General features: G+C 53.2%; 7 protein-coding genes and 1 long non-coding RNA gene across 23 annotated transcripts; 4 read left to right on the top strand and 4 right to left on the bottom strand.

Moving 5' to 3' along the window:
• Positions 1–221: 221 nt before the first annotated feature.
• On the bottom strand, positions 222–19,514 carry SF3A1 (splicing factor 3a subunit 1). Its single transcript, XM_070516371.1, has 16 exons — positions 19,373–19,514; positions 16,284–16,405; positions 12,182–12,389; positions 10,791–11,048; positions 8,462–8,536; positions 7,660–7,810; positions 7,109–7,302; positions 6,118–6,235; positions 5,658–5,843; positions 4,546–4,667; positions 4,197–4,442; positions 3,448–3,655; positions 2,791–2,945; positions 1,717–1,818; positions 1,530–1,601; positions 222–743 (listed from the first exon to the last, which is right to left on the bottom strand). The coding sequence occupies exons 1-16, from the start codon at positions 19,433–19,435 to the stop codon at positions 642–644; spliced, it is 2,382 nt and encodes a 793-aa protein (XP_070372472.1). The 5' UTR covers positions 19,436–19,514; the 3' UTR covers positions 222–641.
• A 121-nt stretch (positions 19,515–19,635) lies between these two features.
• CCDC157 (coiled-coil domain containing 157) lies at positions 19,636–35,975 on the top strand. Its single transcript, XM_014834814.3, has 12 exons — positions 19,636–19,776; positions 22,605–22,757; positions 25,254–25,512; positions 27,494–27,665; positions 28,409–29,051; positions 29,713–29,790; positions 30,138–30,328; positions 31,651–31,827; positions 32,001–32,169; positions 33,287–33,426; positions 33,865–33,953; positions 34,043–35,975. The coding sequence occupies exons 3-12, from the start codon at positions 25,265–25,267 to the stop codon at positions 34,290–34,292; spliced, it is 2,157 nt and encodes a 718-aa protein (XP_014690300.1). The 5' UTR covers positions 19,636–19,776; positions 22,605–22,757; positions 25,254–25,264; the 3' UTR covers positions 34,293–35,975.
• On the bottom strand, positions 35,960–43,064 carry RNF215 (ring finger protein 215). 6 transcript variants are annotated; one of them, XM_070516376.1, is made up of 9 exons: positions 42,681–43,064; positions 42,296–42,439; positions 41,738–41,809; positions 41,573–41,658; positions 40,986–41,142; positions 37,450–37,566; positions 37,222–37,365; positions 36,873–36,975; positions 35,960–36,783 (listed from the first exon to the last, which is right to left on the bottom strand). In XM_070516376.1, the coding sequence occupies exons 1-9, from the start codon at positions 42,966–42,968 to the stop codon at positions 36,761–36,763; spliced, it is 1,134 nt and encodes a 377-aa protein (XP_070372477.1). In that variant the 5' UTR covers positions 42,969–43,064; the 3' UTR covers positions 35,960–36,760. The 6 variants fall into 6 exon arrangements, with proteins under 6 accessions (XP_070372477.1, XP_044631508.1, XP_070372478.1 ...); XM_044775573.2 differs by having other exon boundaries at positions 37,450–37,569; XM_070516377.1 differs by lacking the exon at positions 41,738–41,809 and having other exon boundaries at positions 37,450–37,569.
• A 10,681-nt stretch (positions 43,065–53,745) lies between these two features.
• Positions 53,746–73,839, top strand: SEC14L2 (SEC14 like lipid binding 2). Of its 8 annotated transcripts, none has more exons than XM_044775571.2 (13): positions 53,783–53,919; positions 54,436–54,527; positions 56,084–56,159; positions 60,254–60,297; positions 60,703–60,762; positions 61,026–61,214; positions 62,287–62,382; positions 62,550–62,610; positions 63,272–63,355; positions 66,422–66,528; positions 66,611–66,750; positions 66,898–67,067; positions 72,212–73,839. In XM_044775571.2, the coding sequence occupies exons 2-13, from the start codon at positions 54,444–54,446 to the stop codon at positions 72,340–72,342; spliced, it is 1,242 nt and encodes a 413-aa protein (XP_044631506.1). In that variant the 5' UTR covers positions 53,783–53,919; positions 54,436–54,443; the 3' UTR covers positions 72,343–73,839. The 8 variants fall into 8 exon arrangements, with proteins under 8 accessions (XP_014690324.1, XP_044631505.1, XP_070372483.1 ...); XM_044775569.2 differs by lacking the exon at positions 72,212–73,839 and adding an exon at positions 67,331–67,619; XM_014834838.3 differs by lacking the exon at positions 54,436–54,527 and having other exon boundaries at positions 53,746–53,919.
• A 1,601-nt stretch (positions 73,840–75,440) lies between these two features.
• Positions 75,441–78,716, top strand: MTFP1 (mitochondrial fission process 1). Of its 2 annotated transcripts, XM_014834779.3 has the most exons (4): positions 75,441–75,648; positions 76,430–76,557; positions 76,918–77,150; positions 78,124–78,716. In XM_014834779.3, exons 1-4 carry the CDS (start codon positions 75,582–75,584, stop codon positions 78,194–78,196), a joined length of 501 nt encoding a protein of 166 aa, XP_014690265.1. In that variant the 5' UTR covers positions 75,441–75,581; the 3' UTR covers positions 78,197–78,716. The 2 variants fall into 2 exon arrangements, with proteins under 2 accessions (XP_014690265.1, XP_014690273.1); XM_014834787.3 differs by lacking the exon at positions 76,918–77,150 and having other exon boundaries at positions 75,459–75,648.
• Positions 78,717–94,559: 15,843 nt separating this feature from the next.
• Positions 94,560–105,598, bottom strand: SEC14L3 (SEC14 like lipid binding 3). Its single transcript, XM_014834773.3, has 12 exons — positions 105,398–105,598; positions 104,347–104,422; positions 104,050–104,093; positions 103,854–103,913; positions 102,640–102,828; positions 101,157–101,252; positions 100,459–100,519; positions 99,186–99,269; positions 97,107–97,213; positions 96,568–96,707; positions 96,302–96,471; positions 94,560–95,479 (listed from the first exon to the last, which is right to left on the bottom strand). Exons 1-12 carry the CDS (start codon positions 105,449–105,451, stop codon positions 95,358–95,360), a joined length of 1,203 nt encoding a protein of 400 aa, XP_014690259.1. The 5' UTR covers positions 105,452–105,598; the 3' UTR covers positions 94,560–95,357.
• Positions 105,599–117,680: 12,082 nt separating this feature from the next.
• LOC106827102 (SEC14-like protein 4) lies at positions 117,681–133,168 on the bottom strand. Its single transcript, XM_044775568.2, has 12 exons — positions 133,069–133,168; positions 130,423–130,498; positions 125,219–125,262; positions 124,907–124,966; positions 124,585–124,773; positions 123,052–123,147; positions 122,693–122,753; positions 121,703–121,786; positions 121,277–121,383; positions 121,060–121,199; positions 120,816–120,985; positions 117,681–119,679 (listed from the first exon to the last, which is right to left on the bottom strand). The coding sequence occupies exons 1-12, from the start codon at positions 133,120–133,122 to the stop codon at positions 119,540–119,542; spliced, it is 1,221 nt and encodes a 406-aa protein (XP_044631503.1). The 5' UTR covers positions 133,123–133,168; the 3' UTR covers positions 117,681–119,539.
• Positions 119,687–122,879, top strand: LOC139045945 (uncharacterized). 3 transcript variants are annotated; one of them, XR_011505438.1, is made up of 6 exons: positions 119,687–120,341; positions 120,528–120,861; positions 120,992–121,163; positions 121,660–121,883; positions 122,085–122,171; positions 122,742–122,879. It is a non-coding gene; the product is annotated as an uncharacterized lncRNA (long non-coding RNA). The 3 variants fall into 3 exon arrangements; XR_011505437.1 differs by having other exon boundaries at positions 119,687–120,861; XR_011505439.1 differs by lacking the exon at positions 122,085–122,171 and having other exon boundaries at positions 119,687–120,861; positions 122,742–122,876.
• Positions 133,169–136,930: the final 3,762 nt, after the last annotated feature.

The raw sequence follows: 136,930 nt of genomic DNA on the forward strand, positions 1-136,930 counted from the left end.
CCGGGCTATCCCTTTGGAGGGTCTGAATGTCTTAAAAGGGTAATAAAATTCTGTCTAAGAAAGATTCATAAAAGACTTGATGGCAGCAAGAATTTAGTTAAAAGTCTCAGAGCAGGGCATTCCTCAGAGCAGAAGAGGAGCCACAAGGCACTGTGCCATGCTCCCAACTACCTTGGGTCTGGACAGGGTGCGGGGGCAAAGGAACAAGTCTATGACACTAATTTCACAAGAAGGATCCAAGAGGTTTATTAGATAGCCCATGGCAAGATACAAAATGATTAATAATGATAACGACCATACCCTATCAGCCAAATGCCACTTGGCACTCTGACACTATCTCGCAGGACATCCCTGGGTTCACATTTCTTAATGGGCTGCCTGAAGAAGTGAGCGCCCTCAAATCAAGACGCAAACACAAACGGATTCCAGAGACCACTGGGGAGAAGCAAGGCTTAGAAGCCCTCTCTGATCAGTATGGGGAGGGAGGAGGGGGAAGGCGACTCCGCAGGACAATTTGAATTTCCAAACTTACTAAGAGGAAATAAATGTTCAACGCAGGGTCTTCTGGGTCTGTGGAAGGGGGCTGGGGACAGGAGAGGCAAAACGGCAGTGGCTGGGACCTGAAAGCAGGTTTCTCTCTTCTATTTCTTCCTCCCGCCTCTCTCCTTGAGGGCCAGGTGGATGACAGCGCCATTGGCCATGTTGTAGTAAGCCAGTGAGTTGGAATCCTTGATGAAGATGCCCTGGAAAGCAGACAGTGTGCCTCAGGGCGGGGCAATCTGGCCTTGAGCACACTGCACAGCCTCACTACTCCCAACATCTGTTCATGTTCTGAACTCAGCAAAGGGGGAGGGGTGGGGGCGGGCAGGAGGGGTTAGGGGAGGAGGGAATGGCACAGGATAGGACTGAAGGGTCTCTGGTTCCTCCCAGAATGCTTTGCTTTTCCTACTTTCCTACCAAGCCATGTTCTTCCCCTGTGTCAACTCCCCTAGAAGCTGGCCCTGATCAACACCATGGAATTCTGACTCTCAAATCTTTAGAGATCAACTAGTCCAACAGCCTGGTTTTACAGAGCAGGAAACTGAGGACCAGACTGGGGATTTGTCAAAATGCAAAGAAGGAGAACACAGTGGCCGCATGTGACTTGGTGCGCACCAGGCTGAGCTGGACTATCCTCTCTGCGCCCATGCATGAAGCCAGGCTAGCCAAGAGCACACTGGCTGGGACGGCTCCACCACCAGGCCAGAAACCCATTAGAGCACTCCCAAGTCTTGTACCCAGGTGTCCACCCTAGTTGTTGAGGCACAGGGTTTTCTGGACTCCACACAAAACTGTACCGTGATCCTGCCAGAGCCTTACCCTGTCAGGCTAACCTGCTCCAGCACTCTTAGCCAGCATTATCACTTCTAGGATGGACTCAGGGCCACACCCAGGTGTCTCCTGACTCCTTTGATTCCACAGGAGATTCAGCTTCTGGGACAACAGAGGCATTGGGCCCCAAGGGGCAGGACCACAGACACCGGACTCACCTCATACTGCAGCTTCTGTTTCCCTGCAGGCATACCAGTGGCTTCGTGAATCTTCACCTTGATGACAGAGACCTGTGGGCCCAAGGAGAGGTCATTCACCCCCTTGCTAAAAGTCAGCTGGAGGAAGTGGCCCCATGATCCCTTGGTTCCTGTGCACCTCACGCCAGTTGGCAGCAGCAACTCATACCTGGTCTGTGAGTGGGAGGGTGAAGACCAGCACCTGTCCGTTCAGCTTCCATTCCGTCTTATCCTGCATGTTGGGCACCTGGACTTTGATGGATACTGGACCCTGCAAAGAGGAGGTGGCCATTATGCATAGGGAGCCCTGAGACCATCAGGAATTAAGCTCTCTTTTTCCTGGGCCAATCTAGACAATGTCACCTGTCCATCTGGGCTCCTGGACTCTGGCCCAATTCTCTACTGATGCCCCTTGTGATGCGGTACAAGTCACTCCCCCTTTCTAAGATTTGGTGTCCCTTCTTTAAAACGATCCCATATCCTGCCTCCTGGTGAGTCTAGAACTGAAGAAGTGACATGAAAATGCTCTGCCAACCCCAAGAAGCAACAGAGGCGGAAAGAACATGAACTGCAAGGTCAGAAGACCTGGGTTCCCCATTCAGCTTCCCTGCTAACTAGGTCTCTCGGAGCTTCAACGCCCTGTCTGTAAAGTGGCTGATCACAACTCCTGCATGGGATTATCGCGAGCATTAAACGGAGAAGTGCCCATAAAATGCGCAGCTCTACCCTGGCACCTGAGTAGGTACTCAAGAAATGGGAACTACTACCAGAAAGAACGAAAAGAAAGATCTTGTCAAGTGCATCAGTGAAATGGGGCTAGGACAGTTTCTGCCTCCTCACTGGAGCCTAACAGCTTCCCTAGGCACCAGCAGTGCCAAGGTTCCCACCTCCCCTTAATTCTAGCCCCCAACAGAATCTCCACAACAGGCAGGCATCTTAGCTAAGGCCTGGAGCCGGAGGGAAGGCCACAAAGAAATAAGAACTGCACCCAGGGTTTTCTTCACTGTCCAGGGCCCCTTTTGCACCTGAGTCCTGCTGCCTATGCAGCTGGGTCTTCCTGCTGACCTCTACGACAACAGTTCACACCCACATCTACTGTGTGCCCAGAAGCCTCCCAGGCCGCCAAGGGCTGACTGAGGCCCCAGAAGCCAAAACAATGGGGGGTCAGGGAGTGTGTGACTGCGGCGGGCCTGACCTCCCAGTAGACACTCCAGGCCTCCGGCAGCACTCTGGGATCTAGTACCTTGTTCCTGCGGAGGAACTCCTCTTCGGGCATGAGGCTGTCCTCTGTCTTCAGTTTCTTGGAGGCAGGCTCATCTTCCATGGGAGGTGGGGGGTGGACAGGGGGCATTGGGGCTGGAGCTGGGACAGGTGCCACAGGTGGAGCGGGCACAAAGGCTACAAGGATAGGAATAAACAGCCATGTGAGTGGGGGGAAGGGGCACAGGACTCAGGATGGTAAGAAGTAAGAGGGGAGAATGCAAAGGTTTCCCATTTCTCCTAAAGGTGTGAAGAGCCACTCCTTCCTGAGTCTGGCAGCCAACATGTTCCCTGGTAGGGGCACTCCTGGGAGGCTGCTCTGATTGAGCAGCAGGTGACTGGACGAGGGGCAAGACTGATGAATGGAGCAGGCGCCAGCCTACAGCAAGCAGGGGCCTCTGCGCCTGTCTGCTGTCTGGGGCCTCGCCCCTCTGGGTGCACACACCTCAGCTCTGCCACATCAGCCTATCTTCCCCAAGAGCCGTGGCTCCCTGCTCCCAGCTCAGGGATCTCTCAAATGGGGAAGCCAAAGTTCTCCTGTAGGCAGGACCCCCAGCTGGAACTACCTACTGCTCTGCTCACAGTGCTTGGCCTGTAGTCCTGACCCAATAGCCTGGAAAGTGATTTGAGAGACACTGACCTGTTGGCACAATCATGGGGGGTGGGCGGGGTGCCATGATAGGAGGGGCCGAGGGAGGCATGGGCACCACGTTGATCCTGGGCGCATGGATGATAGGCGGCATGGGGGCAATCACCGAGCCCGGGGGCAGTCGGACCACTGAAGCCATTGGGGGCCTAGGCATGACGGGTACTGCGGACACAACTGTGGTGCGGACAGGAGGTGGCATCTGTTGGGGAGAAAGGACCCATAGGTCACCGGAAGCCAGGGCTGGCAACTGGCCATTTGCAGCCTTTGAGGATTAGGGATAGCCAGCTCCAACTCAGCCCCCTGGGACTAAGAGACTACAGCTTCACACCAGGCTCTGACAGGAACTTCGCTGAGAGAGGCCCAGAGCGACACTCTTTCCACTTGGGACTTAACCAGCTGCTCGTGGCAGACACTGAGAGAGCCACTAAAGAGGCTGACCTTGACTTAGCCTCCTGGAGACAGGCCAGCTGTCCTCGAAGACTTGTTAAGCCCTGCAGCCCTTCTCTGACCCAAGCGTGCTTCTCCCATTTGCCACTTGCCTCTCTCCTTGTTCCAATCCTCCCACACAGAGGGAAGATCAGGCTAGAGGTTCCCACTTCCAATTAAAGGGTTCTTTCCCTCTCAACTGGACTCACTCAGCACTTGAGCCCTCTATAAGGCAGTTGCCCTTCTCAGCCAAAAGTACCCAACCTCAAGAACCAAGCTATGAAAGATCAGTCACAAGGTGGCTGCTGGCTTACGGCAGGAGGCCGGGGCACTGAGGTGATGGGTGGGGCCGAGCTGGGGATGTTGGTAGCTGAAGATGGAGGCGGTGGCTGCTGGGGGATTTCATTGGGCTTGCTGGGACCAATCTTCTCTTTGGTATCATCTTCCGGCACCAGGCCCTTGGCCTTGTGGATGGCCTCAATCTGTTCCTGGAGGGTGATATTGGCCTGGGCAGCCTGCTGGGTCCGTGCCATGCTGCCTGAGTGGCCATCCCAGGTCACCTGCATGGGAAAGCAAAGCCACAGCTTGTCAGGGCTCCTGGAACTGAGCCAAAGTATGGGAGTCTGAGGGCAAGGGAGGCACTAGGATCCATCTGAATAGCACCTTTTCCTCTGGTTTCTGGATCTCCTCCTCGCCGATCTTCTTACCGATGGCTGTTTCCTCCACACCGAAGATGTCGGTACGCCGCTCGGCCAACTGTTTTAAGCTGCTCTCAATATCCAGACCTGGACACAGTCAGAGAATGGAGGCAGGGAACAAAAAGAGAAACTAAACCAGGTGCCCTTCCAACAAGGCAGCAGTTCTCCTGGTGCAGGGTGGAGGCTGGTCCCACGGAATGAGGCTGACTCTGGGTCCCAAGATAGTACTGTCCTCTGAGCCTGGGGAAGGCTGCCCAATCAGCACTAAGTCTGTAAACTAGAGCTTGTCCAACCCCTTGACTTAAGAGAAGCAAGGAGGAAGACAGGCTCACATGAGTGGCAAGTAGCAGTCAGGACTAAAAGCTTGGTTTCCTGCCTCTGGGACAGTTTCCTCCCTATCGTGCTGCTTCTTTTTAAAAACATTTTTATTTTATTTTTTTTTTTTTGAGGAAGATTAGCCCCGAGCTAACATCTGCCAATCCTCCTCTTTTTGCTGAGGAAGACTGGCCCCAAGCTAACATCCATGCCCATCTTCCTCTACTTTATATGTGGGATGCCTACCACAGTATGGCTTGCCAAGTGGTGCCATGTCTGCACCCTGGATCCGAACCAGCGAACCCCAGGCCGCCAAAGTGGAACGTGCACACTCAACCACTGTGCAACCAGGCCGGCCCCTCGTGCTGCTTCTCACACAGCAGTGACAGGACCACTGTGTCTCATTTCAAGGTGCTCAGGGTACTCCAGCCATCAGAGCCCTCATTTTAAGACAGCCCCAAAAATGAGTGCCCCTCCCAGGTACAGTCAGATCTTGCTCTCGGATGTCAATGGGCACATGCCATCCATGTCAGGTGCCCGCCCTTGAACAAGTCCTATGGGGAAAGTCGTTCTGGAAAAAGGGGAGTTCTTTTGTAGCATCATAGGCTACGCCTACCCTCAAAAGCTTTTCTTGACCTCAATTGTTGCTTTCTATGTTTGCTTAAAGCAGGCTGACTGTAGTTTAGAGATCCCATTGACCAAAGTGAGCCAGGGCTGAGTCAGAGAAGGGGTGTGGACTGGGTGGGGGAACTCCCACCTCACCTGGTGCGTACACCTCATCATCGCTCTGTTTCTCACGGATGGAGCGATCACGCTGCTCCAGCCAGCGGGGGTCGAGAAGCCCGATGCGCATGTGTTCCTGCATTTTGCTGGCAGGGATCTTCTCTCCCGTGATGGGGGACACGAGATACTCATCTGGAGCAGGGGCTGGAGGCAGGGGCTTGGAAGCTAAAAGGAAACAAAGATGCTTGAGTGAAAACTAGGTGGCAGCCTGGGTTAAGAGAATTTTGTTACACTGGTGCATGATTCATTCGAGACATCCACTCAGTGCCATGCAATACCTGGCACTGTGCTAGGCGCCAGGGCACCAGACATTACTAAGCCTATTCCCCACGGTGAGGCCTGTGACAGAGGCTATCAACGCCTTTATGACAAGCCCTCTTGAGCCCTCTGAGAAACGAACAGTTCTGAGGAACCATGAGGGCCAGAAAGCAGGCCTTACCTTTGGGGTCATAGTCCTTCCGGACAATGACCTGGTCTGGAGTTGGGGGCAGAGGCGGCGGCATGGGTGTCTCTGGGGGTGGGGGCACTTTCTGCCCTTCTTCTTCATCATCTGAACCCTGAAAAGCAAAGCAACAGCAAGACTCAGAGAGGGGCTGAGAAACCACCTCTCTACAGCTGAGCCCTGGCGGCCCTCAGGGTGGCAAGGAGCCTAGGCCCCTGCCAGCCAGCATCCATGTGCTAAGCCTCCCAGGGCAGCTGAGGCCAGCCGGCAGCCGGCCAAGCTGCTTCCTCACAGCATGAATGGGAGCGCTAGGGGCTGTGGTGCTAACACTCCGCCCAGGCATTTCCAGCAGCTGGCACCAGGCAGTCCCAGGAGGCCAAGGGCACTTAACACACTGGGGAGGGGTGTGGAGGGCACGTCTGAGCTCAATGGTAGCCGCTCATGGAGCAATGCTGGGAGGGAGAGAAAAAGTCAATTCCCACAGACACAGGGGCCTTTCTTCTCAGGCTGCACACAAATTCTTTCCAAGGGGAGGAGAGCAGCTTGGCTCCAGAGTCTCTATGCTGCTTGGAGGGCCTGGCTTGAAGGGGGTAGATGTGGCCAAAAGGAAGCACAGGCTACACTTAGAAAAGCTCTGGGAACTGCTGACCATTTGGGCCTAAGCTCAAACCCATCAAAGCATGTGGTGTAGAGGGTTCCCTAACTGAGAGCTGGAGTGGGGGCAGTGGGGAGCAGGGCCTCTGGGCAAAGGGGGAAGGTCACAGAATAGGGTCAGCACAGCTTTCAGATCCTTGCTTATGAATGAATCTTTGTTGCCTGAGCTGGAAAGAGGCTCTGTGCTGCCTGGGCTTGCCAAGATGCCTTATTCAGGACCCACACCTCCTCTTGAGGTTCACAAGGCAACTGGATCTCTGACTCTGGTGGAGAGCACTCTCCCTCCTTGGGCTCCAGGGGAAAAGGCCTCCCACAGGCAAGCCTAGGAGTATACCTCATCCATGTCTTGCACTTGGGTGTCCTGGTCCAGCTGGGAAGGCGGCTCCTCTGCCTTCTCCTGTTTCTCGTCCTCCTCATCAGACTCGACCTCCATCTCGACCTCCTCACTCTCCCCAAACTTCTCATAGCGCTCTTGAATGAGGATTCGGGCCCCCAGCTCCTCCGGGGTGGTGGGGGGAGGGAAGTTCCCTGGCAGAGGGTAAGCCAGAATCAAAGGGAGGCCTCTACAGACATTACTTGTCAAGGGCCCATCCATCTGTCCTCTCCACACTGTGAGCTCTCTCCGAGGGTGGGGCGCTCTGGTTTCTCTCCTATCTCCAGAGGCCCATCCACGATCTGGCACAGTAAGTATTCGTTGAATTGAATTTAATTGGGGCAATGTGGTAGAACTGAAGTCTTCTGGGAGCATAGATGAAACAGACACTGATAAAGGCCTCTAAAAGATTCTGCTGCTCTGTGGGAATAGGTGTACAAGATCTCCTAGGATGGCTTCAAGCTCCCAGCTCCCCGTCTGGAGTCATAGACCTACCTTCCTCACAGACCTACCTTGCTCATTGGGTTGAAAGTCCACTGTTTCCACCACCACAAAATCATGCCAGTCGATCTGTGCATAGGCCACCCGCTCCTTCTCCTTCTCTTCCTCTTCCTTTTTCCTCTCGCGCTCCTGGAACTTGGCCCATTCCACTCGGTAACACACCTGGAGGGATGGGAACGAGCATGGTGCTAAGTTGAATCAGGGTCTGCTCCCGACCAGGCTGTCAGCTCCAGGGCCTTCACCAAAGCCAGCATCTCCCTCAGAATAGGAGGCTGCTCTGCCCACAAGGGGAACTTCCTGGAGTAAAGTACGGTATTTGCATCTGGTTTTAGCCAGGCCAAGTGTGGACAGGATGAAAATTCTAAACGCCATAGAAACTTTCTGTCTGGGCCCCAAAGGCAGCCATTTGCTATAAACTCAGAGTTTTCTGCTTGAGTTAGCGAGGGGTTCTGCGCTCAAAGAGAAGCAAACTCCCTCCCAGGAAGTGTGCGTGACAACCCAGTGCCCACAAGAGAAGCAGCAGTCTGCGAGCCTGAGAACCAAAAGCCCTTCATGCAGCCACCCAAAACAGCCAGCACCAATACGCCTTCTCTAGACTCCGAAAACCTGGGGCTTTGAAAGGTGTCTGTCACCAGAGAAACTGTTCAGGAGTTGGGTTTCTTTGGCCTTTGTAGCCCCAAGGCCTTTCTTCCCACTACTCTTGTGCTTGGAAGATAACAATGTACTGCCTCGGAGACTATTTCCAAACACAAACCAGAATGCACACAATATAACTTGTAGTATCAGTAACTGGTTATAAGAAATTCAGTTTACCTGGTCCAAAACTTCTCGGGGGTTCTCGGCCTCTTTCTTGAGCTTTGTGAATAAGCCTTTAGGAGGAATCAAGATCTGAAACACAGAAGAGTTAAAGCAACTGTCAGTGTAGCACACCACAGGACAAAGACGAGGCCTCCCTGGGCCTGTGGAAAGACACAGGAGAAGGGAGAGCATAGGATTCTGGGTCCTAAGCCCAGCTCCACTTGGCTGTGTGACTTCAGGAAAGTCACTTAACCTCTTTAACTTGGTTTCCTTCTACAAAATGGTGACACCACCACTTAAAGTTGGCACCATCAACTTAAAAGGGGCTGCAAGGATTAGGAGGAAAATATGCAAAACCACTGGCAGATCACCCAGCACACTGTCCGCACATGATGGTTGCTTCCAGGGGATCTACTCTAGCCTTTTGCACACACTAGTAGGCCTCCCCTGACGATCTTACTTAAGACTGCAGCCCACGGGCCCCATCTCCCTAGATTTCCATCTCCTGCCTTGTCTTTCTCCATAGTATTTATCGCCATCTGACATGCACTGACATTGCACTTGCTTGTCACCCCCTCACTAGACCAGAAACTCCACAAAGACAGGAATCTGTCTTCTGTTCACTATTACATCTGCAGCACCTGAATAGTGCCTGACACTCCATGTGTATTTGCTGAGAGACTGAATGCCAGCTTTGTTCAAAAGAGCCAGTCATTCCAACAGCCCCAACAGTATCTACTGTCACTGATGAAGTGGTTCAGCCCCAGCCACCCTCCCTACACCTCTAGCCCAGGAACTGCCCTGCTCCTAGAGTCTCCCACGGCCAGAGACAGACACCAGCGCCCTCAGGTTTGAGGACTAAATGTCAATACCCAAGTTCTGAGAGATAAAAAAGAGGAAAGTAACAGAACAAAAAGGGATCTGGGGACCTTTAACCCTAAAGCAGTCCACTGGGGGAAACTAACCCAGGGCTCGCTTAAAATTGATACTGTGTAGTTACAGGAACCCTTTGACCTTGGGCCTTCAATGATTGTTATTTTAGCTACTCTACTAGCTTCTGGATTTGGTCATTTTCTAAACACACACATTTTTACAATTCCTTCTAGTTAAATACTTAGAGTAAATGAAGTTAGAGGAAATCATTACCAGTCCTTTCAAGTCAGATCTTTTCTCACATATTGTTTCTAGATAAGAAAAACAGACGTGCAGACCATGCCACTAAAAAAAGGAAAACAACCTCTACTACGTGTGTAGCAACTTGCCACAGGCAAATCTGTACCAGTGTACCTTGCCACAAATTAACAATTTGATTATTTTAAAGTCACCTGTTGCTTAATGAGAATACCTTCTGAGAAAAGCATAGTTAGGTGATTTCGTCATTGTGGGAACATCACAGAGTGCACTTACACGAACCTAAACAGAATAGCTTACTACACACCTAGGCTCTATGGTACTAATCAGACCGGACCACCATCGGATATGTGGGCTGCATCCTTACGCAGCACACAACTGTCCCAGTACTGACTGTCCAGACTCTTGATTGCAACAATGCAGCATGATAATTAAGATCTCAGGGTCGGAAATAAAAAAGCCAGAGCTCAAGTCCCACCTCTGCGAATGCCTAGCTGTGTGACCCTAGCCATGTTAACTTGTCTGTGTCAGTTTCCTCTTGTATAAAATGAGTATAGTGACAGTGGCTACCTCACAGGTTATTAGGGATTAAATGAGAAGATGCTACATATGTGAGTAGTTAATAAATAGTGGCTGTATTTACTGTTTCCCAATGCCTATTTAAATGACATTTCTAATTTAAAGTAGTTTTTAGGGTGAAAACAACATAGATGTTAGAGTCAAACATTGGTTTAAATCTAAGCACAGCTACTTACGAGCTGAGAGACCATGAGTAAGTGACTTCATCTCTCTGAGACTGTTTCTGCTTTTGAAAAAGGGGGAAATTCACTTACCTCATGGGTTTGAGGATTAAATTAGGTAGTAAGAGGCAATTATTAAGGGCTTGCTTCTTCTCAGGCCCTGTTCTACACAACTGAAAATGTGGGTGTACTTAAAAGCAGCTAGCACCACTTGGCCTTGTCACATAGTAGGCCCTCACCTAACAGTAGTATCAATCACGTGTTTCATTTCTCATTAGAAATGGCAGTCTATGTTGTATTTAAAAGAAAAAACTGAATAGAAATCAAGATTTTACACTGAACTGGAATTTTTAACATCTCCCTGGAGGCCCACAGAAGGAGGAGTGTCCTTCCAGACAGTGAGTGGATGGAGTGCTTCTGGTAAGATGCCTCCCTTCCCTGAGCGCAGCACCCTGGCCCCTCTGCCCAGGCACCTTGGTATACTGTTCCACCAGCTTCGTGAAGTAGTTGAAGAGGCTGTGTTGTGGCCGGAGGAAGTCAAACTGGTAGTTGCGCTGCTCTTTCTGCATCAGCTGGGTCAGAAACTGGCGCCCGTTCCTAGCCACAAACTGAGCCGTCAGCTTCACCACATCCAGGTCAAAGGCTGAGATGGAAGGGGGGTCTGCGATGAACTCAAACTCGGGAGGGGGCTCTTTGGGCACGATGGTCTCTTGGATCACCTGCGCTTGCACCTAAGATGCAGAAGGAGTGTGAGGCAAGAGGCACAGAGGGGGAAAGGCTCCAGAGAAAGGGCGGGAACGCACCCCTGGGAAGATGGTGCAGACCCCTATGCTTCTGTTAATCACATGTACACCACTGGCACACGGTATAAGAGAATACTAACTCAAAAGAGCACCAATTTCTTGGCCGCCTGTGGCCTCAACTCCTTGAATGACTTCAAGTGACACCTTTGCCCCTCTGTATCTCTGCTGCTTCCCTGAAATCAAGGGCTAAAACTGGGTGACAGAAACGCCGATGGGAACACAGCTTATTAAACTCCACCCCAGGGGACGGAGGATGTGGTAAGCCCATGTGTGCAGAGGACTCCACCAGACAGGACTTCCACGTTTGTTACCTCACTTGGCCTCCACACAAACCCAGAGACGGACAGAACAGGTACTGTGAATCCTTTTTACAGATGAGGAAACTGAGGTAGCCTGAGGCCCTAGGAGTAGTAAACTGCAATGCAGGGTCTCAGAACCTACTTCAACCCTTACTTTCCACTGTTAAACAAGGGGAAGCCTTTGCCACCATGGTTGAGGAGTGAAACAAAGACCAGTCCAAGTCTACGAAGGAGGCAAATGTGCCAGCTCTTCCTGTCGTCACTGACAACCCTAATCGTCCCTAGTGCTGAGTATTTGGGGAGGCCAGATGGAGGGGCCCTGGGAAGGTGAGACAGAAAGGAGACATGGCACAAGAAGGCCCACAAGCAACATCACAGCACTGCTCTTACACCATAGTCAAGGCAAAGAGTAGGTGCAGAGAACACGGACTTGAGTTCTGACTCTGTGGCCTTGGGTAAACCACACTTCCTGAGCCTCAGACTCCTCATCTGTAAAATGGTCACTCTGTTGGCCTCCTCAAGGTGCCAATGAGACAAGGCCCCTAAAAGACTGAGCACAGAGCTCGGCAAGCAGTGCTTGGGAGAGGCCAGCTGTCAGCAGTACTTTGTTGTCCGAGCCTCAGTGTGTGCCTACGTAAGACAGGGATAAAACCCTCATGTCTCTCCCTGGGGGCTGTGAGGTCTGAACAGCAGAGTTCATTATCCTCCCTGCCCTGGCCTCCCTCTCAGCCCTGGGGAAGTGGGGCAGGGGCTGGCTCCAACCTTCTGGGGCAGCTGCTGCTGGGTGGCTTGCTGCTGCTGCTGCATAACCTTGGGGATGGCGGCCGAGGGCTCCTGAGCCTTCCCTTCCTTGAACTCGCTGACCTTGTGACGGTAATAGGCATGGTAAGGGTCATTGGGGTTCAAGAAGTTGAACTTGGGGTTGTTGATCTCATTCTGTCGTATTCTAGCTTCAAATTCAGGTCCATTTCTAGAAGGAGAGAAATAGAGAAGAATTAACACCATAACCCTTGCAACTGCTTAGACTCAGAACGCTGCAAATTCGAGCCCCCTTCTTGCCACCACCCATCACTCAAACTACTCCATCCCTTAGCGCAGCAGAGGTCCTCCTGAGACTGCTGGCGTCAGCAGCAGTGCTGTCTGCCTCCTTCGGTCTGGCCCAGGCCTCCTCTACCACAGGGTCTTTCAGACCCCCGTCATTCCTGCAGCGCCTCTGCCAGTTTTGCCATTTCCAAAACCATCTGGACTACTGCTTTTTTCTTTTAATAAAATGTATTTAAAGAATGTACTTAAAAAGAAAGGCATATACTACACTACTTCAAATAAAAATCAGTATGGCTTTACTAACAAAAGGCAGTCACAAAATTATAATATAATGAAAACAAAGTAATATTGTTAAAGGTTACCTCAGTTTGCTGAGACTGAAGCCAGCTTAGTTAAAAAGGGGGGTGACAGAGCACTGGAGAGGTGTTAAAGATACTCTACCACCAAACTGACACTCTGTCCTTTGATTAATAAGAAGGATTTAAAAAAACATGAAACCGTAGAAATTTGATTTAATGCCTTGTCCAAATACTGCCTAAAATCACCTCATTTCCCACTGGGTGAGGCCCACACAGGAAACACTGCTCTCCAAGGACCCGGATCCGTGCTGCTGTGTAAGGCACATTCAGACGACAGGGGAGTGGTAAGAGGGACAGGGAGTCTCTCATCTCTCTCTGTACTGGGGACAGTTTCCCACACAGACCTCGTGTCCCATGTTTGCGTGCCTTTAAGCATAATGAAAAACCATCCCTGTCGTGATGTTTAGGGAACCCTGATTTTTTAAAGAGTCCCAATGGTAATATTTCAAGGTATCATACATGTGCAACACCTGCATCAGGCAGAAAGTACACTAACCTTAAAGACACAAGACACTAACCTTAAAGACATGGTCAAGTTTTGGGTTCACTACTGACTCACCAAGTTACCGATTTCTCTTTGACTTAATCTCCCATGTATAAAATGTGACTACCACAACCTTCTCTCTCTACTTTGAAGTACTGAGATCGACCTGGTTAAGGAGATGCCAAAGTCTTTTTGAACCATACAGTGGCCCACAAATGCAAGGGCTGTCACTCCTACAAAGGCTAGAAGGGGCTGTTCCATAAACATCAGAGATGATCTGGGTCTTAGGAGATGCGTGTGGGGCTTCTATTGCTCGTCCAGCCAGAGCCCAGCACTCAGAGATGCCCCAAACACACCAAGGGACAGCTCTAGGGCCTGGTGGCAGCCAGGTCTCTCCACTCTCTTCAGACTTTCACAGCTTGGCCCTGTCAGTTGAAGAGAGAGCAGGAAACAGAGTGTGGGCAATGCTGTGCCCCAGATTAGCCACCACAGCAACCTGTGCCACAGCGGTGGTCATCAACACCCAGGCTAGCTCCTCCACAAGTTCTGGTCACACTCTATAGCGTGACTAACACCATGAGGTCTCAATTTGACGGGGCATTAGCCCAACTGAAAGCTCATGCTTGGAGAAAACCATTCTTCCCCCTCCTTAAATAATGCAAACCACACACGAGGAGGGTGACTGTACACTGGAACGCTGTGAAACTGGGCCACCATACCCAGCAACGCCCAGCGCAGACAAAGGGCTGCTAGCAAAGAGGGCTCTGGTGGTCTCCTCTAGCGCTGCCTCCTAAGCCATAACCTCACCACATCTGGGAACAATCTGAAAGACGAAACAACGAGAAGGCAGGCACGCGCATTCCAAACTATTCTGTTGCTTTAAATTAGCTTAAGGTTAATTTTAGAATTATATTCTCCAACATAAGGAACAGATTTCAGCAGAAAAGACATGATTCTGGCTCAACCCAGCTGGTAGGACTTTTTAAGGGTAATTTCCACTTCAGTTTCTTGAGAGGAAAACGCAGGGAAGGGAAGACCAAACCTAGAAAAAACTCCTTTTGAAGACCACACTTGGTTGGTGATGTTTACTGCATGCTCCGTCAGGACGTGCGTGAACACAGGGGAGGGAAGCAGAGGGTCCTGCACGCTGCCTTTAGCCCAGAGGGAGATGCTGGGCTGTCCCCTCACTGCAATGTAACAAAAGCAGGTCCACAGATTTGAGAGATGCCTACAAGGCAATCACTGCAGACAAAAATAAATCTAGAGATGTGGATGTACAGATTTATTTTTAAGGGAACTTGGATACTCATTTCTGTGGCAGCAGAGGCAGGCACAAAATTATTGGAAAGCTACATGGCAAAATATTTAAGAAATCTTTAAAAACGCTCTTTCAGCCAGTAACGTGCCACACAGAACTTTCTTATAAGGAAACAATCTAAGAGAGAAAGAAAATGCTCAGACTTCACCACAGCTTCATTTGCCAAATTGAAACGTTGGAAGCAAGCTTGAAGGAAATATTGAGGGGACAGCCAAGTCAAGGAAAGCGTGTCACCTTGACATGGTGCAACCTCTCCAGAGGACTGTGCAGCATCAGGAGACCACAGAACAAAACAGGAAAATGCTTACAACACAATGTGAAAGGGAAAAGCAGGATGTGAAAGTATCTTTGCTAGTTTTACAAGGATCTAAAAAAGGATGCCAAGGGCCAGAAGGAAACAGGAAAAAGTGAAAACAGCTGGTAGAAACTATTGTGATAGTGCGATCATGCTGATTTTTTCCTCCAACACCCTTTTCCTATTTATTTTGCTTTTAAAAATAGGGGAAATGGGGAAGTATAAGTGTTGCTATGAAACATTAAGCTTATATCATAAACACAACACCTGCTGCCCTAAAGCTGGCATCATCTGATAATGTTTAATCAAGCACAGAACAGTTTTAACCCAATACCCAGGTTAATCAAAGCCTCTGAAACATGATGAGATGAATCTGTGTGGATCATGACACAGTGAAAGACATCAACCAGAGTAACCTCTTCCTGTGTTTCATTTTATTAGGAGGTTGTGAAAGGAAGGCACCTTCTATTAAATGATTCATTGTGATGGGGATGCCAGTTTGGGGTCAAGGCACAGTCCCTGGAGAGCATATGCCCTGACTGCGAGCAGCAGTCTGCTCAGGGCCAGCTATTGCTTCCATGCAAGAAGCTGTCCACTTTGTAAAGAGAAGCCAGAAATCCAGACTGACTGTGCAATCTCCTTATTATTAAACATTTTAAACAGTGGCAATTAATTCAAGTTTAAAAAAATATTGTCGAGGACAAACAAAACACCTACAGACTGGATGTGCCCCGCTGGCTGCCAAAGGAATACTTTACCCTAAACTAGGAGATACGTTGACCTCTGGAGTCAAGCGTCATCAAGAAGATTCCATCTGGGGAAGTGTGTGTCTAACTATGATGGGGAGACGAGAGGAACTCGGACTGATTTCCCTGCCATCTGAGAAGACAGCAAACGCTGCATGATGTACCTGCACTGAATTCCGTCCCGTGCCCTCACTCCTGCCTCATAGCAACTCTGACGCAGTATTTTATTCCATTTTGCAGATGGGTCATTTGAGGTTCTGAGGAATGTAGTCCTTGAACAATGAGAATGATCAACTCCCGTTTTTGTTGTCCTTGGACCAGCAGCCCAGACACAAACACACAGATTATCTGCGACAAAGCAGCTTTCCAGGCATCCCCTCAGGTCCCTTGTGGAAGCACAGCTTCCTAAGTGACTCTGGGGCTGGGTGTGACTTGAACTCTGCGTTGCCATGCTATGCTGGAGAAGCCAGTCCTGCCCGTTGCCTTCCTTACCACCATGCCGTGGTTTTAAATGAGCTAATGGGCCTAAGCTGACAACACCCCCTCTAAAAACCCAAGTGTGGAGCTTTTGGTGCTAAAGTCCGCCGTGACCCACATGAGCAGAGGTCGCTATCTTACCTGGCCACAAAGCTGGCAGTCTTGTCAACGATATTCCTGACCTCTGGAGGAGGGTAAATAATTCCCACGACTGGCTTGGAAGGGGTAGAATCCTCCTTTGAAGATGGTTCTTCTTCTGTGGGCTGTGAAGAGAGGAAAAGGAAATAAGGTCTTGAAGTACCTGGTTTGGAAGTGACCCCACGTTAAACTCCTCTAGGGGTATCACTGAGAATACCGACTCTCTCCCACAGACTTCCGGAACAGTGGTTCTCTTAGCTGCATTGTGCTGGCATGGGACTCTCCTGGGGAAACAGCAAAAAGAGCACCCTCTCTGGCTCCCCTAAGCCAGACCGGCTCAGTGACACTGGGAATCTGCATTTTTACCAGTGCCCAGGTGATTCAGATGTGGAGGGGATCTGACCACATCCTGAGAAACCATGTTCCAGGATCCAGAAGGCCAGGTCTGTATGCCCGTACCCCAGGATGTGCCTAGCACAGGATACTTAACAATTGTTTGCTAAATAAAGAAACGGGAAACTCCTTACTGGCAGCTCCTTCTGCCTTGAACATCCTTTCCTTCTGCATCCCTTCCATAGTCCGAACCACACTCAACACTCAAATGGTGTGTGAAACTCCAATGGAATTCTCAACATTAACTGTCCCATAAGTTTCAATACTTTCCTCACCAGTTTCTTCTCCATACTAAACAAAGGGTCAAGCCTCTCATCTTAGAAAAATAAAGTTTCTCCCCTGCCCTCATGTTCTTTTCTGCTGCTGCCTTCTCCCTCTCCCCTTGTGCCCCCAACCCCGGAACTAAACACTCTGAGCTACCATTCCCACTTCCTCACTTCCCATTTGGTCCCCATCCATTTCAAGTGCTCTTGCCAAGTCAGAAACTGCCCACAGCCAACTACACTGGTGATCTGGCCATATGATCAGTGACCACTCCTTCACAAAATTCTCCAGTCCTCAACTCCCACACCCTATTCTCACCTGCCTTTCCTTCTTGCTCACCAAACCATCCAAGTTTCCCGCCTGGCTCCCATTTAACTTCCGGCCCTATAATGTCGGGCATCCTCAAAATTCTGTTCTTAGTTCTCTTCACAGCATTCACACTGTCCTCAGTCAGGCCCTCACAGCCACATCCTCCATTTCCCCTATCACCTTTAGGCTGAACAATCCCATCCAAACTGATGTCCCAGATCACTCTTACGTGCCAGGGCTTTATCCAGCCAGATCCAGTTGAATCCTGGGCACTGCTATCTCTAACCTCTTCCCTTATCAATGGCCAACCACGTACCTCGACATCCAGGCCAGAAATTTAGGCCTCCTCTCCCTTCCTCAGCCTCTACGTTCAGTGATAACAGTATTTATCAAGCAGAGTAGGTAGCATATACTTTCCTAAGCCCCTTAAATATGTTAACTCTTATAATCCTCATGAGAGCCCCATTTTTACAAACAATAAAACTGAAGAATGGAGAACTTAAATACCCTCAACGATGGAACTGGATTTCCAACACACCACTTCGGCTGCAGAGCCTGTACGATCAGCCATTTTGTGAAACGAACCTGCCCAGACCCTCTGCCTCATCACCCATCTTCAGTACTTTTTGAATGAAGTGACTAATCCTCTGTCCTCCTAGCAATTCTCCACATCGCTGCCTGTTTCTGAAAAACAAATATGTCACTATCCAGCTTAATATCCTTTTCTCCCCATTGTCTACTGGTAAAAGTTCAAATCCTCAGAATCCCATCTCCTGCCAGCAGTTACCCAACGCTGTGCTTTAACCACACTTGTTTATTTACCTTGACCAGAGGCACCATCTGATTCCTATCTTGGTATCTTTGCACTTATTATCTGGTATTACTTTGTTTATTTTTCCCCAGTGACTGGGGAAATGCCAGGACACACAGGCACTAACATATTTGTGGAAAGTGCATAGACCTTTTGGGTCTCCTTCCCGGCTGTATTCTGAACCCAAAGCAGTGGCTAGCACACAATGTGCTCAACAAATGTTTGAGGAATGATTAAAGAATGCTATTTCCCTTCCCCAACCACCTACCTGGTGAACTCCTGTTCATCCTTCTAAAAGCAATTTATCTCACTCCTGTGAACTTCACCTACCTTAATCTACCCTCTACCCGATCAAAGCAATGTCGATTAGTCGATTAGATCACTGTCTTCTTTGTACCCGGCACTTCCACCATAGGGCCAATCACACCATACTGCAATCGTTTACTTATTTATTTTTTGGTGAGGAAGATTGCCCCTGAGCTAACATCTGTGCCAATCTTCCTCTATTTTGCATGCGGGACGCTTCCGCAGCATGGCTTGATGAGGGGTGTGTAGGTCTGCAACTGTGATCCGAACCTTCCACCCCCCACCTGTGAACTCAGAACACAAGAACTTAACTACACCACCCAGCCGACCCCACACTGCAATGATTTATGTACATCTTTTCCTATCAGCTGCTTGAGATATCTTTAAGGGCTGGCTGGAACTGTATCATTTACACTGATGGGGCAATAAACATTTGCTGAGTATTCCCGAATATCTGTCTCCCCAGTAGCCGGTGAGCTCCCTAAGGCAGAAACTCTGCCTCACTCATTCTGGTAACGTCAGAGGGTGGCACCGTGTCTGGCTTAGAGTAAGCACCGAGTAGATGCTGAGAATTAACATTATAAGATGTACCCTGCTGGGTGGGAAATTAGGGTAAAGGCTGGGGGGCCTGGGGGCTCAAATGCCACAGAAGACAGGTGGATGGGCTGGATCAGTGCTTCTCAAACTTTACTGAGTCACCTCGGGACCTTGTTAAAATGCAGATTCCTATTTAGAAGGTCTGGCCTGGAGACTCCGCAATTCTATTAAACTCCCCGGTGCTGCTGATGCTGCTGGTCCGCGGACCACACTTTGAGAACCACTGTTCTTGCCAACCCGTTGCGCGACCAGAAGGCAGCGCAGCGCAGCAACCGCGCTGCCTCCTGGGACTTGCAGTCCCTCTACGCCCTCCTAAGCGGCCAGTTCTTCCTGCAAAACGGAGCGCCCGCGCCAGAGGGCAGGGCCCAGGCCTAGGCTCGGGCTGCCGGTAGAGGTGCGGGGGACGCGGTACCTGTTTGGGCTCGGTGGCCACGGGCGGCGGCGGGGGCACCGCCTGCACGGGTCCGGCCGGCATGACTGCGACGCTCAGGGCAGCCAGTCCGCCTCAGTGTAGGTGAGCCTTGCTGCGTCGAAAGAGTTTTCTCGCACCGACAGTACGACAAGCTCGCAAGATGGCGGCGGCCGAGCGAGTGGTAGCCGAGGAGGCGAGGCTGACGCACTTCCGGGCCCGCCCCTATCCGTGACATCACTTCCCACCTCTTCCCTGCGGGAGAGGCCCGCGCGAGACGCCGTTGCCATGGCAGCGGTCTGAGCGCCCGACTGGCGTTTGCAGGGGATCTCAAGAGCGGCGGGCGCGTCGGGGCCGTTCCATGAGCCGACTAGACACAGGAGCTAAGGCTGCGACGCCGGAGACTGGTGAGACGTTCTGCACGCCAGACGCCCCCTGCACGCACCCCGCGACTCTGGGCCCACTCTCCTTCACTCCACAGGCCGGTTCCTCGCTCCCTTCGACCGCGCCTTCCAAGGCCCCCGCTCCCTCCCATTGGCCTCTCACTTTGGAGAGCCCCCTCCTCTCGGGCCCGCCCCCTTCCCGAGTCTCTCTCCCTAATTCCCACCGATGCCTTTTCCCGTGGGCGTGCCTTTTCTAGGTTCCACCCTCTGCCTTCCATACTCTGGCCCTCAAGCCCTATGGACCATCTCAAATCAGGGCTTCTTTAGGCTCCACCCCTCACTCCCACAGGTGCTCCCCGCAGACCGCTTTCTCCGCTGCCCCCAGGCACAGCTCGAATCCCACTCTTCACTTCCTCTCCCGAGATCCTCTCCTCCCTGTCCGCTCTCCCCTCCCTCCCACCTCAGGAGTGCGGGCCTTGCGTGGTCTTCAGTTTCCTCACCTGTGAAATGGGGGAGTGATCGGAAGAGATGGCCTCCCAGGTCTGCTACCTGTCTCTCTCTCACACACATACACACCATAGCTGGCTTATGTCGTTGTTGTTATTAATACAGAATAATAATGATAGCTAGGATTTATTGAACATTTACCATGACCCAGACCCTGTGCCAGACTACATGCATGACATCATTTATTTCTCATCGCAACTTATTTACAGATGGGAACAGTGAAGTTCAGAGTTGGTGGAGTGGGAATCCAAACCCCGGCCATTCTCACTCCTCTACTAGTACAGTTACTTATTCCGTTGTCTTCACTCAGTCCCTTCACTGTCCCTAGGGATCCAGGCAAGTAGCAATCCTGAGTCAGAGACTGACAACTGCTATATAGATGGTTTTAGAGTTTCCAAAGTGTTTTTGTGGTGGTGACTTGGAATCTCGGCACACTGGCCAGGAGGTGGGCATGAGCTTTACCATAGAGGTGGGGTCCTAGGGCTCAGAGAGGGAAGGGGCTCGAATGTTGAACGGGTGTGAAGGAAAGGCTCCTTCACTTCTCTGCGAGTCAGAAGGCTGCCTTGAGCTGCCTTGAGCTTGAGGGAACTGCGGAGAGGCGGAGTTAGCTGCTGCTCCTACTTCAGGCAGTGTTGGCTCAATTAGGGTCATCACCTGTGTGAACTCAGGACCAGTGCAGGGCTGGCGGCTTCAGGCTGAGGGTTCCACTCAAGACCCAGGAATTACAGAGAAAGCCGTGTCAAATGCTCCTTCACTTGACGCACCCTAAGTGGTTCTCAAACCATGCTTATGTCTGCAAATCCCCAAAGTTCAGAAGAAATGACATAAGGTAACCTTGGATATTTTTAGATGTTGTGTTTTCCTCTTGTATACTCTTCGGCCTTTGGCGTTGCGGCTGCTTCTCAGAACCAGAATCTAATAGGAAGTTGGTATCTCAGATGGGCCCAGGTGGCCACTGTTGTTCTTTGAGGAATAGGTCAATGTTTCTTGGTCTTCACAAGCAAGCTCCTGAGTTCCAGGTGCCACCTGAAAATGCCTCTTCCTAGGGTGGAGTTTCTTGCTTGCTTTATTTCCTTCCTCCTATTCCAGGAAGGAAACCCAGGATGTTTCAGTCTGTCTTTTCTGTTTGTTTCTGTCTCATTCCTTGGGGGCATAAAATCTCATAGATGGCAATATCTCACCAGAGGCAGTCGCTGAGGCAACATATGCCTGCGGGATGTAGGCTCATGTGTGTATGTGAGTGTTGTGTGGCGGATACTCACTGTCCTGTGGGTGGAACTGACACAGCTGACACACTCAAGACTCGTCCCCTGCAGAAACCCTCAGACATAGATGGTGGTTTCTGGCAGACAGGGCTCCGTGTGCCCTGCTGTGTCCCTATTCTTGACACGGTGCCCAGCACATAGTAGATACTCAGTCATTATTTGCTGAATGAACACGCAGGATCTAACCCTCTACACCTGCACTCTCCAATCTGGTATCCATGAGCCTGCATTTGAAAATAGTGGCTGGGGCCGGCCCCATGGCCAAGTGGTTAAGTTGGCGCACTCCGCTTCGGCGGCCCAGGGTTTTGCTGGTTCAGATCCTGGGCACAGACATAGCACCGCTCGTCAGGCCATGCTGAGGTGGCATCTCACATGCCACAACTAGAAGGACTCACAACTAAGATATACAAGTTGTACTGGAGGGATTTGGGGAGAAAAAGCAGAAAAGAAAAAAAAGTTTGGCAACAATTGTTAGCTCAGGTGCCAATCTTTAGAAAAAAAAAGAAAACAGTGGCTGGTCCAAATTGAGATGTGTAGTAAGTGTCAAAGAGACACTGGATTTAAGACTTAAGGCAAAAAGAGACTATTAAAAAATCTCCTTAATAATGTTATATTGACTTCATGTTGAAGTGATAATATTTTGAGTACATTAGGTTAAATAAAATATATTATTAAAATTCATTTACCTGTCTCTTTTTACTTTTTTTTAATGTGGCTAATGGAAAATTTTAAATCCCATGTATGTGTTCTGTTTCTTTTGTACAGTGCTGCTCTAGAAGCAGCATGGCTTGAATACAGAGCAGAAATGTTGGACTCAAGAATCCCAGCTCCTGAGTGACCTTAGGCTAGCCCCTTAACTTTCCAGAGCCTTAGTTTCCTCATCTGTACGAAGGAGGGGGATCTGGGAAGTGGCACACCGTAGGTCCTGTAGTCAGAGCTAGCACTGTTGAAACCTGCCCCCTCACACAATTCCTCCAGCCTGTAACACCCTCCCTTTCTTCCAGGACAGCCTCTTGCCTGCCCCCCAGGAAGCCCTCCTGGAGTACCCTCTCACTGACTCTTGCTTTTATTGGTTCCCAGGGACCGAAGAGCTGCTCAAGGCCAGCCCTAACACCTAAGACGGGAAGCCAGGAACCTGCATGAGCCTCTGACCCTGAGCCCCAGAGCCCACAGTCTAGTCCAAGAGCTTGACATACTCCGCCAGCCAGCTGCACAGTCAGGCACCTGTGAGAGGTGAGGACAGGGCCCAGTCCTCTGGGAGGCCAGAGAGGCTGGCTCAGCCCTCAGGAACCACCCTGGGTGCCTCTGAGCTTTCCAGCACCTGTGGGCACAGGCTGGTCCTCAGGTCCCTTGGCCCAGGTGGCCAGGTCATACTGCAGTGAACTCAACAGACAGTCCATGTGCTCACAGGGAGACAGATTGCCAATGGGAAATAATTACTCAAATAATGATTCTGTGTCAGTGTGGCGTGTGGAAGAAAAAGAACAGGATGCTCTGAGAAGGTGTAACAAGGGGCCTCATCTAGCCTGGGGACCTGAGGTAGGTGTCTTATCTAGATGAAGAGTGGGGAGGGGGCACATTCCGGGTGTTGAGACACTGAGGCGGGGGCAGACCACACAGGACCAGAGCCTGGGGACGTGTTACAGTCTTTATGCTGGAGAAAGCCATTCAGGGGCTCTAAGAGGGGGGTGAGTTGCTTTTTTAAATGATCACTCTGGCTGCCGTATACAGAATAGGCGAGGTGCTGGGGGCAGAGTGAAGAGGGCGACCCCTCAGGGAGGCTGTGGTGGTGGTCTGGGGAGATGGTGGAGTGTGGAGCAGTGTCGATGGACAGAAGTGGTGGGTTCTCACTGTGCTCTCGACGTGGCAGCACTCGGTGCTTGGACATGGGGGTAAAGGAAGGGGCTTTGAGGAAGTGCCAGGATGTACTCAGTGGGGGTGCCATTTTCTGAGATGAGAGATGTTGTGGGGTGGAAATAGGTTGGAGGAAGAGAGGTTTCCCAGCCAGAACTGAATTGGCTGGGGGCCACAGAGGCCATGGCCTAAATACTGCCCAAGAGGCCCCTGCCCTGCAGGGAGGGGCTGTGGTGCAAGGAAGCACTTTCTGCTTCTGAGAAAGCCACAGAGGACAAGGGGCACCTGCTGCAGGGTGGGGAGGGACCAGGGCTCAGCATCCACAGGGCTGCGCAGCTCTGAACAGAGTGCTGGCTCTGACACCAGCTGCCACAGGGTGAAACCCTGAGGCAGGTGGTGAGCCACCCGGAGGGGCCGGGACAGTGTCAAGCTTCGTGGCAGTTCAACCAAATCACCGTCTTCAGATGTCCACAGACTCTGAAGATGGACGAGAAGCATTCTGAGTGGGCCGCAGGGGAAACGGGGAAGTATAGGAGGCAGGCAACAGCTCTAGACAAGGATAGTCTTTGCTGTTGTTACTGCTAATAATAGTAATCACAATAGTAATAGTTACTATTGCTTGAGAACTTTACTGGTGCCTTGCCCTGGACGAAAGCCCTCACAACTACCCAGCCTGGTTGGGGACGGTGTCTCCATCTGACAACAGAGATAACTGGGGCTCAAAGGGGTGCAGGGACTTGCTCAAGGCCACACAGCCAGGAAGGGGCAGGGCTGGGACTCTCTGTATCAACATATAATGGGTCCCCTGTCCCAGAGTGATTAGGATAGGTATTGATAAAAATTTTCAGGTTTTCCTCTCTTGTACCTTAGGAATTGTTTTCCCCCAAAAGTCAATGTATTTTACATTTTTTTTGTGGATTCTTTTTGTTTTCTCCACTCAATTATTCAGTCATTCACTTGCGACTGAGCCTCTACAATGGGCCAGGCCTCAGGCTGGCCACACTGGGGTACCACATTGACTAAGGTGCTCTGAGGACCTGGCCTGGAGGGCGGAGGCCATTCCAGCAGAAAGCAGTCAGGACCGAGATGGGGGAAGCCCAGAAGGATTATCTAACCCAGCCTGGAGGGTGCTCAGGGAAGGCTTCCTGGAGGAGGTGATATCTGAGAACCCTGAAGGATGAGCAGAGTTAGCTAGGTGATGGGAATTGGATGCGGGAAGCATGATTCAGACAGAAGGGACACATGGGCACGGATTCACAAACAAGTGGCTCCATGGGGGGTGGGGGGGCAGGGGGGACGTGATTAGACAGAGAGGGGTGTGGCTGGAGGTTGCCTTTCTCCCAAGGGCCACAAGGAGTCTCGAAGCGTTGTTTGCCAGTGTGACATGGTCAGATAGGGTTTGGTCTAGACCTCTAGAGCTGAAGTGGATCCGATTAGAGTGGGCAGGCCTGTGGCCCAGCTGGAAGCTGCTGCAGTGGTCAAGGCGGGAGATGATAGTGGCCTGGTATGGTCTGGCACTCCCCATCATGCTGTAGCTACAACTCTTTTAGTTGTCAGTTGCCTGCTCAATGGTTTGTTTGCTCAGGGAGAGAAAGATGGTAGGTACCTTCCTGTCGATAGCTGTATCCGCCCAGCATTTAGCAGGGACCTGTGGGACGATGGAATCAGCAGGGTGGGCCTGGGGTAGGGTGGATGAGGAACGCTGGTGAGGTCACCCACAACCAGATCCCAAAGGAGCCAGGGAACAGACTTCTCCCTAGGGTCTAGGTTGGATTTTTCGCCTCGGAGCAACTGGGAAGATCGTGGTTTTAGGAAGGTTTCTCCAGCAGCGACCACATGGCTCTGGCTAACAGGGGTCCTCTCTGCCCACCTCAGGAGCCACAAGGATGGCGCACCTGCTGGGCAACCAGGCCTGTATGGACAGCCTGCGCAAGGACCTTACCGACCTGCAGGGCGCCATCGTGGACGTGTTCTCCCGCACTGGGCCTGTGCGTTTCCCCTCCTGGAAGTTCCCTGACCGAGTAGCCTGTGACCTGGACATGGTGGCCCTGCTAGAGCACTATGACCATGTGCCGGGTGACCCCGAGTTCACGCAGCTCTCCCATGCTGTTCTGCTGGAGCTGGTCATTGACAGGTGAGTCACCACAGGATGCTGGCACCCTCCCCTTAAACCAGTAGCAGCAGTGACATTGGTGACAACAGTCACCTTTGACTGGGTTCCTGTTGGGGGCCAACTCAGCTCAGGGCCCTCACAGCGATCTCACCTTGTTCATGCCGTGTCATGTGCTGGGCCATCCCATCCTGTCCACCCTCAGGGAGTTGCTGGCTGCCCTGTCAGTCTTTGCAGCACCACAGCTCTGACAGCTGCCTCTCTGGCCACTGCCAGCTGCCTCCTCAGGGTTTCTGTGTGTCGGGGACACTCCAGCTGCTGCTCAGAGTTTCCAACCCAGGCTCTTTTTTCCTGGTATCTTTTGGGCTGTGCTGTTCCCTCTGTGTCACAGGACCAGACATGGGATGTGTTTTTCCAAATCCTGGTCTTACCAGGAAGAGGCCAGTGGATTTCCCTGCAGCCCCACCACTTCTGAACTGTCATTGAAGTTAACATGGTCGTTGGCCTTCCACTTCCTGGGGACTGCAACCCAGGATCCCTGTGCTCCAAAACCTTACACACTAATGAAGTCATGGGAGCCCAGCAGACAGGGACCCCAGCAGTTTGGGGATGACCTGCCTGGGGACAAAGAAGCCAGGGTAACCACTTAGAGGCCTGGGGGAGCCCTTGCTGTGAAAGCACCATTTGTAACCTCTGAGGGGCTGAACTGTGTAAGCACAGAACACACCTTCCTTCCTCCTGGCTTTGCACATGCTGTGTCCTCTGCTTGGAACGCCCTGCCCACGCCTTCCTGGTCTGGCCCAGTCCCATGCATCCATCGAGGCCCAGTTTACCCAGCCCCACTCTGTGAAGCTGTTGCTGATGTGTCCTTCCACCCTCTAGCTTTCCCCTCCGCCCACCTCTGGTTGAGTTTGTCGGGGCCTCCTCTGGATTCCTGTGTGTGTACATAACTCTTGACAGAGGCCTTGGGGTCTGAGGCCTAGGCCAGCCTAGGAACCCTGGAGGACAGGGCTGCGGCCACTGGCTCAGGATGTAGCATTTGGAGATGCTCAGTTCATGTCCGGGGATGGGCCTGCGGCTCAGGATGAATACAATGCAGCAGGACAGCAGTCTCCCACCCGGAGGGTCTGTCTGTCTGAGCAGACAGATCGCTCTGTCAAGGCCATGCTCTCTCTCTTTACAGGCGCTTTCCCTCCCCCTGGTGCTGCTCAGCACCGTGGCACACCACTGTTGTCCCCATTCACAGAGGAGGACACCTTGACCCAGAGAGGGGCAGGGCCTGGAGGTGGTTGGCACCTCCTTCCCTTCTCTCCCCAAGGCCCCAGTGGGTTTGAGATCACCCCCCTGCACCTACAACAAGATAAGAGCATTTATCTGCCTGATATGTTTTGTAAATACAATACTTCTTCCTTTAAAATAGCTTAGTTCCCACGCAAATACAAACTTATCTTCCCAACACCCCTTTTTCTTAAAATTAGCACCCAACTCTAATTTTGAACTCTAAGGTTAGGATAGAGGCCTAGCTCTCTTCACTCCAGTCTCCGTTGTCACAGAAGCAGCCCACCCTGCAGGAGAAGCCCTGACTAGCATCAGGAAACTGAGGCTGTGGGCAGGCTCCTCCCCGCCGGGGTCTCAGCTCTGTTGTCTGTCATGTGAAGGCGCTGAGCATCTGAGATAAGGCAGCTATTCACCCCACACTTTCTGAGCACTCAGAATACATCTGAGGCAGGCTCAGCCTCCCAGGGCATCCTGGTCCAGTGGGGGACAGCCAGGCCGAAGTGCTGCCACCCAGGAGGCCCCCAAGCTCGGCCCTCAAGGGAGGGCTTCCTGGAGGAAGCAGCTTTTGGATTGGGTTTGAAGCTGGCCTGGCGGAGCATATTCTGAGATGCTCCAAGTCCCTGATGCATGGGCCAGTTCCCCAGAGCCAGAGGCTGCCAGTTGTGTGACATGTGGGCACACTGGTGCTTGGCTCTGCCCTAGCTGACTGTGCCGTCTCTGCTCGCAGGCTCCTGCTCCTGCTTCAGAGCTGTGCAAGCTACTTGGAGAACCTCGGCTCAGGGCAGACAGTGCCCCCTGCCCGGGCTGCAGGGCCCTGCATGTCTGTGGGGCTCACTGTGCGGTGCTTCTGGAACAGCCTGCTGAGGCTGGCCATGCTCTACCAGCAGGCGGCCCCCCAGGTGGGTCGGCTACCCGTCATTCCCCAACTGTGGTCACCCTCACACCAGTCTAGCCTGCCCCAGCTTCCTGGCACACCATATGGGCACCGTATCCATTGCTGAAGGAGACAGTGTGAACTCTGGAACCTCCCAGTCAGGGCCCATGCAGCTCGGCAGTTAGCATCACAGGCCTCGACGTCATGTCTGGGCTACCTGGCCCTGCTGTTTACACTGTGGGACTTTGGAAAACTCCTACCTACTCTGAACCTCAGCTTGTGCATCTGTACAATGGGAGTAATAACAGTCCCTACCTCTCAGGGCGTTCTTGGGTAATAGAGTTAATATGAGCGCCATTTGTTAGAGGTTATCCTGTAACCCTCACAACCACCCAGTGGGAAGGACCACCATCACCATAAAGGGGAGGAAACTAAAACTGAGAGTGACTACACAATCGTGACACAAGAGCAAGAGAGTCCACCAAGCAAGAGCCCAGTAACTGGCAGCTGTGGCTGTCACTGTCACCCTCCCAGTACCATGCATGTAACTGCAGCGGGCCCAGGGGGTGGGGAGGGGCAGCAGAGAGGAGGCCTGGCTTGGGAAGTTGAAGCAGCAGAAAGAAAGAGGGTTCTCTCTCTCATTCATGTTGGTGTCCGATGACATCTGAGGGTCTGAGCATCAGGAGAGGCTGTCACAGAACTCCCCAGGGAACTGGCCACCTCCCCAGCCCATCTTGCTCACTTCTCCCTTTCTTTTCTTGACCACAGAAAAGGGCAAACCAAGGGGAGACCCCCACCTCCAAGCCCACAGCCAAGAGCGAGCCAGCCAAGAGCCCTGAATTTGTGACTGCCAAGTTCATCAAGCCCCCCTCCCCACTGCCAGTCTTGCCCCAGACCTGCCAAGAGTCAGACAGCCCCATTAGAGTCTCCTTGCAGTGTCCAGCCAGGACCACTGAGAACACCAGGAGTGTCCACTCGCAGACCGTGGAGACGGCCCTGGTGCCCTGTGATGCGTGCACCAGTGTCCAGGGCAGCCTGTGTGAGGTGGGCAAGGTGGTCATCAGCCTGTGTCAGAGCCAGAACTTGCCCTCATCTTTAGGCCAGTTCCAGCAGCTGGTGCAGGACAGTATGGGGCTCAGGCCGCTGCCGGCCACCACTGTGGGCCACTGGGCGGCAGAGCAGAGCAAAGACCTGATGCGCCTCAGTAAGCATGTGGGGGCCCTCGCTCAGCTCGTTGGGCCCCTCAGGGCCCAGCTGGAGGAGGCCGAGGGGCAGAAGGATGGACTGAGGCAGCAGGTGAGCAAGCTGGAGCAGGCACTGCAGCAGGAGCAGGTGGAGCGGCGGCGGCAGGCGGATGAGACTGAGCAGCGCCTGGCCACGTGGGAGCGCCACAAGCAGCAGCTGCTCTCAGGTCTGTGCCGGGGCTTGACCAGAAGCAGGCCCCAAAACAGGACTGTGGGTACAAGTAGTTGGTGAGGAGGAAACCTGGGCTGGGGAGTGGGCAAAAGATACAAGGAAGGGAAGGCAGTGAAAAAGGGTGCCCTCCTCAAGCCGGTTACACTGCAGGTAGCTGGAGCTTCATGGCCCTGGGGAGACTGGAGCCACTAGTGTAGAACGGTGCCTCAGAGTTGTCCCATTAGAGGGGCAAGAGAGCCAGGGGATTCATCCACTCACTCCCATAGGTCACTGAAGGGGGCTCCTGGGGGAGCTCATTCCTCTGGCACCTCCAGCCAGCAGAGCAGCCTCTTTGGCTTCGGCGAAAGCTGTTAGGCAAAGAGATGTTGCTATGGCACTGCAAGTGGCCAGTGCCCGCTGATGTTGTGAGGCCGGAGGAATTTGGGCAAGTCGCTGCCCTTTCCAAGCCTCACTGTTGCCCCCATGGAAGACACCAAGGCCAAGAGAGGTGTATAGACATGGCAGCCACCCAACAGGAAGCAGGGCAGATGGGGCCCAGGCCTCCTGACCCCTCCATGCTGTGGCGCCTACCACGGCTCTACAGGATGCTCTGGGCATGAAGGCTGCCAGCCGGGCCCAGGGGAGCCTCTAAAGGACCTCTCTCTTGGCTGCCATAGAAACAAGTGACCTCAAGACGAAGGTGGCCACCCTGGAAGGGGAGCTGAAGCAGCAGCAGGAGTCCCTGCAGGCTGTGGGTGAGGAGCCCCGTCACACGGCCCTGCACCACATGCCCTGTGCTGGGTGGTGTGGCTGTATGAGCCCCTCCATCTCTGTCCCTTGGGGTTCCAGGGTAAAGATAAAGGGAACCACAAAGGAGGGTGGGCCTGGCGGGACACTATTGGGTGATAACTCAAGACAGGGTGCCACCTTCTATTTTCAGAACCCACCTCAGGCAGGGTTCAGAGCCCCATTTTGTGGCTCAGGACACTGAGGCCCAGAGACCTGCTATGACCCTCCCCACTGGTCTGGTCCTGGGTCAGAGGCAGTGCAGGGACTTGCACCCAGGGCTCCTCCCTCTCCCCCCTCCCGCTTGATCCTGCAGAGACAAAGGCCCAGCAGCTGCAGAAGGAGGCCGAGTGCAGGGCAGAGGCTGAGAGGCAGGTGCAGCAGCTGGAAGAGCAGGTGCAGCTGCTGGCAGGGCGGCTGGATGGGGCCAGCCAGCAGATCCGCTGGGCAAGCACCGAGCTGGACAAGGAGAAGGCCCGCGTCGACAGCATGGTCCGCCACCAGGAGGTGAGCCCAGGGGCCTTGCCAGCACCCTGGGCACCTGCAATGCAGGCTGCAGGGAGAGAGGGCTCCACTGGAGGTGGGGGTGGGGGGTCGGTTATCTGTGTAGGGTATCTGCTTCCCAACACACCCAAGTTTTGGGTTGACTGATCTTTACTAAGAGTCGGAGCCCTCCCCTGAGCTGGGCACTTGGGAAACAGTGACCCAGGGACAGATACAGCCAAATGAGGCTTTGCTCTGGAGGAGCTCCCTGCTCGGTAAGGATGAACAGTTGTGCCACCACAGCTCTCCTGCCAGATGGCTAAGAGGGGCAGGGAAAGTGCTGCAGGATCCAGGAAGGGATGGTCACATCTGCCTGTGGGGATCTGGGATGGCTTCTGGGAGGAGGTGGCCTTTGAACTGGATGCCGATGGCTGGTGATTAGTCCATCAGCCAGAGGAAGGATAGGGCAAAGGGTGAGCCAGGGCCCAGGATATGGCTGTACCCTAGGCATTGGGGCCTTGCAGGAGTCCCCAAGGGGGTGGCTGAGAGAGCAAATGACCTGTCATCTAGAGAAGTGGGCAGGCCTGGGGGCTTTCCTGGCTGGGTTTACCCTCAGAGGTTCAGTGGGGAGCCAAGATACCAGGTAGAAGTCTCTGGGGTCAGGCATGGCAAGGATAGGAAAGCCTTTCAACCCCAAATGGGTGCTTTTCTCAGTGTCTTAGTCACAGTCACCACACATGAGGTGTCTGCTGTGAGCCTGGCACTGGGCTTCAGCCTCTGCAGCCCTGTCATTCTTACTCCCTGCCACAACAGAAGTAGAGACTCTTGTCATCCCCATTTTACAGAAGAGGAAACTAAGGCTTGGTGAGATTAGGGAAATTGCCCAAGGTCGCACAGCTAGCCAGTGGTGGAGCCAGGACTCAGAGCAGACTGGTGCTGGTTCTTGCTGCTTTGCACTCGGTGGGTGCCAGGAAATGTGGGTTCCAAGTGACATGGGTTGATGGGACACTGGTGACCTAAGGAGAAGAAGAAAAGTATACTTCCCAGAATTCCTCTCCACGTGGAAACCATGTGACTGGAAAGAAGTGGGCACGAGGCCGATAGAGTCAGCCAACTGCTTTCCAAGGGGGTGAGGTCTGCAAGCGGGGGGTGCCTGGCCTTGACCAGGTTGGGGTGTGCATCCGTCTTCCCTGTTCCTCTTCCGCTCCGTGCTGTGCATTCACAGACAGACGGGGCACGAGGGGGAGGGCTTGGAGGGTCACAGACATGGTAGCGTCCTCAGTCCCACGTGGCTGGGCCTAGCCCCGTGGGCCTCATGGCCTCCCCACCTGCCCGCCCTGGCTCAGTCCCTGCAGGCCAAGCAGCGAGCCCTGCTGCAGCAGCTGGACAGCCTGGACCAGGAGCGCGAGGAGCTGAGGGGCAGCCTGGACGAGGCCGAGGCCCAACAGGCCCACATGGAAGAGCAGTTGCAGAGCGTGCAGAGCGAGCGGGAGCAGGGGCAGTGCCAGCTCCTGGCCCAGCAGGTGGGAGTGGGCAGGGTGAGGGCACCAGGGCGGCTCCTCCCTTTCACCAGAGGAGCCTCCAGCCAGCTGAGTGCTGGGGGGGCCTGTCCTATGTCTGGGGAGTAGAGGGGGTGTGTCCCCAGGGGAGCCCGGAGCCATTCCTCAGACCAGGTCTGAGCCTCCCTCTGCCCCAGGAGTTGCTGCAGAGCCTGCAGCAGGAGAAGCAAGGCCTGGAACAGGCGGTGACAGATCTGCAGCTGACCGTCTCGGAGCTGGAACGGGAGCTCGTGGAGCTGAGGGAGCGGGAGCGGCTGCTGGTGGCCTTCCCGGACCTGCACAGGCCCGTCGAGGCCCAGATCCAAAGTAGGGGCACAGGGGTGCTGCAGAGGGCATGCTAGGGCCTGGGGCTGGCAGCTGAGGGCTCACCTGGGCAGGACACTGGGGTCTGCAGCTTGCAGCGTGCAGCAAGGGGGGTAGAGTGGGGGTGGCCAGCAGTGTGGCCCCTACAGAGCCCTCATGACGTGAAGCTGCTTCATGTGTCATCCACTCCTCTGTGTAGACAGTGACAGGGAAGCCCAGAGGTGAGGGGACTGCCACAGTCACATGGCCAAACCCAGATGCAGGTCTGGCTGCCTCTGTAGCCTGTGTTCTTCACCATGTCACATGCCAGTCCTCAACTTCCCTGTGTCCCCCATTCCTGCGTCTCCCCAAACCACACCATGGGGTCAGCTCCAGGGACACAGCCCCAGCTGTTCAGTGTCCTGGACCCCTCGGCACAGCAGAGGATTGGATGCCAGGCAACCTGGTTCTCGTCCCAGCCCCGCCAGGCCCCTAAAGCTGTGGAGGCGACTCCATTCACAGAGCTGTCGGAAAGGATCTCCTGCAGTTTAGCTGCTCATAAGTCATCACTCCTGAGTGTGGACTATGTGCCAGGCCCCTCTGATGCCTTCTCAACTGCCCCACAGGGCGGGTAGCAGCCCCTTTTTACAAACCAGGAAACTCAGAACCAGAGCAGGCAGCCACTTGCCCAGGTTCACAGAGCTGGAAGGCAGCTCCATCCCGCAAGCAGTGGGAAAGAACATCCTTGCTGAATTCCTGTGACTCATACCCAAGAGCCTCCCTGTGGCTTTGGACAACTCACTGTCTCTGGCCCTCGGGAAAACAGGCAGCCTTGGAAGAGATTCACTCTTTTGCCTATTTTCTGAGTCTTCAGTGAGCTCTTGGTCCCACCCAGGTCTCAAATTCTATAATGCTATGGTCACCTCCCAGCAGGTAGAGGGATGGGGAAGGGGGACAAGCCCTCAGGAGAAGGAATGAGATGGGAGACCCAGCACACTGACCCTGCCCAGCCTCCCTTTGCCTGCTGGGCCACCAACCCAAGGTACACCCCAGCTGGCGTGCCTGCCGACTGAGGTCCTGTCCCATTGGGCACAAGTGGCAGACCTGGCAGGGTGAGGTGCCAGATAGCATGTCCCCCCAGGCTCTGGCAATGTCACGGACGACATGGAGAGACAGATGGAGGCCAACGACATCCGCATACGGGTCCTGCAGGAGGAGAATGGACGGCTCCAGTCGATGCTGTCCAAAATCCGGGAAGTCGCCCAGCAGGGGGGCCTCAAGGTGGGCAGCCCGGCTCCCCCACCCGAGAGGGTCAGCCCTTGGGGACTTGGGAGAGACCCCCGACTCAGCAGAGGTCTTCAGACCCCACGCTGGGGACCTGTCAAGAGTCTATCTCATTGCACGTGGCTTTAGGCTGTGCTGTTGTGAAACACCTTCCACATTTCAAGAAGGTGCAAGGTGTTATAGTGCCTTCTGGCTCCAAACCCTCCTCTGGCCCTTTGTGCCTTTATTTCAAGTGCAACCAGGAGCCTTGACAGAAAGCAAACCTTCCCATACTTACTGCAGCTGAGGCGGCCCAGGAAGGCTTCCCAAAGTCTGCCCCTCAGAGAAAGGGATGTGGGTATAGGTTTGGGCCCTTCCTACCTCCCTGGCCATGACACCTCTCTGAGCAGTGGGGAGGGGACTCCTGGGCCTTTCTGAGCTTGGTTTTCTTTGCAGCTGATCCCGCAGGACCAGCTCTGGGCCCATTCCAGCGGGGGAATCCAGGGAGCAGCGCCCCCAGCCCAGGCCCAGAGAGCATCCCCAGGGTGAGTGAGGCTTTGCCAGAGGCAGGGCAGACAGGTGTGGGCTGGGCCCCCTTGCTCACAGGGGATCTTGCTGTCTGGTCTTCCCTCAGGCCCCTGGGCAGGCGGCACCCACCTGGTGGCAGGACAGCTAGTGCGGGCAGGACCCTGCCAGGCCAGCCCCGGGCATCGCCACCTCAGCAGCCCAGCAGCCGGCCCAGCAAGTCCTCCCTGGAGGATGTGACCCATCCAACCACCTGTACCCAGAACCCTATCCGGGCCTTGGCCAGGCTGAGGAGGAGACTGTCACCTGGCCAGGGCCAGGCCGGCCCTGCATACCAGCCCCAGGAGCGGCCCATGTAGCCTGCAGTGAGGTGGGGCTAGAGGACAAGTGGCTGGCAACCCACCCAATGTAATAAAGCCCCGGCCATCTGCCCACAGCAACCTTGGCCTCACAGCACTGGCTGAGCCGGAGGAAGAGTCTTTCCTTCCCCCTCCTAGGCAGGGACCACTGAGCCATGCAGGTTATTGGCCAGCAGAGGCCTGGAACGCTGTGGGCCCTCAGTAAATGGGAGCTTCCTGACTTCCTCCTGATAGGGGCAATGGGAAAAGAGGGCACACTGAGGGCAGAAAGAAGCTTCTAGCATCTGGGCCAGGTGAAAGGCAGTCTTTCGATCCTTATAGCAAGGGCTAAGGGGTAACCTGGGCTCAGTGACCCCTGACAACAAAGAGCCGGGTTAGGGGAGAGGGTGTGCAGGGCAAGGAGAGCAGCTACTGAGACGGGCCTGGTGAGGATGTCTGAGGCAAGGAAGGCGTCAGAGACCGGGGTCCTGGCTCCAGGCTCTTGCAGGCAGGCAGAGGCAGCAAGGCCTTCCCCGGCCCCAGGTCTGGACCTAAACCTGGGGATGGGGACGCTAAGGACCCAAGAAAGTCAGCCCTCCTTTCACTGAGGAACTCCTCAGCTCCAGGAAATGTGAGTCACAAAGGGTTTCTCTAAATCCAGGAGGGTGGATCCCAGGAGGCCACTGAAGGCAGGGCAAGGCCCCACCCAACCAGAGTGGGCGAGACCCCAGCCAGCCCTGGCTTTCCCAGGCCTGTGCCCTGGGGCCCAGGCACTGATGCCACCAGTCACACCAGGGCTACAGCAATCCAGTTTTCCTCGCCAAGACTCCAGCCTGCCCTGAGTCACCCTGTCTGTAAAGGACAGACTCTAAGACCTTGCTGAGGACTTCTCAGGGTCCTCAGCTTCCTATGACACTTTCCCTTGGTGAGGGGGCCAGAAGGTAGAGCTACTCAGTTCACAGAGAAGGGTCAGCAGGGGCCATGCTGAACCAGGGTCTGCCCAACCCTTGCTTCTGTGGAGCCCGGGGGTTCCTGAGGGGGGTGCCTGGCCCTGCCCCTCACAGGTGAGAGCCAGCCCTTGGGGGGCTTCCTGAGGCAGGAGGCCCAGGCCCAAGTGCAGGGGGAGGAGCCATCACAGCTCAGCTCCTCTCCACAGCCATTTGTTAGCTCACTGTTCTGTAGGTCAGAAGTCTAGGCCCTGTGTGGCTGGGTTCTCTGTTCAGGGTCCTAGGAGGCTAAAATCAAAGGATCTGCCAGGTGGCATTCCTTTCTCATGGCTCTGGGGAAGAATCCAGGCTCATTCTGATGGCTGGCAGCATTCCCATTCTTGCAGCTGTAGGACTGGGGTCCATTTCCTTGCTCGCCACTGTCAGCAGGGGCCACTCTTAGCTCTTGGAGGCTGTCTGCCTTCCTTGCCACGTGGCCTCCTCCATCTTCAAGTCAGCAACAGAGAATTTCTCATGTGGTTAGGTTAGGCCAACTTGGATTCTTTCCCTGTCTTAAGGTCCACTCTGCCACTTAACATAACCTAATTACCGGAGTCAAAGCCTTTAGCATCCCAGTTCCAGGATTCTACAAAGCACGTTCATGAGGCTGGGGGGAATCTTGGGGGTCATCTTAGAATCCCCTTCCCACAGGCAGTAGAGCCCAAGGTGACTTGTTTTTTTAATCTTAAAACACCGCACAAATTTTACTTCTTATGTTAAAATATATCCATGTTTATTTTAATAGTAAACCTCCCCTCTCTTCTAAAAAAAATGGAGCCCCTGGAAGATGCACCACATTTATCCTGTGGCTTCAAGTATCCTGGTCAGCAACCTGTAGCCCCACCAAGAAGCACAGGACAGGATGGTTTCTAAGGCCTCTGGTCCCAGCCAGGCCTGGGAACGGAGCCCAGCTGGACAGGCAGTGAAACCTACAGCTCCCAGTGCCCAAGGACCAAGGGCAGCAGGCAGAGGAGGGGCCTCTGGGTTTAACATCACAGCCTTGACCAACATGTGTCCTGAAAAATGGTCAGACTAAGGTGTCCCCAAGGCCAGACAGCTCTTCCCCCACGCCACCCCCCAATAAATAAGCACAGAACCGGGGCACTGCAGCCTCAGCCCCCAGGGATGCCCTGACAGGCAGGCTGGCAGGCCGGAGAGCTCCCGGAGTCCTGGGAACAGCGGTACTGCTCCACGCTTTCCCCAAACCCCTGCCCAGGGTCCTGGGAGCTGCCTGGGAGGAAGGCAGACACAGCTCAGGATGGTAGAGAAGGGCCCCAGAGCGGCCTCTCTTCCTGGCCAGTCTGGGCCCTGCACCCTCGGCCTGGGGGCTGTGGCCCCTCCTTCCCAATGTGGATGTGGTGGAGTGCCTTGCCCCTCAGCAGGGGAGCACCCCTGTCCTTCCACCCACAGGGCTTGCTGTCCTGTTCCAGGAGCCCAGGCCAAGAGCCAGGAAGCAGGCGGGAGGGGGTCCCTTCCCCACATGCAGAGACCCAGCTGGGACAGCTAATCATCTGAGTAGCGATTCCCTGCAGGGAAGGAAGAAAAAGAAGAGGAAGGGAGGCATCAGATGGGGACCAGGTGGAGCTGGCCAAGGGCCCCCACCCTTGGTGCTCACCCAGGACATTGAATTTGCACAGCGGGCAGGTCTGCTGGAGCATCAGCCAGGGGTCCACGCAGTCTCGGTGAAACTCATGCTTACAGGGCAGCACCCGGAGCCACTGCAGGGTGGAGGAGAAGAGCTCAGGCCACAGGGGCAGGCCTCCAGGTGGGGGTGTCTGGCCCCATGCCCCCACCTGGGCTGGGGAACTGAAACCTCTGTGGCCTGCACACCCCCATTCTGCTTTCTGTAGGGCTGGTGGGGGCTGGGAGGAGAAAGGCCTGGTTGGGGTGGTTCCCAGGTCTCAGGAGTAGAGTGGGGAACAGCACAGGTCAGTTGATGGCTGGCCTCTGCCCAGGGCACTAACCTGCTTGTTGCAGAAGTAGTCCAGACACACTGCGCAGGTCTCAGCGCCAGGCTCCGGGGGACTCTGTGCTGCCCTGCCCAGCCGGCAGCGCCGGGTCTTGAGGGATGCCAGTCTCCGCACCACACGGCGCTTGAGCGAGTCCACCTGTGGGGGAGGGCAGGCACGGTTCAGCAGGCCCGAGGCTGGGGACACCGGGGCTCCTGCGGGCTCCCAAGGGCTGGCTCCCACCTGGCCTCCAGGCTCCCGCTGGCTCTGCCGCGATGCCTGCCGCTGGGCCTGGACCACGAGGCCTGTACACAGGAGCATGGCCACCAGCAGGATGGCATTCCATAGCTGCTGCAGGGGCTTCTGGGGAAGTGAGAAAGGTGTCAGGGACACTGAAGCTGCCATACTCTCTTCCTCCAGGAAATCCACCCTGAGGACCAGCCAGGTGAGGTCTGTGCGCCTGGCTTCCTCTTCTGAAGCCTCCCTCCCTCCCACCCGTGCAACCCCAGGGTCTACCCCAGCTGCCTTTGCTCCACCCCACATAGTGAGGTGACCCACATCTCCCCAGCCCAGGCCCCTCGTGGGTAACAGACCTGGTCTTTTTGTACTCTTGAAAGCGTCTATCTGGCAGCCTCCCAGACTCCCCAGCCCAGGACCCTGTCACCTTCCCACGCCCATCGCTAACCTGCACTTCTGGTCTGCTTTCTTGGCCACCATCACCCACCCACCTCCCTCCGTCTAGGCTGAGCATTCTGGGAGGGTGCCAATCCCCAAGCCCTGTGGCCTTGCTCTCCCAGGGGTCTCACATGCCCCTCCTCTCCATCCCACTCAGGAGAAACCCCCAAATCCTCCACCTACCCTCAAGGCCCTTGATCCCCCACTCCCATCCTCTCAGTGTCTTTGCTCCTTGCCCCCTCCCGCATCTCTGCCTTTCCACACACCACTCCGTCTTGGGAACTCTCTTCTTCCTCCCCCCTTCCCCTTGGCTAATGCCTTTGGACTCCCCTTGCTCCAGAAGCTCTCCCAAACCACCATGGCTGGGCAAATGCTCCCCCCTTGCCTCTTCCTGCCCAGCCCACCTCATACCTACTCTAACCCAGTGTTTCACTGCTCCCATTGGCAGGAGATAACCATGTCTGGGGCGCCTCACTTAGCCTTTGAGAGGTCCATGGGGGGGCCTCAGAGTTCCTGGGGGACCACACCAACCTTGACTTAACTCCCACTGTACGCAGTGTGGCAGCGAGGCTTCAACTGCTAAACAGCTGGCTCAGGAAATGATGTAGCAGAATAAGCAAAACCTGGCCCGCTCGCCCACATAGGCACACCGTTTCACAGGGTCTGTGGATGCGTCATGACTAATAAATGCATTCATTTAAAAGCTTTCTGCGTCCCGAGTAGCTTTCTGCCATCACATTCTTCCCCAGCCAATGCTGAAGTTCAACTACCATCACATAGGAGAGAGACTGAGAAATGATTTGACGTCAGAAGAGGCCACCACTCTGGACAAGGCTGGATGCTGCTACTGTCACAAGATGTGGCTTTTGCTCAGGGTGGAGGCACTCTGGGAGCCACTGCCAAAAAGTGTCTGTGAGCCCCAGCTCCCTGCCCTGTCCCACCCTCTCCCCTCTGGCTTCTGTGTCCCCGTCTCTCTCATTCGTGGTGGGGTGGTGGCACCTGCTCCAGGAAGCTCCCCCAACCACCTGGGCTGAGCTCAGGTGCCTTCACTATGCCCTGGAGGGCCCACGTCCACCACAAACTTGGTGATTACCCCAGCAGAGTGACTGTCTCTGGCCTATCTCCTCCCCAGATGGAGCCCTGTGAGCCCAGGGCTGCAGCTGCCCTGGCCTTGTGCCCCTTGCCATGCTGAGCCAAGCTGACACATGGCAAGACTCAGAGAGCAGCCTTCACACTGTCAGCTCTCCAGGGCAGAAGCTGGGGCTCAGTACTGTGGAGTGGCCAGGGAGCACTGGGTAGGCTAAGGGCACGGCTGGCCTAGCGCTCCAGTGTAGGCTGGAAACCCAGCCTGCTTAGGCTCAGTACATCGTGGGGACCCCCAGGTGAGGAGGGAGGGCAAGGTTAGGGCTTGTCCACCAGAACAGCAAGGAGGTGGTTCCTCAGGCTTTTCTGACACATGGGTGCCGCAGCTCTGGATTCCCAGAGGCTGGAGGGATGGGGACTGAGCCCTGGGGTCAGGGCTGAGAGCCCAGCCCCCCTTCAGACAGCTCCACTAGCACAGGCACGCACACATGTACTGGCCTGCCCTGGCCAGCAATAGGGCTGAAGCTGTGCAGCATTGCCCTCCATACCAGGAGGCCAGCCTGCAGACTGCGCACATTGCCTGCTGCAGGCCTCTCGGGCTCTCTCCCAGCCTGCTCCTTTCCCTGCTTTAGCCTCTCTGCCAGCCCCTCTTCCTGGCCTCTCATCTGACAGTCCCTCATGAATGCCCACCTGAGGTCCGTGTGTGCTACCCTCTGAGGGAGAGACAGTGGGGCTCCCTTCTCTTGCAGAAAGCCCTTCCAATCCCGCAGCCTCAGTGCCGCTCCCTCCACAGAACTGTGGTTCGAGCTGGTCAGACAGGAGTCAGCACGTGCTGTCTGGGCTGACCTGCCAGGGCCGCCTTCCCGTGAGCGTTCTCTTGTCTGCCTGTCTTCGGGCCCTTCAAGGGCAGAGCCCAGGTCGCACAGGCCTTTTGTACCCTCCACATCGAGCCCGTGTCCTAGGACCTCAAAGGCTACTTGTGACCACTGACTTATTCAAGCACTTGGAACCATAAAGATATTCGGAGTCGCAGCAGCTGCCCATCTGCTCAGCGCTCACTGTTTCCATACACGATCCCCTGACAATCCTGTGGTGGGTACTGTCCCTGTTCACAAATGAGGAATGTGAGACCAGAGAGGTTAAACACTCGGCCTAAGATCACTCAGCTAAGGTCTCAGAGCCAGGATTTGAACCCACGTCTGCCTGACTTGAAGCTGTCTCACATGGCCCACTTCCACGGACACGTGCTGGAGGCTGCACGCCAGGAGACCAGGGCACGCCTGCCCTGCACAGACTAGGGACTCGAGAAATGATTGCAGCCCCAATACCTTTAAACCATCTCAGTGCTGAGCACTGGAGATCCAGAAACAGCTAAGACACAGCCCCCGCCCACAGGAGACAAACTCACGCTCCCCAACACTTACACAGGATGGGCTGTCCTAAGAGCCGTGTGAAGGGCCTGGCAAAACACTGCTGTGATTTACAAGAGGGAGAGAGGGACTGCGAGCTGAGGGTGTGAGGGAGGCTTTCCAAAGAAGGCAGGGAGGGTGAGTTGTGAGGGCTCTGGCTGGACTGGGAGACATGGAGACGGAGGAAAAGGGTGTCCATGCCTGCAGCCAAGCATGGACAAGGCCTGGTGGCAGGAGACCAGGGTGCATGGGGGGGGGGGTCAGTAAATGGCACAGGGTGGTGGAGTGTAAGGAGAAGACTAGGGGAAAAAAAAGGATAAGTGATCAGGAGAGCTGTGAAAGCAAGCCTAAGGACTTTGAAGTTTTTTCTGTAGGCAATGGGGAGCGAAAGACGGCTTCTGAGGGGGAAAACGACATGATGACAGCAGCAGCTAACACTGATTGTGCATGACCCTGGGTCAGGCACTGTACTGAGGACCTGCCATGTCATTGAACACTCACAGCCTTGGGAGGTGGAAGAGGCGGTCTCACTACCAAGGCAGGAGAGGCCACAGGATTTGAGACAGGACATATGTATGGTCCCACCTGAGCCCCCTCTCTCCAGGCACCCACCTGCTCCTGGGCCCGACTGCCTCCCAGGCACACGAGGTCCTGCCATCCTCCGTAGCCATGCTTGGAGAGGCCACAGGTGGTCCACAGGGTCAGCTTCCACTCGATGTTGGCCGAAAGGGACTCTCCGCTGGTGATCTCAGCCGTGACCTGGGTCCTCCTGGGAGGGGAAGCCACAGATGGGCCAAGCGGAAGGGCTCTTGGGAGGGGAGGCCCAGCCCACCCATCCCAGCCTGGTGGGAAAAGGATACTCCCGCAGGAGTATCCTTTGGCCCCGAGGGCTTTCCCGGCTATTGGTTTTTCCAGTTCTTATACTAGCCAGGCCAGGGAGGCCTGCCAACCTTGGGAAGAGCCTGTCAATCAGGACTCTGGCTTCCTCCTTGCTGGAGCCAATCCCCTCTGCCCAGAGTCGCCTCCTCACTCCAGGCCCTGGCACCTCCTGCCCACCCCGTCACTCATTTTTCAGAGCAGGAGACTACAGTCTCAAGGCTAACTGGAAAGGCCCTGGTCCCAAGACCCCTGAGCCCATGGCAGAGCCAGAGACCCTTAGCACCCAGGCCCCGTCTTTTGGAGCCCAAACCCCAACTCACTGCAGCAGTGCCTCCAACAGCTTGGTGACATTGGAAGAATAATGGAGGACAATCACGGGCCTGAGCAGAAGCTGCGATATGTCTAGCTGTAGAGGGACAGGGAGGTCAGCCAGCCTTGGTTCCCATTCCCCAGCCCGCGTGGCCCCAAAGCCTGATCTGGTTTACCTCTCGGACCACGTTGTGGTTCAAGATGAGAAGGAGCAGGGCAGAGGCTCCCAGGAAGAGCGCCCTCCGCATCTGCAGGAGGGCAGAGGCAAAGGCTAGCACACACCCTGCTCACACACCTGTCTCACCACCTGCAGCCACAGCTGTTCTTAGCTCCTGGCTCAGCAGTGAGCATTTCCTCTGGACAGACTGGCTATGAGCTCCTTGAGGTCAAGGGCAGAAACTCTTATTCCTGCTGCCTTCCCCCCAGATGCTCTGTGGGACCCAAACAATGCTGTGCCTTCCCTGGTCCTAGCAGGGTGGGCCTGCCCACTGACCCCCAGCAGGAACTCCCCATCAGATACTCTCAGAGCCTGGCCAGCTTCCTGACTCTCTGGCCTCCTCCCACCTCCCTGCTGCCAATCATACTGACTCAATTCTCCAAACTGGGTCCCTTGCCCCCACCAGAGCCCAGGGCTTCTCTGGAAGCTCCTCAGGGGCCCATTTGGTAGGCTGGCTCTAGCGGACGCCTTAAAACCCCTTCCTCCAACCCCCTTCCCCACATACGCCCCCCTGCACCTGCTGGACCAGGGCCTTGGGATAGGCCTGCGGGCCGCTGCCCTGACTCTCCTGATGGATCTGGGCCGCCTCCTCCTTGCCCACGTATGCCACTGCAATCCAGCCTTCTACAGGAGCCTCCTGCTCAGCATCCACGATGTCCATCTGTGGGGCGAGGAGCCATGGGCAGGAGGAGGGGAAGTAAGGGAGGTCGCACACACAGGGGATGCAAGGCCAGGGTTGGGGGACGAGTTTGGAAGGGCGGGCGTCTGGATCTTAGGTTTTGGAAGCAGTAATGGGTGGCCTGGGGAGGGGCGCTGGGTTGCCAGGGCATGGTCCAGGACGACGGCGGGACCTGGTGCGGGGGTCTTTGGCGCGGCGGGGGCCATCCGGCACTGCGGCTCACCAGCAGCAGGCGGCCGCCCAGCGGGGTAGCCGGGTCGACCTCGGGGCCGATCCTGATGCCCTCCAGCACCAGAGCGTCCTGCCGCGGAAGCCGCACGTCCACTCGCACGGCGCGGGCCCCGCCCCGCCCCGCCCTGGCCGCGGGCTCGCTGCCGTCCGCCGCGGCCCCGGGCCCCGCCAGGCCCAGCCAGAGCGGCAGCAGGGGCAGGAGCAGCAGCAGCGGCGACGGCGGCGGTGGCGGAGGCGGCGGCGGCGGCGACCTCAGCGCGGGGCGAGCGGCGGGGCCCATGGCCGGACGTGGCGAGCAGACGAAACAGGGGCGTCGGGGGTCCTGGGCGCGGGGGGAGCGAGGGAGCTAGCCGCGGCCGGACGGGGCGGGGCGCCGGGAGGGGCGGGGCCGTGGCCGGACGGGGCGGGGCGCCAGGAGGAGGGGGCGGGCTCCCGGCGGCTCCCGCGCGCGGAGCGAGCCGCGCGCGCCCCCTGGTGGCCACAGAGAAGCCCGGCGCTGGCGGCCCGAGAGGCTGGAGCCGGCGGAGCCCCGGTCGCCGCGCGCGGAGGTGACAATCAAAGCAGAGGCGGGAATCAAAGCGGAGGCGCTCGCCGCTGCGGCGTTGTCAAAAGGCGGAGACTGGAGCAGGGGAGACCCGGGGAGATGGTGGGAAGATAGTTAGCTGCTTGGGGAGGCAGAGGCACGATCAGGGCTCCAGAAGGGCAGGATCAAGGAACGTCTGGGGCCCTGGAGGCTGGCCCTTGGTCTGCGGGGGGGCCCGAGAGAAACACGGTGTGGTCTGGGCCAGGTCGCACCCGCGTCTTCCCTGGGCTCCATTTCTCCACCAGACCAAACTCTGGGAGACGAAGAACCAGAGACTGTCAATGGACGAATGGATAAAGAAATCTTGTTATGTCCATATGATGGAATATTATTTACCCATAAATAGGAATGAAGTACTGACACATGCTACAACATGGATGAACCTTGAAAACATTATGCTAAGTGAAATAACCCAGACACAAAAGGCCACATCTTACTGGATGGTATATCCAGAATACATAAATCTGTAAAGACAGACAGCCGATTGGTGGCTGAGGGGAAGGGGAACTGGCAGTCGCCGCTTAATGGGTATGGAATGTCCTTTTGGGGTGAGGAAAATATTTTGGAATTAGATAGAGGTGCTGGTTGCACAACATTGTGCATGTGCTAAATACCACTGAATTTTTTACTTTAAAATGGTTAATTTTATGTTATGTGAATTTCGCCTCAAGGGAAAAAAATGCAGGACTGACTATATTTTTAAGGATGCGTTCATTTGTACTAAAACTATAAAGAAAATCAAAGGAATAAGAAATAAAAGCTCAGTGCGCCCCAAGTAGGATGCAGTTGCAGAGGGGCGCCCAGGGGTGCCAGTGTCATCGGTGATGTTCTGTTTTTTACATCACGAGTGTTTGTTATATCATTCTTTATTCTTTGCGAAAGTTACTAACATTTTTTTGTATGTAAGAAAGCACTCTTTCTAAGTTGCAAAATGTACTGTGGAGGCCGCTTGTTGTCCACTGAGAGTCTTGCTTCTCTGATTCTATGAATGTACCAGCCCATTGTCAGCCCCAATGACAAGGTTGCAAGGACACACCCTGTAATCAGCCAGGCTGTTGGCTCCACTGTCTGCCTCTCTGGATTCCCACTACCTGCACCCTATCCCCCATCCCACCCACCCAGGCAAGGGGTCCTTGCTGCGCCCCCAACACACGCTCACCAGACAGACGCAGATCCTTGCTCACACCTGTACCCAGCCTAGAGTGTGTTTCTGCTTCCCCACCAGTATTCATATCCTAGCCTTCCATCAGTGGGAGGCAGACTGCCCCTGTAAACTTGGTGAGTAATCAGAGCCACCCTGTGGTCTGTTCTCCCATGGGCTAACGCATGGTTATCCTGGAAGACACCAGTGCTTGAAGATGTGAGAGGGTGTAGCTCAGGCCAGCCCAGCCGGGCCCTCCTGCTGTTGCATGGGTGAGATGGCGTTTGGGGCAGGTGGAGGAGCAGTGAAGATTGGAGCTGCTGCTGGAGGGAGTGTAAGCCCAGGAACAGGGCAGCGAAGGATAGGAAATTGACTGCAGGGAGCTGAGTGCCCAGAGAGGCCCTGCTTGGGAGCGGAGCATCTGAGGAGAAGGAGAGTGGAGGACCCCACAGGGAGGTGTGAAAGACGGGAGTGGAGCCATATTAAAATAGAGCCAGAGCAGCCATTTCAGAGGAATTGCTTTATACATCTTGTTTTCTTTATCTTCCAAACTGGATCAAACCACCAACATTATAAGAAGTCAGTAAGGACAAGAATATCCTGTTTGGAAGGACTGATGAAATTAGACCTTGCTGATGACCGGATTGCTAACCAATCAATGAAGTACAAGTCCAGCCTTTTGCCTGATGACTGAATCTCCAGCTGATCTATGAAGTACAAACCTATCTTTACCTCATCTAGTATCAGTGAACTCTTCTTTAATGCAACTTACCTCATCTTCCTCCCTTTTCCCTGTAAAAACCCTAAGCCCCTCTCCTGTAATTGAGACAATACTTGGGTTTCTACCTGAATCTGTGCTCCCCGAATTGCTATTCTTTGATCCCAAATAAATGCTTTGCCTATTAAACTGATTTCTGATTTTGTAGGTCGACAGAAGGAAGGGATCCCAGCTGGTAGAGGAGGCAGGCCGCTGGGCCTGGCGCCGAACCTTGGTCTGCCCTGCTCTCAGGGATGGACAGACGGAATGCTCAGCCCTATGGGCCCCTCTAGAGGAGTCACACCCCTAGATCCCAGCTTGCTTCATTTCTGGGGCAGTGTGGGCAGCTGGCAGGGACGGGACTGTCACTCCCTCACCATATACCTCCAGGCAAGCCACTTCCCTTTTCTTGGCCTGTGTCCCCGACTGTAAAATAGGAGTTGGACCAAACGATTTAGGGAGTCCTTTCATTAGACTTGCTGTGATTCCAAGTGGCTTGTGTCTTGGAGTACAAGTTTTCCTGCCCGGGCTGGGCCATGAACTGTGTGGAGGAGGCCTCCAGTGCTCCCATCTTTCCTCACCCTCTCAAGTTGCAGGGGGACGTAGGAAGAAATGAAGCCGTTAACGCAAGTGTGAGACATGGGATGTGTTACCCCAAGTGGAACAGGGTTGGAGCAGTGAAATGCTTTCTACTTGGTACCAGGAATGGGGTGTATGGTCAGGCCAGTGGCTTCCACAGGCATCAGCCCACTGCTGCTCTTCCTCTGCTGTGAAATGCGTTCTTCAGTGGGATGCCAGGCTGTGCAAGAAAACGGATGAGGCTTCTGTGAGTCTGCAGAGGGTGGGGCTGGTGGTGCTGAAGGATGACGGACAGGGAAGGCAAATCCGTATTCAGAATATGTGTCTGCTCCAGTGAGCACCCTCCACGATGCAAGAAGGCCAACGTGATCAAGCTGCCACGAGGTGACAGGCTAGTTCCCGGGCAGTGGGGCCACAGTGTGGCCCAGTGTTGGTCTCTGCTGTTTTTACAAAAGGGCCTTGAAGTAAGCCATGCCTGGTTCACAGGAATGCAGCCCTGCTGGGAGCTTCAGGCCCAGGGGCAACAAGAAAGGGCTAGGCTGGGGGGCCGTATTTCTAGAACTCAGAGGTCACTAAGATCCCTTCATTTCATAGGCAGGAGCCCCAGGACATAGAATAAATTATCTTGGAAAAATCTTAGCCTGTCCCTTGGTTGCCTACTTCCATCGCTACCTCCCTCAACTCACCCAGCTGCCCAGAGATGGGTGATGACTCTCCTAAGGTAACACAGGGCCACTGGGGTCGGGGGTGGCGTGCAGCAGCATACCCATGGTGTCAGGAGACGAGGAGCCGGAACGTGGAGAGTGGTGGCTCCAGCCCTCCGTGGTGGGGGCAGGACGAGTGTAGGGTGTAGGTTCACGGCCACCGTGGATGTGGAGCACCTGCTGGGTTATAGGCACTGAGCATGGAGCAGACCATGACCAGCAATGGCTCTTGGCCTTGAGAACAGATAGCAAACCATAACCACGTACACAGCAAGATCATTTCAGACCATGGTCCGTGACACATGAAGAAGAAAAAAATAGCATTTAGAAAGCAACTAGGGGCTGGGGGCTGCTTCAGCTTCAGTGCCTGGGGAAGGAAGCCCTCTCTGGGAGGTGGGGTGTGGGTTGAGACCTAAATGGCGAGAATATCTGGGGGAAGAAACAGGAAGAACAAGTAAAAATGGCAGACACATTTATTGGGTTGCAGGCACTGTTCTAGCTCCTTTGCATGAATGAGCTAATTTAAATTTCATCACAACCACATGAGGTAGTAAGATTATCATTGCCGTCTTATGGAAGGGAAACTGAGGCATGGAGGTAGGTGATAGAACCAGGACCTGAAACCAGGTAGTCTGGCTCCAGACTTGGTGGGCTCCCTCCCTGCCATTCTGCTTTGCAGAGGCCCTGGCATGGAATGAACAGTCTGGCTGTAGAGTCTGCCTTCTGTCTTGGATGCAGAGAGTCGGGGTAGAAATGACAACCCACTCTTCCCAAGGGAAGTCTCCAGGCTCGGCCAGCAGGGTCTCCAGCACCCCTCCTGGCCTGGCCTGCCCTCTCTGGAGTCCTGGAGTCCTGAAGTCCCTGCTCCCTGCCCCCAGCCTCTCGGTTCACAGCTAACTGGGCCACCTCATTCTAAAGGGATTTGACTCCCCGAGACAACTGGAGACTGGTGAGAAAGGGCTTAGGGATTAAGCAATGATACCGGGGAAGGTAAGGGACTTAATTAGCGGGGTTCGGGTGTGAGAAGCGGGGCGAGGAGGGGATTTGCGTCTGCATAAAGCCAGGGTGGACTGCGGAAGTGAGGAGGAAGCGGGCTGTTTCTCACGTTCTGTTGTGCCTTCAGAAATAACACAGGATAGTACCAATAATCCCTCACTTTGTGCGCCCATTTCTTTTCCAGCCATTATTTCACATGGAATTATCACAGCGGCCCTGGGAGAGAGGCAAGGATTATTTTCCTCCCCAGGGTACAGGCACCCAGAGAAGGCAGGTGGCTTTGCTGGGGTTTGGCTCCAAGCCTCCTGGCTCCTGGTCCAGGACTGCTTTCTCTGCTCTCACAGCTTTACTGCAGGAGGACAGGCGAGGTGGGGGTGGGGTGGGGGGGGGTGCGGAGAAGCTGCAGCAGAGGTCATGGGGAATGCAGGCTGCCAGTCCCCGAAGACCCCTGGCCTCCTCACTGGGTGAGGGGAGGAGGGAAAGCAGGAGGTAGAACAGAGTTTGGGGAGAGAGGGGCTTCCATTCTGTGTTCTGGGCAGCTGGGCAGGGCTGGGGCTGGAACCTGAGGGGCCTACAAAGAGGGGTCCCTATCCCACCCCCTCCCCTTCACCCCCCCAGGGGAGATCCATTTGCGGCCCTTCACCCTTCAAAGGCATTCTATGTCCACAGTCTGAATTCACCCTGGCAGATGGTCTAGTCTTGTTCAACACCGAGGGTGCCAGTGCCCCAGAAAGGAGAAAGACCTCTGCAGTCCCCATGGAGCAACCTCAGTTCAAGGATCTCAGACTAGCACCTTCCCATCCATCGCTCAAAGTTCCTTCCTGACATCACTCCTCCTACATCCATGTACCCCAAACCCGAATTCTTTTTTTTGAGGAAGATTGGCCCTGAGCTAACATCTGTGCCAATCTTCCTCTATTTTACATGAGATACCACCACAGCATGGCTTGACAAACTGTGTGTAGGTCGGTGCCCAGGCTTCAAACCTGTGAACCCCTGGCCACTGTAGCAGAGTGAGCAAACTTAACCACTACACCACTGGGCCAGCACCAAAGCTCTAATTCTTTATCTGGCCCCACTCCCCCCCTCACTTCTCCATAGCAGAATTGCAATCTGGGTGTGCCCCCCACTCCCAATGCTGTAAATCCCACGAGGGTGGTTTTTTATTTTTTAAAATTATTTTGTTGTTGTTAAAGATTTTATTTTTTTCCTTTTTCTCCCCAAAGCCCCTCGGTACACAGTTGCATATTTTCAGTTGTGGGTCCTTCTAGTTGTGGCATATGAGATGCCACCTCAGCATGGCCTGATGAGCGGTGCCATATCTGCGCCCAGGATCCGAACCAGCGAAACCCTGGGCCACTGCAGCGGAGTGCATCAACTTAACCACTCAGCCACGGGGCTGGCCCCAAGGGTAATTTTTTAAATCCAGGATAAGCATGGTGCTCAGTTAGATATGTGTTGAATGAATGAATGTATGAATAAATGAACGAGTGGTCTCTAGGCCTCCTGCCCCTTCCAATCCTGCTCAGCCACCAGGTGGAGCCTGGGATGCACTCACGCCCTGAATCGGGGGGGACCCTCGTGTCTACCTGCTCTGGTGGCACTGGCTACACTGTACTGGAGTGACTTGTTGCCTTGGCTGCTCCCTGAGGACCGGGAACTCCTTGAGGGCAGGGCCTAGCCGGCCTCATTCTCGGAGGTGTCCCCATGCCTGGCGCCATGCCCACAGCATCAGTACTTGTGCAGTGAAGGAGTGACAGGTGCTCTGGCTCCCAGCTCCAGTCGGGAGCCGAAGCCTGGGCCACCTGGGGGGGCGGGAAGTGAGTCCATCACCACTGCTTCCTCATTCTGCTGCTGTCACCTCTGCTGTCACTGCTGCCATTGGGGCCATGTTGTCCCCGGGGGGGGTGTGGATTCCTTCATTCCTTTCCCACCTTGTCAGAAAAGAACTTGAGGCATCTGCAGCCCCACATGGCAGGGCTGGGAGGAGGGGAGAACATTCGAGTCTCAGCCTCCCTGCACGGCCGCCAGCAAGCACGAGGGCTTTCCAGAGAGTTCTTGCTGTCCTGGCCCCATGGAAGTAGAGTGTTCCACAAATATTTGTTGAAGGGTTTAAAAGACTGTCTCTCCAACTCTCAGAGTGCTGTGCCAATCTCTGCTCCACCCCTTCCCCGCTGGCACCACAGAATCAGAGGACAGGGCAGCCAGGGGCCTCTGATTTTGAGGCCAATGCCCTTGTTTTGGGGAAGAGGCACTCAAGGCCCAGAGGTCAAGGGCAGACAGCCCGAGGAAGCCCCAACAGTGATCATTGCTTAACAGTCACTGCAGTGCATTCGCTTAAGAACTAGGTGTGGCCCAGGCTCTGGACTCCCGGTCCAGGGCTCCTGCTGGTGCCTGGGGCCGCCTCCCAGGGGAATATCAACCCCAGGACACTAACTTCCAAGACTAGAACTGTTACCCCACGCTTCTCCCAGATCTCTGTGCTCCAGCAGCCTTCTTTCAGCTGTTCACACCACCTTGGCCAACAAGGTCTGCTCAGAATAGTGTACCCATCACAGAGCCAGCAAGTGGCAGGGCCCGGATCCATCTCGGGCCTGCCTGACCTGGAAGGCTGGGCTCCTCCTGTTGGGCCAGGCTGTTGCCTGATAGTCACTACTATAATATAAAGTAGTCAGTGTCAAGGTCAGGGGAGAGGGGCTAGGGGTTGGCAGAGGTCATGTTGGGTTGAGTGGATCAGGGAGAGGTTCCTGGAAACAGCATTTGACCAGGGATTCGAAGGCTGGGGCAGACCTGGCAGGAGGCAGAGGTGTGTCTGAGGGACAGCACAGAGCTTCCCTGACTGAAATGAAAGTGTGGAGGGGAGGAGCAGCAGTGGAGGCCACAAGGGACACTGCAGTGAGATGAGGGTAGGCCTTGAATGCAAGTCAGTGAGATCAGGCTGACTCCTGAAGGAACTAGGGAGCCACTGCAGATTCTTGAGCAGGGGAGCAACATACCTAGCAGGGAGGGGGAATAGCCAGAGAGGAATTGGGGGATAGAGAAAAGGTGGGGATAGGGAGTAGGGACTCTCTCTTAGTAACCAGCTTGGAGGCATTTACCAGATTATTATTCTAGGACTTATATTATCAGATTGACTAGCTGTTCCACCGTGGGCCAGAGATAGGTAAGTGTCAGCGGAGGAAGGAGAGGCAGGCAGCCACAGGACCTGGGAGGGGCAGACTGGCGGAAGGGCACCTTACTTAGGCCTTTACTGTGGGTAACTCCAGACTCCTGGTGGGTGGGGGGCTTGATTGGGGCTCCTGCTGGGCGAAAGTTTTCCTTGTGCTTTCCTGGGCAGCCTCTGCAGGCAGCTCCCAGGCAAGTCCACACCCTGCCCATGGGCACCTGGGAGCATGTGGCACAGAAGCCGGAGACGTGGGTTTAAGTCCCAACTCTGCACATGCTCTCACGAGGCTGGCTCTCTCCCTCCGCTTCCTCAATAAATCACCTGACCTGCCTACCTCAGAGGGTCACCACAGGCTTAAATGAAAAGCTAGCTCTGAAAGTGCCTTATAAACTGTAAAGTGCTGAACCAACATGTTCTTCTATTTTCCTCTGAGTAGGCCCTACCCTGAAAAGAACATCTTGCCCCTGGAAGGGTCTTAAATAAAGATCTCAGGGGCTGGCCTGGTGGCGCAGCGGTTAAGTGCGCATGTTCAGCTTCGGCAGCCCGGGGTTTGCTGGTTTGGATCCCGGGTGCGGACATGGCACCACTTGGCACGCCATGCTGTGGTAGGCGTCCCACATATAAAGTGGAGGAAGATGGGCATGGATGTGAGCTCAGGGCCAGTCTTCCTCAGCAAAAAGAGAAGGATTGGCAGCAGTTAGCTCAGGGCTAGTCCTCCTCAAAAAAAAACCACAACAAAATAAAATAAAGATCTCAGCCACCTGTGCAGCAAGGAAGGCAGCCCGGCCCTGCCCTATGCCAGAAGCCTTAACTAGGGCAGGACTGCGGGGACTCTTCCCAGAAAGTGGGGGTTGGAGGCCTCTCAGCCACAGGGCTGCACCCAAGACCCTCATTCTGCTCTGCAGCAGACCGCCATGGTGGGGGCCACATCAGGTGCAGAGCAAAGTCCTCCCAAGCATCTTTAACGGGCCTGCTGGAGCTGCCTCTGCCTTCTGGCCCAGAGAGCCTAGGGGGCGTTCTGCTTTCTACTCTCCAGGAGACCTGAGAGTGGAGGTGGCTGGGGGCCTGCTCTGGGAGCCCACAAGCTCCTGGGCCTAGCTCTGCGTGAATTCCAGGCAGTAAGCAGAGGGTGCAACTGAACACCTTCCATGCACCAGGCCTCGGGCAAAGCTCTCCTCATCTGTCACACCACTAACGACTTTGGGCAAGCCGTACACTCTTTGAGCTTCGGTTTCCACAGCTGTTAAATGCGTGAGCTGTCCGATGCCGGATGATCTACATTTATGTCTGCTTCCCAGGGCTCTCCCAGCACCTGGCCGTGTGCCTATTGGAGCATTTCTTGCTTTCATTCATTCAGTGTACATTCACTGAACAGCCCCCATGTGCTGTGCTGGGAGTAGGGGGCTTGCGAGGATTCAGAGGTGAGTAAAACAGGGCCGTGTGCCCAAGGACCTCACAGCCTAGCAGGGCAGATGCTGCTAAGCAGGGCCACATCAAGGTTCTGTGGGTCGTCCCACCTGCTCCTTCTCTCCCCTCCTCTCTGGTTGCAGCCACGCTTCCTACCAACCGCCAAAACTTTGTTCATGCCATTGTGCCAGCATGGAATGAATGAATTTCCTTTCCATTTCCTTCACACCCCACATTTTAAGGCCTAGCTCCAATGCCACTCCCTCCGTGAAGCCTTCTAGGATTCTTCTAGCCCAAAGCAAATTCTCCCCCTTTTAAGCTCCCGGGCACTTGCCGCCTCTCCTTGGGACATTTGTCTCACTCTTATATTCTAGTTGATCGTGCCTGTGTCTTATCTTTTGGAAGGCAGGATGGTGTCTGATTCATTTCAGGGGCCCCAGAACAGTGCCTAGGGCCTGGCGAAGAAAGAATGACTGGAGGCATGTGACTGGCTGCTGCCATGGAGGTAGGATTAGAGTTGGGGGAACCCAGGCAGAGGGGGAATGCTGTTGAGCTTAGAAAGGAGGAAATGGCTGCAGGGTATGGGGAAGAGGCTGTGACTGAGGCATGGTAGGACAGTCAGATGGCATGGAAGCTGCTGGGCTGCAGCTGCTGGGGCGTCCATCCCACAAGTCAGACTTACAGCTGCACGGAGAACCAGTGGCTCTGGCCCCTGCGCCTGGCAGGGGGCAGATAAGCTGATAGCAGGCCTGCTTTCATTAGGCCTTCCTCCACGCGGCTTTCACTGTGTCTCCCTCCATGTCCACCCTGCGTCCCCATTCAGAAACCGAAGCCTGGCCAGGCAGGCAGCACAGGGGGACTGTGCAGGGCAGACTAGGGAACGGTCCCAGAGGCAAAGCCTGTGTTAGCACTGCACGGAGGGAATCACACACATTCGCTCACTTCATCCTCTCCTGCTGACTTGAAGTCCAGATCATCCACCTCCACTGAGTGAATGAAGCAGCTTGGATTCAGAGAGGTGAAGTCCCTTGCTGGTCTCCCAGAAAGAAGCGCGGGATTTAGGATTCAAACCCAGGTCTTCTGAGTCCCAGAAAGGAAGCTGTCTTCCAAGCCAGCGGAGGGTGTGAGCATCTTAGGAGCAGCTCTCAGAGAGCTGGGAAGTTCAGAAGCAGAGGCTGGGGAGACGGGGTTGGTGCTTCTTTGCCCCCTCAGCCTGCCTGCTCCACAGGTGGAGGCGAAAGGCTGTCAACACTGCAAGGCCCCAAGTTAGGATTGGCAGCAATGGAAAAGGAGGGCAAGGGCCCCAAAGAGAAATGGCCAATACCACTGTTCGCCGAGGCAGGGCAATGGCTAGGCTTAGGGGACCTAGCCCCCAACAGCAGCACCAGGCAAGCTCCCTACCATCTTGGAGTGGGGAGAGAGAGGTCCTGCACCATGGGGACCTGATCTTAGAAGAGTTCATTAGACAGCACCTAGATGGGGAAACTGAGGCCCAGAGAGCTCAGGTGTCTCATCCAAGGTCACACTGCGAGCTAAGGGTAAATATGGGACTAGAACCCAGACGTCCTGCTCTTCTAATGTCCACGGGCCTCGGCCCAGGTGGGCACTCTTGCTGGCCTCCTGCCCAGGTCTCCGACGTCGGGAGGGCGTAGGGGGCAGGCGTCAGAGGCTCCTACGCTCAGCGCATCGCTCCCCACTCCGCCCCTCGGGATCCTTTAAGAGGCGGGGCTTGGCCGCCAGCCCCGCGGCCCGGGCAAAAGGCTGGGACTTTACTCCGGCGGCGGCGGAGAACGAGTCCGTGCTCCATCAGCTGCTGCAACCGCCGCGCCCGAGCCTGAGCCACGATGAGCGGCAGGGTCGGCGATCTGAGCCCTAAGCAGAAGGAGGCGCTGGCCAAGGTGAGCCCTCAGCCTGGTCCGGCCCCCGTCCTGGGCCGTGGCCCTCGCCCTCTGCGGCAGCCAGCCTGGAAGGGGCTGGATGGGGGGCTAGCGACCATCCGCGGCGGGCGGGCGGCGGAGGGAGCAGCATCCGGTGGCACCTGGCGCCCCGCGCCCCGCCCCTCCTCCCTCCACTGGCCGAGGGGGCCCAGGAAGTTTGGCCACCCCAGCCCCAGCCCCGAGCGAGCCCTTGGTGGTGCCACCTGGGAAGAAGTGGTTGCTTGGAAGCCCTCGGAGGCAGCTGAGGGCACAAAGGCAACATTCATTCTGGGGACTGGCAGCCGGGCCCGGGGGGCAGGGGCGGGGGCAGGGCCCCAGGTTTCCTCCCATTTCCGGGAGGTTTTCCTCTTGCGGGGGCAGTGGCAGGATGGCAAGGGGCCTGGGCAGCGCCTTAGGAGACTTGGATAGCCCGTGCTCTGGCATCAAGTCGCTCTGCGACCTTGGGCAAAACCTGCCCTTCTCTGTTTGCTCCTTGAGGAAATGAAATGAGGAGATTGGACCCGATGATGTTGAAAGCATCACCCTCGTGTGTAAAGTCTTGGATCCTGCCCGTGACTCACTGGGTTGGGGTGAGTTTGAGCTGAGACCAGCTCACCTTGCTCCTGCAACCCAGGCCCCTCCCTCGCTGGGACTTGGGCTGATGCTCTTCAGAAGGCAGGGAGATAAGCCTGCCTTTGCCTTGGCACCTGGGCAGAGAAGGGGACAACTGTTTGAGGGCTGGACCCCCAGGCCCCCTGGGTCCCCACCTGAGCCTCCTCTTTTCTGTCACCCTTGGGGAGAGGGGAGCTTGGCTGTTTTTGGAGCCAGAGCCAATTGGGTCCAGTCTCAAGGTTGGGAAGCTCCACAGCTGGGCAGTTTTCCATTGCTGGGAAAGGGGGCTGGGGGGCAGCCATCTCCTTCCATGCCAGCGGGGCCAAGGCACCAACCCCATGAAGGCTTTTCCCCGGGCTGGGCTTCCCCTAACCCCGGAAGCCTGGAAAGGGAGGTTCCAGATTTTACTGCTGACCTGCAGGGAAAGTCAGGCAGAGAAGGGATTAGGTGGTGATTAAACTGGAAACCAGGGGCTGGGGAGGGTCCTTGGTAAGGGGTGGCCTCATGCCTGGGTCCTGGATGAGCAGTTTCCTTGGGAGTCTGGGGCCTGTCTGGGGGATAGGATGGTCTGAGTCCCTGGCTGACCTAGGCAAGGGGCAGAGGTGGCAGGTCCTCATTGGCCCCGCCTGTGGCCCTCCTGTAGGTCAGTGGCTAGGGAACGGTGAGTGGCTGGGAGCAGGAGGCCTGGCAAGGGCGCCTGCTCCCCTACAGGACAGTGAGCAGGTGGAGGTGGGTGTGGCCATCCCTCGGGGTCACTGTCCACCTTCCTTGTTTGGCATTCTCTGTACTTTCGCCCTTCATGGCCTGTCACTAGAACTGTTCCCTTCACCTGGATTGCCCTCCTCCTGCTGCCTTTGAAGTCCTTCAAGCCCAGCAAATGCCATTTTTTAGATGAAGTCATATGAGACCAGTGTCTTCCTGGCCCCAGTCAGAATCAAACTCTTCCTTCGCCCTACTCCCCCAGCACAATGCTCGCCATTCCGTTATGAAGGCGGCAGAAGACCAGAGAGTGCATGCTCTGGCCTCCCCAGACCCGGGTTTGCATCCCAGCTCTGCCAGTTACTAGCTGTTTGACCTTGGGCATGTTACTTAGCCTCTCTGAGCTCTAATTTCTTCATCTGTAAAATGGGGACAGTCATACTTCTGGGGACACTGCATGAGGCGTGAATAAGTGCCAAGTTCAGTGCCAGGCACACGGAGAATGCTTGGTGAACTGACAGCATTTTCTGTGGCACGTCCGAGAGTGTCTACTATCAGTCAGCTGGGAACACGTCTGCCTGCCCACCACACTGGAGTGTGTAAGCGCGCGCAGCCAAGCAGGGCAGTGACTTACTCCCTTCCCACCTCCTTCCTGCTACCCAGCTCCCACTGGCACTCACGGCAGACAGAGTGCCCCGTGCAGCCCAGGTGCTCAGCCAGCGTCCGCAGAGTAGACGCGTGTTGAAGAGGGGTCCAGCAAAGCCCCTACCGAGAGTCCTGGGCAGAGGGCGGTCAGGGTGGGACCTGCCACTCACCCAGCTGCCTCTCCCTACAGTTTCGGGAGAATGTCCAGGATGTGCTGCCTGCCCTGCCGAATCCAGATGACTATTTTCTCCTGCGCTGGCTCCGAGGTGAGGGAAGCGGGGCTGTGGGAGGCTGGGGCAGGGGCTTGTTCCAGGTAAGAGAATGGCACCTTCTGGAAACCCTACCCCGGGTAATCCGAGAACCTGCAGTATTCAGCCTTTAGAGCCAAAAGGGCCCTTGGCAATTACATAACCGCACCCCTCCTATTGGATGGATGGATAATGGACACTGAAGCTCAGAGAGGTGAAGTAACTTGCCCCAAGGCACACGGTGCTTAACCTGCAGGCAGAGAGAGGACTAGAGCCCAGGTAGGCAAACTCCCAGCCCAGTGCCCTTTCCATCCACTCGATAAATCCACTCTGCTGATGGACTTGGGGAAATGGGTTGAGGAAAAGTGGAGAAGGGCCCCAGCCATGTGGGAAGTTGGAGGCAGAGCCAAGTTTAGAATGAGAGTCTTGGCCCCTGGGAGAGGCTGGCCCCCTCTGTGGCCTGTTGGAGTGGCAGGCCGCCCGCTGCCAGCCTTTTAGGTGGCTTGAAGGAGGGGCAGATTGCATGGGGAACATGGGGGGCTCAGCCTGACCTCGGATGACAAGACTCCCCTCCCACCACCGCCCGGCTCCAGAGCCCCGAGTTCAAGTTCCCGTTCTGCCCCCGTGAACGTGTGCCCCAGGCTCCTCTCTGGGAGAGCAGGACCAAGCCAGGGTGCCCTGCCTATTGCATGATGTGACGCAACGCGACAGAGCTCCTCGCGCATGGTGATGAAAGGGCCACGTTTCTACCGGCATCAGGCTCAAACTCAACCCTGTGCCCCAACTCCTGAAATCTTTCCATTCTTTTCCCTCTTCTCCTCTCCTGTGATTCATGTCACGTGCCACCCTCTCTGGTTCTTGTGACACACTTTTTTTATTTTGTAGAAACTTTATTACCAGACATAGAAGTAATGGAGAAAATTCCACTGTTAGATTAGCAGAGATTAAATTGTGATGTAGCCTCATAGCCCAAAATATTAAAGTACAGATCGTGCCCAATGATTATTAATAGACACAAACGTACACATACATACCCTAGGGGTCTTGGGACAGGTGAAGAGATGTGTTTTCCTGTCCAGAAATTGCCTAGAGCTGGCACCCCAGGGCAGGTGCAGCCAGGAGAGCCACGTGGGGCCCTGTGTGCCTCTGGAAGTGCCACTTGCTCTTTTCCCCCAAAAAACTGCAAACCCACCCATTCCCCCAGCCCACTCAGAGAAGGTGGAGGGGCAGTGCGGGGGCGGCAGTGGAGTCAGTCCAGGGCTGGAGAATATTTTGGCCCAGCTGAAGGGCTGTAGCTAGAAGGGGGTGGGTGGGGAGCGTGGGAAGATTGTGCTGCCTTAAAGGGCCAGCTGCAAGGTGATCAAACAAACCGCTGAGCCACCGTGAGGTGAAGCGCCGCTTCAGAGAGCTGTTGAATAGCAATGTAGCTTTTTTCTAGGAGGAGGCCAGCCTGGGGTTCTGGCAGCTGGGTTCCCAGGCACCCCCAATTCCCCAGTCCTGGGATAACCCCTCTCTTTGTAGGAATACCAAAGAGTGGGCTCATCCTCATTTGCTAGGTGAGAAAACCTAGGCTCAGAGAGGGGAGGGCACTTACCCGAAGGCACACAGCTAACGCGAAGCAGAATCAGAGCAGAAACCTAGGGCCCCAGATTCCCAGGCCAGCATCCTCTCCAGTAAGCCACAGCTGCCCCCTGAAGCCAAGCTCCGCCACTTCAAACAGGAGTGTCTCGTCTGCACTTTATTTGTGCCTCACATTTCCTGGGCAGGAGCTCAGGCCTGGTCAGACTCTACTGTGAATTTCAATTAGGCTTTTTCTTGTCTCTTTTTTTTTTTAAGAAACATTTTCTCTTTCTCCCTTTGATTCTAAAGGAAACGCTTGCAAGGCACACGCCAGCGGAACGTCTGTCTCTAAGCTAGGTGTGAGCCGGGGTCCCATGCTTCCCCACTTCCCCCGACGTGGGCTCAGTTTTCTGCTGGCCCCCAGGCCTGAGAGCAGGCACGCACATCTCCGCTGCTTCCTCTCGACTGGGGCTGAGCTCTGGGCAGCCCAGAGGCCAAGGAGGGTCAGATGGCATGATAAAAACAACGAGGTGGTGGGAACCCTATGAGGGGGCAGAGCAGGTCTGAGTCCCCTTGTTTTCCAGGACTAGGAAGTGGTCAAATAAGGCCCCAGGACAGCTGCTCCTAGGCCGGCTTTCTCTGGCATAGCCGTGCTTTGAGCTGCCCCTGAGCAGGGCAGTGGAGCCCTGGAGAGGCCTGACTCAGCAGGTGAGGGGAGGCACCAGGCGGGGTACTGCCAGGGGCAAGTGGCAGATGGCCCTCAGAGAAGACCCTGGATGTTGGGCCCTGGCAGAATAGGGTTCCCTGGAGAGCCTCCCCAAGACAAGGGGGCTCACAGTTCACCACCTCTCCTGTTCCCTGGGAAGCTAGGGGCTCTCACAGCAGGGGTGTCCCTCCTCTGGAGGATTCCCGCTTTCACGGTCCAGCCGGGCTCCCCCATCCTGAGAGCATGTTGCCTTGCATTCTGCAAGTGTTTCTAGCTCACTGGATGATTCGGTCAGAGATGTACAGGATCTTGTCCAAGGTCAAACAGGGAGAAGATGGAGGGCTGAGATGCAAACCCAGATTGTATTCCTCTACACGTTGCCCCCTGCCACCACGACGGCACACGGAGGGTGGCAGTCGGGAGGAACTTCCCAGGAGTGACGGCTGTTGAGGATGACAGGTGTGGCACTGGTCAGATCGCTTGATGCACCCTTTGGGCGCAGGAGAGTGGACTGGATTTCACGACAGCAGAGTCAGGGAATGTGCTCGGCCACTCCCAGAGAGCAGTGATTATGGGACCGGTGACAGTCCAGAGGGCAGCCTGGCTGGCCCAGGTTCCAGGGCTGTCAGCAGATCTCGATGTCGATCCAACCCACAGAGGACATACAGCTGGGAGAGACAGTTCATAGGTCAGATGGCAAAACCGGTCACAATCCGGATCTCAAAATCTCTTTAAAAGGATGAAGTGGAGCTGACTATAACAGGATGAAATCTGATAGCGATGGATCCAGAAAACCACGCCACAACGCAGGGGACAGAGGCTTAGTAGCAGCACAGGTGGAAAGGATTTGGGGGTTTCGGTTGACTGTAAGCTTCACTTGAGTTAAGGGTGTGACCGTTGCCAAGAAAGTTCTTCGGCTTTATTGGAGAAGGGTAGGTCAGCTCTAGACAACACACTTTAGGAGGGGTACTGGAAAACAGCCAAAGGGAGCTTATTTGGGTGGACTTGAAACCAAGCTGTAAGGACTGGTTAAAGGACCCACGGATGGGCAGCCTGACAGCAGGGGGACGCAGGGCGGCAGCACGGCATTTACAGTATTGGAAAGGGGGTCACATGGCTGAGGAAGCCACCCTGCTCTCTTGAGTCTCTGGAGTGGCTCTCTGTTGAGTATAACAGTGAGGACTGAGTGCGAACGGCAGCTCGGATTGTCTGGGAGCAGGTGGCCTTGGGGGGCAGTGAGGTCTTTGTGTTCAAGCTTGAGCAGGACAAGTTGTTGGGGTTCAGGCATAAAATAAAGAGCTGGCCCAGGCAAACTCTAATTCTGAAGCTTTCTAGGAACCCGGGGAAGAGGGCCCTCTGTGTCCCATTGGGGTCCGTGTGGGTCCTTTGAGGACGTGGCAGAGTTGACTGGCGGCTCATCTACCCCTCCATTCTACTGGGATATTCTGCCAGCTCCGCCCTAGAATACAGGCAGTGTTCATCCTTGAACTGTCGGTCAAGTTCTCAGGACTGGCCGTTAGATGGAGGAGATTAACTTTGTGTAGGGAAGGCTAATGGTAAGGGGGTCCAGAGTTTGCTTTCCCTGAGAGGAGCTACGACCCTTCACCTGACTGCATCCAAAGGGTAAAACTCTTTTGACCCCGAAGTTGCCGTGCTGCCCGCACCTGAGCTGTGGGTGCTCCAAAAGCCCTCAGAGGTCCTCATCTTAGCTTCCATGCGGGGTGATCTGAGAGTCAGCTGGGGCGATGATGGAGTGGAGCCAGCCCCAGTATGCTAGTAGGGATCTCTCTCTGTCCTTGGGCACCCGGTGTGCTGCCCTAACCCTGACCACGTTTCCCTATTATAGCGAGAAGCTTCGACCTGCAGAAGTCTGAGGCCATGCTCCGGAAGGTGAGATCCGTTTGGCTCCAAATCCCACTGTTGCCTCCGTTCCTGCCCATCAGAATCAGATGGTGCTTGGGTTTCTTTTGCCCAACCCCACCCACTTGATCACAGCCTGTGGCTTGTGTAACATATCTGAGTATTAGCCGACCACTATTGCCTTATCCCTCTGGGACAAAGGGCATTCCCTTCCCTGGAAACACAGAGCTTTCACAGTTCTGGGCCAGCTAAGAATTATAATCTGTTCAGCCGAGACCTCTAAAACAGGCAGTGCTTTCTTTTCCATTCCTGCCAGTTGCCTTCATGTGACTTACCTGTGGTCTGGGGGTCTGTTCTTGCTGTCACCTATTGCTAGATGCCTCTTAAGGGGTCCCCTCGCCCCCGGTTTTTAAAGCCCTGATTGTGTGTTTGCAGCATGTGGAGTTCCGAAAGCAAAAGGACATTGACAACATCGTGAGCTGGCAGCCTCCAGAGGTGAGGACAAATGATCCTGCCCCACCCTATGAGGTCTGTTAGACCCACAATCTGCGTCTTGGGTCTGTCAGACTGGGGCCCTCAGAGGAAAGGTCTGACAAGGCCTAGGGAGCTCTGGTGGTTCCCAGAATGGGTATCCACTGGCACCCAGGGGAGGGCTGTGGAGAGCGAGTTGACGAACCCAGAGGAAGGCCCTGGGATACAGGGAAGATATGGCCGCCCTGGGCCTGCTGACCAGGTGCCTGCTCTCTGTCTTTGCCCAGGTGATCCAGCAGTATCTGTCAGGGGGCATGTGTGGCTACGACCTGGATGGCTGCCCTGTCTGGTACGATATCATTGGACCGCTGGATACCAAGGGTCTGCTCCTCTCAGCCAGCAAACAGGACTTGCTCAGGACCAAGATGCGGGACTGTGAGCTGCTTCTGCGCGAGTGTGCCCGCCAGACGGAAAAGGCGAGTGGACCAGCAGGGTTGAAATGAGTTCATCATGGGAGAGGCGTTCGAGCAGGAGCAGGAATGTCACACAGGGGTTTAAGTACAGCCTCAGGGCTGAGGCCTAAGACATTTGGATTTCATAAACCAGTGAAATTTCAAAGTTTGAGAGACTGACATATGTTACCAAATTTTTATTTTTCTAAGTAGGGACTTAAAAAAAATTGTATCAGCTACTCTTGCCGTAATTAACCCCCAAAACTATAGGAATGGCATAATCTCAAAATAAAGGGCAATCTTTTGCATTGAATAAATTTAGCTTCACAAAGAATTTACGACATTATCGTTACTTTTCTCATTTATCTGGGCACCAGTGAAATCTTTGTCATGGACTACCCTATCTTTGGACAAGTATTTGGGTACTGCTGGTGTAGATGAGCTCCGATTGTGTGCTGCTTAAACTCTGTATTGAAAACAAAGATAAGGACAGCTGATTTCCTTACTGAGAAAAAGACGGAAGAGCAAGCTGGAGCTGCCACCATGATCTTCTTCCTTGTTTCCTCTTCAGCAGTTGAAAAGATCCGGGGAAACAGCGTCATATGTTTGGGAACATTTCAACACTGTCATCCACAGACACTCACTGAGAGCCGCATGTGTGAGAGACCCTGCAGGGCTGGGGATGCAAAGATTAGATGGGATGTGACCTTAAGGGCTTAGGTTGGACAGGGAGCATCTGTGCCTAGGGAAAAGTGGCCGCACGGGACCCCACAGCTGAGCACTACCTGGGTGCTGCACACAGAGGAAAAAGGAGGCCACCACATCAAACTGCAGAACAGAAGGGACCTCACATGTAATCTACGTCCACCCAGTCATTTACTGATGAAGACACTGAGACCCAGGCAGGAAGAGTGACTTGCCTGGGCCATAATTTGGGCCTGGGGTGATTATCTTGATTTGGAAAACCCTAGGTTCAGCCCTGTCCAGATCTGGTTGCAATACGGGCACATGACACAATCAGCATTTGCCCTGGATCAGGATGGGCTCCTGCAGTGGCACAGCCTGATGTGACTCTCTGCTCCTCTGTCCCCTGCAGGTGGGGAAGAAGGTGGAGACCATCACCCTGATTTATGACTGTGAGGGCCTTGGCCTCAAGCATCTCTGGAAGCCTGCCGTGGAGGCCTATGGAGAGGTGAGGGGCAGGGCTTGGAGGTGAGAGAGAGGGGGAGCGGGCCCCTCTGCTAGGAGGCCCAGTGGGATGGCTGAGGCGATAGGGGCAGAGTCTAGCCTGGAGGAGGCAGGGCCTCTCTCGCTGGCACAGAGCTGTGAGGCAGCTGGACTCTGATTTTGTTTCCACAGTTTCTCTGCATGTTTGAGGAAAACTATCCGGAAACACTGAAGCGTCTTTTTGTTGTCAAAGGTATGTTGGGAAGTACCTGTGATGAAGCCAGATGGGAAAGGGGCCCAAAATATTACTGGGACAGATTCAGGAGAGTGAAACAGAGTGAGCCACAGGAGGGGTGGAAGGCCTCATTCAGAAGACCGGCCTAGCGGCCGGCCCGGTGGCGTAGTGGTTAAGTTCACACGTTCCTCTTCTCAGCGGCCCGGGGTTCGCCAGTTCGGATCCTGGGTGCGGACATGGCACCGCTTGGCACGCCATGCTGTGGTAGGCGTCTCACATATAAAGTAGAGGAAGATGGGCATGGATGATAGCTCAGGGCCAGTCTTCTTCAGCAAAAAAGAGAAGGATTGGCAGCAGTTAGCTCAGGGCTAATCTTCCTACCAAAAAAAAAAAAAAAAAAAGACCGGCCTTGACACATGCAGACCACTTTACAATTCACAGACCTTTTAGGATTTGTTACCTCCTTTGAGCCCCCCGCTTGGGAAGATAGGAAGACTATACCTGCTTGACTCTACCCCCTGGACAGACGGGGAAGCTGGGACTCAAGGAGGTGCCCATGCCGAGCCTCACACCCTGGGAACTAGGGAATGTGTGGCCTGACACGGGGGGCTGTGAAAGACACTGTTAGGGACAGAATGGGCACCATTCCTGGCCTCACGTCTCCTTGTCTCTGTTCCAGCCCCCAAGCTGTTTCCTGTGGCCTATAACCTCATCAAACCCTTCCTGAGTGAGGACACTCGTAAGAAGATCATGGTCCTGGGGGGTGAGTAGGCCCGACTCTTCGTCACTCCACAAGATGGTCTGTGGCCCAAACCGAGGATGGCTTTAGAGGTGTGGCTGTAGCCACCAGGGTGAAGGCTCCCTCTGCTGGTTTGGTAGCAGTGGGACCCAGGAGCAACCGGGGCCAGGCTAGAGTCTTCCTGTCTGTTTCCATAAGAATACTTTCTCTCAGACATTCTAGAAGAAAGTACTGGGCTCAGCATCCAAAGATGAGTGATGCCCATCCTTGCCCTCGGGGAGCTTACAGTGTAACAGGAAGGAGAAGCCCTTTAGAGAGGAAGCTAGGATAGAAATTAGAAAAGGTACCAGGAATGGTGTAGAGAAGGTGCCAGGGAGGTCACAGGAGCAGAGGTTGCTTTCAGTTGGGGGCAACTAGGAATGGCTTCCTTTAATGAGCACCTACTGTGTGCTGAGTACTGGACTAGATGCCGAGGCTACAAAGATGAATAAGACAGAGTCCCTTGAAGAGCTCTTAGCCTCTTGGGGAAGGGAGACACAAGCAGACGTCTATCAGCATGATATGTTAAATATACAAGAGGGGGATGGGAAGGTGTGTGGGGAGGCCCAGCAGGGGCACCCACCCCACGTGACCGAGGGAGGAGCTGGTGCCTACCTGGGTTGGGTGTTGTGGAGCCAGTAAGAGGCAGCCAGATGACGCAAGGCAGGAAGAGCAGCACTGAGCGAAGACCTTAGGCGCCAAGGTTGTGGTTGTTGTAGAGGCAGGCAGGGCGTGGGAAGAGATGTGGCTGGAGAGGGAGCCCGGAGCCGGAGAATCCAGGGCACCATGCTGAGAAGCTGGGACATGACTCCACAGGCCACTGGGAACCAGAGAAGAGTTCTGAGCAGGGGACTGCCAGGATCAGATTTTCAATTGAGACCCATTGTACTGGCAAGATTGTGCAGGACAGACACCAGTCTGCACGCCACGGCCACAGTCTGTGCAAGAGGTGTTTCAAGCCTGAGCCGGGACACTGGCAAAAGAGAGAGAGAGAGGAGGGCATGGATTTGAGACTTACTGAGGAAGTGAAACAGCAGAACTCAATGGACTGGATGTAGGAGGAGAGGAAGAGAAGGCTAGAATGACTCCCTGGTGTCTGGCGTGAGTGACTGAGTATTGCAGTCACTCTGATGCAATTAGTTACTCGGAGAATAAGCTTCAAGTTGAGTTTGAGTCGATGAGATAGACAGATGTTGGGGACACTTGAGCCTGAAGCTTGGGAGAAAACTCCAGTCTGGAGATTTGGGAGTTATCAAATATAGGCAGCAGCGAAAACCTTGAGAACAGATAAGACTGAACAGAGGCTGAACCCTTGGGAATATCCAAGCTCAAGGGTAGGCAGGGAAAGAGGAGCCCAGCAGGTCAATAGGGGATTGGATACGCAGAGAGGACATCGGGGCGAAGGGAAGGCCGGCAAGGAAGACGCACAGGAATCAAGCCAGCCAGGGACAGACACGAGTCGAGTTTTGCTGGAACATTAAGTGGAGTGGTGGGAGAAAAGGCTAGAAAGGTAGATTAGGCCTGGCTCATGGAAGGCTTGATGCCACCTATGGAGTTGAACTTGCGGGTAGGTAATAGGGATTCTGAAGGTTTCTGAATGTTCACCTTTAGGCAACACATTGAAAGTGGAGATTTTCCAGATGTGTGCCAGTGAGCCCTGGGAGTGGACTGAGGCCGTCTGGGTTCTGGTCCCAGCTCCGGCAGCTTCTCGTTGCCTCAGTTACTCTCTCTGTAAGATGGGAAGACTCCTCCTGGCCTTGTTCCACCTCTCCAGCTGAGCTGGGGGAAGAAAGACAAAATCCGAGCAAAAGGCTCTGATGATTTTTGGCTTTTCTGCTGCTGCCACCCACCATGAGCATGAGACAGGTTTCCTGGCAGCAGAGCTGTGGAGGACGTTCAGTCTGTTTTCCCACCCACACCTGAAACCCTTTCAACCAAACCCGCCTCGGGCTGAGAAGGTACAGGGTCTTCCAAAGAGGAGGGAAGCGATTCACTCTGGGCTGGTCAGTGGGGCTTAGCAGCCCAGATCAAATCACCCGGCGACCACAGACACCGTGTTCCAGGAGTTGCATGGTCTCAGGTCCCTAGAAATCTGAGGGCTGGGAGACCCTGGACCGTCTCTGGGTTTCCAGCCGGCACCAGCAGCAGAGGACACTGGGTTCCACCCCATGACATGAAGCTGCTGCCTATATCTGGTTTCCAGTATTAAAACCTCGTATTCGGCTGATAACCTGTTTAGGAATTTGGAGTGGTGGAGAAGCGCTTCTCAGCATTGGTTGCGCTAGCTTCAAACTCTCCTTGTCAGAAAAGGGCTTGGTTATAAAAAAAAATGAACCAAATCACTGGCAGCTAAACAGCCTAAAACAACAGGAGCAGAAGTGAAATGGTGGCTGGGGCAAAGCCAAGGGAACCCATTTAAGGGATGACTCTACAGTGACACATTCACTTAATTAGTCATGATTGAGCTCGATGGTGTGTAGGTGACAGTAGGGCATGAGACACGTGGTCGTGTTCTCACAGAGTCAGTCTGACCAGGGCAAGTCCTGTTGATTCAGGCCCTCTGGGCTGCTGCACATGCTGTTCCCTCTGTGTGGAATGCCCTTCTCTCCTTTCTTTGTTCCCTCCTGCTCACACTGCAAATGTTTGTATCACCTTCCTGGGAGTGACAGTACATTTGCATATGTGTAGGGAACTTTACAGTTTGCAACACCCTCTCAAGTCCTTAGTTCACTTCTGTCTCACTGTAACCTTGCAACTAGGAGCAACTAGGCTCAGCATGAAGAGATTTGCCTAAGGCCGCTCAGCGGGCCAGAGGCAATGGGGACAGGGCCCCAGTCTCCTGATTCCTGGGGCAGGGCAGGGCAGGGCCCTGGGTGACGGCTCCTCTTGAACCCCCTGCAGAGCTGTGTGCCCATCACATGCTCCTAAAGCCCGTGTTTTGCGTGCGGGGGTGGACGGGTTTTTTTCTGCCTCTTGTGCGCATGACCAGGGCTGTGATGCAGTCTTGCCTAGTGCTGACCCTTCTTGCTCCTTCCTTCCCTCTCCTGCCAGCAAACTGGAAGGAGGTTTTACTGAAATACGTCAGCCCTGACCAGCTGCCTGTGGAATATGGGGGCACCATGACCGACCCTGATGGAAACCCCAAGTGCAAATCCAAGGTATGGGCTGCCAGGGGCCGGAGGTGACCAGGGAAGCCTGGCTCAAGTGCACATTCCAGCTCACTCCTTGCTCTGCTTGTAGATCAACTATGGGGGTGACATCCCCAAGAAGTATTACGTGCGAGACCAGGTGAAACAGCAGTATGAACACAGCGTACAGATTTCCCGGGGCTCTTCCCACCAAGTGGAGTATGAGATCCTCTTCCCCGGCTGCGTCCTCAGGTAGGGTTCTGGGCCCTTCCGGGAGACCTGAGCCTTTCAGCTGTAGGTGCTGGTCGGTGCGCTGGGGTGGGAGAAGCCTTGGTGGAGAACCCCAGAGGGGGCGCACACAGATGGAATCATGTCTAAATGGGTGGATGTCCCCTGCAGGTGGCAGTTCATGTCAGATGGCTCAGACATCGGTTTTGGGATTTTCCTGAAGACCAAGGTGGGGGAGCGGCAGCGGGCGGGGGAGATGACGGAGGTGCTGCCCAGCCAGAGGTACAACGCCCACCTGGTCCCTGAGGATGGGACCCTCACCTGCAGCGATCCTGGCATCTGTAAGTATCCATGTCTTGGCTTGAAGCCCCTGCTCTAGCTGTCTGCCTGTGAGGTCCTCTTTCTCATGGATTTAGGCTGTCAGACTGTTAGAACTAGACGTGGGGCTCCCTCAGTTCAAGCTTCTGCTTGTAGAGGTGAATGACTTGCTCGGGGTGACCCAGCTACTTAACACCGGGTGGGACCCTGACCTGATACTCCCAGGTAGAGGTGAATCAGCTGCGAGGTGATCACAGGGATTCAGAGCATCTGCTCTCTGGTCCAGGTCTGACTGGGTCCATCGCTGTGACCAGACAGTTCTTGGGGATGCACCTTCCCCAGATGGCAGAGCGGCAGAACCGGCTGGTGGGTGTAGGATCCCAGGGTGAGCAGACTGCTGGAAAGCCCAGCCCTGACCCCTCTGAGAGTCACTCATCTCCAAGTTGATCAAAAACTGGGCACAGGATGTGAACAGGAAGTTCACCTGAGAGGAATAAAAATGGCCACTAGGCATTTGAAAGGTATACACCTCACTCAGCTTTGCAGTATTGATTAAAATTCCCTTTGGCTCAGCAATTCTACTTCTGGACATTTATCCTACAGCAATATGTACACAAAGACACAAAGAGATAGGTACAAGGATGTTCCTAGCAGCCTGGGAAGCTGGCAGTAAACTAAATGGTTTTAATAAGGTCTTGTTAAATAAATGAGGGTCCCTCCATACAAGGGAATACAGTATACCCGTTAAGGAGAATAAGTTGATGTGTGAGATGTCTGGTACATGTTAAAAAAGTAAAGCATGAAATATAGCACATATAGTATACACTCATTTTGGTTAAAAAAAAAGTGTACATAGAAAAGAATTCTGGGGAATCTATGCTGACTCCGGTGGTGGTTATCTCTGGGGTGGTAGGAAGCTTATAGAGGGTTTTCATTTTTTACACCACTTCTGCAAACACAATTTATTTTACAATGACCATGTACCACATTTATGAGCTGAAAAACCACCGACACACACAAAAAAACCCCATCAACTCTCCAGTTTCCTTTCTGTCAGAGCCAGTGGGCCAGGCATGGACAATCAATGAGAGCCAGGGCTTTCCTGCCAAGCCGAGTTGGACTTGACTGCTGACTGGTCCTTGGGCACGTGACCTTGCCTCTCTGGGGTTCAGTTTGCTGACTGCTACCATGGGGATCAAATCTCTACCTCATAGGGTCACATGATGATTAAATGTGATAAGGTCTGCGCCGCATAATGCCTGGTGGACAGCAAGCACTCAACATCCTGTAGCCACCATTATTATTACCAAGGTGAGACCTGGGGGAGAAGGGCCATCCCGGAGAAGGCGCTGGAGACGGGAGAAGCCCTGTGCCCCTTTTCTACGGCAGCAGCGCCGGGAGATCTGAACTAGCCCCACAGATGTCTCGGCCTCCATACTTGTCCACACCATCACCCCAGCCTCAAGTTCTGTGTCCTCCCCCACTTCCCAGGCAACCGTGAATCTCTACCGCCCCCTCCTCACAGATGCTCTGTGTATGGCTCCCCGGGGAGGAGGAGTATTCTTGTTAGTAAGCAGCCGGGTCCTGGGGGAGAAGGCGTGTATGGTGTGCTTCAGCAAGAAGGCGGCCTTAGCACCAGCCCAGATACTGTTATCCACAGAGCGTAACGCACTTTTTGTACATTTGAGCTTGAATTTCTTTTTTTAAGAGACAGGGAAGCTGAGGAGAAGGGATGTTAGCTCTTCCACAAAGTAGCTGGCATAGACACCAAAAGACAGAAGACAGCAGAGAATCCTAGGGTCTTGGTCCAGGATCTCTTGGCCGTAGACTATTCTAGAGATGGTCAGGTCTACCCCTGATGTGACACAAGAGAGAGTGGAGTCCCAGACCAGCGAGGTAAATTATTCAAGATCACACAGCCAGTAGCAGAACCCAACCCGTTTTCCAGCACTGCCCATTGCCCTCGATAGTCCCTGAAGGACACAGCCTGAGAAAGGACCAGGAACCTCTGAACATAATCAGGCTTAGGTTGGCAAATCCCAAATTTATTTCAGCTCCTCCTGGATACGTTCCCAGACGGAACGGTTGTCTGCCTGCGGGGCCTTGACTAAGAGCTGCTTGTTGTTCATTCCCAGGAGGAGCAGAGGCAGCCATGCCCCCTTCCCAAGTGTAACGACAGTGGGGTGGGATCAGCTGTTGTCTGGGGCCATGGCTCAGCTTAGGCCTGAGCCCGGAGAGAACCCAGTGTGAGGATACTAGCTCACTTGTGGGAGGGCAATGCCCTTGGAGAACCAGGTGACCCCCTGCAAAGTGGAACATAACCACCGAGTGGAGAAATTTGAACTCCATGCCAGCCTCCAATGGCAGGAACACATTGACCCTCCCCAGGCTGCTCTGGGCCTCACCCAAACGTGCTCAGTACCTTTGGTGGAGACCCAAAGTCTGATTTGATTCCACTTTTACTCTCCACTATTTCCTAAGGGCCGACTGAGCGTAGAATACTCTACTAGGAAAGAAAAAATTTCAGAAGGAAAGATCTAGACTTTCTCTGCCAGGAATGCACAACGTGGTCTGGAAGACTCGGAACAGTGTATGAAGCTTAAACAGCTCTGCCGGGCAGAGCTGGGGTGAAGAGAGCCCAGTCGGTCTAGAGGCCTGGTTGCTGAGTCCAGCTAGTATTTTGAGCAAGTATCTCTGAATATAGTCATTCGTCGCTCACCATTGGGGAAATGTGTCATTAGGCAATTTCGTCGCTATGTGAACCTCACAGACTGCACTTACACACCTAGGCTCTGTGGTACTAATCTTACGGCACCGCTGTCATCGGCACGGTCCATTGTTGACTGAAACGTCCTTATGCTGTGTGTGACTATAATTAGGTTTTGTTTTCCTTCCTCTTAAAATGAGGGGAGTGGGCTAGAGCAGGAGATCTTATTCTGGGGTTCATGGACTCCCCCAAGCAGTGATTGTAAATCTTAAAGACCAAATCCCTCCCTTTTCTGACAGTGTCGAGATGTCCGCTTCACTGTTCTGAAATGAAATTCACAGATAATGTAACTCACCTACACACGTAATTAAAAAAATCAGTATGATCTCCTCTCTGGAGAAATAAAAGGAAGCTAATTTAGAATATATATACTTTTCAATACGTAAACGAGAGGGCACCATTATACCCACGCACCGCCCTCTCCAGAGTGGTACCTTGCCCACTGGGAACCCCTGCCCCAGAGGGCCCACGATGGGCTCAAGGGGATCTGAAATTGTGTGCTTTCATCAGACTCTCAAGGGGTCAGTTCCTCAACAAAAGTTAAGGAGCCCTGGCCTGGAGGATCTCTGGGGGCTCCCTGAGTCTGTGAGTACATGCTTAGTGTCAACATGAAGCATGTGGTTCATGAACGCCACTTCCCTCAGGCCTGGGCCTCAGAATATCACGCTGGGCAGAGCTGTCACCATCCTAGTGCTTGGACCAGTTCTGCAAAGACTTCTCCTCCAGCATGACAGACTCTGGTTGCTAAGGCTCTGTCATCCAGGGCGGAGAGGAAGCGTCCTTCTTTCCAGAGGGCCCATTGGTCCTTAAAGAGCTCTGGCACAGAGAAAATCGATGACTAACGCTCACTTCGCATCTTGAAGGAAGAGTGGGTGGTGTGTCTGCCCTCGCTCTAAACTATGCATGTTATCTAGGGGCAGGAAAAGACAATGGTTAAGTCTCAGGATTAAATACACAATTTTTTTGTTTTTGCTGAGTAGAGTGGGAGAAGACCAGGATAGGGGAGGGGCAGAGCTGGTGTTTTTGTTTTCACACTCCGTTCTCTTGAAGGGGTGTTTGACTGAAATGGGACACCTTCTCAGACAAAGAAGAGTTAGGTTAAAAGCCGTCTGTTCCTTGGCCAAGGCCTGGAAGCTTCTCTGCCAACTGCATGTCCATGTTCTCTCCCCAGAGGAAACCACCGCTAACAGGTCTTGCCTATTATCCTATCAAATATTTTCCATCCTTTTAGCAGCATGACATGTTTCCAGAACATACAGGACATGTACACACATGCATACATGCACAGGAATTACATCTGTCATTCAGTGTATGTTTGAAGGCATTTTGAAATTGTAAAACTCGTCACAGGATTTAGGAAAACTTTCCCTTTGGAACAAGAGCCTGAGTAATACCATCAAAGAGAACTTGGGAATATAAGTAGATCAAGTAGCAAAGCCAAAAATTTTTTTTACATATATATTGACAAAAATGTGAGAAACTATTTATAAGTTGTTCTGCAACTTGCTTTTTCAGCCTAAGGAGACATTGTGGACAGTTTCCCCAGCCACGTCTTACGTGATATCAGAATTTTACATTACATTATATTACGTGATATCAGAATCTTACATTGATATCAGAATAGTATTTCATCATATGGATCGCAATATAAACCTTTTACACAATTCACTTTTGACCATTTGAGTTTTCCCAATCTTTTATTATTTCCAACAGGGGTGCAGTGAACATCTCTGTCCATTTTATCCATTTATCTTTCTGTGGGATAAATTCCTGGCTCAGAAAGTTTGCTCATTTTAACTTTTGTCAGAAACTGAACAGAGGCAGGGCTTTCCAGGGTGCAAGTCAGGAGCAACGTGGACCGGGGGGGAAATTCCAGCTCCATCACTTCCTCATTGTGTGACACAGTGACCTCCTTTTCCTATAAAACAGGACTAATGCTGAACTCAGAGTTACTCTGCAGAATAGTGAAATATCATACATAGATTACGAGCCCAGTGCTGAGACACATAAATAACCGTTGTTACCATTACTATTATTATAATAACTGTGCTGCTGCTAATCCTATTCCTGCCTTTTAAGGCCCCATTCCCACTTCAAGCTCTAACTCCTCTAAAGAGCTTTTCCACATGGTTTCAGTCTGTAGGGCCCTCTCCTTCCAAGCCGTTACGGACATGGTTGTCTCTCTCACTCATCTGGCACGTGGCATGTTCTGTCATATTGTTTTTCCCTCCGTGAACATCTTGTCCACCCATCTAGACTGTTTCAGAAGGTGAAGGACCATCGCTTATGCCACCTTTGTCGTCATTACCTACCACAGTGCCTTGCTCAGCCAACCAAAATCGCTGTCCCCAAGCCCGCTGTCAGAATTGCCTGAATGTCTGGTTTTCTGCCTCCCCTCAGATGTCCTGCGGTTTGACAACACCTACAGCTTCATTCATGCCAAGAAGGTCAGTTTCACTGTGGAGGTCCTGCTTCCAGACAAAGCCTCAGAAGAGAAGATGAAACAGCTGGGGGAAGTCACCCCAAAGTAACGCCTCCTCCCACAGCAGGCCTGGCTCCCTCATGTCTCCCTGTCAGTTTCTGTCCCTTGTAGCCGTCATTTTTCCAGCACGCTGATGCCCAGAGAAACTCGGCTGGAAGACAGACCTTGGGCTGGATCTGGGAGCTTTCATTTCAGAATAGGAAGAGGGAGAGTACAGGAGTGGGTCTCCTTGCCTCTCCTATTACTAAGGAGTCCCCAGGGGCTGGGCACCGTGATAGCATCTATCTGTCCTGTAAGCTGTGCCAACTTCACCTACCAGTGACAGCTGAGACAGGAAGGGGAGTACCGTGGGGTGGCAGCAGGGAAGACATTAGGAAAAGGGGCAGAGGTCGAAACCTAACACTTCAGGGAAGCCAGCAGCAGGTGAGGAACTTGCTCCCAAATGAACGTGTAAGTCTAGATCATAATGAAGAATAGCAAGGTAGCAAGGTTGCTAGAGTTACCGGGGGAGTCAGAGCTTCTTCTAGACTTTCTGTCACCGAGGCTGGGATCTTTTGGCTTTTCCCAGGTTTCAGGAGGTGGCCCGGAGTCAGCATAGATTTCCTACTCTAGCAGACGGCAAGCCTCTCCCTCAGCTTGAGAACTGCAGCAACTCCTGGGTCCCTCCCGTTGGCTGCCTCTTTAATTACTAACGACTGTCAGTGACTCAGAGCTTCCTGGGGCTGTGAGCTTTGGTACTCAGCCACTGTCCTCTAATGCAAAGCACAGGGAAATTCCCTCCAGCGACCCCAGCTCCGAGGAGGGCCAGGGGGCTGGGGTGGGTGTGAGACCTGGGGCTCCCACTCTCCTTTTCAGTGCCACCAGCTTCTCATCAAGTAACTCCATTTGACCACCCCACACAAAAACGAGAAGTGGGATCAAGGCAGTAGGTCTCAGTGAGGGTATTTCCCAGTCTGAGTCTCGCGCCATGCCTGCCAACCCGTCTCCTGACTGACTTGAGCAAGGCGTTGGCGGTTCCCTCTCTGTGGGAAGCGGATGGTGGTGCAGTGGGTTCCTGGTGCCTGGCGGGGAGGCTGCCCGGGCAGGGGGCCAAAGGCCAGGCCACATCTGGCAGAGCCAGGGGCTGGGAGCAGCCACAAATAGCCGCAGGCGCCGAGCCCCTCCGCCCACGTGACAAGTAGGGATGGCCGTGGGGGCGCTCAGCGACTAGCGGCTGGAGGGCACCAACTCTGCTGCCACCACAGCGCTTGCAATCCTGCGTCCTGCACACGTGCACCAGGTCCCGGGCTGCACAGAACGCGGGAAAGCGGCTGCGCCTGGGCCCTCGCAGGACCTCCTGTCTCTCCGAACCCCAGGCCCTGGGTCGGCCTGGGAGCTGGTCTGGCGAAGCGGAGGGAGCACGAGCAGGGCCAGGGCAGGCGCGGATGGGAGGGGGCCCGCGGCTGCAGGGGCCCCAGCCAGACCCCTCAGGAGGACATCCCGACCTCGGTTTACAAGGCTTTGTTAGGAAAGTTAACCAATGAATAAAGCAACGTTCAGTGCACAGAAAGTGGAAGTCAATGCCCACCACCTCGCTCCTCGCTGCCCCTCGTTCAGACCCCTACACTTCGACCTCAGGCGTATAGGAGCGTCCACCCGCGAAAGCCGGGGCGCATGCGCAGAAGGCCTCCTGACCGCCATCTTTACTAAGGGTGCGCCTGCCGCCTTCGCTGCCAGGGCGGAGGCCCCGCCCCCTCGGGCGTCCCGGAAGCTTCCTGCGTGCCAACGAGTGCGGGTCCGGCGGGCGCACGCAGCGCTGGCTGGGGGGCCCTGATTGGGAGGGAGGCCGAGCAGAGACGATCACGTGGTGTTAGGGACCGTCTCCCAATTCCGCGTCAGCACTGCCGGTGTTTCGGGGGCTACGGCGCGCTTTGGACCAGAGCCCAGATTCCTGGGAAGTCGCCCCTCACTGGGCTGGCCTACAGGACACTACAATGACAGAAACGCCCAGGCCCTTAATAGGGAGTCACTGGTCTTCATTTTCCCCATCTCTATTTGATGATGATAAAAGCTAATTCTTTAATGAGTGCCTACCGGGTACCCACGCTACAACCGTGCGCTTACCGCCTTGGGTTGTTGCAAAGATTCAAGGAAACAATACGTGCAAAGCGCTTAGAGCAGAGCCTGGTACTAGTGAGCGCTCAGTGAGTATTGATTATGCTTATTTTTTACAGACGTGGTTAACAGCTAACTCGCAGCACAACTGGGGTTTAAACCCAGGACTGCCAGCCTTTAATGGCTGCGCCTTTGCTCGGTGATACCGGAAAAGGATTCACAGAGCTGTCGGGAAGTGCACTCGTTGCTCACATGGGTAAACTGAGGTCCAGCAGGGGAAGAGTTTCCTCCTTAGTAATCACTAACTCCCAAGTCCATTCTGTTCTGCTCATTTCCCTGAGTCTTGTACTTCAACCCTTCATTCATTCATTCATTCATTCATTCAGTGTCCTGTCCCCAAGAGGCTCAGTCTGGGGGCACACGATCCAGTTAGACCCCGGGGCTTGATAGATGAAAATGGCGCCTGCCGGGAAGGGACTCTAGAGTCCGAGCAGCCACCTCACGGGGGTGCTGACCACTCACTCCCCCAGCCTCATTTACTGAGCTCACCTAGGAGCACGGGGATCTGGAGCCCCACTGCCTGGGTTCAAATCCCGGCTTCACCACTTGGCAGCTGTATTACCTGGGAAAGGGACCCTACTTTTCTGTGCCTCTATTTCCTCATCTGTGAAATGGGAATCCCAGGCTAGGGGCGGGGGAGGGGGGCGAGGGTTAAGGAAGCAATCTGTTTAGTCTTTAGCCAACGATCTGGCTGGTAGTAACCTCAATAAATGATGACTGTTATAATTCATCCACGCCACCGTCCCGGGAATGGACGCTGTAGTGTCCCCCATTTAACAAAGTGAGGCTCAGAGAAGTTCAGATTCTTGCCCGAGGTCACACAGCCAGGAAGGGTAGCATCCTGCATTTGAACCCCGTCTCTTTGGCTCCAAAACTACAGTCGGTCCTGGGAGAGAGAGGACCGCGCCGACAGCTCAATCCCAGAGAAAACGTGAGGAAAATTAGTCTGTAAAACGTAAGCGCGGAGAGGGGCTTCAGTGCGCGAGGGAATTTGCAGACGCTCCCTGCTGCTGGCGGGGGACAGCACGACCTGCCCTTCAGTTAGGGACCTTTAGCCTACCAAGCGCTAGTGGAAGCCGAGGTGGCAGCGGCGGCAGGACCGGCTGCAGAGGCTGAGGCCGAGGCGGAAGCGCCATGTCCGAGCCGCCCTCGCGGGGTGCCGAGCGGGACCTTTTCCGGGACACCTGGGTGCGGTACCTAGGTGAGCGCCGGGCGAGGGCGTGCGACGACCCCACCACCAGTACCACGTGCCTGGGGAAGCAGGGGTCACCAGACGCCGGTCAGGGAGAAAGTGGGACGATCTTAGTTGTCATTCGGCCTGGCCCGGAGACTGGGCTCAGAGAGGGCTAGGGACTTGCCCAAGGTCACCCAGCTCTCTGGTCGGCCCATCCCTGCTCTCAGGATCTCTGCTGGTCCGTCTCCCAGGTGGAAGCTCAAATCGAGCTAGGAGGAACAGGGCTGCTGTCTCTGGCACGCCCCAGCACTGGCTGGCGGTGGAGTCAGGGCTCTGGACTCCATCTCCGCTTCTCACTCACTGCCTCTGCCTGAGCCTCAGTTTCCTCCTGGGCAAAAAGGGATGAACACGGGGTCTCTCTCATCCGGTGGTAGTTGTAAGGGTAGCATAAGGTAAGGCACAGAAAGGCCTGGCACACCGTGAGTGCCCAGTCAGCGGGGCTGCCCTTGGTCAGTCTCTCTTGCCGCCTGTTCGCCCATTAGTGTGGATGCTTCTGGAACCCAGGCTGGGAAGGCAGATGAGCGATGATAACGGTGACTGTACTGGGTTCTCCCACCATGGCCCTAGAGGGAGGTGGGCCTCATAGGTGCCATGTTGGAGGCTGGGAAACTGAGACTCAGAGAGGGAAAATCACTTGTCTAAGGTCACCCAGCTACTGCTTAGCAGGCTGGGATGAGAACCAGCTCACACAAGAGCCCACTGTGGAACAATCGATGGGCCTGGGAATTGAACGTCCCCTCCCCACCAGGCTACGCCAATGAGGTCGGGGAGGCCTTCCGCTCCCTGGTGCCAGCAGCTGTGGTGTGGCTGAGCTATGGTGTGGCCAGCTCCTACGTGCTGGCCGATGCCATCGACAAGGGCAAGAAGGCGGGAAAGGTGAGTGTTAGCCCTCACCCCCCACCCCGGTCCACTCCCCCTTGATTCAGTCCACTGCCTTGCATGTGGTAAAGTCTCTTGTGGGACAGTCCAGTCCCCACAAGCTGGCCTGGTGCAGTCCCTACCCCAGTCCTGTTTGTAGGACAGTGCACCCTGGCCCCAGCCCTGCATGTGACATGGTTTATACCCCCGTCCACCCCCAGCCCTAAAAGTGGTATGGTCCACAACCCAACACTAGTGTGGTTCTGACCCTGTCCCCTACTGGCCACTTCCCTCTCCCTGGTCCAGACTCATGTCCCTTGTCCTCAGGGTTTCCCCCCCTCTGCCCCTGCTGGATTAAGTGTCTCTTGTGACCACCAGGTGCCAAGCCCTGAAGCAGGCCGCAGCACCAGGGTGACCGTGGCCGTGGTGGACACCTTTGTGTGGCAGGCTCTGGCCTCTGTGGCCATCCCAGGCTTCACCATCAACCGCGTGTGTGCTGCCTCTCTCTACGTCCTGGGTACTGCCACCCGCTGGCCTCTGGCTGTCCGCAAGTGGACCACCACCGCACTGGGGCTGCTGGTCATCCCCATCATCATCCACCCCATTGACAGGTGGGTGCCCCTCTCAGTCTCAAGGATCATCCACTCAACAGGTGGAGATAAGGTCTGAGAGGCGTGGGGTGTGCCCACTTTGCACAGAACAATAGCAGCAGAGGCAGAGCTGGCACTCAGGCCTCCTGACGTAGAAAGGACAGTCTAGGCCCTTGCTGTATGATCTGGCAGGTACTTTGGTAATAAAAGTATGGGAGTGCCCAGAGGATATGGGACACAGGACAAGTAAATTCCCGCAAAGAAAATCTCGTGTTGCAAAACAACCAGAGGCAGGCAGGAAACAAGTGCACCATGGATGGGTTTGGGCAGGTTTTAGTGATAGAAACTCAACTGAAACTGGGTTAAGTAAAATAGGAATCAATTGTTTTATAAAACTGAAAAGTCTGCAGTTATGCTACTTTCAGGCGTGGCTGGATCTAGGCACCCAAATGATGTCATTAGGGGTCTGGATCTCCCCATTCTGCTGTCTTTCTCCCCACCCCACCCTGTGTTGGATTCACTCACTTTTCCCTTGTGGGAGTAGAGATGGACCCAGCAGCTCACAGCTTCCATCCCACCAGCTTAGCAAGCCCCATAGGAAGCTTCTTAATAATGACAGCAAAAGTCCCAAGGAAGGCTATCATTGGTCCATCCTGGACTGGGTGCCCACCCCTGAGCCAGTTTCCCTTTTCTGATTGGCCGGGCTTGGGTCATGTGCCTGCTCTTAGAACCGGAAATAGGGTCAACTCAACCAGATCAATGTAGAGTGGGAGGAGTCTTTCCCCAAGGGAACATAGCTGACCCTGAGGCCCTGAGTGAGTCTTCTACCCTCTCTGTGCCTCAGTTTCCCCAACTGAATAAGGAAGAGGATGATGGCTGCCACCTAGATGGCACTTGCATCCAGGAGGCCCCTCCCCAAGCCCTGACCTGCTGCCTCCCGTTCCCCCGTTAGCAGCCCTTGGTCACCTGCTCATCATCCTTCCCTGCCCCACAGGTCAGTGGACTTCCTCCTGGACTCCAGCCTGCGCAAGCTCTACCCCTCAGTGGAGAAGCCCAGCTCCTCGTGACCCCGCCTTGGTACCTGGCTTGTGGGTTGGCCCATCCCTGCTCTGTTCCAACTTCCTCCTCCTGCTGGGGGATGCAGATGCCTGGCTCCCTGGGGTCTGAGGCCCTGGCACCTGAGTGGATTGGAGCTGGACATAACTGAGAGACCAAGGCCTCAAGGAGCAGCAGCCACAGTGCATCACAGTCAAGGGCGGGACCTGAACCCGTCTGCTTCCACGGGATCCATGATACTGAGTGGGAGTGGACCCGGGTGGGCCCGGCTCTGTCTTTTCTCAGGGAAGTAACATCCTCTAATGGAGAAGGAGACTGAGGCCCAGACAGGGCAGGGAGCATGGCCAAGAGCACTTGGCAAGCCGGGGACCCAGGACTCCCAGAGGCTCGGCCGCGTCACCCCATGGCAGCGCGGCTGGCTGGAGGACCCTGAGGACTGATTCTCCGGCCAGCCCATCCCTGGGGCAGGAGCTGCTGGGGCCTCAGTGGAAGGCAGGACAACTCTGGCCCAATAAATCCTCGAGAAATTGAGTTTTCTTCTCCTGTTCTGTTGGGGATGAGCAGGGATGTGGTGGTGGGGAGCAGGGCTGGGGGCCCCCTGAAGTGGAGGCTGGCTGCTCGCTGCCACCGCTCACGTGGCTAGCGCTGGGCCTGTCTGCTACCTCTGGTCCCACCCACGCTCCCCTGCAGGTGCCTGGGATGCCACCTCAGGGCTGCCAGCCTCCTTTGGGCTAGGCATTGCCCTCTTTCTGTAAGCCTCCTAAAGCATCCACACCTCTGGGACAGGAGCCTGTTGGGCAGTGACCCAACCCACCCCATTTGCCTGCCCCCTCCCCTCCGCCCCCACTCCTTGAGGGCGTAACGGGTTCTCCTGGTGGCTTTCCCTGAGCTGCTGGGCCTGGGAGCACTGAAGGGGACCATTCCTCCCCGATTCTGGGCCAGCCCCTTACTTTGGCAGCCAACAGCGCAGCGGGTGGCGGGGGCGGGGGGCGGTGGGGCCGAACTGGACCTAGGTCCTTAGTACTCAGCCTTACCCCAGCGGCAAATCAGTTTAGGCTGAGATCCTGGCCCCGCTCCCTGCCCCATGAGAGACCACTTGTGCCTGGACAGTGACATTATAGGGGCTGCAGGAGGAGCAGGGCTGCTGGTGAGGCAGGATGGGGGCCCCGGGGTCGTGGCTCCTGCTCTGGCCGTGTCTGCGGCTGTAGAGTGAGTCTGACGGCCTGCCCCGGAGCTGGGGCTTCCTGAGGGGGCGAGCTGGGCCGTTCTCTGCTGCCCTTCTCATCCCACACTGGCAGGGTCCCTTTCCCAAGCCCCTCCCCACCTTGTGACCTCTGCTTAGTTTCCCGCTGCTCCCTTAAATGCTCTGAGCCCCCCTTGATTTTCCAGCCCTCTCTCTGCCACCTCCCACACTCCTCTTCAGCACCTTCCCATCTCCCCCCAGTGTCACAGGGAGACCAGGCCACACCCTCACCTGCATCCCTGTGACATCTGAGTTCTGCCACCAATTCCTTGGTCACTTGCTCTCCACCTTCCTCCCTCCAGGCTTCCCCTAAACCTGGGAGCTGCCCGGGCCAGAGTTGGGCTTCTGTGCTCTCAGGTACAGTCTAGGCTCTTGGCTCTGCTCCAGCCTTGTGTCCCTCCCTGTCACCTTCCCTCCTGCACCTCCAAGCACACTCTCCCCTCCCCCAGCTGGAAGTCCTTTTCCTCTTGGCTAACGCAGAGCATCTTTCACACCAGCCCCAGTGCCCCTCCGTTGTTGCCCCTCAGCTCTTCCCTGCTGTGGGCCCTCTCTGGCCTTGGCTGCCCTGCTGGTGGCCCTGCGTGGTGAAGAACTATTGGGGTGCAACTTTGCAGATGTCTGGTACGTAGTAGGTGCTCCCATGAGGCGCTCTCAGGCCTTCTCAGGTCAGGCTGCTGGGGACAAGGTCTGCGGACAGCCTGTCTGGGTGGGGAGAGCTCCCTGCTCCATTCTGGAGATGCAGTGGTTGAAGAGGGGGCGTGTTTGGGGAGGTTTCTGGGCAGGCTCTGCTGGCCATGTCCTCTCTGAGGCTGTTCTCTGGCTACGTCAGCCTGGGCCAGACTGTCAGGGGACAGCATCCTGCAGGAATGCATTCAGATGGACGTCCTCCTGGCAGTGAGCAGAGAGCCCCAGCTCCATACCCACCACCTGCGCCTTGACACGTGCGTGCCCTCCTTGGTCCCTGTTGTGCCTGGCTATGTGGTTTTTGTTGCCCCATTCAAAGCTTGTGGCTTCATCCGCTGGTGAGGCTCATGGGGACAAGGCTGCCAGGAGCCTGGGGGTAGCTGGGAGATTCTTGGGGGAGTGGGGCAGAGCTGAGGTGTCTGGGCTGGAGAGAGGGGTAGAGCGAGATCTTACTGACTTGCTCTGCTGCCTTGGGCAAGTCACAGCCTCTCTGAGTCTCAGTTTCTTTCTCTAAAAGAAGCAGCAGCCTGGATGGCTACAGAATTGGGTAGGCGAGGGTGTGGTGCAGACTTTCATTTATCATCTGTGTTTACACATGCCCTCGACTTGTGTTATTAGTTCCTTGAATCCTCAACAGCCCCATCGGGAGGTAAAGCTATCATCCCCATTTTCCAGATATGGAAACACGTTCACAGAAGGGAAAGCCCCGCTGTCTACCACTAGACGCAACTCAACACATCGTTCTCCAAAGCAAAACAGGCTTTTGAGCAAGGCAGGGATCTTGAACAGAAAACCAAGGCCCAGAGAGGGCGAGTGATGGGGGTGGCGAGCTGGGAATGTACTGTCCTGGCTTCCTGTGCCAACCTAAGGAGCTGGTGCCCCCTCAGATGTCGGGGAAGATGGTGGAATTCTGGTCTGCGCACCCCAACCTAGCTGCGCGGAGCAGCCCCCGTTGCTGCCTTCTGCCATCGAGTCAGCTGTCTCTCCAGGCGGGGAGCACTGCCCAGCGCCCCTTAGCCTGCCTTGGGGCCTGCCACCAGCCGGTCCCACAGGAGGAGGAAGGTGGGCTGCCCCTCCAACAAGCGGGCCGCAGGCACTGACCTCTGAGCCCCGTTGGTGTGAGCCTGAGGCCGAACTGGGTGGGCTCACCTGGGAGTTGGAATTTGGAATCCCGGGATCCTCCCAGCCTCTTCTCTCCTGTCCTGTCGCCTGCCCGGGCTGCCCCTGGGGACTTGTCATGGACCTTCAGTGTTTGTTTTCTGGGGCGCCTCACACTGCAGACTCACATTAAACCCCTGCTGTGTCTCTGCCAGCCCGGAAGCTGCCACCTCACCCCTGGCCTTTGTGGTGACTGGGTACCTGGCTGGGGTTGGACGTCTGGACTTCAGCGTGCGACTTTGGCCTGGTTCCCCCCTTCCTACAGGTGGGGGACATCAGCTGAACAGAAACAATGACCCAAGGGGAAGGGCCCCCAGCTCGGGGCTCCTGTGCCTCCAGTTCTGAGCTGGCCTACCTCTTACAGGAGTGGGGAGAGGAAGGGCAGGGTGGCAGGGCAGGAAGGGCACTGGGCTTCTGGAGACCTGGCCCCTTTTTGTCTGCTTCCCTTCTTGCTGTGTGGCCTTGGGCAAGCCCTTCAATATCTCTGGGCCTTGTGTCCTCCCTATCTGGTCTTCTTTCCAGCCCAGGATGAGGCCGTGCTGAAGGCTCCAGACCCAATGAATACCAGCACTGATGTCCTGGGCTCTGAGTTCCATGTGGAACTTTCTGTGGTTGGCAGCTCCCATTGGCCCTTCCAGCTGTATGTGGGATTTCCAGCCCCAGCGGGGATCTGGAAGTGGCCCCTGAGCACTGCAGCCTCATCAGGCATCATGGCTATGGGACCAAGGGAAGGGGGACGTGGTAAGATGTAGTGTCTCTGGGAAAGCTAGGACAGGGGCTGGGAGCCTTCCCAGGACTAGAAGGGACAGAGGCCCAGAGGCTGCCCTCTGGGGGTTGTTGGGTGGTCCTCTCTAGGTCAGGGGAGCAAGAACCCCTTACTGGCCCCTTTACCTCTAGAGCCTCTGATAACCTCATCTAATTTTCCCAATAATCCTATGCTGTAGATGAATTCAGTCCCATTTTGTAGATGTGGAAACTGAGGCTTGAGGTCACATGGGCATAAGTTGAACAGTACTCCTGTCTTCTCTCCCAAGTCAACAGCACAGTCTGGGAGGCAGGGGCTGTTGCCCAGACCCTTCCCTCTGCCTGCTGGTGTACTTCCTGCCTCTCGGGCCCTGGCCAGCTCTGCCTCTCATACCAGGAAGCCTTCCCCGCTCGCTGACCCTGACTACGGGGACTCTGCTCATGGGGGTTTTGACGGCCACCCTGGGCGTGGGCTTCTGCGTCTTCACCCACTGCTGCTGGCCCAGGCCCAGAGCCTTGCAGCACGTTTAGCTGCAGGCCCTGGCAGTGGGGTCTCAGAAGACCCCGACACCTACCAGTGCTTTCCAATAGATGTTCACCAATGACTTTAGCATTCATGCTTTTGCTGAGGGGGTGCTGGGGAAACGAGGCTCCCAGGACAGGGGCCATGGTGGGCCTGCTGTGAGGTGATGCCCCTGCACATGAGCAGAGCCTGTGCCTGCCCGTGTGGACTTGGGTAGGAGTGTGGGGTGGCAGGCAAACCTGTGGCCTGCCTGGGGGTGCCCGGCTCAGGGTGTCTCCCCCTCTGTTCCTTTCAGGTTTGCTCAGGGGCCCAGCAGCCCCCTAGGGCAGAGGTTGGGCCCCTTCAGGAAGCCTGAGACCTCGGCCCATCTGGAGGTTTACGTTGCACATCCACTTGCTGTGGGCCGAAGAGTGGTGTGCGAGAGGCGCTCACAGGGACCAGAACCAATTTAACTTTCAGGAATTTTGTGAGCTGGCGGTTAAACATAGCTACTATTAAAAATTAAACAAGGGGCCGGTCCAGTGGCGTAGTGGTTAAGTTCGCATGCTCTGCTTCGGTGGCCAGCCCAGGATTCGCCGGTTCGGATCCCCGGTGTGGACCTATGCACCACTTATTGAGCCATGCTGTGGCAGGCGTCCCACATATAAAGTAGAGGAAGATGGGCACGGATGTTGGCTCAGGGCCAGTCTTCCTCAGCAAAAAAGAGGAGGTTTGGTAGTAGATGTCAGCTCAGGGATAATCTTCCTCAAAAAAAAAAAATTAAACAATATGAAAAATTAAATGATATAAATTAGATTTAAATGCATTATATTAAAAATAAAAGTGGTAAAAAGTTCTCATCACAAGAAAAAAGTTTGTAACTGTGTGGTGGTGGATGTTAACTAGACTTATTGTGGTGATCATTTTGCAACATATACAAATATTGAATCATGTTGTATACCTGAAATGAACATAATGTCATATGTCAATTATACTTCAATAAAAAACAAACAGGTAACAAAACCCCAGGGAGTAAATACTCAAAACTTATTGCTTCTTCCTAATTATTTTGCTGGACTTTGCTATTACCTATGCTCCTGAGGTAATTTACACCTCTCTTTACATATACCCTACGACAGTGCACACCGCATGTCGCTTCTCAGCTCTGCTCAGTATCTTCTCTTGGTTGCTTGAAATAGGCCATGATGGGCATATTTACACCATGGAGATCAACAAATCAGGGTCCCCCCGGCCCGGGGAGCCAGTGGTTAAACATTTACCACCACTGTCCAGGCACCATCCTCCTTTCAAGACCCACATTCTAAGGATCAGAGAGGGCAAGTGACCTGGCAGAGGCTTCACAGCCTGGGTCACAGGTAACACTCAACCCTGGACTGCTCTTCTCTCTCCCCAAATAGCCGGGTAGGGAGAAGGGAAGGCGGCCTCAGCCGTAGCCCCTCCTTGTCCGGAGCCCTCGCTCCAGGTTTCCTGCCACCTCTCTGGTTGCTGGCCCAGCACCTGATGCATGGGCTCCGGCCCTTCTCTCTCTTTCCTGGCTGCTCCCTCTCACTCCCTTAGCATCTGTCCCCAGTCATCTGCCACCGCATCTCCTATTTGTCCTCTCCAGGCCTGGATGAGGGCAGCAGCCTCTGGCTTGCCCCCCACTAAGCTTTTTTATTTGTCAAACCACTTCTTAAAACGTTCAGAACAGAGCCCGGAGTCCTTGTGGTGGCTCTCAGGGCCCTGCATGATCTGGGTGACCCCACCCTTGGCTACCCGCCCCCAAATCTTTATTTCAGCCATTCTGTCCTTTTTGCTTCCTTGGATCTGGCATTTCTCTTGACTGAGCTTTCTCATACACTGTTCCCTCCAACTGCGACACTCCCTTCCAGCCTTTCCCTCACCCCTTCCTGCAGGCCCACCCACCCTCCCCTGACTACAGCCTACTGCTCCCTCAGTTCACCCACCCCTCAGGGTTGCCTCTGACCCCACTAGGGCTGGCTTGAGAGCCTCCCCTGGGCTCCCTCCAGCCCAGCACTTCCTCCATCGCCTGAGAGGATGGGGCAGACCCCTGCTGGGACTGGGGGAGATGTCTCTTCCCACCCATAGGCCTATGTCCCAGAGCATGCTGGGAGTCAGGTCCCCAACTGGCCACCTTCACGTAATGCTCAGTATCACCACAAGGAGGCAGCACCTCTCAATGTGCCCATGTTGGTCGGTTCAAACTGCAGGGTTGCGGAGGACAATATCTGTTAGTGAACCGCTCCTAGTGTGCGCCACGTCCTGTGCTAAGTTCTTCCTCTAATGTGGCTCATTTACCCTTTACAACCACATCATGGTTAGGTTCCTGTTTCCTGGAGTTGAAGTCACTGACCCAAGCTCAAATAGCACCCGCTGCATTCCTTGACCTTCCTCCCCTTCCCTCCCCCTACCTAGCCCCCCAATTCCCCTCCCCCCAGCCTCTCAGCCCATGGCTCTCTACACAGTTGGGGAAAGAGATGACAAAAGGCTGTGTGACCATGGGCAAGTTACCTAACCTCTCTGAGCCTGGGTTTCCTCACTGTACAATTCTCGGTAATGACCTTACAGGAGAAATGGCTCACAGAGCATTCAGCCAGAGCAGGGCTCACCAAGAGAGCTCCACATATATTGGCTATTAATGTGGCAAGAGACATCTATTTCAAGGGCAAAAGATTGAATTGTTCCATCTGATGACTGACCCAGATATAAAGTATGCCAATTATATGGTTCAGGGATGCCAATCCTAAGAATTTACTCAGAGGAATAATTGGATGATTGTCCAAAGATGTGCATCTGAGAGTGATCGTCATGGTTTTATTTGTATGAACTCAAATCTTGGGGGCTCCTTAAATGCCCCGTGATAAAGGAACATTCATCTGATCGGATCATGCTGGTGGCTGGATCTCCCCGAGTGCCTCCTCTGTTCTGATACCTTCCGTGACTCCTGATGGCCCCCAGGATCCAGTCCAAACACCTCAGCTTGGCACTCCGGCCTTGGCAGTGTCCTCTGTCACCACAGCACATCCCTGCACCCATGTTCTTGCCTCTGCTGACTCCTTGCCATTCCCTGGACACACCCCGCACATCCACCCTCTGGGCCGTGCGTGCCATCTGGCCAGCTCAGGCCATGCCATCTGCCAGGAACAGCCTCCCCTCATTTCCCTCTGTTCCCATCCTTCAAGGTCCAGCTCTAATGGTACCCACTCCATGAACCCTTCTCGGCTCCTTTCCCTGGACGGAATCATCCTGCCGTTCAGCACCCTCCTCCCTCCCCTTGGACAAGAGTTTCATAACGTGGGTTTCATAAGGACACTCACAGAGCACACGGATGGAGGTCTTACCATGTGCCAGGCGCTGCCCTAACACTGTGTTACGTAACCTCCGTAAGGGCCTGTGCAGCAGGTGCCACCACAATCATCCTACAGCTGAGAAACCGAAGTCCACTGTGCGGCGAGCCTGCCCCAGCATTAGCTCTGACTATCCTCACTCAGTCCCCCGTGAAGGAGGGGGACCTTGGAGGTTTTCTAGAATCAGGCGGCATTGCAGGCAGGTGGCGGTACAGGCTGGGGAATGTGGAAGTATTTGGCCCCGCCCAGCTCAGCCATGCCCTAGGCTTGCCTCTGGGCTCCAGGTGATGCCCATTCCTTCCCCAGCCTCCTCTGGGCCAATTTAAGACAGCTGGGGGAGGGGGGGGCAAGGTTTCTGTTCATTATGGCAGCCCCTAGGGGGCTTCTGCAGGTTGCTGTGGTCTTGCTGCTCCGTAAGGTCTGGGCAATGGGGCTTGCTTGGGAGCTCGAGAGGTGCGTGGGGGTCCTCCTTCTGCCCTCCCTGCCCCTGAGCTCAGCCTCCCCCTGCCAGCCGTGTACCTGGTGAGCCCCCTCAAGGATAACTCGTCCCACCTCGCCCAGCCTGGGCTGCTGCAGGAGCTGGACTTGGCAGCCTGGGGATACTGGGAGGAGGGGACTTCCTCCCTGATGGCCTGTGAGTCACTCTGCCAGGTGCACTCCATCCTCAGCCCCACTTCTCAATGCCCCCTGCCCCTGGAGTCCTTCGCTGCATCCCCCACTGAGAGCTGAGGACACCAGGACATGGGGTCTTTCCTACCCTCACCTGCATCCGGGAAACCTTGCAGCCTTGTCCCAGGCCAAACAGGACCCTCTGGAGTCCAGGGTAATCCTGCTTCTTGAGGCTCACCGCCCCCTCCGCACCCCTGGCCTCTGGGGCAGAGCTTGGCATGCAGTAGACATTAAACAAACACTAAAGAAATGCCTTACATTCTTCTTCTTTTTAAAAAACCCCCAAACTCCTTTCTGGTCCTTCGTCTGCCCTAGGCCCTCTGGGTCAAGATAATCCTCTCAGAGGCAGTGTGCAAGGTGGTCAGGAGTCCAAAGGGTACAAAGAATTAGCTGGGGACCTTGCAGGGGTGAGCGTGCTACACACAGGCCGGTTGCTCACAGGGACAAAAAGCAAGTAGTGGTAGGGAGAGGGGAAAGGAAACTCAGCTTTCATGTTAACACCGCTTGGTATCATCTGAATCTTGCCATACGACGCCTCCAACCTTCAAATGTTCCTGGAAAAGCCCTTGGGAGTTTGAATCTGAGCTCTGCAGCTGATAAGCTGCATGCAACCAGGGGCAGATGGTGGCAGGACTTCCCAGGCTCAGTTTGTACATCTGGGAAATGGAGGCGGTCACGTGGTTCACAGAGGGTGGGTGAGTACCCCTCATGGCAGCTGTGATGATACTCATGTGAGCAGCTTCCCTTCAGCCCTCTCACTCCCGTTCCCTCCCCTGAGGGAGCCTGTCCTCCAGTCTGGCTGTGGGGACCCACTGGACCTTCTTGATGGTGCCCCTTCTTCTGCAGCCCCCCAGCCCAGGCTGCTCCTCGGGCAGGAGATGAACAGTTCTGCAGCAGCAGGCCCATCCTAGACCCCACCTGGCCCTCTGGAGGGCCCCTCCAAGGAGCCCTCACCCCGCCCCCCCACCATGCTGCCCCTGCAGGTGGCCCTCCGGGTACCACATGGAGAGTCTCCGGCTGGCGTGTGTGGAGGGAGATGGAGCGTGGACCCCTGAGGATTGCCCCAGAGGAGGGCAAAATGTGGGCCATGGGCACCATCCTGTTTCTGGCCTCAGCCTTCCACCCCTGGTGGGACAGGTGTGCATGGTAGATGAGACCAGGGTAAGAGAGCTGAAGTTCAGCCACCTCTCCAAGCCTCCATCACCCCATCTGTAAAATGGGCATAAAGAACACTTCTAGAACCATTCAGGAGTAAATGGAAAGGTGGCTGTGACTGACCAGGCGTGCAGGAGATGCTTGTTAGAGGATGGCCGTGACTGCTTACCAGGAATGACCCGCTTCCCTCAGATGCCTTGCCGCCTCCCTACGTGGAAGGCTCGTGGCTGACCCTCGAAGCCCGCATCCAGCCTGCGCTAAACTGGGCCATGAAGCTCTATGTGGATGAGTGTGTGGGCTCCCAGAGCCAGTACCGGAACCGCTCTCGGAAGATGTACATCCTTGTCTTCAACCGTGGGTCTGTGGGGCTGCAGGGGAAGTAGGAGGGAGGGCAGGGGGCTCAGCCCCACCCTAGGGCCTTGCTTAGCTGGGCCACTGGCGTCACCGGGTGTAGAGGTCTGTTTTGTTGCATTTGGTCATTGGTGACCATCCTTTTTGCATGTCTGGTCCGAACCTGCCCGCCTTGGCTATGAGTCGCTTGGCGGAGGATGGACTGTCCTTCTCAGCCAGGGTGCAAGCTGTTGAGTGGCTGCAGTGGCCTTAGAGTCTTGTCATTCATGGCTGATTTAACTTCTGCCCTTAGCTCAGGCCAAACACATCTGTCTCCAGACTATAGTTATGGGGCGGGTGTTCTTTAACGTGGCTATAAGGAGCAAGAAGGTCCCGTAGGGTGACCTTCTTTGTGGCTTCCCAGGGAACTTGTTCTGGCAAGTCCCTGAGCTGATGTTCCCTCTGACCCTCCTGGCTGTCCCCAGGTGCCTCTCAGTAGGCCCCCATTCTGGCCCTTGGTCCCGGCAGAATAATGAGACGCTGCAGTTCAGCGTGGAGGCCTTCATGCTCGACGAGGATGAGGTGAGGCGAAGCCTGGCCCAGCTGGAGGCCTGGGGACTCTCTTCCTTTCGCTCTGCTTCCCTCCCAGGACTATTTTGGCAGAGTTGGGGGTCAGCCTAGGAAAGGGGCAGAGGATCCCCTGATAGGGTTTCCAGATTTAGCAAATAAAAATACAGGATTTCCGATTCAACTTGAATTTCAGATAAACAACGAATTTTTTTTAGGATAAATATGTCCCAAAATATTGCATGAGACATACTTAGGCTGTATGTTTAAAGGTTTAACTGGGCGTCCTGTATTTTATCCGTCGACTCTAACCCCTGAGAATGACAGTGGGATCAGAGATCCGGAGCTGGGTCTGGGACTCCACTGCCCTGGATTTGGCCTGAGGTCTGACCAAAAGGCGAGGCCCGCAGGGTCTCACGTTTCCACATGCAGGATCAAGTCTGGGGTCCAGCCTGATGCAAGGATCACACCCAGGGGTCGGGAAGATGCACCTACACCTGAGAGATCTTGATCGATGTGTTTATGGGTGGGGGACCCTGGGCCCCATGGCCTCAGTCCCTCTGGATGCTGAAAGCCTGGGGCTCCTTGAAGCTCCCCTTCTTTGCAGTAAGATACTGTCCTCACAAGAAATACCGACCTATGAAAGATGACTAGCGTGGCTTGGAGATTTTCCCAAGATGGCGCTAGAGTTTCTTAAGCCTGCAGGTCTCTTCATAGGAGCCACATGCTGCACTTGACCCTGCTTCCTTTTAGGAGCTCTTCTCGATGCTCCTTGTTAATTCATGTATAGAACAGAAAGCGAAACTCCTGAAACCCTGAGATCACCAATACTTAGATGCTACGTTAGTGTTTGATAAGCCAGGCTTCTGCGTGTTATCATAGAAGCTGTTTTCCCCCTACTTAATATCAAGCACATTTCTCTGCAGAGGAGAAACTATTTTCCTATGCAAGTTACTAGCTACATAGAACCCACTGTCTGGCCAAGTTGTAACTTCACCAGCGCCCTTTTGCAGACACTACCCAAGGGTTCCAGTCTGTTCCTCTTCTAAACCAGGGTTGCAGTGAGGAAATACTCATGGGTAAGGGAAAATCAGAATTTTCTCTCCAAGGGCCTAACATGTGCAGGGGCTGGGCTGGCTTCCTCCCTGTGTTGGTGGTAGATAATGAGGCATAATGTAGTTCATTATGGTTCATTATGGTACAACATGGTGGCTGTGTTGGGGGCCCTGGAAGCCCAGGAGGAGCCCTCTCACCTGGGGCTGGGGTCCCAAGGTCTTTCTTGGTCTTTCTTTTCAGGTGTATATCACCTGTTGGACGAGCGTCTCGAGTTGGATGGGACCCTTTAAGCCTGGCCGGAAGTCCTGTTTTTATTACACCTCCTCGTACAGGTAAGCATTTCCTGTTTCAAGTTGTGGAACATGGGGCAAACTCCTTCCCCATTTTGGGCCTCAGGGGCCCCCATCTCTGAAATGAAAGCATTGGCCACCGTGATGTGTGGGCCCTGGGTTCTGGAAGCTGGGCAATGGGGACAGGTGAGAGGCCTCAGCTGGCTCTGTCCCAGGATGCTTCACCCACACCACGGGAAGTCCTTATCCCGGAAATGTGGATGGCCTCTCCTTGGTACAGGCAAACTAGGGAAAGGAAGTTCCAGAGAGGCCAAGTGACTGCCCACTGTCACACAGCTAATATGGCCATACTGCGACTGGGATTCGGGGCAGGCCCTCTCCCCCTGGGAAGACTGTGACCCTCTTACCCTCCTGCCTGGCATGTCTTTCCATCTGGGCTGTTGGCAGCTGGCAGCTTGCAGATGATAAGTGGGAAAGCTCGATGTGTGACTGCTGTGACTTTGGCTGTTCCCACCCAAAGACAGGTCGGCACCATGGTCAGGCAGGCAGGACCAGGTCAGGGGGCCACTGGGGGCCTTCGGCGTGTGTGGGCTGATGGATGTCACTGAATCTGTCATGGGCTCAGGCTCTGGGCTGGGAGGTGGGGGCCGTGAAGGGATCATGGCTTGGGTGGAGTCAGCTGTGGGCTGGCCGGTGACCTCCAGCTGCCTCTCCTGTCCCATGGGTGCTTTGAGGAAGAAGCTCTCTCTGCTCAGTGCCCGGGCCTCTGATGGGAGGTGCTAATAACTTATTCCCCCTATAACCATCCCAGACAATTCAGATTCTTCAAAAAGATATAATCCTATAATTCAGACCATCCCTCTCTAACATCTTAGTGTATCATATCCAGATGGCTTTGGTTATTTATACATGTGAGTATAAGGGTCCAGTCTTTGAGATATTCTATGACATGCTTCTATAATACTCTGCGACAACTCTATAGGTCAGATCTCCCTTTTACGTTTATGACGGTGTAATAATCTATGGAATTGGAGGTTCTAGAACTGAACCCATACCGTGTGGCTGGATATTTGTATTCTTCAGTTATTGTCTCTTAAACCCTGCTAGGTTAACCCCTCACTGCTCCCTGTCCCTATTTAGCAGATGAACACACACATGCTTGGGGTGTAGCCCAGCTCTGGGCCTCTGCCCAGAGGGGTTGGGGTTGGGTGGGAGGAAGATGCCAGGGCTAACAGCTTCCCCTCCACAGAGTTCCCGGGGGAAGAGACACCTATATGGTGGTCACGGGGCTGCAGAAAGTCAAGAAGCCACCAGTGTTGTAATTTACAGGTAAGTGCAGGGCTGGGCCGCAGCCTAGGCCCTAAAAGGACTGGTTCCTCCACCACCATCCAGGTTCATGGACACTTGTTCTTGGTCCTGTCCCCCCTTCCCAGTCCATCCCAAGCCACACCCCGCTTCCCTTCAAGCTTCTGGCTTTTCTTTTTCCACTGCGGTAAGGAACTCTGGACTCATAATCAGCTCAGGCTAGGCAGCCATACCTCTGGGCAGTCCTGCAGCATCCTTGGCCCCAGCCTCCTGCAGGACACTGAAGGACCTGCTAGTGGTGCTGCTGGCTTTCAGCAGTGTCACCGCTGCTGATCCTGTTCCTGCTGACCCTGAAGGTGCTCAAGACCTTCCAGCTGTCCTCCCGGCTGCCGGGGACCACATTGAGGGAGGCCCTGGCCAATCTGGATGCCCAGGAGATGGGTCCAGTGGTCAGGGCAATGGAAAGATTCTCTTCTGAGGAGGAGATTGACTCGATGTCCCAGTCTGCCGTCGAGGAAAGCTGGGAGGCAGCGGGCCCTTCAGAAAACTAAACAACCCTTTTATATACGTACAATAAAGTTTTCTATTTCTCTAGGGCTGATCTTGCCTTAACTCTCTCTGGCACTCGTGTGTTGGTACTATGTGTTGGGGGGCAAACGTGACCTCTGAACCGTGTGATGTGGAAGTGGATTCTCTGGAGAGGCTGCCGCAGTGGTGGGTCCCTGGGGAAGGCGGCATCTGGTAGCTAGTTAGCCCCAGCACAGAGCTGGCTTACTCTCCGCCCATGGCTTGCCCTGGCCTGGGGTCTGCATGGTAAGTGGTCCAGACTTTTGGCCTCAGCTGCCAACCTTGACCGCTCTTATGGGAAACGGCCTGCGGCTACCACCTTTGCCTCCCAAGGGCAGCTGAGGCCCTCCTTTCCCCAGCACTTCTGGGGTGTGGGAACTGGAACTTCACTTCACACACAGTGGGGAGTCTGCAGGCCTTGCTCTTCCTGCCCTTATGTTGCTTGCTGACCACTGCTGGAATGGGCGTGCCCATTGGCCAAGGCTGCCAAGTAGGGGTCTCGTTCCCTCCTCCACACCTCCTCCTGGACATTCAGAAATGGAGCTAAGTGTCTGGCCCCTGAGGGAGACTGGAGGCCTGAGGCTGGGAGCCAGGCAGAGCTGCTGCCCCTGACTGTGGGTATCAGGTGGGAAGCTGAAGAAAGGAACCTCACTTGAAATGGAGTCTGGGGGCCAGAACGGGGAGTGCTCCCACCTTACTACCTGTCATCAATTTCAGACCCCAACAGAACCTAGGCCAGGGCTTCCCAAAGAAGCACACCTTGCATTTTCCAACAGAAAGAGGCCTATCTCACTACCCCAGCAGGAGGAAGGTTTTCTCCTGCCCAGCAACAGCCCAGCCAATGAGAGAGGGTCACAACTCAGCCAATGAGAAGCGGCTACACTCTGAACTCCCAGTTTCCTCCAATGGACTCTTGGTTTATAACAGCCTCCCCCAACACCTCCCTTTTTCCTCTATAAAGGAACGTTTCCCTCCTTTGTTCTTTGGACTTGCCTGAGTTCCCCATGGATTGCATGTCCTGAATTGCAATTCCTCTGCTATTCTCGAATAAACCCACTTTACGGGTAAAATAGCTGGCTGTCTTATTTTAAAGGTTGATGGGAGTGGGAGCTGGTTTGCCATGGCTGGGCATCAGCAGGTGCCAAGGGACACTTTTTGGTTCTTAGCTCCAGCCCTGGCCTAGGCTCTGTGAGCTGCCCCTGCCTCCTGGTAGCAAGTCCCCTGTCTGCTCAAAGTGGGGTCTGTGAGCTGCAGTAGAGGAGCTCAGACAAATGTGGGTGGGTATCCAACAGCACGCCTCACAGCAGCCTTAGTCCCAGGGGCTCAAAGTCCACCATGCTCCAACACTGTTGCAGTGTGAGGGCCTTTCTCTCAGTGGGCAAGGCTGAGACCACCCTGTCTCTCTACCTTGCCCCACCAATGCTGAGCCATCCTCTCCCAAGGGCTCTATGACATCCTTGGCCCAAATTGCAGGTGCTGCCACCATGTTCCAAAAGAATGAGCCCATCCCCTTTTTCCCTGCCCCCCACCCCCCCATTCTCCCTCATCCCTCATTTCTAGGGTGGCCAAATAAAAACAAGATGCCCAGTTATTTTAACTTCAGATAAATAATAAATTTTAAGTATATCCCAAATATTGCTTTTTTTTCTCCTAAATCTGACAACCCCCTCTTATCCTCCTCCCTCCCCTTCCCCAGCCTCCCCCAACACCAAGCTCAGAGGGTTGGCAGACTTGTCCTGTTCTGGCAAGTTGCTACAGTAACGTGAATTAGTGGTGGGAGCGAGCAGGTGGCGGGAGGGCGGTTTTAGCTCCAGTCCTATTCCTGCCACCCACGGGCTAAAGGAAACAAGGCCAGTGCCTTTTGGGAGCTGATTCTCATCTATAAAATGGAGATAAGATCGTGTGCCCGTAAGCGCAGATGGAAAGTGCTAGCCACCACCGGACGTTTACTTGATCAGTCTTGGAGTCAGGCCGTGGGTGGGCTCCTCCTTTGCCCACGGGTGGGCTCACCCCAGAAGGGCTGGCCCTCAGCTTGTTCCCAAGGAGCCTCTCGTCGCACCAGCCAAGCCCTTTGGTTCCTACTCACCCACATACTCCAGGTAATTTGGCTTCTCCCGGCCAGAGTTTTGTCAGGCCCTGGGGCTCAAGTCAGTGTCTCCATGTCCCTGACTTGGAACAGGAGCGCCTCGGAGCCCGAGAGTCTCCCCGGTCACCCAGGGTCATGGTGGGTGTCAAGGGCTTTCCAGAGGCCCTGTGAGCAGTGGACCAGATGCTCGGCTTTGGAGCACAAGCCCTGCCCGCTCTGCTGTGAGTTTCCTTAGACCAGCCGCTTAAGCATTGTGGGTCTCCATCCTCAGATGCCCAGTGGGCATCACATCTCCGCCCACAAACTGGGATTGGAGAGGGTGACTTCCAGGACACTTTTACTGGAGGATCTAGGACAAACAAGTCATTCCTTCTCTCCTTCTTTGTAAACATGGGGTCTTAGGAGTGATATTACGGGACGATTAAGAGCAACGTCTTGGAGTAAAGAAAAAAAAAAAAAAACCTTGGGTCTTGGATCTGCCACTAAGAGCTGTATGGTGTTGGGTGAATGACTTCACCTCTCCGAGCCTTAGTTTCTTTCTCCATACGGTGGCCATAACAAGTGGCCTCAGGGAAGGCGTGAGAATGAAATGGGCTAAACTCACAGAGCACTTGGCGCCGTGTGTGGGACACAGAGAGCACTCACCAAAGGACAGCTGTGGGATTTTTATTATTATCGCCAGGCAGCAGCGAGAGCCAGATGTGACTTCCTTTGCTTCCAGGAAAGTTCCTTCAATTGCTTAAAACGTAAGCCGGGGGTTCCAAGGGAAGGAGATAGGGGTAGGTGTGATGGGTTAGGGAAGCTGTGGACCCTGAGTCAGGCAAAGCATTACGGAGGCATCTCCGACCTCCCCAGTGGGCAGCCACTGCCAGAAATCTGGGGGCTGGATCACCTGGGTCTCCAGGAGAGTCCACCCCCTCCATGGCCCTGTCCAAGGTGTTGAAATCTGCCCCAGGTAGGCTCCTCCTCATCACGCACACCCATGAATCACCTGCTCCCTACCTCCATGCAACTTCACAAGTGTACCCTGAGCATCTACTACATAAGGGGTAGAAGTAAAAAGAATTTAGAGGCATCTCCAACCCAACTGGCTCATAGCTCATAGGGAAGGAACTCAAGCACACAGAAATGCCTTAGGAGCAGAGAGGTCCAAGGCTGGGGGATTCATTTTCCTATTTCTTGGGTTTCAGTGACATCCACCTCTTGCGTCTACCTTTGCTTCTTCCTCTTGTGCAACCTGGGCATCCTCCAAGTCTGTGCCTCTCATACCTTTCCTGATCTCACCACGGCATATGAGTCTTCCCTGAGGCAGCTCTTTCTCTACTCACTAATGTCACAGAGTCAAGAGGACTAATGACCAATTTCTTAGGGGGCAGGGTGGAGAGGAAGGGTAGGATATATAGAGAGAAAGCAGAGGGCCAGGGGTCTCTGTGAAGTGGAGGAGCTGCCTAGACAGGGGTGAGCTCCTTGTCGTATTTCTGCATGCCCTCGTCCGGGAGCAGCACCTCCACTGTGAAGCTGACCTTCTTGGTGTGGACAAAGCTATAGGTGTTGTCGAAGCGCAGGACATCTGGGGAGACAGATGGACAGACGGGTAGTTGGGCCTGGCTTCACGCTCCTTGTGTCCCTGCCCTGGTCACAGGGGAGGACAGGCTATGTTCCCACCTGCTGTGTTTGCCACGCTGGGCCAAGTTCCCACCGCTCCTCTTCCCTTCCCCATGGGAACTGCCACCCCTGAGTGGGGCCTGTAAACAGACACTGACCTCCTCCTGGCACATGCCCAGCTTGGCTTTAGTTGCACCAACTGGCAACGAGAACAATGGCCACTGCATCCCATTGTCTCTACACCTGGATACTCGCACAATGTGGGTGGGAGGGGGCAGTTGGAAACTCAGAGGCCTCACAGCCCCCTTGAATGGACCCTGCCTCCTCACACACCCCCCCCTCCCCCCCCGAGAAGCAGGGCTTGTAACCTCGGCTTCACAGGTAACCAAGCCAAGGGCCCAGAGTGGTAAGACTTTTGTCCAGGGTTACACAGCGACGCTTAGGCTGACGTGGGACCCTGGCACCACACTTAGCTATGTGGCTCTGGACAGCTTAACTCACTTCTCAGAGCCCCAGTTTCCTCCTGAGGAAAGTTGTACCTGCCCTATTGTCCCTTGCCTGTGTCCTGTGGCCCGAGTGCTCTCAGCCCCCCAGAGCCTGTGTGTCTCTGGCTCTTGGTGCACAGTAGATGCTCACGAGTGTAGACTGAATGAGCAACTGTGTGAATGAATGGTGCTAACCTGGGCTGTGTGTCCCTGGGAGGTCACTGCCCCTCTGTTTCCTCCTCTAAACCATTGGACACGTGGCTCCAGCTTTCCAGAGCTGGGGCTGGCCAGAACAAACTTACAGACACCGGCTTCTGAGCAGGTGAGGCTGCCGTCCTCTGGTACCATGTGAGCGTTGTAGCGCTGGCTGGCCACCACCTCCGTCATCTCCCCTGCCCGCTGCCGCTCCCCCATCTTGGTCTTCAGGAAAACCCCAAAGCCGATGTCAGCACCATCAGATGAGAACTGCCACCTGTTAGGGAGGCAGGGGGGCAGGTTGCTCCTCAGTCTGACGGGCCCCCCAGGGGCTAGGGCCCAGCCAGGGGTGGGGTGGTGGCCTGTCCCTTACCTGAGGACACAGCCTGGGAATAGGATCTCATACTCCACCTGGTGCGAGGAGCCGCGGCTGATCTGCACTGAGTGTTCATACTGAGTCTTCACCTGGTCCCGCACGTACATGGACTTGGGGATCTCCCCACCGTAGTTGATCTGCAGTCAGAGGATGGGCTGGGCTTGCTCTCCTCTTCCTGCCGTGGCATTGTTTATGCTGTCGCTCCTGTCTGAGGCGCCTTCACCATCTCCTGGAACTATTCTGCTCATTCTGTTCTCCCTCCCCCCCGACCCCAGAGTGCCTTCCCTGACCCCCAGGCTGGGTCAGGGCCTCCTCTGGGAACTTCCCCTTCCGGTTCATCCCTTTGGGTCAGAATGTCCTCCATCCTTGTTTGATGTCACAGCTGCTGGAAGCCCAGTGGGGACACAGCTGGGACTGTCTAGCCCAACACCTGGCTCCCAGGGGTCTCTCTACAGACATTTGTGGAATGAATGAGCAGATGAGAAAGGAGCCCAGCTCTACTCCTCTCGCCTCCCCTGTCCTGAGGCTCTTCATACCTTAGTTAAACATTTGGGGTTCCCATCAGGGTCGGTCAGGGTCCCCCCAAAGTGGGCAGGCAGTTCCTCAGGACTGATGAGTTTCAGCAAACCTTCCTTCCAGTTGTCTGTGGCAGAGGCATTGAAGGGTGGTTATCAGGCATGGAGGGGACCCATCAGCCCCTCATTCCCACCCTGAGCTTGGGGAGAAGCCTTATAGGAGCTGGGCTGCCAGGACTAATTCCACAGCCTCTCAGGCCTCCAGCCGCAGGATGTAGCTTCCAGTGTCATGTTGCTATGGAAACATGTTTCCCCCTGGCTGATGGGTTCGGACATTTTTGAGGGTCTCTCAGTCATAAGTAGTGAAGACAAGAGTTGTCTGATCGTCTGAAAGAGACTTTAAAGCCTGATGAGGTCAAGGACCTTGTTGGGGGCCCACACAGTGTGTAAGTGGCATATTCAAGTCAGACCTCTCAGTGGGGAATGGACACCCGTGGGCCTTTGAAAGGACCTTCTGCCTCTCCACTCCTTAATCGCTGCAACCATAATGCCCATTCCTGTGCTTCATGCCCTTTGCAAAGCTCTAAGTGTTCTAGGTCTTGGGGTGTCACCATGGCTCCGGCCCTGAGACCAATCCAGGCTATCACCCTGCATGGCCATGAGAGATTCACTGCCACCAGTGGGAGTAAAGACCACAATGCCTTGCACACCAGGGCCAAATGCACAGAGCCTCATGTGGGACCAAGTGGGCACCACCAAGTGGGACAGAGGCTGGACTTGGGCCTCTGTTCCAGGATTTGGGGGTCCACCCTGCAATCCACCAGCTCCCTATCCCAGTGGAATTGGGCAGAGGCGAAACTCAGGTACCAGGAAGAGAGAGAAAGCAGGAATTTGTAAGATCCCCACCCCCCAACCTCAGCTCTCCTGCTTTGATGATCTGACCACTCTGCCTGTGAGAAGTTATCCTCCAAGTTCAGGGTCATTGGTTTGAGTGTAAGAACCATTTCTCTTCTATCTTTCTTTCTCTTTCCCTATCATTTTAAAAAATAACAATTTTTCCTACTTATAAAAGTAATATATGGGGGCCGGCCTGGTGGTGCAGTGGGTAAGTTCCCGTGCTCCACTTCGGTGGCCTGGGGTTTGTGGGTTTGGATCCTGGGTGCGGACCTACACACTGCTCATCAGGCCATGCTGTGGTGGCGTCCCATATACAAAGTGGAGGAAGACTGGCACAGATGTTACCTCAGGGACAATCATCCTCAAGCGGAAAGAAGAGGATTGGCAATGGATGTTAGCTCAGGGCCAAACTTCTTCCCGCACACAAAAATTCCATCATGCTAAAGTGGAATTGACTAGTAATTGTAAGGGCAAATACAAATTATAAATAAAAGGCTTAATTCTCCCGTTGAAAATAAAAGAAGAGACTTCCTTCCATTTTTTTAAAAAAAGTAATGTGTTATTATAAAAATTTAGAAAATACAGAAAAATACAAAAAATAAAATTCAAAACCACCTGGTTTCTTGCCATCCACAAATAAACATTTTATTGTATTTCCTTCGAGAAATATTTTTGTTTTCACAAAAAATAAGATCGAACTATCCCTACCACTTTGTAACCTACCTTGTTTTTTTTAACTTAATGACATATCCCATGACATCAAATCATTTTTCATGGCTGCCCAATAATTCCTCAAATGGATGCAGTGTTATTTACTTATCCAGTCCCTTCTTGTCGAGCCTCCCTTCATGAACCATGTCTCCTCTCCTGCTCTTCTTCCTCATCCTTGTCAGCCCAAACTGCCTTTAGAAGCACTGAGGTGATGAGTGCTAAAGGAAACTGAGACCCATAGCCCAGGGGTTGACTAGCAACCAAACTGAAATCGATAAGGAGGAAGGTGTGGAGGCCTCAGTCCCCAGCGAGGGATGGCAGGGGATAAGGCAGAGGTAACTGGGTAGACTCTATAGTGTAAGACCTACCACACTTTTGAGAAGGAGGACCCTATGACTCTAGAGGATGTGTGGATCCCTGGTTGGGGGGATGGACCAACCTCATTCCAAACCTCATGCACAGAGCTCACGGGCTGGAGGTGGAATTACTTACTTCCCAACACTACAATTTTTCTGCGAGTGTCCTCACTCAGGAAGGGCTTCATGAGATTGTAGCCCACGGGGAACAATTTGGTGGCTGGAGAGATACAAGCAAGTATAATGGGGAGAAAATAACTCCACTGGACCACTCTCTCCATAAATCATAGCCAGCAATATGGAGGAATCTCGAATTACCTTGGCAAGTTCCAATGTCCTGCACCTGACAAACCATCCAACCAACTGGTCAACCAACCAACAAGCAGCCAACTAACCACCCATCCAATCTATCAAACAGCCAAAAAACCAGCCAACAAATAGCCAATCAATTCACCTTCTAACCAGCATGTCACTCAGCCTACCAACCAATCAGCCAACCTACCATATAGTCAAACAACCAATCAATACATTAGCCAATCAGCAAACCAATCAGACAATTAAACAACCAGCCAACTGCCCAACCAACTACCCTCTCCAGCCAGTCAACCACTCAAACAACCAACAAGCCAACCATTCCAACAACCAGCAGTCAACCATCCAAGATCCAGCCAAATAACAAACCAGCCAGCCAACTAACCAGTCTGCCAACTAGCCGCTCACCCACCCACCCAACCAAAATGCCAAATAGTCACTCAATCAGTCAACTAACAACTATCCAACCAACCAACCAACTATCCCACCAACCACCAGTCAGTCAACTAGCCAGTCAACTACTGGCCAGTCAACTAGACAACCAACTAAACAACTAATCAACCAACGAATCAATCAACCAATCAACTAACCAACCATCAAACATACATCCATCCTTCCATCCACTCCCCCATCCACCCAAACAACAGCCACCCAAACACCCATTGAGCATCCACATGGCCGCAGGCCAGTGAGAGATACAATAGAAGTGGAGAATCATTGGTCCAGGCTTCAAGGAGCAGATAACTGCAAGGAAAACAGGATGAACGCACACAAGACAGCTGACAGGGCTTGGAAGGGAGCAGACAAGAAAGGCCAGACTGGGCTGCACCAGCTGCCAGTGCCAGGGGCAGTTTCGGGAGGGAGACATCAACATGGCCAGAGAAGTGAGGGGATTTCTGGAAGAGCTGGGGTTGGAGCTGCCTCCTCTTGCAGTAAGATCAGCCACAGAAGTTACCATTTATGGAGCACTGACTCTGTTCCAGACAGTCTAAGTAATTTGCACGCAGCCAAGCAACCAACTGCCTCCCTACTGCCCAGGGAAGAAGGCTCAGAAATGGAAATGGAGGCACAGCGAAGTGAAGTCACTTGCCACACACCTTTCACAATGAGCAGGAACTTCAGGGTCTCTGGATAATTCTCTTCAAGGAGGCCGAAGAACTGTGGAACCAAGAAAGAAGCCATCAGAGCCCATACCTCCTTCTGCTACCCCATCGCCTTTGCGATCTCCCTCTGGAGGGTTCAGAGGGCTGTGGAGGGTTTCCCTTCTTTCCATCACCTCCTCAGGCCCCTGGAGGGGACCTTCTCAGCTTAGACTATGGCAACCACACCCTGACAATAATTACATAGTAATAAGCATTTTTAGAGTAAATGTTATAGTATAGTAATAATAATGATTACTGTTTATTAAACGTTCACTATTTGCCAAGCATTGTGTATACACCTTACATATCAACTCACTGAAGTAAGCTTGCATCCTTTTGAAATGCAGACTTTTGGTATCCCCATTTTGTAGATGAGGAAACCAGAGCATGGAGGGGTGAAGCAGAGCTGGGGATGACAGGGCTGGGAAGGGTTGGGTGGAAGCTGGTCCCTATGGTTTCAGCATAGTGTTGTCCCTGAAGCCTGTTCTGTGGAATCTTCCAGGAAATATATCTTTGGGTCTTGAGTTGCAGTGATGCGGCCCAGGAAGGCCACTATCTTTTACCAAATCTTGGCTCTGAGTGAGCAGCCAGGTGACAGCAGGCCATGCTGGTCGTTAAAGCAAGCGGGGCGCGCCCAGGGGCCTTCTCCTCACCTCCTGGTACACTTCCACCAGAGGTTTCCAGAAATGCTTCAGTCCCAGGCCCTCACAGTCAAATATCATGATGATGGTTTCAATCTTCCTCCCCAGCTGCGAGGATGAGAGCAAGGCCCAGTTCCAAGGATCAGGGTGCAGGCTCAGAACCTGGGACATGGTGACCCTAACACATGACCCCTCAGGGTCCCAGCCCCCTACTCTGTCCTCAGAGGAAAGAGTGGACAAAACAGTGAACGCTTCTACCCACCCCTCCCTCCACCACAGCCAGACTTGGTGGTCTAGGGGTTAAGATTCAGCACTTTCACCGCCACAGCCCAGGTTCGTTTCCTGGTCAGGGAACCACACCGCCCATCTGTCAGTTGTCATACTGTGGGGCTGTGTGTTGCTGTGATGCTGAAAGCTATGCCACCGGTATTTCAAATACCAGCAGGGTCATCCATGGTGGACAGGTTTCAGCGGAACTTCCTGACTAAGACAGACTAGGAAGAAGGACCCGGCCCCTCCCTCCAAAAGCACTGGCCATGAAAATTCTGCGTATAGCAGCAGAGCATTGTCTGACACAGCGTTAAAAGATGCGAAGATGGCACAAAAAGACCAGGCAGGGTTCTGCTCTGTTGTACACAGGGCTGCTGGGAGTCGGAATCAACTTAACAGCGCTAAAAACAACCATCCACCACATCCAGCATCCATTATCCAGTCATCATCCGTCCATCCATCTATCCATTAACTGACCCACCCATTCATCTCTTTGCCCATCCATCCATTCCTACTGCCATTCCTTCATCCATCCATCCTTCCATTTGTCCAACTGATATTTATTAAGCACCTATTTTGTGCCAGACACTGAGAGCGTAACATTCTCTGTTGTGCTCAACAGTCCACAGTTCTTGTCCTCAAAGACTTCATGGTCTGGCTGGGGAGACGGACAAGCAACCGGGGCCCTAAGATGAGTCCCGAGATGAGTGTGGTGACAGGACAGCACAGGAGCTGCGGGAACACACGTTAACTGGGATGGGGGTGACATCTAAGTTTGAGACCTGAATGATAGACAGGAGAGAGCCAAGGGAAGTGTGGGTGGTAGGTGGGTGTGCTGGGAACAGGGTTATCCAGACAGACGGAAGAGCAGGGCCATAACAATATGAGAATTGTTGTAACAATACCAATAACAGAAGGAATGACAGTAATTAACAATGTTGAGAAATGTGTATCAGGCCCTGTGTGCTGGGCCACAGACTTGCATTATCTCATTTAATCTTTGCAACCAGTATTTACTATTATCTCCGTTTTGTAGGTGAGGAGACAGACTCAGAGAGGCGAGGTGACTTTCCAAGTTTGCGCAGCTGGGAAGTGGCAGAGCTGGTGTTTGACTCCAGAGCCCTCTGACTGTGACAGTAGAGAGCACAGGGGTGTCCCGGGACTATGTCCCCTGGCAGCCTCACCAGCGCCCCTAGTCGCCCGACCCGCTCAGCCTGGGCCTCACCCGCTCTGTCTGCAGGTCACACTCATGCAGGATGCGCTCGCAGTCCCTCATCTTGGTCTTGAGCAGGTCCTGCTTGGTGACCGAGAAGAGCAGGCCCTTGGGGTCAAGCGGCCCTATGATGTCGTACCACACGGGGCAGCCGTCACGGTCATGGCCACACAGGCCGCCAGGCATGTACTTCTGGACCACCTGGGCGTGGAAAGATACGTGGAACTTGGCTTTACGCATCTCCCCCGAGATCCCTGGACCAGGCTGACCTGGTGGCCCACGCCCACACACACCATGGTACAAGCACTGTCCCTCCCCCAGAGGGCAATCCTATTGTCCAAATGAGAAAGCTGAGGGGGCTGCAGGGGAGGGCCTTGCTCACAGTGGGTACACAGCAAAGCCAAGCCTCAAAGCCTGGCTCAAGGGCTTTGGGCTCCTTAGTTCTGCCCCCGCATCTCCCATGTCCCTTTCCATAGAGAGGAGTTGGGCTTAGTGATGGAAAACATGGATTCTGAAGGTCAACAGACCTGGTTCAGATATACTCTACTGCTTCTCTGCTGTGCATCCTTGAGCAAGTGAAGCTACCTCTCTGAGCCCCATTCTACCTACAATGGTTCAGATAATCCCTCCCTCATGGGCCTGTTGGGGAAAGTCCCCAAGATTATGTAGGCAAAGCACAGTGCCTGGCCCTGAGCTCATACTCCACAAATGAAACTACCACCATTGCTTTACTAAGACGCCGGGGGTGGGACTGTTCTCCCCAACTCCTTGGTGGGCTAAGTTTCTTTCCCACCCAGACAGGATGCTTTGAGCAAGGCCCTAGGGGTGAGGCTCAGACGGTCAAACTAACTGTGGTGGTGAAGATCCCAGGTTCAGAGGATAGACAGGCCTGAGCTCAAATCCCAGCTCCACCCTGGGGCTGTGGGACCTTGGGCAAGCTGCTTAGCCTCTGCTGGGCCTCAGTTTTCTCAGCTGTAAAATGGGGACAAAAGTACCCACCTCACAGGGTTGTGATGAACTCAGGCAGGTAAACTCTTAACTCAGGCCCAGACGGCATAAGCCCCCAGGAAACAGTCATAATTGTTACAGGAGAGGTGTCTGTAGATCCAGGGGGTTCCACAGGCCTCCCAGCCTTGCTACCCTTCACTCATGGTCCCCAGGGATCCAGAGGCTGCTTGGGAGGTATGTCTGTAAAAGACTGGGGTATGGGGGGCGGTTTGGCTCACCTCTGGGGGCTGCCAATCAAGGATGTGGTCAATGTCCATGGTCTTCCGGAACTCCACGTACTGAAAGGGAGGTGAGTGGTAAGGCCCCACCGGGCTCCCAGCACCCCTGAGGAGGAGGGGATGGAGGTAGGGGCTCGAGGTGTGGATTGCCCCCCACAAAGCCCCTCACCAAATCTCCAGAGGGGATGGGTCTCACCTTGCGGAGCATGGCCTCCGATTTCTGCAGGTCGAAATTCCGAGCTGTGGGAAGATGGGGAAAGGCGTGAGGTGGGAAGGACACTGCCTTGTCCTGGTCCTGGGCAGCAGGGACTATGGAGGGGCCCGAGGGCCTGGGTGGGGCCTTCCTTCCCTGCCCCCTCCCCTCTCTTGGACCTGAACACGTGAAGCAAGATGGTGTGGTCGGGTCCTGAGAGCCATGGGTTGTTCTGGAGCAGTTGGGACCAGGCCCCTCTCACTGCCCCCTCATCCTGACCTCCCCCATCTCTGCCCTCACCTCGGAGCCAGCGCAGAAGGAAATAGTCATCAGGATTGGGCAGGGCAGGCAGCACGTCCTGGACATTTTCTCGGAACTTGGAAGAGAGATGCTTGTTAAAGTGGTTTTCACACTGAGCATTGACCCCCAGACCAGTGATGGTTTTCATCATCCTTCCTTCTCTTCCACATGCAGACTGGCCCACAGTGATGGAAGGATGGGTGGGAAACAGAGAGAAGGAGAGATAGATCATTGAATAGGTGGGTGGACGGATGGACAGGGGAATGGAAGGAAGGATAGATGGGGAGTAAATGGATAGAAAGAAGAATGATTGGATGAATGGAAGGATGGATGAGGGGAGTAGATGGACGGAACAAAAATGGAAGGGGAAATCAATGAAGGGGTGGATGGACAGAAAGAGAGACGGGTGGGTGAATGGATAGAAGAAGAGAGGATAGATGGGTGGGTGGGGTGGGAGGGGGGATGGAAGAAGGATAAATGAGTGGGTGGGTGGGTAAGTGGATTGGAGTATGAATGTATTCTTAGTTCTTTCCAAGTGTTAGCCCACCAAGGCTTCTGCCATTTTTCATCCCATTTTCTGCAAAAACATGGTTAATGATTATGTGTCCTCTTCCCTGTTGACCTTGGGGATGACAACATAGCCTGCTCTTACAGACAGGTCATCTTTCAGGGTCCTGGGGAGGGAGGGGGAACAGAGTCAGAGGGCAGACCATGAGCATCCTTCAGCTCCCACCTAAGGGACCTGGGAGGGTGGGGGGAGGGGGCGGCTGTCAGATAAACTCTCTGGGTCTGGCTCCTGGATGAGAAGAAGGCAGGCTTGATCTGACATCCACACTACTGCCTGGAAGTGGTGCTCTGTCCCTCAACCCTTGCCCTGGACTGGGCTGATGTCGCTGGGCACTGTGGGACCTGACTCCTAGGAGAACTGACAGCCAAGAGACAATGTCAATGACACACTAGGCCAACAGAGCAGGGTAGGGTTCCAGCCACAGCCCCCACCGCCGCCCCTCAGACCTTTTTTCCTGGGGCTCCAGGGGACAGGCTCTCTTACCTTGGCCAGCGTCTCTGCCTGCCTGGGGCTCAGGTCTCCGACTCGGCCACTCATGGTGCTGGGTGAGGCTGGAGGTGTGGAGGCCACTGCAGGCAGAGGCCAAGCCTAGTCGTGTAGCTCTGACCCAGCAGGGGCCTTTTGCCCCCACTCCTGGGTGTGGCTTCAGGCCCCTCCCCCTTGGCTAACTGTTGGATCGCACATTACATAATTGGGATTAAGTGAGGTCCCGTGTTTGGCTCTGGGACAGGTCTGGGGAGCAGGTGAGCACAGAAGGGCGTGCTAGAGGTCCCCTGCCAGGCGGAGGAGGCTGGGAGGGAATGAGGCGGGCCTCCCATGGCCTGGGAGCCCAGGCTGAGTGCCTGTGGGACCCCCATCGGTGCTCCCAGGCCTCCAGAGAAGGGGGCATTCCAAGGAGAGTGAGGACTGCTCCCTGAGGGACCCTTTCTCTCCGAGCCTCCTTCTCCCCATCTCACTAATGAAGAGACCCCACACCTAGGGTTCTCCAAAGGTCCCCCCACCCCATCTCTGACAGGAGGGGTCAGGGACTGGTCAGTCTAGCAAACACTTCATTTGCTTTGTTGGCTGAGAGGCTCATGTCCTTTCGCAACAAGCATCCATAGTCAAGAAGAGACAGGCTGGGGCAGAAGAACGGAACTCAGAAGTCCTTGCTGCAGGTCTGTTTCTTGCACAGGCCAACACTGCCTTTCCTGTCTTTCGAATCCTCCCTCGCAGTGCTGGCCCTGCACCTTCAGCACGGGGAACGGCTGAGCACCCACACCGGGCTGTCCCCTTCCCATCTCTGAGGTCAGAGGACACAAGGGGCTTTGTCCAGGATCCTGCATCCCTTAGGCCCTAAGGGAGAGTTGGGGTGGGGGGCATGCTGATGGCCTTGGAGTGGTGATAGCGTTTCTTGGGATTTTAAACATCTGATTAGTAAGGGGTGTTCACCATCTATGCAAGGTGATGAGGAAAGCCCAGAAGGTTCCCCTGTCCTTTGATTTCTGTCGTGCTGCCTGATGTTCCACCATCAGACGTGCCACAGGCCCGGCTCTGCTCCTTATGCCCCCATAAGACTCCCTTTTAAGATGACACCTCGGCTTGTCACTTGCCTCATTTACAGAATGGAGCTATGGATGCTTGCCCTGTCCTCCTTACAAGATTGGAAGGAAGATCTAATGAGACGTAGCGATTGTGGAGGGTCAGTGTGTTTAAGGGATTATCCTCCCCCAGCCGTCAGAAACTCTGAGAAGGCAGAGGCCACATTGTCACTGATCGTCTATAAAGAAACCAGGAGCGCCTCTGCTGGAGACCACAGCACAGCCATGTGGCCACATCTTCCAGGTCTTGAGGGGGTCCACATGGGCTGAAACTACCCGTGGACCAGCCTCGGCCCCAACAGCTGGGCTAGCCCAAGCCACTCTGCCCAGGGCTCTCGCAGGTTCCCTGCCCCTAGGGCACCCTACACTCCACCCCTGGGCTATCTTGAGCCTCTGTTTTGGGCTATCTTGGGATCTTTTTAGCCTAGCTGAAGTGAGCTAGTGCTGTCGCCTCCCTTCTCTGGACTCCTGATAGAATGGGTCCAGAAGGAGAAGGGGGGCCATCTTTGGCCATCTCCCTCTATCTGGGGCGCCTGCCGCAGGCACTCAGCAGCAGTTAGGTAACTTTCCACACCCTAGTCCCACCCCACTTCACATTCTGGCCTTGTTCCGCAAAGGCCCGGTTGCCACCCACACCCACTTCCCGCCGGGCTGGTGGTATGTGGAGATTGGGTTCCTCCACGGCTCTTTCATTAGCCGCTAATCTGGCCCGTTTCTCACCAGTTTCCTTTCTCGCCCTAATCGCTCTAATGTCTTGCACCCCAGTTACTTCTGGGGACATCAGAGGCTGGGCAGGGAGGGCCAGGAGGAGGTGTGGGCCCTCAGAGACACCCCTAAGCACTTTTCCTGACCCGGACCACAAATAGACACAGAGCGCCTACAGTGTGCACATATCATCATTGTCCATAGTGCTGTCCAATAGAACTTTCTGTGATGATGGAAATGTTCTCTGTCTGGGCTGTCCTGTTGGACACGTTTGGTAGTGACTAATGACACGTGACATGTGGTTAGTGAGACTGAGGAACTCAAGTTTTATTTTAAATGAGTTTTGATTAATTGTAGTTCGAATTGGCCCATGCGGCTGTGGCTGCCGTATTGGACAGCTCTACCACATTCGTTGAAGGCTTATTACACGCCAGGCCCCTTTCTAAGCACATTATCTCATGTAAACCTCAGAACACCCCGTGGAGTAGGTGCCACCATTGACCCACTTTACAGACAAGCAAACTGAGGCATAGAGAAGTTAAGTGTCTTGTCCAGAGTTAAGCCCATGCAATTAGCCACTCTACTGTTGCACGGTTAGACTGGCCCACAGTCTCGGCTCCAGGAGCTTCCACCATAGTCTGGGAGAGGACCCGGGCACAGAAGTCACCCCAATGGGATGCAGGTGGCATTTGAGCCAGACCTTGAGGAAAGGGAGGCTGTCAATTAGTGGAGATTGGAGTGGAGGAAACAACCCCGCTAGTGGAGGGGATGGCATGGGTGAAGGTGTGGAGGTGGGAAAGTGAGAAGCGCATGGAGGGAGTGCTGTGGATATTACAGCAAACAAGATGGATTAGGTCCCCACCTGCGTGGAGCTCACAGGCCCCCATTTGTTGAGCATTTCCTCTGTGCTGAGAGCCTTACATCATTATCAAACCATTTGGAAACAGGTAGGGGAAGAAATGGAAGGTCAGAGAGATTAAGACGTTTTTCTGAGGTCACACAGCCAGGAAATGGGGAGCAAGGATTTGAACCCAAGCTGGCCTGACTCTGGAACCTTCACCAGAACCACCGCCCAGCCTTGCCTTCTCTCGGAGGGCCTCATGTTGTGCCTGGGATGTAGTAAGCGCTGAATAAATGGTCTAAATAATCAGTGGTGTTAGGAAGCCTGGACCCACCCCGCTCTGGCTGTGGGGCATCTTGAGGCCAGCAGAATTAACTTCCCTCCCTTGAAACAAAGGCCCCGGCAAGGGGGAACCCTCAGCCCCACCCACAGTACACGTCTTCTCCAAGTAAGTGCCCAGACTGTGTTTATCTCCTAGTTTGCCAAGCTCTCAGGGGACCATGGCGACAACCAGGACATAAGCAAACAACTTCAAGGAGGTAAACAGGGCTGCCTGCGCCACACCCTGGAACCGCTCCATCTAGGCCGTTACTAGGAAACGTGAAAGGGCTGTCCCTCTGGCCCCGAGCCGAGCACATTCCTGCTCCCACTCCTAGATGGGTGGTATTAGAACCAGTTGGGTGAGTACAGAGGGGCCCAGGAGGAGCGTCGCCGTGGGGTGAGGTGGACCACAGGGAGGTGAGGTGGGGCGGCCTAGGAAGGGTGGATGGAAAGAGAATCGGGGGTTTCACCGGAGTCCCAGTGGCGCTCTGGGCAGCACCTCAGGACAGTCTGCTTTCCATTTTTACTCTTGGGTAGTTTTGTCTCCTTTTTTAAATTAAAAAAATTTTAAGTGTGATATCATTCACATATCATAAATTCACCGTTCTTAAAGTGTACAATTCGGTGATTTTTAGTATATTCACAAGGTTGTGCAACTATCACCACTATCTAATTGCAGAACATTTTCATCACCCCAAAAACCCTGTACCTGTCAGCGGTCACCCCCCATCTCCTGTTCCCCTGCGCCAGCCTCTGCAACTACTAATCTGCTTTCCATCTCTGTAGATTTCCTTATTCTGGCTATTTCATATGAAGAGAATCATATAGGGTGTGGTCTTTGGCATCTGGCTTCTTTTACTCAGCATAATGTTTTCAAGGTCCATCCACATTGTAGCATGTGTCAGCACTTCATTTCTTTTTACGGCTAAATAATATTCTTTTGTATGGACATACCATATTTCCTTTATCCATTCATCACTTGTTGGAAATTTGGGGTTTCCACTTTTGGGCTATCATGAATAATGCTGCTATGAAATTTTTTTAATAACTAAGATTTTAATAAAGGAAAATATTCTTCATTTTTTCAACTGAAAACCATTATCTAGTTATCCCTAAGTCAATGACAAGATGGTGTTCTTGAATGCTTGGTACATTTGTTTTTTAATTATTTTATTGAGGTCATATTGGCTTATAATATTGTGTAAATTTCAGGTGTACATTATTGTATTTTAGTTTCTGTATGGACTGCATCGTGTTCACCACCAACAGTCTAACTTTTATCCATCACCATACATATGTGCCCCATTACCCCTTTTGCACTCCCTCCACCTCCTTCCCCTCTGGTAAGCACTAATTTGTTCTCCTTATCCATGTGTTTGTTTGTTTATCTTCCACATACGAGTGAAATCATGGGGTGTTTGTCTTTCTCTGACTTGTTTCGCTTAGCATAATACCCTCATGGCACAATTCTATCTTTTTTATGGCTGAGTAGTATTCCATTGCATATACCACATCGTCTTTATCTATTCATCTGTTGATGGGCACTTGGGTTGCTTCCACTTCATGGCTATTGTGAATATGCTGTGCTGAAGAGAGGGATGCATAAATCTCTTTGAATTATTTATTTCATGTTCTTTGGATAAATACCTGGTAGTGGAACAGCTGGATCATTTGGAATTTCTATTTTTAATTTTTTGAGGAATCTCCATATTGTTTTCCATAGTGGCTGCAGCAGTTTGCATTCCTACCAGCTGTGTATGAGGGTCCCCTTTTCTCTACATCCTCTCTAACATTTGCTATCTCTTGTCTTGTTAATTATAGCCATTCTGATGGGTGTGAGGTGGTATCTCATTGTAGTTTTGATTTGCATTTCCCTGATAGCTAATGATGTTGAGCATCTTTTCATGTGTCTGTTGGCCACCTGTATATCTTCTTTGGAAAAATGTCTGTGCTATGAACAGTTTTTGTACGAGATTTTGTGGAAACATGTTTTCAAGTCTCTTGGGTATATCCTTAGGAGTGGAGTTGCTGGATCATATAGTAATTCTATGTTAACCTCTTGGGAAACCACCAAACTGTTTTCCATGGCTGCACCATTTTACATTCCCACTAGCAATGTGTGAGGGTTCCAATTTCTTCACACTCTCATGAACATGTATTTTCTGTTTTCTTTTAAAAATTCTTATAGCCGGGGCTGGCCCCGTGGCCGAGCGGTTAAGTTCGCGCGCTCCGCTGCAGGCGGCCCAGTGTTTTGTTGGTTCAAATCCTGGGCGCGGACATGACACTGCTCATCGAACCACGCTGAGGCAGCGTCCCACATGCCACAACTAGAAGAACCCACAACAAAGAATATACAACTGTGTACTGGGGGGCTTTGGGGAGAAAAAGGAAAAAATAAAAAATCTTTAAAAAAAAAAATTCTTATAGCCATCCTAGTGGATACCACTCATTGTGGTTTTGAATTGCATTTCTCCAATGACTGAAGATGTTAAGCATCTTTTCATGTGCATATTGGCTATTCGTCCATCTTCTATGGAGAAATGTTTATACAAATTTTAAAAACGTCTACCCGTTTTTAAATTGGGTTCTTTGTCTTTTTATTGCTGACTTGTAAGAATTCTTTATGTATTCTGGATATTAATCCCTTATCAGATACTGGACAACTTGCAAATATTTTCTTCCATAATGTGGGTTGTCTTTTCACTTGCTTTAGTGTCCTTTGATGCACAAAAGTTCTAAATTTTGATGAAGTCTGACTTACCTACTTTTTCTTTTGTTGCTTGTACTTTTGGCGTCATAGCCGAGAAAGCACTGCCAAATCCAAGGTCATGAGGATTTACCTCCATGTTTTCTTCTAAGACATTTATATAAGGTTTTAGCTCTTATATTAAGGTCTTTGATCCTTTTTGGGTTTGTTTGTCTAATTTTTTATTGTGTTAAAATATATTTAACAAAATGTATCATTTTTAAGAGTACAGTTCCGTGGCAAAAAGTGCATTCACATTGTTACGCAACCATCACCGCCAAACATCTCCAGAACTTTTTCATCTTCCTCAACTGAAGCTCCGCACCATTAAAAACAAACTCCCCAGCCCCCTCCCCAGCCCCTGGCGACAACCATTCTGCTTTCTGTCTCTATGAATTCGACTACTCTAGGTCCCACATATAAGTGGGAACATACAGGATTTGTCCATTAGTGTCTGGCTTATTTTACTTAGTTTAATGTCTTCTAAAACTAAATGTCTTAGTTTAATGTTGTAGCACGTGTCAGAATTTCATTTCTTTTTAAGACTAAATAATATTCCATTATATATATATATATACCACATTTTGTTTACCCATTCATCTGTCAATGGACACTTGGGTTGTTTCTACCTTTTGGCTATTATGTATAGCCATGGCTATTATATTTGGCTATTTGAATGCAGTTATGAACACTGGTGTACAAGTATCTGTTCAAGACCCTGCTTTCTATTCTTTTGGGGATATACCCCAAAGTGGAATGGCTGGTAATTCTGTGGTTTATTCTAGCTAATTCTATGTTTAATTTTTTGGGGAGCTGCCATACTGTTTCCCACAGTGGCTGCACCATTTTACATTCCCAGTAACAACGCACAAGGGTTCCAGTTTCTCCTCATCCTCCCCAACACTTGCTATTTTCTGCTGTTTGATAGTAGCCATCCTCGGGGGTGTGAGGTTGTGCCTCATTGTGATTTTGACTTATAGTTCCCCGAGGATTAGTGATATTCCGCATCTTTTCATGTGCTATTGTCCATTTGTATATCTTCTTTGGAGAAATGTCTATTCAAGTCCTTTATCCATTTTTTAATCAGGTTGTTTGGTTTTTCATTATCGAATTGTAGGAGTTCTTTACATATTCAGGATGTTAATCTCTTATCAGATATATGATTTGCAAATTTTCTCTCCCATTCCATGGGTTTCTTTTTCACTCTATTGACAGTGTCCTTTAATGCACAAAAGTCTCAAACTTTGATGAAGTCCAATTCATCTATTGTTTCTTTTGTTACCTGTGCTTTTGGTGTCGTATCCAAGAAATCCTTGCCAAATCCAATATCAGGAAAATTTCCTCTTAGGTTTTCTTCTAAGAGTTTTATAGTTTTAGCTCTTAGGTTTAGGTCTTTCATCCATCTTGAGTTAATTTTTGTAAATTGTATATGGTAAGGGTCCAACTTCATTCTCTGGCATATGGATATCCAGTTTTTCTAGTATCATTTGTTCATGTCCTATCACTTATGGAATGGTCTTGACACTCTGCTCAAAAATCATTTGACCTTATATGTAGGGGTATATTTCTAGGGTCTCCATTCTATTCCATTAGTCTGTATGTCTGTCTTCATGCCAGTACCACACTGTTTTGATTACTGTAGCTTTGTAGTAAGTTTTGAAATCAGGAAACGACAGACCTCCAACTTTGTTCTTCTTTTGCAAGGTTGTTTTGGCTACTTGGGATCCCTGGAGATTCCACATGAATTTTTAAGATGGAGTGTTCTATTTCTACATAAAAGTCATTGGGATTTTGATAGAAAATACATTGAATCTGTAGACAGTGTTGGGTGGTATTGACAACCTAACAATGTTACATCTTCCAATCCTTGAACACGCAATTTCTTTCCAATTATTTATGTCTTCTTTAATTTCTTTCAACAATGTTTTGTAGTTGTAGTTTGGTAGACTTGTAAAAATACTTTTTACAAGTTTTTTGCATCCTTGATTAAGTTTATTCTTAAGTGGTTTTTTTGGTACTATTGTAAATGGAATTCTTTTCTTTTTTTTTTTAAGATTTTATTTTTTTTCCTTTTTCTCCCCAAAGCCCCCCAGTACATAGTTGTATATTCTTCGTTGTGGGTCCTTCTAGTTGTGGCATGTGGGACGCTGCCTCAGCGTGGTTTGGTGAGCAGTGCCATGTCCGCACCCAGGATTCGAACCAACGAAACACTGGGCCGCCTACAGCAGAGCGCGTGAACTTAACCAGTCAGCCACGGGGTCAGCACCCTGGAATTGTTTTCTTTTTTTTTTTTTAGGTTTCTAGAACATTTTTTTTTCATTGAGTTAATGATAGGTTACAATCTTGTGAAATTTCAGCTGTACATTAATGTTTGTCAGTCGTGTTGCGGGTGCACCACTTCACCCTTTGTGCCCACCCCCCACCCCACCTGGAATTCTTTTCTTAATTTGATTTTCAGATTGTTCATTTTCATTACTGTGTAGAAACGCAGCTGATTTTTGTGTGTTGATTTTGTGTTCTGCAACTTTGCTGAATTCATTAATTCCAAAGCTTTTTGGCAGAATCTTTAGGGTTTTCTTCATTTAAGATCATTACATCTGTAAACAGAGATCATTTTACTTCTTCCTCTCCAATTTGGATGCAATTTATTATTTTCTTTTCTTGCCTAATTGCTCTGGCTAGAACTCCCAATACTACGTTGAATAGAAGTGACAAAAGTGGGCATCCTCATCTTGTTCCTGATTTTAGAGGAAAAATGCTCAGTCTTTCACCATTGAATATGATGTCAGATGTGAGTTTGATCCATCTTTAGTTGCTTTGTATATGATGTGATGTAAAGGTCCAACTTCATTCATTTGCATGTAGATATCCAGTTGTCCCAGCGCTATTTGTTGAAGAGACTGTTCTTTCCCCGTTGAATGGTCTTTGCACCCTTGCTGGATATCAGATGTTTTTGGGCCCGCAATTCTATTCCATTGATCTATATGTCTATCACTATGCCAGCATCACACTGTTTTGATTACAGTAGCTTTGTATTAAACTTTGAAATTGGGAAGTGTGAGTCCTACTTGACTTCATTTTACTTTTGCAGATTGTCTTGGCTATTCTGAGTCCCTTGCATTTCTGTATGAACTTTGGGATCAGCTTGTCCATTTCTGCAAAAAAGACAGTTGGGATTTTGGTAGGAATTGCATCGAATCTGCAGATCACTCTGGGGAGTATTGCCTCTTAACAATATTAAGTCTTCCAAAACATGAACATAGGTGTCTTTTCATTTATTTAAGTCTTTAATTTCATTCAACAATATTTTGTAGTTTTCCGTGTACATGTCTTGTACTTCTTTAAAGTTGTTCCTGAGTATTTTCTTCTTCCTTTTTTTTTTTTTTTGAGGAAGATTAGCCCTGAGATAACGTCTGCTGCCAATCCTTCTCATTTTGCTGAGGAAGCCTGGCCCTGAGCTAACATCTGTGCCCATCTTCCTCCACTTTATATGTGGGATGCCTGCCACAGCATGGCTTGCCGAGCGGTGCCATGTCTGCACCTGGGATCCAAACCTGCGAATCCCGGGCCGCTGAAGTGGAACGTGTGCACTTAACTGCTGCACCACGGAGCCGGCCCCAATTCTTTTTGATGCTATTGTAAATGAAATTGTTTTCTTAATTTCATTTTGCGGGGTGTTCATTGTTACTGTATAGAAATGCAACTGATTTTTTTATATTATTCTTGTCTCCTGCAACCTTGCTGAAATTGTTTGTTAGCTCTAATATTTACCCTCCGTCCCTCGGGTGTGTATCTTCAATGTTTACTTTCATCTCCCTTTGTGATCAGAAAATAAATTCAAGTATGATAACGATGACAGTGATGTTGATTATCTGCTGCATCTGATGTCTGTGCCATGGAGTACCAAAAGCCATCAGGAAATCAAAACTCTCGCTTGAGGAGACCCCAAAGAACTCTGTTGGTGACAAAGCTCTTCCTTTCCTTCTCTCATGTGCTGCGTGCTATAGGAATGGGTTGCTGTGGTGATAGGAGCATAGGGGAGGACAGTGAAGGAGGCTGCAAGGTGGAGGAGCTTAGATACTGTCCAGGGCTGGAGCTGGCACATCCTTCCTATAATCCCTGGGGTCATCCTAAGGGCATGGAGTGTCCCAAGTTCTTCATGCCAAACTGGTCTCTGATTTCATTGCCATGCTTTGGGAACCTGGAGTGCCCAAGACTACTGTCGGGGAGGCTGGGTCTGGCGGTGACCACACGTGAACTGCTCACGCAGTTATACTTTCTCTCCCAACACTGAGGAAATAATTCCAAATAGTTCAGAAATGTCTGGTGCTGAAACATAGAGTTTGAATCGTGGCTTCACCTCCAATGTGCTGTGTGACCTGGAGGCTGTTTTCTTACCTGTAAATTGGGACCATTAACCTCCTCTTCTCATAGGTTTACTGAGATGGTTAGAAGAGGCCAGTAAAGTATCTTACCCACTGCCTGGCACATGGTAAGTGATCAATAGTAGTGGCTTCGATGGTTATTATCGGGCTGGTCACCCAGCCTGTCTTCAACTCCAAGACGAGGGTGCAGCTAGGCGAGCCCATTCTTTCTGGTTCCTATTCCACTGTTCTGTGACTGTCCCGCCCAACCCTCTACTCGGGGTTTTCCACACCGCTGAGTCATGCTGCCAGACTCTGCCCTTTGGCAGTGCTCCTGGTATGACCCAATCTCTGGGGTGGACAGTCGAGGAAGACCCACAGCTCTGGAGTCAGACATCCTGTATTCCAGTCCTGGTGCTACCACTGAGCAAATGACTGTGTCTTGGAGACTTACTTTCTTCCCTTGTACAATGGAGATGACTATATTTATTTCCCAAGGCTGCCATGAAGACTAAACAGGATAGCATAGGGGCAGCAGCCCTCATAGGTGCTCAGTAGATGGTATCTATAATTTTTTGCAAGGCTTTATCGAGCTTCTGGGGAGCACAGCCTGGACTGGGGGCTGGGTGAATAGGAGACAGACACGAGACAGATGGTGACTCTATTGCACGCTGAGCACTGGTTCTGTTGCTCTGAGAGCGTGGAGAAAGGACCATAACTCTGCTGGGGCTGGGCTGGGGAGAGGCCTAGGGAAGGTATTCAGAAAGAAGGCTCTAGGGGTCATGAGGGTTCACAGAATGAGACTGGGGAGGGAGTCCTGGGCTGAGGGTACGGCATGAGCAGGGAGGCAGGAGGGAGCTCATGAATTGGTGAAGCTGGAACGGAGGTGTTGTGGCCAGGTCACAGAGGGCCTTGTAAGCCACCAGCGAGACTGACCTTTCCTGGCGGAAGTAGGAGCCAGAGAACAGCTTATGCAGGCAGTGATGTGATCAGATTTTCATTTCAGAAAGATTTTTCTGGCTGCCCTGTGGGGTCTGGATGGAAGGTGGTAGGAATGGGCACAGGGAGACTCAAGGACTCCTTTCTGGTAGTCCAAGCAAGAGAAGACAGACCCGACTGGGCCAGCGGCGGAGGGGAGGAAGATGGAGTCCAGAGGATTTAGAAAGCAAGCCCCCTAGTGGCAGAGCCAGGATGCCAACCCAGTGGGGAGAAAGGCTTGGCCCAGCGCCGCCCCCTAGTGGCTGAAGGCGGAGTTCACCATGGGTCACCTGAGTGCCGCTCAACTCAGGCCTGGCGTAGTGGCCTCTTCTGAAGTCACCGTGTGCTCATTAAGCTCCTGCACTGTCTGGACAGATGGATCCGGATTCACATCTTACCGCCTCCTGTTTATGTTGTGTGACAGGACGAGTGACTTCCTGCCCTGAGCCTCGTTCTCCTCAGCTCAGGCCTAGCACACGGTAGGCGTGGAGTGGAGCTGGCACCGTCACATCCCACCAAGAGGCACAAATGTCTGAGCAGTTTTCTCCAGACTCTGGGCCCTCCCCCACCCCAGGAACCCAGTGCCTTGCTCTGTCCACTGTGGGCCCCCTGCCCCAGGCTGGCCCTCCCTGGCAGAGGCCCACCTGCTACCCTGACCCTCTCCTCCCCTGAGAGTTAGGGCAGAGCCACTGCTGACAGCAAACCTGGGTGCTGGTCCACCTCTGCCATTGGATACTGGGCCCTTGGCTGAGGCATTCCACCTCGCTGAGCCTCAGTTTCCTTACCTGTCAGATGGGGCCACAATCCCTGTCTGCTTCAGGGTTGCATGTGAAAGGGTTGTGCAAACTGTGGAGTGCTGTGCTGTGGGGCTCTGGTGAAGCCCTCTTCTGGGCAGCTGTGCCTATCCCACAGCCCTGTCCCCTCCGGCTGGGGCTGTTGGAAGTTGAGCTGGACTGGGGTGGAGATTTAGGGGGCAGGGGAGCCTTTCCAACTGCCCTCAAAAAGCCCCTATGGGTTGCCGCCTGCATGGACCACAGCCCGCCCTGGAAGATTGGAGATGGGCCGGGAAGGGCAGGCCATGCCGCCCTTCCTCTGGACAGGTGAGCCTGGGTATTTCTAACCACCTCATTTTGAGCAAGAATTTTGATCCACAGCCTCTTGCCAAGATTTTTCCATTCTTTCCTGACAAACAACAAGCTCTGTTTTGTAACCTATGTTGTAAAATGGTTTTATTAACCACTAAGTGTACACACTTGCTCACAAAGAAATAGTAAACATCAGTCAACCGTCACCAGTGTCACCGAGAACTCTCCTCTGGCCTCAAACACCCCACGGCCACCCTTACCTGCTTCCTCGGTCTGGAAGGCTCGCCTGCACCTGGTCACCCCACACACGCTTCAGCTCTCCCTCCAGGGGTCATTTCCTCGGGAAAAGCACCTCTGACCCCCATCAGCTTTCTTTGCTGAATGTTCCCTCAGAATTCCGCTCCTCCCCTCCAAGCTCACGTGGTGACATGCCCGCTTGATAAGGGATCATCCAAGTCACTTCTGCCTCCCTCAATACAGGCAAGGTTCCTTCTAGCAGAGCTGGCTCAACTCAGTGGCCGTAGTGTCCCCAAGGCCTGCAGGACCTGGTGCTGGATGAAGAAACAAACTTTGGGAGAGCCAGCCCTTCTCTGGCCTGTTTCCTTTTTCTTTTCTTTTTTTTGAAGAAACTGACAGTATTGAGTCAAGGCCAGGGGTTGCTGAGAATGTGCCCCCTGTCTAGCTCCGCAAGTATGCCTGCCCACCTTGCCAGGTAGGAGATTCTGTTGTCACCTCTGCAGGTGGCTGCTGCCCTCTCTGCTTAACATGAGGTGCACTCTGCCAGCTCTGGGATTCAGAGTCCCTGGTGCCACACTGGATGCCCTTGTTCCAGCCTGTATTTGTGTAAATTACCTGTGATCAGAGCCTCGGGAAACCCTGTGCATGGGGCAGAGCAATCCTTGCTACCTGCAAGGAAACCAGGAGAGGCTGTGCTCATGGTGGGAAATAGGCTGTGGGCAGTTAGAAAGGCAAAAGTTAGGGTTCACATCCATGAACCCCTTGTTTTTAGGCCGGGGATGTGAAGGCTGAAATGAGGCATCATGAGCCCCTGTCATGACAACAGGTGGGCCCAGCGAAACCTGGCACAGGGTCCTCCTAACCCCAGTCAGCCCCGCCCTCCATAGCCTGCCGAGGGCAGTGGGAAAATGGCACTGGGACCCCTGGGGGCCTCAGGGGACTCCAGATGCTCCTGCATCTGGGGAGGCTGCATGGAGGGTGACCACGCAAGGCAACAGGGGCGGCGGGACAGCCTGTCACGTCTGGGATGCAGGGGCAGTCCTTGGACACAGGGATGTTCTGTGATTTTTGCCTGATGGCCCCAGGCTGTCTCCCGGGTTCTGGCACAGCAGTTTTCTTCCTTGCCAAACAACTCAAACACCGTTGGACCAGGAGCACCTCATGGCACTGGCTTTTGGCATTTCCTTTTGTTTAGTTGGTTTGCTTTTTACAGCAGGAAAGCCCCAGTTCAGACATTGTGTGCTAAACCATGAATGATGCAGCTGCCACAGGTGGAGGGGCTGGGGACCCCAAGGACCTCACATAGCTCACCTGAAGACCCCCCAAGCCTTATCATTTTCTTGCCCCAAACAGATCCTAGGAAATTGAGAAACCTCCAATTAATTGGAGAAAATGAAATCAGAATCTGAAGGTGGAAAGGGCCAGAGCCCGGCCCCTTGCCACCAAGGCCCTTGGATAGTGTTTGCTAAGGCTTCCAGTCTCTGGGAAAGGCCTTGGCAGCCAGGATGCTGACACTTCACAATGAGGACCCCTTTTACAGGGATGTCTGAGCACTCATTCTCGGGGACATCTCCTGGGTAGACAGCACTCCTTTGCCCAGTGGGACAGCAGTACAGAAGGACAAACCCTAAGGAGCTCGGGGACAGGGATCCAGAGGCAAGGTCTTTGGAGATACGGGTGGCCACTGGCCTGGACCAGCTAGAGGGCAGGGGACAGGGTGGGGGTGCTAAGGGATTGGAGAGCACAGGCACAGAGACGGCCCGGGTCTTCATTGCGCTGGGGTGGGTCTCGTTGCCTCGATACCCTGAATCTTCTCCTCAGAGGCCTTGTCCGGGAGCAGCACCTCCACAGTGTAGCTGACCTTCCTGCTGTGCCTCAGGCTGTGGGTGTTGTCGAAGTGCAGGACGTCTGCGAGGATGGAGGAGCAATCAGGCGAAGCCAGCCCGAGTCCCTGCCCGCCTGCTGCCCTTGGGAATGGGTCACCCGGGACTGGGGGTGGGGCTATAGGGTCAGGCACTGCCCAGCCCCCGGCCCATTGCTTGTGACCATCTCCTTGGATGGTACTTGTGCGAACTAACGGAATAATAATAGACCCCAGCATGCATCAGCCCCTCCTGTGTGCCAGGCATTACGTCAGCGCTTCACAGCTCGCTGGGTCCTCAGGGCAGCCTCACACGAAGGTACTGTCATCCCCATTTCATGGATGAGGAAACTGAGGCTTAGAGAGGTTGAGATGATTTTCCAACCGTTACAGAGCAAGGAAGGGGAGGGACCAGATTCCCCTCTCCCAATGCTCCCGCCCAGAGAGGAGCCCTGCGTTCCCCGGAGGAGAGGGCTGAGCTCCCTAAGCCACTTTCTCATCGAGCCTTTCATAGAAGACATTTCCTTCAAGGCCAAGGTCCAACGTGAACTCTGCGACATGATGAGTCATCCAGTGGGAAGTCCCCACCTTCCCAACTCTCTCTTTCCATACAGGTGCACTAGGTATTAAAGCATTAGCAGAACTCCTTCTCATTCTCCAGAGGAGTCAACCCTGGGGTCCCCCTATCCTGGCTCTGTTCTCAACAGAGGTGAGAGGGCAACGCTGCTTCTGGTAAAGCTGATCAGATGGCATCTGGCCTGGGCGGTCCGGGAAGGAAAGCTAAACACCTGGAAGAAGCCATCCCTTTGGGGGTCCCAGAGTGGGGTGGTCCATGCATGTGGGCAAGCTGGGATGCCCGAAGCTGAGCCCCTGGCTGTTTTTCCCTGTCTCTTAGCCTGTCCAGCCCAGCGTGAGGCTTTCCAGGAGCTGGGGCCATTGTCCCCAGGCTGTATATCCCACTCTCCACAATGTGTCTCTGCTCTTGTACCCAAACCTGGGGCTGCTCATCAGATCCAACACGCTGAAGCCAATTGCCCTGACTCCTGTGGGATCTAGAAACTCACACACACCCCCACGTGCTCCCTGAGAGCTGGAATTAGTGGACAGAGAAGCCAGACTGGCAAGAGACCTCAGATCATTGCTCCCCATGAGGAGGAAAACACCTCCACTGAATGGCTCTTACAGACGCCGGGCTTGTCACAGCTGAGGCTCCCGTCCTGGGGCACCAGGTGGGCATTGTAGCGCTGGGTGGGCAGCACCTCCGTCATCTCCCCGGCCCGCTTCTGCTCTGCCTTCTTGGTCTTCAGAAAAACCCCAAAGCCGATGTCTGCCCCCTCTGATGCAAACTGCCACCTGCAGGGGATGGAGCCCCACTGATGACCACCTGATGGGCTCCGGCCCCCTCCCAGCTGTGCCGCCATCCCTACCTGAGAACACAGCCTGGGAACAGGATCTCAGTCTTCACCTGGACGAAGGAGTCGCGGCCCACGGTCGCTGTGTGCTCGTACTGCGTCCTCACCTGGTTGCGCAGGTAGTAGCTCTTGGGCACCTCGCCCCCGTAGTTGATCTGTGGGGGAGGGGTGGTGAGCGAGCACTGGACCACGGCCGTCTCCCCTCCCTCCCCATCCCCTGGGCACCCAGTACCTTGGTCAAGCACTTGGGGTTGCCGTCGGGGTCGGTCATGGTCCCCCCAAACTCCACGGGCAGCTGGTCGGGGCTGACAAACTTTTGCAGCTCCTGCTTCCAGTCGCCTGTGGAAGCAAGAGAGGGCCTCACGGGGCCTCAGGGAGGCTCGACAGAGGGGGCCAAGCCCAGGGAGGGGACCCGATATATCCTTGGCTTGCTCCCCTGGCGTCTAGTCCTGAGACCACCCAAGATCTTTACGTGGCCACCCAGGCTGGGGTCTAGGACCCAAAGCCTTGTCTGAGTGTGCAAAGGCCGACAAGTGTCAGGCCCAGGTCGGCACCTGAAGATAGAGGACGAACCAGGGAGAAATGGGGCCTTTCACATTGACCTCTGCTCCCCAGGCAGACATGGAGATGGGCACAGCCAGGAGGCCAAATCACTCACCTCCTAGAATCACTATCTTCTTTCTCGTTTCCTGGCTCATGAACAACTTGACCAAGTTGAAGGCCACGGGGAACAGCTTGGGGGCTGAAACGATGAAACTCCGTTGGGAAGCTGGACCAGAGAGGACTTGGATATACAAAGTCACAGCCAAGGGCATGAGCTGGACAACAGTCAGACCCAGGTAGATTCTGCCACTTCCTGCTGTGTGACCTTCACCCTCTCTGAGTCTCAGTGCTATTAACTGTAAAATGGAGATTAAATTAAGGTACGCATGACACTTGGCACAGTGCCTGGCTCTCAATAATTGGTTGCCTGCCCTGCTCAGCTGCAGGACTTTAGCAATGTTGATTCCCCACCGGTGCCTTTTCCTGTTCACACTCAGGCTTTCCCGGGGTTGCTCTGGAATCCTCTCGGGTGCAAGCATGTGCGTTAGACCTCACGTCCCGCCTGAATCGCTGATGCTCCCTGGGTACGTTCTGTGGGCCGGGCTCTGTGCCACGCCTTCTCCACAGACTGTCTCATATAACCTCACAGCTGTCTCATGGGGAAGGCGCCATTACAGTCCCATTTAACAGAATGGGAAAACTGAGGCTCAGTGAGGTTAAATAGACTTTCCCAAAGTCCCAGAACCAGCTAGATTGGAAGCCTCATAGTCTGACTCCAGAGCACACGTGGCCACCCCCTCAGTGTACGGCCCTCACAGACCAGGACCATTTCCCCTCAAAGTGTGTCCACCAACCAAGTGGTCCATGACCATCTGGTACCAGTCCATGCCCAGATAAGTAAAGAAAATAACAGCAGACATTTAGAAACCTATAACTTATTTGACAGTGCTATGCATGCTTTTGTACACTCCAAAAGTATCAATCTGGGAAGAAATGAACTCAAAAAACCTAATCTTCACAAAGGATGGTTTGAGAAGCCCCAAACTCGGTAGCTTGCCCACTGTGCCCCCCACTCCCCAGGAGGTCATCCCCGTCATGGGCTCACCTCGGATACCAATTAAATTCTTCAGCCTCTCGGGATAATTTGCTTCCAGGATGGCAAAAAACTGTGGAGTCAAGATGAATCTGGTCGAGGCCACACTGCAACACTCGCTCCCCCTGGATTTGGTGGCCTCTGATGCTGCTGTGACGAGAGCCCCCTCTCCCCCATCCCCGGCCCACCCCGTCTTCCCTGGGGGCGTGTACTTCATCCTCTGTGATGCTCTTGCTTTTCTTTCTCCTTGGAGGGGAGACCCCAGGCCAGCTTCACTGGTGGGCCCCTGAGGGGTGTCCCCCTCCCTCACGGACTGGAAGCTGGTGCGGGCAGTGGCTCCCTATTGGCCTCGAGCCAGCTGCCTGCCTCACCTGCTGGTAGACCTCCACAGCTGGCTTCCACAGGTGTTTCAGGCTCAGCCCCTCCAGGTCAAACACCAACACCATCGTCTCGATGTTCCTGCCCAGCTGCACCGGACAGCGCAGATATATGGGTCAGAAAACAGCTCCAGCTGGGAGATCCCAGCCAGAGAGACCTGGGCGCCCCTCCCAGCTTCCTGCCACCCACTCCCTTGGCTGCTCGAAGCATTTTCCAAACACATGGAGCCCATCTGGGGTCTGAGGAGACGCCACATCCGAACCCTGACACAGTGGCCCTTATCACATGATTTGCTCAACACTGTTGCCTGGAATTAGTTAACTGTGGAATTAAAGACATCACTCATTGCTCATTGGGCACCTTTATGTACAATAATATATTATATCCAACAGCGTCTGCAGTCCTGTGGCTGTTTCCAAGCCAGAGCTTCGCTGCTGGCAGGCTGTGTGGCCTTGGGAGGGTTTCTAACCCCTCTGAGCCTTACTTTCTTCCTCTGTAGAATGGGATAAGTCCAGGCTCTGAGAGAATTGCTGAGAGGATTCAACGAGCCCAGTGCCTGGCATGTGGCTGGCCCCTGGTAAATTTTAGCAGATATTATTATTAGTGTCATCATCACCATAATTATTGCCTCCAATCGGGAACATGCATGAATGGCACACTTCTGACCCAATCAGATGAGCAATCTTGTCTGACAGACACGTCCATTCAAACTAGGCACTAAATTTGCTGCTTTGCAATTCACTCATGCTTGTTACAAGTCTCTGTGGAGGGCCCACTGTGTGTCCAGCCCTGCGCCAGACGCTGGGGACGCAGGCCCTGTCCTTGTCACTGAGTCAGCCACTAGCCAAATTATCCCACAGTGACATAATGGCTCCCCCTGGGGTCTTCATCTGAGGCTCCTCTAGACACTTAGACTCACAAAACCAACCAGGACACACTTGCATTACAGTCACTCTGAAGGGGACGGGCCAGGAGACAGAGGTAGGGACGAGGAGGTCTACAGAGACGAGCGCGGGTCCTTCTCGGTTTGGAAGCCCCACACCCCCAGCTCTCAGTGTCTTTTTGTAGCAAGTGCGTAGTAGCTTCCAAGGACCCACAGGGATGTGCCTGGTTCCAAGGGTCACTGATCTCAGGGATGTCCAAGGCAATGCTCCCCTCTCAGGTGTTTATAGTCATGCAATTTACAACTAGGAGACATCTTTTCCAAAAGTAAAGCTGACCGCCTGCTGTTCCCAGGGTTCCGGGGGAACAGAGCTAGAGCATTCGCTGCACCCAAGGCCAGCATCTTACCCAAGGTCAGAGGGGAAAGGGCTCTGGTGACCCTTGGCTCACACTAGCAGAGGGTGCCATGCACATGTTACATGCTCGTGGCTGAGTGACTGTGGAAGCCCGTGTCCCACCAGAGCCTGGAGTGCCGAGGGCTGGGGCAAAGCAGGGTTAGGGTGCCTCGCCTCTCTGGTCCTGGGGCCACCCTCAAGACAGACTGGGCCCACCATGCGCCCCCTATCCCAGCCCTGAGAGCTCACCTTCTGACTCTGCAGCTCACACTGCTGCACAAGCATCTCGCAGACCCTGATGCGCTTGCGGATCAGCTCCTGCGGGGAGGCTGACAGGAGGAGACCCTTGGGGTCAAGCTTCCCGACGAGGTCAAACCACACAGGGCAGCCTTCGTAGTCATAGCCGCTCAGACCACCCGAGTCATACAGCTGGATCACCTGGCCACGGGGGTGAGGTCCTGACTCAGACCAGTCCACCAGGCCACGTCCCTGCTCCGTCAGGTGGTGGGATGTGGTGGAAGGGTACAGGGGAGGGGATCAGATGGCCTGGGGGATGCTGCACGGGCCTCACCTCTGGGGGCTGCCACGTGAGGATGTTGTCCAGGGTCTGTTGCTTCCGGAACTCCATGTGCTGTGAAGACATGGCAGGACCTGAAGACTGCCCACCCCAAAGATCCCCAGAGCATGCCCAGGCTCTGCCGACACAGAACCGGGCACGGGGATGCCGGGTGGAGAGCTGTGGGGGACCCGGGTCTGATGCAGAAAGGGATCCGAGGAGGAACGAAGAAGAACCACGAAAACGGGCCAAGAGTCCCCACCGCTTGTTGCTAACCCCTGGGGTACAGCACGAGGAAGCAGGAGGCTCACGAGAATGGGGCCTCACCTTCCGGAGCATGTCCTCGGATTTCTGCAGGTCAAACTTCCGAGCTGCAAGAAAAGCCGAGGTAAGAGGAGGCTTGAGGGAGGGTGTAGAGGCGCCATTCTCTGAAAGCTTATGAGGAAGTAGCAGGGCTGCCCCCGACTTTTCCTGACACCCCAAGAATACATTGGAGGCCTGGAAAGTTTTTTTTAAAAGCAAGGATTTTTAATCCTCTAGAAGGCTTTAGAGGGCCCTTGATTTTAGTTTCCAGGCCTTTTAAAACTGCTGGTTCTAGAGGCTGATCTAGCCTGTAATACTTGATGTCTCCCCGGGAGCAGAGGCTGCCTTGGTGTTAGGGGTGGTGAGGAGCACGGGCTTTGGAGTGAGACAGACTTGAGCTTGAATTCTAGTTTTGTCTTTTTATTTGCTGCGCAACCTTGAGCAACTCACTCACCTTCTCTGAGCCTTAGTTTTTTATTCTGTTAAATGGAAATAGTATCTTTTTCAGAGTTATTCAAAGGATGACCTAAGATAAAGTATATAAAGTGCTCGCACATTACCTTGCTCCCAGTTAGTTCTCAATAAACTGTAGCTATTATAATTACTAATTGTGTGTGTGTGAGTGTAAGGAAGATTGGCTCTGAGCTACCATCCGTTGGCAACCTTCCTCTTTTTGCTTGAGGAAGATTGTCACTGAGCTAACATCTGTGCCAGTCTTCCTCTATTTTATGTGGGACGCCACCACAGCATGGCTTGATGAGCAGCGCTAGGTCTGCGCCTGGGGTCCGAACCTGTGAACTCCAGGCCACCAAAGCAGAGCCTGTGAACTTAACTGCTATGCCACTGGGCCGGCCCCTCTGATTACTAATTTTGAAGAAATAAATGTACCTTCATTGAAAAGATGATGCTCTATTTTAGAAATGCCATGACCATTGCTCTCTGAGACCACTGGTTACTAAGGAATTCATCCAGTGATCGGCCTTCGATAAGAAGCAAGGTCAGAGATTTTCAAATGGAAGGGATCTGAGCTGCTATCTAGGCTTCCTCTGCCCTGATCATAAGCCACCTCCAGAGAAAAACCACCAAGGCTGCCAGCTCTGCCTTGATTATCTCTTGTGATGGGGAGTTCACTCCCTCAGCAGGCAGCCCATTGCATTCCAAATCTGCCCCACAATGATTCCAGCCCCATTGTCAAGGTCGAAAGAACATATGTTGCTGTTTGTCAACATGGAAAATCTTCAAATATTTGAAGACAGGCATCAAGTTCACCTGCCCAATCATTTCTTGGGGCTATACATTTATTAAAATCATCTTCTGTATCAGTGTGCTCCAGCAGAACTTTCTGTAAGGATAGAAGTGTCCTATATCTTAACAGTTCAAGTGCATGTGGCTCCTGAGCACTTGAAAGGTGGCTGGTGTGACTGAGGAACTGAAGCTTTAATTTAATTTAATTTAATTTTAATCATTAAATGTGGCTCGTGGCTGTTGACCTGAACAGTTCTAGAGTTTTTCTGTTGATCCTGTTGGTTTTCAAGGGAGATAAGCAAACATTATAACTCTTCTCTTCAAGCCTTTACACCACTGATTATTTTTTCTTTCCTTATAACGTTGGCAAAGGTCTCCGGTTCTGTGTTGAAACAGTAACGTTGATTGACATCATCCTTTCCTTGTTCCTGCTCTTAAAGAAAATCCATCTAAAATTTCTCCTTAAGCATAACATTTCTTGGAAGATTTTTGCTACATAACCGTTACCAAGCCAAGGATATTCCATTCCATTCCTAGTTTAGTAAAACTTTTATTTTGTTTTTTCTTATAAATAGAATTTGAACATTTTCAAAGGTTTTGTCTGCATTGGGATAGCCACGTAATTTTTCATTTTTAATCTATTAATGTGTTCAATGACACTGGTAGATTTCTGATGCTGAATTCTTCTTGCATACCTAAGAGAAGGTCTCCTTGATTGTGCTGTATAATTTTAACACCCTATTGGATTCTATTGTGTAATATCGTATTTAGACTTTTTTACGTCAATATTAATAAGTGAAACGAGCCTAGAATTTTCTTTTCTTTTATTATCCTGATCTAGCTTTGGAATCAAACTTACGCAGGCCTTATAAGGTAACTTTACTCTTTCATATATTTTAAAACAACTTGAAAATTTTGTATAAGTAGGAATTAGCTGGACCTAAAACTTTGGAGGAGTCTACCTTTAAAACCATCGGGGTTTGAGTTTTAATGGAGGGGAGGTTTTTATTACCATTTAAATGTCTTTAATATTTATAGGTCTGTTGAGACCTCCTATTTCTTCTTTCTGGATTTTGGCCTTATATATATTTTAAAGGAATGTGTCAATTTCATTTAGATTTTTAAATTTGTGCGTGCATAATTGTACATAATGTTCTTTTATCAGCTTTTTAAAAATCTCTGTGTCTATAGGAGATTTTTCTACTGAGAACCAGAGTGAGGTTTCTCGTCCGGTAGATAGTGGTTTGGATGCTGCTCATGGGTCCTCATAGCTTTTTCAGTAACACCTACTATGTGCCAGGCTGGGAGGCTGGGGCAGGCACAGTCCCTGTGATCACGGAGCTAGCGTCCAGGTAGGAGAGATGGACGTGGATGTGGGATGGAGATCAAGAAAAACAAAGGGACGTGACTTCAGAGGGAAGGTCGTGGAAAGTCCCTCTGCATCCTGCCTGACAGAGGAACCTCCGAGAAGTTCGGTCGCAGCGATCGCCCTCTCTTCTGCCTGTGTCTTGAGTTTGTGAGGCAGGGAGTGGCTGCAGAGCTGAGTGGAAGTGGACTGGGCCGTGTCAGTAGGTCACAGCATAAAGCAAGAGGCATCAGGAGGCCTGGCACCCTCGCCCAATCTTAGACCCTGTTCCTTTCCCATGACCCAGCAGCCTACAGTCTCCGTGATTTCACTCCTTTATCAAAGACACACCAGGGACCTGAAAAGCTGGTTTTTAAACCCAAAAGGACTTCAAAGGAGGAGAGAGTTCTGATGCTGCATCAAGGGGTTTCAAGAAATCTCCTTTCCCAACTTTTTCTTTAGCCCAGGTGGAGGAAAATGACATGAAAATGACTAATTAAAAATGGAACAGAGGGGCCAACCCAGTGGCATAGTGGTTGGGTTTGCACGCTCCACTTCGGTGACCTGGGGTTCGCAGGTTCGGATCTCAGGCACAGACCTAGCACTGCTCATCAAGCCACACTGTGGTGGTGCCCCATACAAAATAGAGGAAGATTGGCACAGATGTTAGCTCAGCGACAATCTTCCTCAAGCAAAAAGAAGAAGACTGGCAACCGATGTTAGTTCAGGGTCAATCTTCCCCACCAAAAAAAAATTTTTAAAAAAAGGAATAAAGAGCCAGCCCTGATGGCCTAGTGGTTAAAGTTCAGTGCTCTCTGCTTCAGCTGCCCAGGTTTGGGTCCTGGGTGCAGAACCACACCACTCATCTGTCAGTAGCCATGCCGAGGTGGCGTCCCACATAGAAGAACTAGAAGGACCTATGACTAGAACATACAACTATGTACTAGGGCCTTGGGGAGGGGGAAAAAAAAAGAGGAAGATTGAGATGTTAACAGATGTTAGCTCAGGGCCAATCTTTCCCAGTTAAAAAAAAAAAGAATGGAAAGAGCCACAGCCAAGAAAGCCCAAGGAGTCACGACAACTAAAGGCAATGTGGTGTCCTGGATGGGACCCTGGGACAGAAAAACTAAGGAAATCTAAAAAAAAGTATGGATTTTAGTTAATAATCATGTATCAATATTTGTTCATTAATTATGACAGATGTGCCAGAAGCATATAAATGTTAATGATGGGTAAATGATGTATATGGTAGCTTTCTGTACTATCTTCACAACTTTTCTTAAATCTAAAACTGCTTTCAAAAATAAAGTTTGTAGGGGCCGACCCCGTGGCTGAGTGGCTGTCTGCTCGCTCTGCTTCAGCAGCCCAGGGTTTCGCCAGTTCGAATCCTGGGTGCTGACGTGGCACCGCTCATCAAGCCATGCTGAGGCGGCATCCCACATGCCACAACTAGAAGGACCCACAACTAAAAATACACAACTATGTACTGGGGGGCTTTGGGAGAAAAAGGAAAAAAAAAAAAATTTTGTAGGGGCCAGCCCCATGGCCAAGTGGTTAAGTTCATGTGCTCTGCTCCAGTGGCCCAGGGTTTTGCTGGTTCAGATCCTGGGCACAGAGATGGCACCGCTCATTGTGTCATGCTGAGGTGGCATCCCACATGCCACAACTAAAATATACAACTATGTACTGGGGAGATTTGGGAAGAAAAAGTAGAAAAGAAAAAAAAGATTGGCAACAGTTGTTAGCTCAGGTGCCAATCTTTAAAAAAAAAAGTTTGTAAAAAATAGTAATTATAAAAAATAACCAAACAGAATAGAACAGAAGGGTGGACTTCCTCCGTGCAGGCAGGTAGGGCCTAATATTACACCCATTACACAGAAGAAGAAAGTGAGGCCGAGAGAGACAGCACGTGGCTTGTCCTGGGCACACTGTTAGCATGTGGCAGAGCTGGAATCGATCGCAGGTTTGCCTGATTCCGAGGCTGGTGTTTTCACGGCAGCCTGGCTTCTGAGTTCTCTCCTGGTTTGAGTTTAAAACCCATCGCATGGAGTGTGTCGAGTTGAACTGAATTTCTCCCTAAGCCCTGGGGTGGTGTCTGTTCTTCTAATAATTTTACAAGGCTGCCCCAATTGCTAGAAGAAACTTCTTTAATTTTAGTTAAATCCACTTCCTGACGTATCACGGGGCACGAGCTCGGTGCCAGGTTCTCTGAGGGGACGACACAGGCCTGTCTTCAAGGAACCGGAGACAGACCTAATGCAAGTCCTGAAGACCATGTTCAGCGATGTCTGACTCAAGGCCTTGCCAGGCCTGTCATCCTGAGAACTTCCTGGTATGAACTTTAACCTCACCTCGACCCTGTGCCCACCTGGTGCCAGGTCCCACACCCTCTCACTAACACAACAGTCCATGGGGAGGTGGCCTCACCCCCACTTTGCAGATGAAGAAACTGAGGCTCGGTGGGGCATTTGTACCGTGCTGGTCTGAAGAGGAGCTCAGATGCTAGCCCAAAGCAGGCTGATTCCAGAGCCCAGTTCGCTACCACTCTGTAGCGCTGTCCCCCTTGTCTCCCACCCCTTCCCCTGAGACCCTCCCAGCCTCCCCCCGCCTCTGCCACCCCCAACCCCGCCAGCCTCACCTCGGAGCCAGCGCAGGAGGAAGTAATCATCAGGATTGCGCAGGGTGGGCAGCAGGTCCTGGACGTTCTCCCGGAACTGAGGGGGAGATATGAGGGTCAGAGGGGCTCCCAGGACCCCTGGACCCCAAACCCCATCCCTGACCCTGCTTCCCCTCAGCCTGCATCAGCCCTGCTCAGGGACCCACGCAGTTAGCAGCAGCTGGGAATGGGGCACCCCCAGCTCAACATGGCAGGAAGAGTTGGGTCCTTCTCAAACTTTGGGGCTTCTTTGCCACGCCAGGCCCTCAACTGTAGGTCCTAGGTGGGGCCCTGCCATCCCTGTTTTTACAAAGATCTCCGGTGAATCTGACGCAGGCCGACCAGAACATTTTAGGACCGTTGCCCCTCGTACTGCAGCTTGAGGGTCTGAATTTGGAAGCAAATTATTTAACCTCTTTGAGCCTCAGTTTCCCCAACTGTGAAATGGCGATAATGATAAACTTGTGCCAATCCAAGGAGTTTATGCAGGTAAAGCATTTCGCATCAGGCTTAGCTTGCAGCAGGTGCCAGATAAACGTGGGTGCTCAGCAAACGTGGTCGGCCTGGGGCCCCGAGCAGTGGAGTCTTTGTGGAAACAACCCAGGCCAAGGTCAGCAGGGAGGGACAGAAAGAGAGGCCAGGGATGCCTCATCCAGGGCTGGGGCAGAGGAGGGGCCTGGTCCGCTGGGGGTGCCTTTTCCTACTGGCCGAGTTTGGGGAAGTGTCGGGGGGTTTGGGTTTGGGACTAAGGCTCAGCTCTGAGAGGAGACCCCACTTCCATGGGGACTGAGGGAGCTGAAGACAAGGCCCAGAGGGCTGGGTTTGCAGGGGAACCTGTGACTGAGAATCTGGGGTTAGCCACAGATGCCAGCAAAGCCATAGGAAGCTGTCTTGACAGCCACCCACCAAACCACCTTTAGCTTTTTAAGAACGGATTCAGTACTGCTCACGGAATTAGAAGTGAATCATCACGTTAAACCTCTCCAGTGTTAACAAGCTGAGCGACAGCATCTCCTATAACAGTCCCCAGCCCGGACAGGCACCCGGAATGCAGGTCTGTGCACACTGAGCAGCTGCAGCCTCTGGGCTCCTAAGGGGCCATTTTTGGGGACGGGGGAGAGTACCCCCCCTGAGAAGCAATAATTCCTCACCCCGCAGCCCCTCCAGGTAACCAGATTTCCTCCTTTGAACCTCAGGGTGTGCCCTGAGGCAGGAGGGGCAAAGGTCACACGTCTATGTTGCAAATGAGGAAACTGAGGCTGGGCTGGTGGAGGCAGGGTCTTCCCCAGGGGAGTGAGGAAGCTGCAGGGCCAGGAGGAGGTCACACCTTCCAGTCTCCAGGCCACTCCCCTCTTGGAAGGCATGTCAGTAAAAGAGAAAGCCACTAGGCAGGTGCTGACAAAAGTCTGGAATAACTTGGGAAAAAACTTTATCATATGACGATGCCAAATGGAGAAAGGAGCATCAGGCCGTGTGACCACAGGTGGTCAAAACTAGGCTTAGGAAAACGCTAGAAGGAAATGCTCCTAGGTGTGGTTGTCTGAGCCTCTGGGACCACGGGTGACCTCTTCTCTTTCTTCCTACTTTTCTCTTTTTGTCTAATTTCAAAAATAACGAGCTTTCATTTCTTTGAAATAATGGAAAAAATAAGAATAAACTCTTTTTCCCTTGTTTAAAGCTCTTTAGCCCACAGGCCACCCCCAAAGGCCAGGCGGCGAGTCCCTCCTATGAGCCTAGTGTCTGGGGCTTCCCTAAGGCTTTCACCAGTGGGGAGATAGGGGGGTCACCAGGGGACTCCCCCCGCTTCCCCTGCGGACCCCTCCTTCATCTGGAGACCCTCTGCTCCTAGAACCTCCTCCTCTACCTGGGAATCCACGCAGGGCCCTCATCCTTCACCTGGGGCCCCTCTCTTCTTCACTAGGAATTCACGGGGGGCCCCCCATTCACCCAAGGTCCTCATTCTTCCCTGGAGGATCCTCAGGTCCCCCCCAGGGCAGGAGCCGCGGAAGAAATTTCTCTCCACAATTCGGCAGCTGCTCTTTCACAGGCCTAAAGTACGAGCCAGGGTTTGGAACCCCCAACACCGAAATCAGCGTTTCCAGTCCCTGGCCCTCTGCAAACAGAATTAATGCTGTGGCACTGAGACCTGGATATGCTCCCCTTTCCCCATGGCCGTGACACTACAGGTGAAATCACCCCAAACCCCTCCATTTCCCTTTAATGAAAACAGCGAGAAGGCTTGGGCCCTGGGGAGTCAGACAGCCTCGAAGAAAAACCAACAAATGTTGCAATCTGGGCAGGGGATCCAGGAGTCTGTCTGCCCAAGGCTGCCCAGAAGCCTGATGGCAGTGCCCCCGACGCCCTCAATCAGGGAACAAGGGCCAGGGCTCAGTGATAGAGAGCCAGCAGGGGTGGAAAGCTTGATTTGGCCCAGAGTGGCCCAGACAAAGACTCCTGCCTGGGGTCCCGCACACAGCTGCCTCAGCGACTGTGCACTGGGGCCGGCAGGCTGGACAGAGGTGCCTCCAAGATCCTTCTCCAGGCTGCACGGGGGGCAGTCCAGGGGTGTGGGCAGCATCAGGCTGCTGGGGCCCCTCCCTAAGCCTCCCAGCCCGCGAAGCCCCTCACCCTGGCCAGCGCCTCCTGCTGCTGGGGGCTCAGGTCTCCAACTCGGCCGCTCATGGTGTCCACGGGCAGCACAGAGGGCGCGGGGTGCAAGCGGGCAGGATGAGTCTGCCAGCGGGCCTCCTGGCCTCGCAGCCTGGTTTTGACAGATACTGGTCCCGCCCCAATGGGAGAGCACCAGTCCTGCCCTGCCCCATTCAGTTCTCACCTACTCTTGATTTTTGGTTTTTTTTTTTTGCCAGTCTCCAAGATGCATCCTACCCAAGGTAGGGAGGTGACCTGTCCCGAGAGGGGTCCCAGAACACAGACTTGAGTTGGCGGTAGCAGGCAACCCCCCCTCACCCCCAGACCCCCTCATCCTAGGGGCTCCTACAGGTTCCCCCATGGCAGGGAAGGGGGAGCGCATTAAGGACCCTTGAGCAAGTTTCAGGGAACACCTTGAGATCCCCTTCCGAGCAAAACGGAGGAAATTTTTATAAACCTGGCTCAGCCCTCTAGGTGGTCCCCAGGTCTTTCTGCCCAGCCCCCCTCCCCTGTTCTTGAATGCAGGCTGCGCCCTGTCAGTGCTCACAAGCTGATAGCAGAGCCCTTATGTGCAAAATGGTTCCAGCCTTCAGGATGGCTGGGAGGATTGGATAAGATGAGCCGCCATGGGTTAGCCTGGCACTGCACCCAGTAAGTGTGCGATGTTAGGAATATGGTCTCATAATTATTATTATGGATGCTGTCACCAGAGCAGTGAGTTGCAGGGGTGGAGATCCTGGGGAGGCCCCATGGTGAGCCCCTAGGTAGGAGCCACAGCTCAAAGGCCGGAGAGTGGGAGGTGACAGTGGACAGATGGAAGCCTTGGTGGGGTGACAGAAGGTTTGGGATGCCAAGAGGTGGTGGGTGGCTGACACAGGTGTCCAGGATGGCATCTGAGAGCCAGGCAGAGGTCACAGCCTGAAATGTTGTGCTGCCCATCCATGTGTACATAAATGTGATGACATAGTGTGCGTGGTAATTTTTTACCTTTAACTCTGCTCATGATCATCTAAGGTGACTGAAAAGAACTTTGGAAGCAAAATCTGTTCTGCTTTCAAATTTTGGAAACAACATTTCCCAGGTCAACTGGGGGAAGGTGAGAAAAAGCAAGTTGGCTAGGCAGGAATTTTCGAGAGATAGGAGCAGGTGAGAGGTGAGGATGAAGGGTCTTAAATCCAGCCAGCAAAACCTTCTCCCTCTGCCCTCCCTTGGGATCAAACCAAGTTCTAGGTGTGCACTGACCAATCTGGTGGCCACGAGCCACATGTGGCTGTTGAGTGTTGGGAATGTGGCTTGTCACAAGCATGAATGGAGATGTGCTGTAAGTCTAAAATACACACCAAGTAACGAAGACTTAGTACCCCTCTAATTTAAATATTTCATTAATTAATTTCTTATATTGATTACATGTTGAAAAGATAATATTTTTGGATATATTGAGATAAATAAGATATATTATTAAAATTAATTTCACCTATTTCTTTTTTTTTTTAAAGATTTTATTTTTTCCTTTTTCTCCCCAAAGCCCCCCAGTACATAGTTGTATATTCTTCGTTGTGGGTCCTTCTAGTTGTAGCACGTGGGATGCTGCCTCAGCGTGGTTTGATGAGCAGTGCCATGTCCGTGCCCAGGATTCGAACCAACGAAACACTGGGCCACCTGCAGCGGAGCGCACAGACTTAACCACTCGGCCACGGGGCCAGCACCCAATTTCACCTATTTCTTGTTATTTTTTTATAATTTAGAGTTTTTTTAAATTAACAAACTTTTTTTTTGGCAAGGAAGATTGGCCCTGAGCTAACATCTGTTGCCAGTCTTCCTCTTTTGGCTTGAGGAAGACTGTCGCTGAACTGACATCTGTGCCAATCTTCCTCTATTTTGTATGTGGGACGCCACCACAGCATGGCTTGATGAGCAGTGTATAGGCCCTCGCCCAGGATCTGAACCCACAAACCCTGGGCCACCGAAGTGGAGTGTGCAAACTCAACCACTATGCCACCGGGCCGGCCCCAACGAACTTTATTTTGACAACAGTTTTAGGCTCATAGCAAAATTGAGCAGAAAGTACAGAGAGCTCCCATACAGCTTCTGTCCCTTCACATGCACAGCCTGCCCCACTGTGGACATCCCCACCAGAGGGGTACAATTGTTACAATCGATGAACCTACATGGACACGTCATTATCACCCACGTCCGTAGTTCACACTAGGGTTCACTCCCGGTGTTGTCTGTTCGATGGGTTTGGACAAATACGTAATGACACGGAGTCACCATGGTGGTGTCATACAGAATAGTTTCATAGTCCTAAAAATCCTCTGTGCTCCATCTATTCTTTTTAATTTTTAAAGATGTGGCTGCCAGAAAATTTAAAGTTATCTGTGAGGCTCACATTTATGGTTTGCACTATATTCCACTTGGACAGGACTGATCTCGAGGGATTTTAAGTCAAAAAAAGAAAAGAAAAGAATCACAAAAAGCTAAAAGAATGTAAGAGTGACGCTCATCACCTCTCTGGAGGAGCATGGTCTGTGCTTAAAAGCGATGACAGAATCGCAAAGGGACAATCAATTGATTTGGCTACATAAAAATGCAAAAATATGCTAAACAGGAGACAGAATTAAGGCATTAAGTCAATATTTGCTGATGTGAATTTGGGGAAATAAAATGTATGAAAATTGGTATCTTTATCAAGAGTGCACACAAATTGATAAGAAAAATAGTAAGGCAGTAAAAAACGGGCAAAGGACTCAAAACACTGATTTTCAGAAGAGGAAATACACAGGGGAAATAAAAAAATGCATAAATACTCAACCTCCAGGTCATCAAAGAAACGGGTGTACGAGCAAGGAGACGCTTTTTCCTCCAGCAAGTCAGTGACAAAACACAACAAAAAACACACACACGCACGAAACCTTTTTTAAAAACATGATAATAAAGTTAGGTAGAAGTTGGTGAAATGGAGACGTTCAGACATTGCTGGCAGGACTGGAAATTGGTTCAGCTTTTCTAGAAAACTAGTGGACAATATTCATTAGGATCCCTCAATAGTTTACCACATTGCCCAATAATAATCCTAAGTAGCAGAAAATATTTTCAGCTGAAAGCAGTCTGTGTATTGTTAATAGGAACATTGGAAACGATTTTTCAGGAAACCACGGTGCTTAATGTGATAGGTGAAGGGTTTACAACAACATGGAAAAAATACCACAAAACCATTTGGAAAAGACAGAAGCACATGATATATGCCCTATAGATACAAAAGAAGATCCAGACACAAAAAGAAATTTGTCCCCAACATTTTGCAGTCTCGGAGAAATGGGAAAAGTCATTATTTTTAAAATGCTGCAAGTAACAAGTCACCTGCAAAGAGAAGCCTTTATTTAACCAGCGCTTACGGCCGTTTTCCGTGGGCCAGGCCCCCTTCAGAGGGCTTTGCAAATATTTGCTCAGTGCCGTCTGATAGACAGATAATGGGAGCCACAGAGGGAACTTTAAATTCTCTAGTGGCCTCATTAAAAAATTTGACTTTAATAATATATTGTAGTTAACGTAGTGCATCCAAAATATTATCATTTCAGCATGTAATCAATATGATCAATAAAAGAGATAAGTTAATGGGGCCAGCCCCGTGGCTGAGTGGTTAAGTTCACGTGCTCCACTTCAGTGGCCTGGGGTTTGCCAGTTCAGATCCTGGGAGCAGACATGGCATGGCTCATCAAGCCATGCTGTGGTGGCATCCCACATAGAAGAACTAGAATGACCTACAACTAGGATATACAACTATCTACTGGGGCTTTGGGGAGAAGAGGAAAAAGAAAAAAAGAGAAGATTGACAACAGAT

The sequence above is a fragment of the Equus asinus genome, chromosome 8 (assembly GCF_041296235.1).
Source record: "Equus asinus isolate D_3611 breed Donkey chromosome 8, EquAss-T2T_v2, whole genome shotgun sequence".
In the NCBI taxonomy this organism is placed as follows: Eukaryota; Metazoa; Chordata; class Mammalia; order Perissodactyla; family Equidae; genus Equus; species Equus asinus.

Excerpts from the sequence above, each read along its gene's own strand:
- SEC14L3 (XM_014834773.3), bottom strand. The coding sequence starts at position 105,451 with ATGAGTGGCCGAGTCGGAGACCTGAGCCCCAGGCAGGCAGAGACGCTG. Across the intron at positions 104,094-104,346 it reads CCTTCTGCGCTGGCTCCGAG|CTCGGAATTTCGACCTGCAG; the intron begins GTGAGGGCAGAG and ends ATCTTCCCACAG. Across the intron at positions 97,214-99,185 it reads AAAAATTGTAGTGTTGGGAA|ACAACTGGAAGGAAGGTTTG; the intron begins GTAAGTAATTCC and ends CCTCTGCCACAG.
- MTFP1 (XM_014834779.3), top strand. The coding sequence starts at position 75,582 with ATGTCCGAGCCGCCCTCGCGGGGTGCCGAGCGGGACCTTTTCCGGGAC. Across the intron at positions 76,558-76,917 it reads AGGGCAAGAAGGCGGGAAAG|GTGCCAAGCCCTGAAGCAGG; the intron begins GTGAGTGTTAGC and ends TGTGACCACCAG. Across the intron at positions 77,151-78,123 it reads ATCATCCACCCCATTGACAG|GTCAGTGGACTTCCTCCTGG; the intron begins GTGGGTGCCCCT and ends CCTGCCCCACAG.
- CCDC157 (XM_014834814.3), top strand. The coding sequence starts at position 25,265 with ATGGCGCACCTGCTGGGCAACCAGGCCTGTATGGACAGCCTGCGCAAG. Across the intron at positions 30,329-31,650 it reads GCATGGTCCGCCACCAGGAG|TCCCTGCAGGCCAAGCAGCG; the intron begins GTGAGCCCAGGG and ends GCCCTGGCTCAG. Across the intron at positions 31,828-32,000 it reads GCCAGCTCCTGGCCCAGCAG|GAGTTGCTGCAGAGCCTGCA; the intron begins GTGGGAGTGGGC and ends CCTCTGCCCCAG.
- LOC106827102 (XM_044775568.2), bottom strand. The coding sequence starts at position 133,122 with ATGAGCGGCCGAGTTGGAGACCTGAGCCCCCAGCAGCAGGAGGCGCTG. Across the intron at positions 125,263-130,422 it reads CCTCCTGCGCTGGCTCCGAG|CTCGGAAGTTTGACCTGCAG; the intron begins GTGAGGCTGGCG and ends CTTTTCTTGCAG. Across the intron at positions 121,200-121,276 it reads ACCCCAAGTGCTTGACCAAG|ATCAACTACGGGGGCGAGGT; the intron begins GTACTGGGTGCC and ends CCTCCCCCACAG.
- SEC14L2 (XM_044775569.2), top strand. The coding sequence starts at position 54,444 with ATGAGGAGATTGGACCCGATGATGTTGAAAGCATCACCCTCGTGTGTA. Across the intron at positions 56,160-60,253 it reads TCTCCTGCGCTGGCTCCGAG|CGAGAAGCTTCGACCTGCAG; the intron begins GTGAGGGAAGCG and ends TCCCTATTATAG. Across the intron at positions 60,763-61,025 it reads TGAGCTGGCAGCCTCCAGAG|GTGATCCAGCAGTATCTGTC; the intron begins GTGAGGACAAAT and ends GTCTTTGCCCAG.
- SF3A1 (XM_070516371.1), bottom strand. The coding sequence starts at position 19,435 with ATGCCGGCCGGACCCGTGCAGGCGGTGCCCCCGCCGCCGCCCGTGGCC. Across the intron at positions 16,406-19,372 it reads TGGCCACCGAGCCCAAACAG|CCCACAGAAGAAGAACCATC; the intron begins GTACCGCGTCCC and ends CTCTCTTCACAG. Across the intron at positions 2,946-3,447 it reads CCCCATGATTGTGCCAACAG|CCTTTGTGCCCGCTCCACCT; the intron begins GTCAGTGTCTCT and ends CTATCCTTGTAG.
- RNF215 (XM_070516372.1), bottom strand. The coding sequence starts at position 42,968 with ATGGGCCCCGCCGCTCGCCCCGCGCTGAGGTCGCCGCCGCCGCCGCCT. Across the intron at positions 41,810-42,295 it reads CCAAGGCCCTGGTCCAGCAG|ATGCGGAGGGCGCTCTTCCT; the intron begins GTGCAGGGGGGC and ends GCCCTCCTGCAG. Across the intron at positions 37,366-37,449 it reads AGCGGGAGCCTGGAGGCCAG|GTGGACTCGCTCAAGCGCCG; the intron begins GTGGGAGCCAGC and ends CCTCCCCCACAG.